The following is a 121,896-nucleotide window of genomic DNA, read 5'->3' as shown; positions in this document are numbered from 1 at the left end:
GAAAACAGAAACACCACCATGGAAAACAAGACAGGCTTCCCATGGACCAAACCCCTCGTCCTGCCTTTTGTAATGTTTCACTTCCCTGACTCTCTGGAGCCCCTGCTTCAACCCTCCCTCTTCCCTGCATTCTCCCACTAAAATGCCCAGTGACCGCTGTACAAATCAAAATTGAGTTCACACCAGACTCTTTACTCTATTGCAGTAGTTATTACTGATTAAAGTCTGTCCTTACACTTTAACTAGTGTCCAGCTTTGTTTACCTTTAACATTGTTAATGTAACCAGTTTCAGAACTACTCCCTGTAAAAGTGCCATCTGAAATGGATAGAAAATGATTGTTTTGGCCTATGAATTCACCATGGGTAAGCTGCTTGTGAGCACAGTGTTTATTTGACTACAGAATCCAGAAGAAAAAGAGGAAGTGCACAAGTTTCAAAACCAGAAAGAGAACATTTAACTGTAGTGAAGGACGAGAGGGACCTGCTGAATGGTGAGCTTCTGATCAAGTTCAACCTTCAACAGTTCAGTCTGGTGGGAACAGCCAGGACTTTATTGAAGACAGAGGCCTGAGTTTGCCCTTTTATAAGTCATGTGACTTGGGGCCTCCATTTCCTCATTTATAAACTGGAAGTCACAGTGCCTGACTCAAGCTGCCTGCCTTCTTCATATCAAAAGTGTCTCCAAACTCTTTTTTCTCATAATCAAAGTCATTTAGTCTCCAGAACATGCCCAGGTTAATTAATCAATATTTCAGTGGTCAATTATGTGACGCAGGACATGCTTTTTTCAGGGACAATCACAATTTATTATCACATTATAGTTCATGTCACAAGCTAAACCACAGAAGCTGCCTCTCAGTACACTACCCTAGACCCTTTCTCTCTCACCAGCCTGCTAGAATCTTTTGGACCACGCTGGCTTAAACTCTCCATTTCTATCATATCATGAGTCATGAACCCCTATGAGAACCTGATAAAAAATTATAAGCTTTCTCCCAAGAAAAATGCACACACAGAGAAGCACATAAATTCACCCACAGAAGCATACAATTTTGAGGGGTTCAGAGACTCCCTGAAACACATTCATGGACTCTGGCTGAACCCCCTGGTCTAAACCATTGCCTGCAGGGGGCAGCAGGGCAGCTGGAACCCACATTGAGAGCTGCATTCAGGAAAGCTGGGGACACTGTAGAACTTGATTAGTTTTTTGAAGGCACTTTTCTTTAGCACCATCATCTCTTCCGGAAACCTAGAAAAGATTCTAACCCGGGAGGAGCCGCCATTCTTCACAGAGCCATCTGTGGGCAGTGGCTTCTGAGCACTTACAGGCACGCTGTTGCAGCTGAGGGAACGCACTGCCTTCTTCTTATTCTGCACAGACAAATAACTGAACAAAAAGGAGGACAGCTTGTGCTTGGTGACATCTGGGGCCTCTTCTGAAAAGCAGTCATCAAATGGGTCCTGCAGGATTTCAAGATGACAGCTACCTCCCCCTCTCACAAGACTGGCTCCCACACTCGGAGGCTGCCTGATGATCTTCCTGGCCTGGGCTGGGTCATCTTCTGCCCCGTTGACAGATGGAAAGGACATTTCCTTGGCCAAGGCTCTGGGGCCCTGGGTTTGGGGGATGAGGTTCCCCAGCCGAGGGCTAGGCTGGGAAGTACAATGCTGACTCAGGATGAGAGTGGCGGCATCATGAATGAGGTTCCAGTCTCTCAGGATGTCATCCCTGGTGGTGAACTGGGATGTCACAGTGAAACGGATGATCAACTTGTCCTGGATCGTGGCTGGGATGAGGAAGAGATGGCCAGCTTTAGCTATTTCCTTTAGCACACTTTCGGTGAGACAATTAGGACCCTGTTTGAAGGATAAAGAGAAGTCAAGTCTGTATCACATTCCCTGTAAGTATCCCCAGAAGCCCAGCATTTACATTTCCAAGAGGCTGAAAATCACCAAATGACCCCCTTCACGTGAGATGGAAGATGGCATTACCTTTAGACGAAAAACCACCAGGCCGAGGTGCCTCTTGGCAGGAATTTCAAAGAAAGGGTCATTTCTGACCAAAGATTCAAAATATTTAGCCATTTCAATACCCTAGAGTTGTAAACAGAGAGAGAATTGAGATTATTATCAGGCGAGGGATGATCATGCGTAAACTTTCACACACTGCTAAACAGGTTTAAAAGAGTCACACCTTTGAACCATAGAGGTGTAAGTGGCTTCTGCCTGCGATTTGATTTTGCTCATATTCCAAGCTATAAAACCTTCAGTGGTTCCCTGTGTCTTGTCCCATTGGGTCTACACTGAGATTTCATGTCTCAGGGCCTTCTTTCAACTCACCCCCCAGAACCAGAAGGCATGTGCTTTGCCTCAAGGCAACGTGCCTTCACAGTCCAGCCTCACATAACTTGATTCCAGACTGGCCAGGGAGGCTAGCAAGGGCCAAAACCCAGCCCATGAGCATCCCAGCCAGATGCCTCGTACAGGCTACAAATGCTCAGAGAAAGAGATGTTTGTTTCTACTGCACAAAAAGGCACCGGGTGGACTGTCCACAGCCCCACCTCCAACCGTTAGTAAAATAAATTGTACTAAATATGCCTTCAATAAATATCTATTAACATAAGGGAGGGATGTTTGTTCCAGATTTGATAGGTCTACATGTCCAAGCCAGGAAAGCCTTGTTTCCATCACAACTGTACTAGTGACTATAACTTTCGGACAGCCTTACAATCAGAGTAATTTTTTAAAATATAGGTTCCTACCCTGGCCACATGCTGCACTTTGATTTACTTACAACTTCTTTCTCTGCAAACCAGGCTCTCAGGCCATTGCTTCCCAGTGCTCAGTGATGGCAGAAGGAAGGATGAGACACTCAGGCAGAGGAGACACCAAACAGCCCTCAGTGTCAAGTTCTGCTCAGTGAGATCCTCTAAGAAGGAGACGTCTGCCCTGAATAGTTAAGTCCCAGGAGCTCTTGAACAGGCCCAGACACCTGAGCCATACATCACAGGTCCCCCGGGGCAGGTGTGCAGAGAAGAAACCAGCCCTCCTCCCTGCTACATCACAGAGGGAGCTGAGGCTCCACCCACAGTCCGCCCACTACATACATGTCTAACGTGCGCTTGAAGATTCTTCACCCCAAAGGACCGAATCACAAACCAGAGTTTAATAGAGCGAAACCGCCGGCTCAGAGGTATCTGCCAGTGCTAGAACAGAGGAACACAGTGCACACAATTAGAAACAGGGACCTCCACTCCCCCACTCAGCACTCCTGGGCTTCATCATCTGCTGTCTGCACAGCCCTCCAGGGATGTGCAGTGTCACCATGGCTCCCAAGGCCATTGCTAAGGAGAAGCTGAGGCGAGTCACCCAAAGGCTGCCTCATCCTGTGACCAGACCCTGGCGAAGATGGCCAATAGGCCCTTATCCAAGAGCAGGACAGGTGGAAAACAAGTCCATGACCCTGAACCGAGGAGAAGACACTATGCTATAAATGCTGCTTTAAAATTTCATCCCTGGCTGAAATTCAAGATAGGAGCAAAACATTTTTTTCTGTGAAAGAAACCAAGTCCCTTGAATAGAAGAAAATAAAATTCCATTCCTACTCCCCCAAAAACCATAAAGTGTAGTGGTCAAAACCTCAAATGCTGGAGCCTCACAGAACTGGGTTTCTCCTCCAGCTCTGTCTCTTACTGGTTGTGACCTTGAGCTTTGACATCTCACTAGCTCCTCATGAGACAAAGAATGAACAGAGCTTCACAGGATGTTTTCAGTAAGTACTGGCTACTTAGATGATAAAAATGTAAATACAGGAATTCCCACTGTAACTCAGTGGGTTATGAACTGGACTAGTACCCAAGAGGATGAGGATTTGATCCCTGGCCCCCCTCAGTGGGTTAAGGGTTCAGCATTGCCATGAGTTGCAGTGTAGGTAGCAGTCATGGCTTGGATCCCGCATTGCTGTGGCTGTAGTACAGGCCAGCAGCTGCAGCGCCAATTTGACCCTTAGCCTGGAAACTTCCATATGCCACAGGTTCGGCCCTAAAAAAGAAAAGGGGAAAAAAAAACACATAAATACAAATCACAGTGGTATTTCTGCCTAGAACTAAGATGAGCATGATTTAACCTCACTGCCCTGTCCTGATTTTGCCTGTGACATTCTTGTGCCCTCAGGAGGGAGCACCCAGCCTCAGATTTCAGATAAGCATCACACCTTGGTCTCTGTTAGACTAAATTGACCCTTTGTTTCTGGTGATGAAGTCCAACAGAGCTTAAAGTTCAAGGTTGCAGGCACCAATGGTCTGACAATTTTCTAACCAATTCCAAACCGATTTCCCAGACCTGAAAACAGAGAAAAGGGTTTGGAAAACATTTGCAATGATTAGTTAGTGTGATTTGTAATGACCTCTTCCTCACATATCAGAAAGCTCCACCAATTTCTGTTGGCTAAAAATAAATATTTGTCCAATTAAATTTTTATCCACTGCACCAGAGGGTTGCCAAGTCCTCAAAACTGTGATCACCTCCACCTCAGATTCCTGACTTAGGCACAATTCAGACATGACCCCTTGGTTGATGGACAGTGTTTCTCCTCTATCAAATACTAAGCTTTTGATTTCCAAGCAAACACACTAGTGCTGAGGACTAGCTTGGGGACTTTCCTCACCAGCAGAGGGCGTCCAAACCTGGACACGGGACAAAATCCCCGTAACAGAGAAAGCATCCATTCTACCCCTTGTTAGATGGATACTATAGACGAAGAAAAATGAATGGATAAAGCAGCCTTCTCTGAAAACATCGTTTTCCAGATTATGATGGACAATTGACTAGTTTACCAGCAAGTTAAAATGAGCTACAGAGGTGATTTTTTTTTTAATATAGCCAGGCTAGGGGTCAAATCAGAGCTGTGCCAGCCTATGCCACAGCCACAGCAATGTGGAATCAGAGCCGTGTCTGTGACCTACACCACAGCTCATGGCAACACCGGATCCTTAACCCACTTGCGGGGGGGGGCAGGGATCAAACCCAAATCCTCATGGATCCTAGTCAGATTGGTTACCACGGAGCCAGGACAGGAACTCCTCAGCAGAGTTGATTTTAATTTTTATTTCTTTACTCTCTATCCATATCCCCAGTTTTTCCTCTTGTCATTATTCCAAAACCACTCCATGCTGACCCAGTAGGGGGGTTCTTGCCAATATTTTCTGTTGGAACAGGAAATTTGGACAGGGATCTCCATGAACTCCAAGCATTCCCAAGTCTCCCCTGCGTCCTTTCAAAGTTTTGCCGGTTTCCTTGCCTAAAACAAGACACTATTTGAGGAGAGAGGGAGATTTCCTGATGTCAGAAGAATCTAGGCCTGATTTGGGGTGGCCCCAGGGCTCCAGGAATTGAGCCCCAAAGTCCACTCTCCCAGAATGCTGCTCTATTTCTGGCTCATCTCAAACCTGGCTGGGCTTCTAAAGCTGCAGCCACCTGCATGAAAAAAAGCTTGGGGCACAAGTCAGAGTAGCAGTGAAGACCCTCAGGATCATAATATAGAGCAGCTTCAGTTTTCTAGGAGTTTCTTCCAGACGTGAAATTAAATCCTTTGGCTTCAAGGTAAGGGGAGAAAAACATAAAACAGCACCTTCTGGATATAGAAATGTACATGGTAAGTTTCTCCTGGACCAATGCTAAGAAAAGTTTAATTTAATGGTTTTATAAGGGATTTGGAAGAGAGCAAGCACTATAAAATCTCCAAACTGATGGAAATGAACCACAAGAGGATCCCGAGATACTGCTGTAGACAAAAAACAAAAACATAAAAATGTAACATAAAATCCAAAATGGGCTAGAGTGAGGAAATGCCCTTAAGTTATGATGGTCCAAGGTCACTTATAAGAAAATGGACATCATTTCACATTCAGGAGACAAAAAAGTATTATCCCTAAAGATATCTGCTCCTTGGGCTGCTGTGAAAATGCTTTTTGACTTAAAAATTGCTGGAAAACCCAGCAGACTGGGTAGTGGAGATTAAAAACACCATTATTCTTTCACTTTTATCTACCTTTAGAGGATCTGTCCCCACTATTGCAAGCTTACTGCCTGCAATTCCAGTCAAAAAGCTTCAAAAAACCTAAAGAGTATGAGCTGGTCCAAGGGAGAACAACTAATATCAAGAGGCAACAGAGCGACTATTTTAGGACTAAAGGGTCGAGATACTTTTGTCCAAGGAAAGAAGACAGAACTGTTTCTTTGCAAAAAATGACTCACAGCACAGGAGTTCTCCTGTGGCATAGTGGGTTAAAGATCTGGCATTGTCATTGTGGTGGCTTGGGTCACTGCTGTGGTGTGGGTTCAGTCCCTGACCCAGGAACTTCTGCATACCTCAGGCGCAGCCAGGAAAAAAAAAAAAAAAAAGACTCACAGATTTCAGGCATTGTTCTCTCTATGTCACTATATTAATTCATTTAATCCTCACAGCAAGCCTAAGAAGCCAGCACTGTTATTGTCACTCTCATTTTACAGATGAGAAAACCAAAACAGTTTAAGTCATTTGCCCAAGGCCACACAAGTTAATAAACAGAAGAGTCAGAATTCAAACACAGGCCATCTGGCTACAGCACCTACATGCTTAACCACATCACTATATGACAAATCTCTGCAGCTTAAAAGAAGAGCTTTTAGAAATACCATGCCTACAATTTATTGGGCATGTGCCACATTCCCAGCAATAAGTGATCTACATGTATGTTCCCACTGCCACCTCACAATACCCTAAGAAATCAGTGCCACTATGCCCACTTTACAGATGAGAAAGTCAGGACTGAAAGAGGTCCACTGTTTCCCAAAGGCCCAAACCAAGCTCGTCTCACTCTGCCTCACGTTATATGTAACTTATTAGTTTATATTCCCATCTCCCCTACAATTAAAGGGTGGGCTCCTCTTCAAACTGAGGAGGAGATCTGAAAAAGTGTTTCCCCCCGCCAACAGACAGTACAGATTGAGGATGTGGGAAGGGTTGAAAGACTGAGGTGCTTGGAGTGGGCAGGCCAAGAATGCTTGGAGGTATCCAAAACCTTCAGGAAGGAGACCCAGACCCCATCCCCACCATGGCGCCTCCCACAGTGCCTCTATGGGGACAAAAGGATAAAAAGTTTAAGCAAGAAGGCTGTTTTCCTATCCTTAGAAATTCTCCACCCTGCCCTGCTGCTGGGGAGGAAGCAAAAAAGATGATGCAGGATGGAGGCAGAAGGGAAATATCATGACTACTATTTATTGGTCCTGTTGTGGGAAGGAGAATTTTTAAATGTCACAAATATTCAGGAAATTTGCATACTGCCTCAAAGGTTGGTCTCCCTTTCTAGGGTTTTTAAAGTTTTCTGGGTTTCATCCTATATGCCTATAGGCACAACTTGAAACCAAAAGTATCCAGTGGGATGGGCTCGAGTGTGCTGTTCTCTGATGGAAAGAGACTTGCAGGGGTCAGAGCAGGTTCCCATGTCAGAGGCCGCCAGGTTGCCTGTTCCTAGCCACTCACCATGAAGTCGGTGGCCGCGCCCGAGTTGGCATGCCTGAGGTAGACAGGGTTCACGCTGAAGGTCTGCTGTAGCTTGTACTTGTCCTTGACCCTGAGGGGTTCCAAATGGGCATTAGTGTCTGAGAGCTCTCCAGAAGAAGCAAGGCTTTCCTGCAGGCTGGGAGCTTGGCTGCCACACTCACCAGAACCCAGTACAGTCAAAGTGCACCATCATCCACTTAGAAGGATTAAACGTGAAGGAATCAGCGTACTCGATGCCCTTCAGAAACCCCCGGAACTCGGGGCACAGGAAGGCGGTGCCTGCGTAGGCAGCATCGATGTGGAGCCACAGCCCCTCGCTGGCACCTGAAAAGGCAAACATCACCTGGCTGGGAGGCGGCACTGGGGGTAGGAGTGGGTTGCTTCCAGCCAGCTAAAAGCGTCTCTCTCCTGGCCTAGCCAGCTGGTGGGTTGCAAGAAAGGAGCTGGGAAAGGATGGGTCTCTTTGGCTAAATGAGTCATGGAGGCAGGTGGACATGGGGGGAGGGTGTCAGTGCAAGAAGTAGGGTTTAAGAAGCAGGGCCACCCCCTATAGGGAAAGCCTATAGAGCCTGACCCTCATAACCTCCACCTAGAGCTTTCAGGAACAGTAACCAACTTAACCACTGGCTGGGAGAAAAATGTTAGTGCCTTTGATACAAATGTTAGAGAGGGGGTATCTCTCTTTCCTAGTGGATTTCTTGCTTGAGGATTTTAAACAAATTTGGGTTTCTGTTCTGACTTTAACTCCCCCATGGTTTCCCCTGCCCTATCCTTTTCATTTTCTTTGCCTAGATTAGAAAATATTCCACTCTGCCTCATTCACCCTGTATTTTGTTTTCTGTTTCGTTTTGTTTGCTTGCTTTTTTCTGGGGGGGGCCGCACCCACAGCATAAGGAGGTTTCCAGGCTAGGGATCTAATCAGAGCTACAGCTGCCGGCCTACGCCACAGCCACAGCCACACCAGAAACAAGCCGAATCTGTGACCTACACCACAGCTCACAGCAACACTGGATCCTTAACCCACCGAGCAAGGCCAGGATCAGACCCGCAACCTCCAGGTTCCTAGTCAGATTCGTTTCCACTGTACCATGACAGGAACTCCTCACCTTGTATTTTGGATACGTCCCGTTTCAAGCAGATTTCAACACATAGGTGAGAGGGTGAGTGACCTGCGGCCTACTCCCTGTGGCCTCCTAGGACAGGATGCAAAGAGCGCAGCCCTAACCCTTGGTCTCTCTACTGGGAAAACCAATGACCCAGCTGCCTGGAAGAAGGTGCTCTTGACCTTTGGGGGCTCCTCCCATGCTCTCTGCACCAACCAAAGAGGGACAAGATAATTCCACTGAGCTGGTTTTAGGCTCTGGTTCTCAGGAACATTTAAAACTCATTACTTATCTTCCTAGGCAGACAGGGTAGACACTTACAGATGGGGCCCAGCTCCGACAGGCAGTCAAATGCACAGACCCCAGTGGTCCCCAGTGTTGCACAGACCTAGAGGAAAACAAAGGAAGTTAACATGGGAAGGTGGGATCCTGTAACACTTTGGGCCTGAAAAAAGATTCCATCAGATATCCCACCCTAGCAGAACAGTGTATATTTCACACTACACTTTATCATGACCCATAGTAAGAAGTACATTTTATCTAGCAACCTAGGACATACACACATGTATATCTGAAATAAATATTTTACCAAACAATGTGTATTCTCACTACATGAATGTACGCTGATATTTTTCACTCTATTTTCTTTCTTTCTTTTATTATCATTATTTATTCTTATTTTATTTTATTTTATTGCTTTTTAGGGCTGCACTTATGGCATATGGAGGTGCCCAGGCTAGGGGATGAATCTGATCTGCAGCTGCCAGTCTACTCCACAGCCACAGCAATGTGGGATCTGAGCTATGTCTGCAACCTACACCACAGCTCACAGCAACGTCAGATCTTTAACCCACTGAGCAAGGCCAGGGATCGAACCTGCATCCTCATGGATCCTAGTTGGGTTTGTTACCCTAAGCCACAACAGGAACTCTTCTTTTTTTTTTTTTTTTTTTAATGCTGGTTATGACCCACAAAATTTATTTTCTAACACACTAACTCATAATTTGTAATAACATTGTGTTTGAGGACATTCCTGCTTTTGTTTGCAGCATGTACTTACCTGAATTCTGCCAAAATTCCTTCCTTACCTCCCAGCTCTATCGCTCTAAGCTCAGAACACGGGCTGACTTACAAAGACAGGCACCAAGCCCCGCTCCCTGTCCTCCTCAATGGCTTTCTGAAGAGCTTCCCCCCGGAGCGAGAAGTTGTCATCCACAGGCAGAAATTTCATCTTGACCAGAGAAATCAGACCAGCCTTTTCCACTGAGGAGTGGGCCTGAAAGGACCACAGAGACCTGTCAGCACCACGTTCTGGCATGAGCAAGCCCCAGAAACTGCTGAAGCCAGACTAAGGGAAAAAATTTAACATTTGAGTCTTAAAGTCCCCTATGGTTCTTGGACAACCTCCAAGGCCTGAGCTGCCCTGAATCCAGGAGGCTCAGGTCTACAAGGAAATCACTCAGAGATGAAGACTCCAGAAGCCAAGCACTGCCTGGAGGTTCGACCTGCGCTGGGCAACTCACCTGGTCGGAGGCATAGGCGATGAGCCGGGCATTCAGGCAGGACTCATCTGCCCCAGGCTCAGATGCTTTCATTTCCAGGATTTTGTTCTTCCGTGCTGCCAACAAGGCGATCAAGGTGGACTCACTGACTGTGCTCTGCAGCAGAAGAAGAATTAGCAGGGACAGCATCTCCATGTACTCTCTTGGCAAATTCCCAGGCTTCATATGGGTGGGCGTGTGTGTGAGTGTTTGTGTGTGTGTGAGTGTAATAGCTATTCTTAAGGAAGTACATAGCTCCTGCCTAAGGGGCTGTCCTTTCCGCCCCCGCCAATTCACATGCCTATTCTGCATTTTCCATTCACGACTTCTTATGCATTCCTGGAACACCTTCCTCTCCTATAATTTTCAGGGAAGGGATGAGAGTATATTTTTTACCAACATCTTTATTAGGTCACAGAAACCAAAAATAGAATGTTCAGCCCCTATACATTTGCTTATAGATATGTTTGCTCCCTATGTTAAAAAAAAAAAACAAAAAAAAAAACCAAAAAAAAAACTTTCAACCTTTTGGGTATGGAAACGGAGTAGTTTCTGCAGGGACGTCCCACAGAGAAAGGGTCCTGGCCTGTGCGAGAATGCTCTGGCCTCAGTTTTGTTGCCAATGGCTCTTGTGACCTTGAGCCAATATTGCCCTTCTGGAAGGCTCTTTTATATTTATAGAGTGGAGAGCATCCCTTTAGGTGCATCCCAGAGTGAAGCATCAATTAGCCAAAAAAAAAAAGGGTTGGGTAGGTTTCTGCTATGGCCATGATTGATGGAATCCTGGGGGCCATCTCAGCAGCCTCACAGGAATCTTGATAGCTTCTGACCACATCCACGGTATATGGAAGTTCCCCAGGCCAGGGACTGAATCTGAGCCTCAGCTGCAATCTACACCACAGCTGTGGTAACACCAGATCCTAAACCTACTGCACCACAGCAGGACCTCCTAAACAGGCCTGAGTTTGAATCAGCATTCTTCCATTTACCATCTGTGTGACCTGGAGCAAGTTTTTAACCTTTCTGAGCTTCAGCCTTATCTCAAAAATTGAGGATGACACTATTTACCTATAGGGTTCTTGAGATAACAAGGATGACACTATTTACCTATAGGGTTCTTGAGATAACAAGATGAAATCAAGATCATGCCCAGCAGCTATTTAGCATGTTCTTCCAGATATATATCTGAAGCTGTGACTATTTGCTACAACCAATAAGGTCCACAACATGCAGTAATTTGTCTTTCTTGTGAGGTTCAGATTTTAATCTTGGCACAAGACTGGATGGAGAGAGAGAGTCACTTAGCTGAGAAATGGGCCCAGCAAACTTCCCAGCTCTCATCTCAGGGCAGCATGGCTCATTTTATTTAATAGAAGAATTCACTGAATCCTCACATCCATCCTTAATATTAATTATTAATATTATTATCATTATGTCTCCATCATATATCATAAAATCAAAGAAATTACATATTACAGAAGAATTCAAGAATTGGAGGAGTTCTCAAAGAACTCAGAACCAAACCCTCATGAATCTCAAGGGTCTATGGATGCGTAAGTACTTAGCAATGTGTGTGGTCTATAAGAGGCACCCAGCAAGCTCCACTATGCTGCACTACTCGACAAAAATAAGTATTTTAAGAACCATCACTTGACAGGTATTCAAAAGACAGGATCACAGATTAAGATAAGTGGATCTACAATGATAACTTCTTTCACAGCCCAGCATCTCCTGGCCCTAGGAAGAAGGGAAAGAAGTCTCTACTTGCCTTCTCTTTTCCACTTACCATAGGGGTAAAATGGGACAAGGAGGGAGGGAGTTGTCAGATTTGTAAACTAAGAAACTTGAATGAAGTATTACTGGAAATGTGATAATATGTTGAATTTTCATCTTTTTCAAAGGAAAACTAAAAGAAGAGTGGAGACAGTGGTGGCAGCAGTGTAAACACAATGGAAGTCAAAAGGGCAGTGGCCCCAGTGGTGGTGGCAGGGTTGGTGGAGTCAGTGATGATGGTGATGAGGGTAATGGTGATGGTGGTGGTGTGAGTGACAGGGGGGAATCTCCATGGAAAATGTAAGAATTTCCCAGGCAAGAGTTTAGGCTTCCCCTCCACTAGTTATCCCCGATGCTAGCAGAAGCTTTGCCAATGGAGGCACCTGCAAGACGCCTCCCCCTTGGCTGCTGGGGTGATGGTGCAAGAAGTGGTCAGGGAGTCCCAGCATTTTTGCCAGCCAGTCCATGACGTTCATCTCCAGTTCTGTGCACACAGGGCTGGAAGCCTGAAAGAGGGAATGCAACTTCATCCACATTGCCCAAGGGCTCCAAGATGCCCCCCACCAGCCCCAGAAACACATCTGTCTCTGCCTTGACCCTCCCTGGGCCTCACCTATCTTGTCCCTGGAGAAGGACCCACTGTCAGGCCCTGTGCCCAACCGATTCCTACTCAGTCCTCTGCCAAACCAAAAAAGGGAAAGGATGTGGGGCTTTGGTTCATGTCACCCTCAATGAGGTGGATTCTCCTATGACTCCAAGGGTCTGTGGAGAAAGAGCCCTAAAAGTGACTGCCTCCACTGGCCTCCCCAAGTCCCTAAAATACCCAGCCGAGAAGCATGCTAAAGGCCAGGGAGAAGTTCTAGGACTAAGAAAGAAAGCACTTCCTCCTGGAAAATGTAGCAACTCTCCCAGCTCCTAACCTCCCCAACACCCCCTATAACAGTTCAGGCTTAAAATATAAAGTTGTTCTAGAAGAATTCTGGCACAATTTAAAGCTGGTTGGTGCTTAAGGAGTCATTAAGGGAAGTCCTAGGGCATATCCCTAACTTCTTGAAGATGACAACACGGGAGAAGTTGTACCAACAGGCACCAAAGTGCTTAGTGAGAATCACAAACTGTGGCAATAACCAGATCTTAGTCTAAATCTCATCTCTGTCTCTATGAGCTGATTGGTCTTGGGGAGATAAATCACCTAAGCCTTAATTTCTTTATTGGCCTCTACAAGATGGGGCCAATGCTCATAATTCCATAGGGTTAAAGGATCATATGAGACAATTTATATAAAGCTTAAGCTCAAAGAATATAGACATTGTTAGTATTTAACTTGAAATCCCATTCAGAGACCAGGACTTCCTGCCCCAGGATGTCACTTTCTGCTATATTCCTTTTGCTGCTCGTTAGAGCTACAGGCATTGCTACTCACCCAGGTGAATCCCAAGCAGTTAATGGCATCAGCCAGCATGTCTCCCAGCAGTGATGGCCAAGAGGTGAGAGCTGGGTAGTAGGCGTGCATATGGGGGCTTTGCCAATGTACCACCTGGAGGCAGAGCATGTACACAGGTGACACCAGGAGCCAGGTCCTGGAGGCTTTCTTCCTCCAGAGGCCCTCCTGGGTAAGGGGAAGCATCCACTATAGAGACTGGCTGCTGCTTTTAAGACAAACAAAAAGTGACATAAATCCATAAAAATAAGACATATTCATGGTGTGTTCTAGCCACCCACATCTCTCATACTCTGAGCTAGTTCTTCAGTGGAGCATTTGCACATATGCAAAGACCAGAAGGGACTATGCAAAATGAAAACTGCTCTGGGAATTAGAGCAGTGGATTCTGGGTGGTGTTTTTATTAGTCTCCAGTATTTATCCCTCACTCCACTCCTACCCAGTAATAAAAGGGAGGGGAAACTGTGAGCTCTAGAAGATCAGGTTGCTCTCATCCAGTCTCTCGCCAAAAGCATCCTGCGTTCCCTGGTCACACAGCTCCTGTAGAGGGTCAGTATGCGTGGGTTCAAAGTGTCTTTAGCTTCTCAGTGGGGATCGACAGAAGAGAGGAGAGGGCAGAAGTGCCAGTCTAAGGGCAGGGTAACTTTGAATCCACAATGAGATTAACCCGTGGTAAGGAAGAGCCAGTAGACAGGAAAGGCCCCCTGTAGCAGGTCTCAGAAGCATCTTCAGTGGCTCACTGGCTTCATTAATTATCTAATCTGGCTTCATCTCACTGTTCTGCAAACATGCCCTGTTCGTTTCTGCATTCATGCCTTTGAGCAAAGCTGTGTCCCTGACAGGAAGGCACTTGTCATACAGACATGACCTTCTCAAACCTGTTAATTCTTAGAAAGCTACTAAATATTCATTTCCTCCATAACTCCTTCCCCAAGCCCATGGAACAATCTCATTCTAGATGTTTCACTTTACTGAGAACTCATAGGATAACATTTTATTGTGTCATCAAATTATTTAGTGTACACAAATTCCTTTACCTCTTCAAGAGCAAGGAGAGTGTCCTGGACAGTGTGAATGGTAGGAAGGAGCATAATATTTAAGTCCAAGGACACAAGTTCCTGCCCATAACCAGCTGAGTGACCTTGTAGATTTATTGTGAAGCTAATGAACTTAAGTGGCAAGGTCCTACGTTTGTGTGGGTCTCTTTCAAGATCCATTCTTTTTTTTTTTTTTTTTTTTCTGAGAGTGGGTGCCAATTTTTGCATCCAATTCAGACCTCAAAAAACCAGTATCCTCCTCTGTACCTCTGACAATCTCAGTTTCTCATCCAAAAATAAATTTTGTCTCCTGAGATTGCTGAACAGATCAGCCTGGGAGGAAGGTTGTAAGATGTCAAGGACTAACAATAAGCTAATCACATGGTGAAAGACACATCACATATCCAGACTTGACTCTTAGATAATCCAGACCTCTTCCTCTGATTTTCACCAGGCAGAAGGCATCATAGGTAATAACAATATCTTCCACTTTCCAATTGCTTTATCTAATTTCAGTCTCACAACAGTCCTACTAGGTAGATGTTACCATTATCCCTGTTTTACAGATAAGAATTGGGGCTGGCAGAGAGAAGCAGCCTCCCCACAGGCACACGCACACCTCATAGAGACAGATATCAGAAACTCAAGGCTGCCTGCCTCCGGAGCCCAGCATCCAAACTGGATGACACCCTGCCTTCCCTCCCTGCTCTGCTCTCCCTTCCTCATGAATAGTAGGTGGGGTTTCTCTAACCAGGGTTGGAATTAAAGCAAAAAGACAGTTTTTCTTCTCCTGGCATCTAGGAGCCAGCATGGAGAGGAAAATTATTCCAGTTTTCAATGAGGTGCTGACCTAAATGAGAAAGAAAAGGGCCAACTGCTCTCAGGCCAATTCTTTTGAGGCTGGTGCAGCCTGAGATGAGATGAAAGATTGGATCTTTCATCTGTGCTTTCATCTGTGCTTAGTGACAGTATTTTGGAAACCCCAGAGAAGGGCTTCCACCTCCTCACCTTATCAAGAGGCAATTGTCTGTTCTGAGGAGATACATAAGATAAGATAAGCCAGAGGAATGCTTATCAAAACAGACAGACTTCTGTGTCCAGAAATGAGCCTCTTTAACCACACCCCCAGCAACTGCTGGAATTACTTTCAGTCAAATGAATCAGCTCATTTTCACCTCTTCTGACAGTTGCTTTCAGTCTCACTACCAAATTACAGTTGGCCCCTCCACAGATTACATTTTACAGAATGAAATCCATGAGATAATCTTATCGGAGAGCTAGCCTCCTTGGTAGAGCTTTACTGATACAGAAATTTTCAAAAGATGCTTGTGAAATAGGCTGCATGGTCAGAAAGAGATGAGTGTTTGGCTCTATGCAAATTTGCCATCACTTTCTGAGTTTGAATAATATCTCTCCCCTGCCTCCAAGTGGATTTCCGTCACATCTAAATCCAAAGCTCGTGAGGGAGGATGGAAATAAATATCAAGTCATCCTGGGGAAAAGCAGCCGACACCTGCAGTTTATAACACCTGAGCACCAAGCAGGAAGACCCATGAATTCAAGAAGACAACCAACTTCTCTGAGCCCCAGTTTCCTCATCCGTAAAACAGGGATAGTAGGGTTACCCTCAGATAAAACGAGCTTGCCTATAATGTGGTTACTGCAGGGCCTGGCACATGGCATGGAGCACAATAAAAGGCAGCCCTTCTGTGGGAAGACAATGGTACCGGTCCAGCAGGAGCACCAGCACAGCTCCTCACCCTGGTGGAGGGGATGTGACCACAGTCCCAGGCATCAGTCAGCCTCTGTCTGTTCCCTGGTCCCACCAGTGCTGTTCCCAGGCTATGCCCCTTGTCACTGAGAGTATAGCTGATTCAGAGAAAGCTCCTTCCTGCTGCTGAAAAAGCAGTTCAACTTTGAGACCTCCCTTTGTTAGGAAGGACATGGCTCCCACCTCACAGAGGAGAATGGAGGGTGCTGACAGGGACTCTCTCAACTTCCCGGACCCCTTGACCTGACAATCAGGGTGCCCACTGAAAGGTGTGCCCTTGGCTCCCTCCTTCCCTTGGGCATGCTCAGGATTCTGGAGGAGAGTCTGTGGCTCTTCCAACTGGGGCTTCAGGTACAATCTCCAACCTCCTCGCTCCATCTTGCTCCCCACAGTCATTGCGTCCTTTCCCCTCAGACCCAATTTTCATTAAGCAGCTCAACTTGCACCCTTCTGTCAGATAGGCTCTGGGACGCAGCCCTTATTTTCTCCAGCTCCCCACCCAACTCTCCAGGGCAGTCCTGGCACCAGAAGCCTAATTTCAATGGGAGTCCTGGCCCTCCATGTGCCCAGGACACAGACTAGGATGTTGGTGACCAAGGGGCTGAAGGACCATCCCAGGTTTACCCATGGCAGGGTTTCCAGGCCTATCGCCCACCCTGCTACACCCCAGCATCCAGAATCACCCTGTGGTGCCTGCATCTCACCCCAGGCATGATGATTCGCTCTATGTCTCCAAAGATGCTGTCCCAGCTGTCAGGCTCCTCGGGAGCACGCTCCGGCAGCTGGCCTCGCAGGTAGCCAGGTCTCACATCTGGAGTCACACGCCGCTCCCGCACAGTGCTCAGGTACTGGCAGATGTAATCCACCATCTCCTTTCCTACAAGGGAGGCAGAGAAACTCAGGTCCGTAGACGGGGCCTGGCCAATTACTGCCCATTGTGCTGGGGTAGGGGCCAAGGGGATTAGTGAAGAAGGAGAGGGATTCATGGGCGGAGTTGGGGGGGGCCTGAGCCCCAGCATAGAGCTTGTCTTCAGTTAAAAAAAAATGAGTAGGGAGTTCCCGTCGTGGTGCAGTGGTTAACGAATCCGACTAGGAACCATGAGGTTGCGGGTTCGGTCCCTGCCCTTGCTCAGTGGGTTAAAGATCCGGCGTTGCCATGAGCTGTGGTGTAGGTTTGCCATGAGCTGTGGTGTAGGTTGCAGATGCGGCTCGGATCCCGCATTGCTGTGGCTCTGGCGTAGGCCGGTGGCTGCAGCTCCGATTTGACCCCTAGCCTGGGAACCTCCATATGCCACAGGAGCGGCACAAGAAACAGCAAAAAAAGACCAAAAAAAAAAAAATGAGTAAAGGAAGAGTCCTCACTGTGGCATAAGGGGATTGGCAGCATCTTGGGAGTACTGGGATGTGGGTTCAATCCCTGGCCTGGCACAGTGGGTTCAGGATCTGGTGTTGCTGCAGCTGCTGCTTAAGTCGAAACTGCAGCTGGAATCTGATCCCTGGCTTGGGAACTCCCATATGTCGTGGGGCAGACAAAAATGAAAAGAAAAGAAAAAGAAGTGTAAAGGAATGCATGAATGATGGAGTGTGTGACTGAATAAATGAACAAGAGGGGAAACCTCCAAGGCATCAAACTCCAATACCAAAGAAAAGCACCTTTTTTCGCCTTCCCTTCCTTTTATCCAGATCAATCTTGTGCAGCTCTCTACTTTTCTTTTCTTCTTGAAAACAGAGCATCTACTCATTTTTCACCTGGGAGATTTAGCAGAAACGGTGTGCCTCTTTCTATCCAGATATTGCACACACACACACACACACACATATACACACACTCCATACTCTTTGTTGGCTGGCAAAGATGGCAAGCTTCCATGCCAGGTTCTGAGAAAAGGTTAAAATGCACACACACACACACACAAACACACACACACACACACACACACACACACACACACATATACACACACCCCATACTCTTTGTTGGCTGGCAAAGATGGCAAGCTTCCATGCCAGGTTCTGAGAAAAGGTTAAAATGCACACACACACACACATATACACACACCCCATACTCTTTGTTGGCTGGCAAAGATGGCAAGCTTCCATGCCAGGTTCTGAGAAAAGGTTAAAATCTGTTTGTTCACCATTCCCCCTGGACCAGAAACTCCCCACCTTCTGGACCCCTGAACTTCTTTAAGAATCTCTGTAAAACTGTAGGCTTATACACACACACACAAATGTGTGTATAATATTGTGTATAATTTCTGAGGCTCATGGATTCCCTAAAGCACAACCACAGGCCCAGACTAAGAAGCTATACTGGCCTGAAATCCTGGGGAAATGCAGGACCATGTCTCTATCAATTTATCTCTCTCCCTTCTGCCTCTACCAACACCTCAGTGCCTAGAATAGTTTTTAAATACTCAAAACTTTTATCAAATCAATGAATAAATGAATAAGGAAGAAAACCAGCCAAGTTAAATATCTGAAGCCACTGCAAGTTTTTGCTTTTTCCTTCCCTTTCGTCTCTCCAGGAGAGGGTCTCTGTGTTCAGAGCTTCTGTCACCTCCTCTCTTCCCCACACCTCCCCCAGCCACTCTCTCTCTCATTGCTTCTCTCATTCTCTGTCTCTCTCAATATCTATCATTCCTCCTTGTACTGCTCAGGCTCCTTTTCCCCCTGCAGAGAAGAAAGAGAGAGAGACAGAGATATGAGGAAAAGGAATGCAGTGTCTTCCCTCTGCATCAGCTCATGTAACGCTCTTAGGAGCTGGACCAGCCCCAGACAAAGCTGTGAAAACTTTCAGCACCCTTCTCTCTTCTTGGTGCTCTCCTCCGACCCTCCCACGACCTGATGCCTCTCGTGACTGCAGTGGCATCCTTCCAATGGCTCCAGGCTCTGACAGCCCTGAACCCTCCACCTTTCCAGGGACTCTATGAAATGTATTCATCTTCCACTCACAGGATAAACGCCACAGGAACCTGCTCTCAGCTGAGTGCCTTTGGAAAACAATGGAATAAGCTAATGCTAGTGTAAAGACTGAAATGTAAAGATAGCCACTTATGAGTAATGTCTGGATGGAGGAATGAGCGGAAAAGTTGGACTTTAACATGGGTCCACGACTTATAGCACAGAAATTTTAGGTAAAATAACTTACTAGCGGGGATGAGGATTAAAAAAAACTTACAGAGGAGAAATTATAAGCAACTACCCGCTTTCCCTGTTAGGACAGCCATACCTGAAAACAGGATAACCATTTGATTTTGCTCCTCACACAAGACTTGAGACATAAGAGGTGCCCTTTAAATATTTATGGAATGAATGACTAAATGAAAGAACACTGCAGACAGATTCTTGCCTAGAGAGATGAATAGGAAGAAAGATTAGATTTTGCAGCGACTGCAGAATACACAGGGAAATTCTTTCCTATTTCAGAATATGAATAATCCTCTTTTTTCCCATTTAGTGGATCAGAAAGCCAAGTCCCCCATTCTGTGGCAAAGTAGAAAAGAAAAGCATGGCACGGTGGTGTGCAGTTACATGACAGTTGGTGTACGAGAGGGAGAACGAGAAAGAGGTTGAGAACAGTTTTAAACTCTGATCTCACAGTCCCTTCTCAGGAAAGAGTTTCCAGAAGCCACCTCTCAGAAGGCAATTCTTGGGCTCCTGTCAAATGACACCCCAGATGTAAGCAGCAGTTTCTGCAACGGCAGCAGCGGGGAGGAGGGCCAGGGGTGCTCTGCTCACCTCTCTCTCTGTACTCCTCGGGCCCCATCATCTCCCTCGGGCTTGGCTCCTTCTCACAGGCGACGTGAAGGAGGAGGTGGACAGGGGTGCGCTCCTGGGCAGCCCTCGCGCCCTTTATTTAAAGGGTACTCTTCCCTTCCACCTTAGCTCCGCCCTTCAAAGGCCCTTCCTCTAGGCTGAATTAATTCCACCCCTCCTCCCCTGAGTCCTTGTCCGGAACAGTGACCACAATTTCAGCCAGTCCAGAGATCTAGGATAAGAGGCACTTCTAAATTAAACAATGCACTGAACAGGCAGCCTCCAGGGGGGACAGGGTTAAGAGCCCTCCTTTCTTTCAGCCCCTGGGTTCACACAATAGACTCCAAGCCTCACACTGAGCTCCAGGCTCAGTATCCCAGAACAAAGCCAAGGGTGTGCCGAAAAGTAGCAACAATTATTAGTATTATTCCTGCCACTGTGTGCTGTGGGTGGCAGGAAGGGAGAAAAACGCACCTGGAGTGATGCTGCTCTGCTGCCCTCATTGTGCCCTGGAATAGGCAGATGTTATCCTCTAACACAATGGATTTTTTTTTATTATTATTGTTATGGCTACATAGTACATATTGCTGTAGAGAGATAAGAAATTACAGATAAGCAAAAAGAACAAAAATTGAAATATCACCCAGGTGTAACACTTATAGCTTTTAAAAGGCTGTGTTCATGTGTGTTCGTGTGTTCGTGTGTGTGTGTGTGTGTGTGTGTGTGTGCGTGTGTGTGCAAAGGGACGTGCAGAAACTCCTTTGGAGGTTGGGAGAGAAGCACCGCTCTTAGAGCTTGTTTCTCAGTAAAAGTGATTGAATGCATTCAGGTTGCCAAATAGAAGAGACTATTTGGTGTTTTCAGTCTTTATCTTCCTGGTCTTCTGCGGGGAGTGTTATGGTTACTCCCCAAAGGAGCCCCCTCTAGGGCTCCTCATCCCACCACTCTGGATGTTTTATTTTTCTTTTTTAGGGCCACACCTGCAGCATATGTAAATTGCCCTAGCTAGGGGTGGAACTGGAGCTACAGCTGAAGGTTACACCATGGCTATGTCCAATATCAGATCCAAACCGCATGTGTGATTTATGCCAGAGCTTGCGGCAATGCCAGACAGATCCTTAACCCATTGAGGGAGGCCAGGGATCAAACACTCATCCTCACAAACAGTATGTCGGGTTCTTAACCCACTGAGGCACAATAAGAACCCCCTGCTGCTATTTGTCTCCTCCATCAGGCCCTTAAACGTGGGCATGCTTCAAGGGATTGCCCTCCTCCCGTCTTTCTTCCTAGTTGGCCTTATCCATTTCTGTGACTTTAAATGTTACCAGGTGACATTCTTACAGGTGTAAACCACTTGTCAAGTTTATACCACAAAGTCCTCCCAGTCTTCTGAGCTCCAAAACCTTACATCCAACTGCATACCTGACAAATCCCCTTGCATGGCTCTTAGGCACCTCAAACTTAACATGATACAAAACGAAATTTTAGTCTTTCTCCAAACACTTTCTTCTCCTTCGGTCTTCCCTATCTCTGTTCATTGTATCTCCATCCATCCAACTACCCAGCCAACCACTCATCCATCCATCCATCCATCCATCTATGGATCTACCTATCCAAATACTCAAGGCTTAACCAGAACTCTTGTTTCCCCTACACACCCTCACCCCCTGCCTAAAGCCAATCTGTTCAGATCCAAAATAATCTTCTCATTTATCAGGTTCTCCCCACCTCCAAGGCTACTATTCAGTATGGTCCAAGCCAGCATCGGCACTCACCTGCACTAACGCAGGAGACTCCTAAATGGTCTTGTCCATTCTGGACCTCCTTCAATCTCTTCTCTACATAATAGAGTGATCTTTTCAAAAAAACAAATATGATCATAATATCCCATGATTAAAAAGGCTTTAGCATCTAAAAAGCTAAGGAAATTCAGTAAGGAATGTGATACAAAATTAAGAGTTTTTATTTCTTTTCTTTTTTTATTTTTTTATTTTTCATTTTTTTATTTTTTGCTTTTTAGGGCCACACTCATGACATACGGAGGTTCCCAGGCTAGGGGTCCAATCGGAACTGTAGCTGCTGGTCTACACCACAGCCACAGCAACATGGGATCCAAGCATCGTCTTCGACCTACATCACACTTCACAGCAAGGTCGGATCCTTGACCCACTGAGCAAGGCCAGGGATCAAACTTGCAACCTTGTGGTTACTAGTTGGATTCTTTTCCACTGTGCCACAACGGGAACTCCAAGAGTTCTTATTTCTATAACAATAACTAATTGGAAGATATCATCTTTAAAGACCTTAATTATAACAGCAAGAAAAAAGTCTATGAAAAATTTTTTAAAATGTCTAACACCTATATAAAGAAAACCTAAATTGTTACTCACCAAAGAGGATATAAGAATAGCAAAGAAGTTCATAGAAAGATGTTTAAGATTATTAGCCTTTACAAAAACGCAAATTCAAAATATCTTGTTATATCAATGCATCTATCTTGAGACTGGTTAAAATAAAAAATAATGATAATACCAATGCTGATAAAGATATGGAAAAAATGGTTTCTCACATATTGTCAGAGGGAATTTAAAATGGAAGAGCAATTCTGGAAAATAGTTTGCCAGGTTCTTAGAAGACTAAACATATGCTTCCTATACAAACTATATACTTCCTAAACAATTAGGCATTTATCCCCAAAAAAATGAAAACTTATATTCACATAAAAACCTATACATGAGTGTTCACAGCACCCTAATTTTAAGATCCCTAAACTGGAAATAATCCACATGTCTTTCTATGGTGAATGATTAAACAAACTGGGGTATATCCACACAGTAGAACACATCTTGCCATGAAAATGAAAGAATTGTTGATACATGCTACAATTTAGATGAATTTCCAGAATATTTGCTGATTGAACAGAGCCAATCTCAAAATGTCTGATAAAATGCAAACTAAGACCTGTTTTAAAATGTTAAGTGTTTATTTGAGCATGTTGGATTCGAATCAGGCAGTGCCAAACCAAAAGTGTTTTGGAGCACAACAACAGGAGCTGGGGGCAGGGGCGGGGGGAGGCTTTGTAGAGAAGATGTGGAAGGAAAGCAAGGAAACCATTTCATTGGTCATATAGCATCAATGGTTGCTTTATTTGGGAAAGCCTAGAGGGCTCTGAATTGGGTGCTCTTCGGTGCACTGAAATCTCTACTTCAAAAAATCCATGCACCCTAGTACTCATAGCAGCATTATTTACAATAGCCAAGACATGGAAACAACCCAAGTGTCTATAGACAGACGACTGGTTTAAGAAGGTGTGTAATATATACATAATGGACTATTACTCAGCCACAAAAAATAAAATAAAATATTGCCATTTGCAGCAACACGGATGGACCTAGAGAATATTTTGCGTACTGAAATAAGTCAGAGGAAGACAAATACTACATGATATCATTAACATATAGAATCTAAAAAATAAAACAAACTAGTAAATATGAGAAAAATAAATAAATGGGAAGATTTAAAGTATGGTAACATCAATAAAGCTGTTGATGAAGAAAACAAAGAAGAAAAGAAGGAAGAGGAAGAGAAGGAGGAGGGAGAGAAAGGGGAGAACAGGGAGGGGGGAGAGAATGCCCCAGAAATATAAGGTCTTTGGCAAAAAACATGTCCTTGTGGATTTGGACTCCACTGATACTGCCAATAGTATAAATCTTTCATAGGTGCAGAGATAGGAAAAATAATAATGTTGACCGTGATAATAGCTGATATTAATGGAACACATGAAAACCAAGTTAGGGATTTTAAAGGAAAAAGCATCAGCAATTTTCTGTTCAAGCATTGTTTCTCCATTATCTCTCTTTCACTCTTCTGCAACTCCAATTATGCCTGTGTTAAAAACTTTTACCTTATCTCATATATATTTGTGAATGTATATATACATATTGTATATTATATAACATATAATATTGTAGAATATATATTGTCTTAAATAACATAATATATAAATTATATAATATTATTTTCTTATTTTCAATATTCTTTTTTTTTCAAAGATTACACATTTTTTTAAGGATACCATTTATAACAGCACTAAAATGTATTAAGTGCTTGTGGACAAATATAACAAAGATGCATATGCATACATTTTTAAAACTATAAAGTTTTAATGAGAGACATTAAAATAAATGCAGAGATAGAACATGTTTCTACATTGAAGAGTCAATATTATAAGCATATCAGTTATATTCAAAGTTTTTTTTGGCCACCCAGCATGTGGAAGTTCCTGGGCCAGGGATGGAATGAATGTCACAGCAGCAACCCAAGCTACTGTAGTGACATCATCAGATCCTTAACTCACTGCACCACAAAGGAACTTCCACTTATATCCAAATTTTGATTTATACATTCTTTGTTATTTCAGTAAAAATCTCAGAATACTTTTTATTACATTTTTTTCGGGAACTCGTCATGATAATTCTAAAGTATATATAAAACTGCTAAAGCTTAGGCATAGCCAAGATACTCTTGAATAAGAACTTTGTGGAAAGACTTGCTTTCCTAGATCTTCTTTTCCCTCTGAGTTTCATTTGGAAATTTTTCTCCAACCTTTCTTTGATTTCTTTCTTCAGATATACCTAATATGACAATAAACCTGTATATTGATTCCTTATATCAGTATTGTATTTTTTCCTGTGGTCTTTTTCTCTCACAATTCATATACTCAACAGAGAACACACCCAGAATATGTAAAGAATACCCACAAATCAATTTTAAAAGACAGTATACCCAGTAAGGAAATAGATAACAGATTTGAATGGGTACTTTTTCAAAGAGGATATTTAAACAGTCGATAAATATTTTAAAAAAAAAGACGTTCAAACTCATTAGTCATTAGGGAAATGCAAACTAAAACCACAAAGGCATATTACCACAAACCCAGAATGACTAAAATGAGAAAGACAGCAAATATCAAGAGCAGTTGGAGCTCATGCACTCTGGTGGGAGTATAAATTGAAACAACTATTCTGGAGAATATTCTCTCATAGCATCTCCCAAAGCTGAACCTATATAGACATGCTACAACCCAGCAAGTTCACCCCTAGGTACTTAACCAATATAAATACTCTTATATGATCAACATAAGACATGTGTAATGTACAAGGATGCTCATAGAAGCTGTATTCATAACAAGTAAACACTGGATTCAAATGTTCATCACGCTATAGATAAATAAATACATTCTAGTAAGCCAAAAGAGTACATGTGGCACAATTCCATTTTGCAAAGTACAAACTGATGCAAAACAAACACGTGATATTATGAGTCAGGACAGTAGTTACCCTTTATAAGGGAGTGACAGGAAGGAGACTCAAGGGGTCTTCTGGGGTCTTAATTTTTTTTTTTTTTTTTTGTCTTTTGTCCTTTTAGGGCTGCACCTCCGGCATGTCGAGGTTCCCAGGCTAGGGATCTAATCGGAGCTGTTGCTGCCAGCCTAAGCCAGAGCCATAGCAAGGGCGGGATCCGAGCCAACACCACAGCTCATAGCAGCTCCGGATCCTTAACCCACTGAGGGAGGCCAGGCATGGAACCCACAACCTCATGGTTCCTAATTGGATTCGTTTCCGCTGTGCCATGACGGGAACTCCTCATTTTTTGATCTGGATGCTGGTTACATGGGGGCGCTCAATTTGTAAAAATTCACTGAGCTGAAAACTTAGGTTTTCTTTACTCTTCTGCATGTGTGTTATACTTCAATGAAACCTCAGAAAGAATCACTGACATGTTTTATTATAGCTCGGAGTCCCCTAGTTGGTTGTGGTATTCTTTGCATGCGGGCTAGCAGGCAAATAAGTTCTTTGTTTCTAGCTTATCATCCAAAAATGAGTTCGTATTTACTCTGTTTTGTAGGAATCTATGAGGTTGAATTAATGAATTAATTAGCTGTAAAGGCATTTAACGAAAGGAACATATCTGAAGCAAGTCCTATTATTTAATTGAATGTTTTATCACTCATTTTCCTCCTACCCCATTGGAAATAGGCACATAGCCTACAGTCCTTTCCAACTATTCTTATTATTTTCCATTTATTTATACTGGCAGTCCTTATTGCTCACAGTAGCTATGTAAGTTATACAAAAAACAAAACAACCTGGACAATTGGTTATTTTTTTTGTATAGTTTTCAACCTCTTCCAAATTTTTTAATCTTGACTAGCATTTTCTTGAACATAATAAACAGGGTTTTTTTAATTGCTACTGAATGATTTGAAAGAAGGCTGTATGAATGGAAAGACATGCCATCTTCTCAGAGAGTAATACTTAACATCACAAAGCTATAAATTTTTCCCAAATTAATTTGTAAATTTAACACAACCTGAGTGAAAACACTGACAGGTTTTTTGGGTGTTCTGTTTTGGAATTCAGTAGCCATTTTAAGGAACCTCCATCAACTAGAATAATGAGAAAAACTCCGTAAGAGAAGAGGAGTAAGACAGTTCTTCTCCTACCAAGCAAGTATTAAAATACTTTAAAAAGCTTTCCCTGGTGGCTCAGTGGGTTAAGGTTTCCCTGCTGTGGCTCAGGTTGCCACTGTGGGGCAGGTTCAGTCCCTAGCCTGGGAAATTCTCATGCTACAGGGCCAGCCAAAAAAAATTTTTTTAACTTTATGAAACCTTAGTAATTAAAACAATGCAATACTGGTATATGAAGAGGCAAAAGGAATAAATAAATTCAAAGATATATGATAAAGATGGCAACTCAGATCAGGAGGAAAAAAAGATGAACTATTTAATAAATCGTGCTGGAACAAAAGAGGTATTTCTGGAAAAGAAAATAAGTTGCATCCATTCCTCCTACCGTGTCCCTGGATAAATTCCAAAAAAAATCAAAGATTTAAAAGTGAAAAATAAAAGCATAAAATTACATGAAACCATCACTATAATCAAGGTAATAAACAGTTGCACAGGTGTATGCATATATCCAAGCTGATAAAATTATATGTAACAATATGTGCTTTTTTGGTATATCAATTATACCTCAATAAAGTTAAAAAATAAATATGAAAAATTAGGATGTTTTTGTTAGATCAATCTCAGAGTGAAGAATACCTTTCTAACCATGTCTCAAACGCCAGAATCTATAAATTCAACCAAATTAAAAATTAAGAAAAGTCAAAAGATAATGACTGAGCGAAAATATTTGCAACTCATAGCACAAGTCAAGAAGAAAAAGATCAGCTCTTTGATAGAAAAATGGGCAAAGAATAGTAAGAGAAATTATCAGAAAGAAAATACAAAACCCGTAATGGAGAAAATCAACTTAAATCTACACTGAACAACTATGTTTTACTTATCAGAAGAGCAAAACCTCAGTTTGCTAATAAAGCCTGTGGGAAAGGCTGTAAGGAAACAGATGCTCTCATAGAAGGAGATGTGGCAGGGCATTCTGGAAATATCTACCAAAACTGCAAATGTACTTGCCTTTGACCTAGTTATTCCACTTCAGGATATCTTTGTACATGTGTGAAATGACAAGCATATGAGCTTATTCTTTGCAGCACAGTTTGCAGTAGCAAAAGCTTGGAAACAACACAGATGTCTATGGCAAGGAAACTAATTAAACTAAGGCACATGGACACATGCAACTCTACCGAAAAAAAGGACCTAGCTCCTGGGGAAGAGAAAAAGAGCACAGTGCAGAATGGAGTGTACCATTTGTGTAAAGAACAGCGGGGAAATGTAGATGCAGCATATATTTGCTTTTATGTGCTCCCTGCCCCTGTGTGGAATTATTAGTAAGCAATTAATAATGGTAGTTACCTAGAATAGCAATTTAGCAGATGGGCCTGGTGATAGAAGGAGGACTTCTCACAGATGCCTTTTATAACTTTATTTTTTACTGAATTATTTGTTTACTTTCTTATTTACTTATTCAATGAGCATTTAATATCTATTAAAAATTAAATCACTTAAAATAGTATAATTATAATAAAATTTCACCTTCTTAAAGTGGCCTTCAAGACCTTCAGTGACCTGACCCCTGCCTTTTTCACCCTGAGCTTCTCCTTCATCCACACCCCCTACTCCCCTCTCCATGGCCTCAGAATCTCCTTTTAACTTCTCAAAAACTCCAATTATGTCTCACCTCAAGGGCTGCTTGTCTAAAAGGTGTAACTCAAAATTCAGCTTAATAAGCTCTCTTCAGAAAGACTAAAACAATGAAGCTGGACACCATGATCAGCTCCGTGGATTCCCCCATGGGATCCTTTTCCCAGGTGGATGGAGGACCTGGGTAGCAAAACATTTCCAGTAGTTTGTGCAGAGGACATTTGGCAAAATCTGGAGGCATTTTTGGTTTTCAAAACTTGGTGGAGCAGGAGGTCTTACTGGCATCTACTGGGTAGAGGCCAGGGATGGTGCTAAACACCTCCCAGTGCATAGGAGCCCCAGAACAAAGAACTCTTCAGCCCAAATATCAATAGCGCCAAGCAAGGCTGAGAGACCCTAATCTCTGAAAAAAAGGGTGAAAAGAGGTAGGGTTTATTTCTCACACTTATTACTTGGGGAAATGCTTTTATCTCCCTCATTGCCCTGTGTGAATTATAGCTCTAGTTAACATTATTTCATTATTTTAAAAAACAAATTTCATCTAGAAAAATTAGGAACTCTGATACAGAAGGAGGAGAATGTAAAAATCCCACCGTCCAAAGAACCAGAGCTGACACCCATTCATTCATTCAGCAAGTGATTTTCAGGGACTTTCCTTGTGCCAGGCATTCTTCAAGGCTGATGACTTCAGGGTGAACTCTCCATGAAGCTTACATTCTGGTGGAACAAAGAGAAAATAAACAATGGAAATACATAATATGTCATAAGTTATAAATGCAATGAGGAGAGAGAGAGAGCCAGGGAAGAGATAAAAAGCGTGCGAGACGGGATACATTAGAAAAGCTCTCCCAGGAAAGGAGAAAAAGTCAGAAGGAGGTGAGAGGAGGGCCTTACATATATTTGGACAAAGGGTGCTCCATACAAGGTAAAGAGGTGAGGGGGCCCCCTTGTGTTTGAGGAACAGCTAGAAGGATACTCGGCTTGGATTTACAGTGATGGAGCCAGAGACTAGGAGGAAATGGGGTCAGAAAAGTAATGGGAAGAGGTGGGTCAGATCAGGGAGGGGCTTTCAAGACACAGTGAGCACTTTCACATGTACTTTGAGCAGGTTAGGAAACCGTGAAAATGTCTGAGCAGAGAAGTGACATAAGCCAGCTTCATTCCTGAATGACTCTGGCTACCCTGTTGGGTGTTGATTTGGGAGAACAAGGAATCAGGTAGACCAGATGGAAAGCAATTATAATTATCTAGGTAAGAAATAATGGTGGCACTAATGGACCAGTGTGAAGTGATCAGATTCTAGATGTATTTTGAAATCAAAACAATCAAGATGTGCTAACGGTTTCGCAGATGTAGGAGTTGAAAGAAAGATAAGAGTCAAGAATGACCTCAAAGTTTGGAGCCAAGATCCCGGAAGGAGTCAAGAGGAGTTCAGTTTTGAACATGTCAAGTTTGAGATGCGTATTAGATGTGTAGGTGGAACTGTCGAGGGAGTAGTTAGATGAGTTTGGAGTTCCTGAGAAAAGCCTGGGTTGGGGATATAAACTTGGCAGTCACCAGCCCACAGATGATATTTAAAGCCTTAAAACTGGATGAGATTACTGAGCAAGAATACGGAGATAAAAGTACAAAGATGTTATGTCTCCTGACCATCGGAAAATTTTGTATTTAGCGTTCTCACGCTATTCCCCCTCCACCACCCACTCATACTCTTATTTTCTTCCCCTCCTTCTCACCTGCCATACTCATATTCGCTGTGCACCTTCCCTCTAACTCCCTCATTATCACTCCAGGTATGGGCTCATCACACAGACACACCTCACATTTATACATCTACATAAAGTTTTTAAAAATTTAATTATACTGTACTCCAGAAAAAGTATCTGTTTAACATTTTAATGGTTATAATAATAATCCATCGCATGTATATACTGCAATCTTCAACCAGTTCTGTATTTGGACAATTCAGTTTTGGGGGTTTTGTTTGTTGCTATTCATAAGAATGAGATAGACCAGCCCACAGGGACCTGCTGTATAGCAGAGGGAATTCTATCCAATAGTCTGGCATGGTCTGTATGGGAAAAAAAAAACATGTATGGATATGTGTACGTGTATAACTGAAAGGCTTCATTTTTCAGCAGAAATTATCACAACATTGTAAATCAACTATACTTCAATAAAGCTTTAAAAAAATGAAATAAGGAGTTCCCATTGTGGCTCAGCGACTAAAGAATCTAACATAGTATCCATGAGGTTGGATTCCTGGTTTCACTCAGCGGGTTAAGGATCTCGAACTGCTGTGTGCTGCAACATAGATCGCAGATGAGGCTTGGATCTGGCATTGCTCTGACTGTGGTGCAGGCCGGCAGCTGAAGCTTGGATTCGACCCCTAGCCTGGGAACTTTCATATGCCGCAGGTGTGGCCCTAAAAATAAATTAATTAATCAATTAGTAAAATTTTTGCAAAGGGAAAAAAAAGAATGAGACAATTTTGCATCCTTAGCTATTTCCCTAAAATAAATTCCCAGAAGTAGAATTGCTGAATGAAAGAGTTTTGAGTTCATTTTTAAAATGCCCCTCAGAAACATTAAGCGCATCAGTATTTCCTCATCTCTCCACAAGGGGGATATTGAGTTCTGTTACCTTCTTTTAGATGTGATCAGATTACATAAAATAAAACTATAAAATGTACGGACAATTCTTTATTTTTACACAATTTGCTGTTTGGAAAGTTTTAAGTTCTTCTTTAAAGAATTGAGTTGTGAAGTCTCCCACATGTGGTCCATCCTTTCCCCGTAAAATTGAGTTTAGGAAAGAAAGAGGTTAGTGGCATGTGCCTTAAAGCCAGGCAATAACATGAATAAAAGCCTGGAACTCCAACTTCACTGAGAAACTCCACAAAGAAGTATTATGCTTGCCGAATTAACAAGGGAAGTGTGAACTGTAGATGAAACAGTGCAATTGTCACCAAGGAAACAAGAGATTTTACTGGAAACAGGGACTTGAGACAGGGAGCTATGCCTTTCAAGGAATTGCTTAGAACTGAGGAAATGGTTTCATTTTCAACCATGTACTGAAAGGGGATTTTTTTGCCCATAGTAATAGTATTTTGCCCCTGAAAAAGCACTCGATACAGATGTGATACAGATGTGAGCTAGCATCAGTCTTCAAGAAGCTTCATGATAGGAGGGTAAAGGAAGTCCTGCTTCCTCCAGGGAGGAACCAGATGTACAAAGAGCAATAAGGCTTAGTTGCTCACTTGGGAAGGTAGCATGAGGATGAAGCTAACAGACAAATACTACTTTAGGACAGCAGAAAAATCACACATTTTGTCCAGAGGGAGAGGGTGGGACTAGGATGACTGACAGTGTTTTACATACTTTGAGTAGAGTTCTCCCTCTTCTACACATTTCTTCAAAATATACTTAGCAAATGTTTACTATATACTGACCACTATGGCTGACACTTTCAATACACACAATTTGATTCAATCTTCACAGCCTAGGGAAAGCCATTTTCTGCCTCATCCTTGAGAAACTTAGTCTCAAGGAAATTGAAATATTTGGCTAAAGTTATGCAAAGTAATAATTGAGTGGTCCAGGATTTGAACCCAGGACTATCTAATCCAATACCCATGTGCTTTCTCTCATACCAGGCTGCTTCTCTTGGCTTTGGTGTTTACATTAAGACATCAGACCTCTAGGATCAGGAGCTAGTGGAATTTTTTGTGGTTGTTGTTATTTCCCTGAGCTAGTGGAATTTTAAATGAAGACTCTGCTTAAATGCTTCTGAACACTTTAGTACACATCACGTGCAATAATCCAAACACCCACTGTCCTTTCAAATATAATTCAAAATGCAGAACTCCAAATATCAAAAGAAAAACAGAGCAAGAGCTGAAAAAAATTACTAAGTAGTATATCACATCTTCAAATTAAATATTTCCCTCACTAAATTATCTGAAAAACCATACATTATAAAAAGGAGATAGTATTCAGCTAAAAGAGAAAAAGAATCGAGTTGTAAATCAATTTTTTTTTTTTCTTTTCTAGGGCCGCACCTGTGGCATATGGAGGACCCCGGGCTAGGGGTCTAATCTGAGCTGTAGCCACAGCCACAGCAATGCCAGATTTGAGCAGCATCTGCAACCTACACCACAGCTCACTGCAATACCAGATCCTCAACCCACTGAGCAAGGCCAGGGATCGAACCGGCAAGCTCATGGTTCCTAGTGGGAATCGTTAACCACTGAGCCACAGTGGGAACTTCAAAAATTAAAATTTCACTCCACTTTTAATTATAGGCTCCTTCAGTGTTAGACTGATATAACACTTGGAATTCTAACTCATGCTGGCATTGAGAGTTGTGCATAATAGACATTCAATAAACATGTACTAATTGAGACAGATATTTTTAAAACATTTTTTACTTATTCTTTTTCTTTTTTCTTTTATTTTTTTAAATTATCTCCCCAATACAATTTTTTTTCTACTGTACAGCATGGTGACCCAGTTACACATACAGATACTTTTCTCACATTATCATGTTCCATCATAAGAGACTAGACATAGTTCCCAATGCTACACAGCAGGATCTCATTGCTAATCCATTCCAAAGGCAATAGTTTGCATCCATTAACCCCAAGTTCCCCATCCACCCCACTCCTTCCCCCTTCCCCTTGGCAACCCCAAGTCTATTCTCCAAGTCCATGATTTTCCTTTCTGTGGAAATGTTCATTTTTGCCCTGTATTAGATTCCAGTTATAAGAGATATCATATGGTATTAGTCTTTCTCATTCTGACTTACTTCACTGAGTATGAGAGTCTCTAGTTCCATCCATGTTGCTGCAAATGGCATTATTTTGTTCTTTTTTTATGGCCAAGTAGTATTCCATTGTGTATGTATACCACATCTTCCTAATCCAATCATCTGTCGAACATTTGGGTGGTTTCCATGTCTTGGCTATTGTGAATAGTGCTGCAATGAACATGCAGGTGCATGTGTCTTTTTTAAGGAAAGTTTTGTCTGGATATATGCCCAAGAGTGGGACTGCTGGGTCATATGGTAGTTCTATGTATAGATTTCTAAGGTACCTCCATACTGTTCTCATAGTGGCTGTACCAGCTTACATTCCCACCAACAGTGCAGGAGGGTTCCCTTTTCTCCACAGCCCCTCCAGCACTTGTTATTTGTGGACTTACTAATGATGGCCATTCTGACTGATGTGAGGTGGTATCTCATGGTAGTTTTGATTCGCATTTCTCTAATAATCAGGGATGTTGAGCATTTTTTCACGTGCTTGTTGGCCGTCTGTACATCTTCCTTGGAAAAATGTCTATTCAGGTCTTTTGCCCATTTTTCAATTGGGTTGTTGGCTTTTTCGCTGTTGAGTTGTATAAGTTGCTTGCATATTCTAGAGATTAAGCCCTTGTCTGTTGCATCATTTCTAACTATTTTCTCCCATTATGTAAGCTGTCTTTTTGTTTTTTCATTTCCTTTGTTGTGCCAAAGCTTGTCAGTTTGATTAGGTCCCATGGGTTTATTTTTGCTCTTATTTCTGTTACTTTGGGAGACTGACCTGAGAAAATATTCGTAAGGTTGATGTCAGAGAATGTTCTGCCTCTGTTCTCTTCCAGGAGTTTGATAGTGTCCTGTCTTATATTTAAGTCTTTAAGCCATTTTGAGTTTATTTTTGTGCATGGTGTGAGGGTGTGTTCTAGTTTCAATGCTTTGCATGCAGCTGTCCAGGTTTCCCAGCAATACTTGCTGGAAAGACTGTCTTTTCCCCATTTTATGTTCTTGCCTCCTTTGTCAAAGATTAATTGACCATAGGCATCTGGGTTTATTTCTGGGTTCTCTATTCTGTTCCATTGGTCTATATGTCTGTTTTGGTACCAGGACCACACTGTCTTGATGACTGTGGCTTTGTAATATTGCCTGAAGTCTGGGAGAGTTATGCCTCCTGCTTGGTTTTTGTTTCTCATGATTGCTTTGGCAATTCTGGGTCTTTTGTGGTTCCATATAAATTTTTGGATTGTTTGTTCTAGTTCTGTGAAAAATATCATGGGCAATTTGATAGAGATTGCATTGAATCTGTAGATTGCTTTGAGTAGTATGGCCATTTTTACAATATTAATTTTTCCAACCCAGGAGCATGGAATATCTTTCCATTTCTTTATGTCTTCTTTAATTTCCTTGATTAATGTTTTATAGTTCTCGGCATACCTCCTTGGTCAGGTGTATTCCCAGGTATTTGATTTTTGGAAGTGCAATTTAGTTTCTTAAAAGAAAAGATTTGAAGTAAAGAAGGTAATTTTAAGATTTATTAAATTTGGGTGGTAGGTACATGGATTTTGTTAAATTATTCTCTGTGCCCTTCTATATGTTTTGAAGTTTTCATTGAAACAACAGCTGAGTATTGAATTGTATCTAACAAAACTAGTAAACATTCTTAATAAAATACGCTTCAGTGTTTGATGTCAAGAATCTATTACATGCAGCAGAAATGTTTGGAAGTACAGTTAGTTCTGTGGCAGACTGAGAATTTTTTTTAAAAAAAGAGTGTAAGTTCATGAGCTGTAACCTTTCTTAATGTACATTATTTTTCTATAGCAAAATATCTGAATGCAATTTAAACCTGAAATAATTCTTGAGAGTTAAAAGGATAGGAAGTAGAAGATAATTATGAAAAACAGTAATATAAAAATGAATCTTTACTGACTTAATATGGTATACAAAAAATATTTTCTTCCAGAAAAATCAAGGAGACATTAAAATACTTTATAAAATTCAAAATTATAATCCATGTGGTCTATCAATAGTAAGATTGGAGTTGTATTATATAGTATTATACATTTATATATGTAGAAAACATACTATGTATCAGCTATACAAAAGAGACCTAAACTATTCAAATGAAAAACTAAGTAGTTAGTAAAGAATAGTGGACAGAATTGCAGAGATCAGGTCAAAAATTTTTCCAGTAAGAAAACAGTAGTTTTTGGGGTAGTTATAATACTTAACCAAAAATGAAGAGCCCCAAGAACCATATACAAATTATATTCAATATTTATTTATCATTAAAGTGAAATATTTTTAAGGTAGCTCAGAGTATCAAAATGATTTTTAAATCTATAATACTATTTGGAAAATAGTTTTAATAAGTCACAAAAATATAGATATCAAAATTTTGATTTGGAACCAGACACATATTTCCAGTGATGATACTGTGTTTTCCATCATAAATTACAGACTAATCTGAGAATGAATTTATAGAGCTTACGTCAAACTGAATCCACATGCACTGAGATGTTCTCACCTAACACAGAGAAAGCAAATAACAAACATCAATCAAAACTACAAGAGACTAGTTATCTATAATGAAATCCAAGTACAGTAAATATTACTTAATGAAGTAACAAATATATTATTTAGTTCATTCCTAAGTTGATCTGACATGATGGAAGGAGATATTTACTCAATAGAAGCTAGGTGAATAGAAAACATTTTTCCTATTTGTAATATAAGCCTGAGTGTTAATGCCTTGGGAACCCATCCATATGGACATAAAGGTTCCTACAATTGTTCTGTGATTTTATCTGAAAAGGTTTTTCTTCTTGATACATTTTGAGTCATCATCTCTCAAGATCTAGGTATTAAGGCACAAACAAACTTTTAAGTTTTATCTGGAAGAAACTGTATATAGATTAATACAAAATATCAGCCATAGCAGCATAAAGCAGCATTAAATATGTCTGTCAATGGACATCATTTCCTGTTATGGACAAGGGCTTATTTTAAGTTTCAATAAATATCATAAATGACCATGTTAAAGAAATATACTTGCATGGATTTTCATTTGCAATATGTATATATATATATATTTTTTTTTCTTTTTTCTCTTTTTGCCATTTCTTGGGCCACTCCCACGGCATATGGAGGTTCCCAGGCTAGGGGTCCAATCGGAGCTGTAGCCACTGGCCTATGCCAGAGCCACAGCAATGCGGGATCCGAGCAGCGTCCGCAACCTACACCACAGCTCACGGCAAGGATCCTTAACCCACTGAACAAGGCCAGGGATCGAACCCGCAACCTCATGGTTCCTAGTCGGATTCATTAACCACTGCGCCACAATGGGAACTCCTGCAATATATTTCTTTGTTAAAACAACTACAGTCCAAATTATATGGGATTTCACATTTATTTCATTTTCTCTTCAGATGTTCTTTTGAATGTCACAGCAGAAAGCCCTCTAACTTCCAAGCCTCCACCATCATAAACAAATAGAGAAATCCAGTGGTAGAGTAAAACAATAACTACTCTGCTGTTGAAATCAAGAAAGACTGACATTATAGCTGCTAAAAGCTGATAAAGATAAATGACATCACAAGCCCTTTGAATAAATAACAATAAATGAAAATTAGTTGAGAAGCACAGTCTCTGCAGGTACCAGTCATCAGATAAGACCTTTGGCAATTACAGACCCAACCCAGAATGTGTAACCTCAAGAGTACCAAAAACTCTACACAGGGAAGTTTTAAATTTTAATCAAGTAATTAGGCAATCAAGACATCTAATGAGTTGTCTAGATAGTACATAACCAGTACTATCCAGATGTGTGGGAAAGAAACTAATTCATCACAAGAAGTTAATTCATTAGGCTCTAAGGTTTGGGAAATTAGGCCTTGATTCTCTCTCAGAACCCTCGTTGAGAAGGGCTGCTCTTGAAGGTGTTTGTTCACACATAAATGGAAATAATTAACTATCATTATCATTATTATGATGACCTTTACCAACAAATCCATCATTACGTAGTGGAAAAACATTAAGTGTGGATTTATGAAAAACCTTATTTTATTCTGTCAGTTCTTTTAATCCTCTGCCCATAATACCATGGAGAATAACTAGAATGCAAAGCTTTCCCAGGCCACCACAAAACAGAAGCTTAAAAAAAAGAGAGAGAAAAGGAAACCCTTTTTTAGTTACAAATTCTTGTGATGATGACTGAAGAATTAAACAAGTCCAACGTGACAGACATCCCCCAAAGACATTTCAATATCTACCTGATACTTAAGTACCAATTATTTTCTCCCGTCTATGCCAAATGTTACTGTAGAACAAATTCTTTCTTGCACCAGGTAAAGTCTCTAGCAGGACAAGAGACTAGAAACCAAAGGCATTAAATTTGCTTTCAGAAGTTTGTTTCTAACACTGTCTCAAGGTTCTTCAAGGTCAGTCTCATCTTGGAAGCAAAACTGAACAGTGGTTGCACTGGGGGGTGAACACATTGGCCCTTCTCCATTCTGACTTATGTCAGGGTGCCCTGCCTCAACAAATCCATAAACACACAAAGATAATAAAAAGCAGACATAGAAAAGTAGCTTCGTTTGACTGAAAATATGACTTGGCATTTGTAAAACCCAGTTTTAGATACTTCTAAGACAGCGTGAAAAGTGTGTAGTATTTTCACATGCTGAAATATGGCTCAAATACACAGAACTTTTTAATGCGTGAACAAAATGTGGTCAAAATATAAGTCTACACTGAACATATGTGGAAAAGATATTTAATTGTAAAATAGAAAAGTAGGCCAGAGTACAGTTTTAAGGGTAATTGCTTCTTTATACAGTATTGGTAATCTAGAAGGGTTTTAGGGTTAAACATTTTCATAAAGCAATAAAACATTAAAAAATAAAACAAGAAAAAAGGGCCTGAAATTATGTTTTACAAAAAAGGGACAGTATGTCAGAGTTTAATATCCATACATTGTGGAATTCAACAATATTGCAATGAGCGCCAGTCACAGCACAGACATACAGCTTTCACAGGGAAAAGTAAAAGTTATGTTAGACGTATCTATAGCATCACTGTAGTACAAAACTTCTTATTCTACATACAAAAAAGCAATTTTTTTCCATAAGAATAATTTCATGGGGGAAGGGGGGGAGTCCATGAGATATTTCAGAAACCTATATGCTCTGAGTTTTCCAAAAACATTATCTTAAAATCCAGTGCCTTGAAGTGCTTTCATGTGGAAATCATGATGGAAGGCACAGAATACAGTTTCACGTCCCCACTATGAAATTTTCAAATAAGCAAAGACTTTGCAGTTTGCAAATTCAAGGTATCTTGTAAGCTGCTCCTTCCAAGAACATTGTCATTCCAATAAAAACAGCCGCTAGCTTACTTAGATTCAATGACCTATACAATAAAAGGGTTTCTTTTTTTCCAAGTAACTTTCATCATCTTTTATGGGAAAAATACCTATGCAAGTGATGCATTTTGAAATTATAAAACATGCAGAATATGTACAAACAGAAAGTTTTAAAAATATTTGCTCCATATACATGTAAATCTACTTGGGTATAGCTGAAATTGAACAAATATAAAAATTTGCTTTCTAAAAAATGTTTTCAGAGAATCTGAGACAACTTAAAGCTGTACAAAGACTTCCTGGGAGAAATCTTCTCTTCAGATAGAAGTTTATACCTACAGGAGTAATTCCAGCATCAGTCCACCACATAATTATTACACAACATTTGGTCTAATCAACAACGATCACCCTTAAAACTGTTCTGTTTCTGAGAAATTAAGGTTTGTACTAAAATCAAAAAGAATTCACAAAAACAGTGGCTTCTTGAGTTTTTGGATCTCTTCAACAATCTTTATCAACTCATTTGGAACTGTAAAAAAAAAAAAAAAAAGAAAAACTATTTACAGAATTCAGTTTTAAATACATTTAACAACTTCTATAGTAAAGTTTTATGTTACAAGAATTCAGAGCTCATGGCTTAAGTCCAATTATCAATCTGCAGTCTCTCCTATTATCCTGTCTTCCCATGACTGCACCTTATCATGTACAGTTCAATATTGTATTCTTCCTTGACCAAAAGTAAACTCAAACTACATGTTCACTTCAGTTAAACAGCTTCTTTATTAGTCTGAAGACGAGTCATGGCTTCTAACTTCTGTCTGTAGGCCTCTGCTTCCTGTTCTTTCTTTAGAAGCTGCTGTCGATATTTTTGTGCTTCTCGATTAGCTTCATCCAGCTGTTTCTGAAGAGCTTCTCTCTCCTAATTTAAAAAAAAAAGGATTTTTTCAATTGTTGCATGAATACATTAACACACACAAGCATGCATCCTTCAAGTAAAAAAAAAAAATCTGTAGTAGCTCTAAAAGCAGCCACCTATCGGTATTTCCGAGACATCTTGCTTTTTCAACCAACTCATCTATAATTAAAGCCCTAATTTTGAGCTCCACACTGCAATATCCAGATTAATTTCTGACCTCAAGGAAATTATTTCCTAATTAGAAATAGGACTAACATCATGAATCCAAATTGATTACCTGTACTTTTATAGATACTACAAAAACTAGTGAAGAACTTTAAGAGGGAAATAACAACCATACCTCTTCACATCTTCGTCTATGATGTTTTTATCTAAAGCCACTAATTATAAAACAATTAACACTTATTGAACACCAATTATATTGACTAATGAGGTAATTTCCAATAACAAGTCTCTAAAATAAATATTACACCCGCTTTACAGTTGAGAAAAATGATGCTCAGAGATGATGCAGCTTTCCCATGGTAACACAATAGGAAGTCAGATTTATGAGATTCTAATAGTATTATTTTTTAAATTTCTTTTATGGTTGCACCTGCAGCATATGGAAGTTTCCAGGCCAGGAAGAGAATTTGAGCCACAGCCGCAACTTATACGGCAGCTGTATCAATGCCAGATCCTTTAACCCACTGCACCAAGCCAGGGACCAAACCCGTGCCTCTGCAGCACCCCAAGCCACTGCAGTCGGATTCTAACCCACTGTGCCACTGCTAATATTACTGTTTTTAAAACTATCTTTCCTTATGATAGCAAGCAAAATTCATCAGCTTTAAAACAAAGAGTGCTGGTCTAGATAAGTGTTTCCTAAATTATGCCATTTTACAAACCAATAAAATACTAACTTCTCTACTGTGATTCATTATATTTATACATGTGTAAAATATATGTATTAAATTCTTTAATACATTGAGAGGAAAAACAAATCTGGTCCAATAAAAGTGGTATGTTCTCCTCCTCCTTCTCACTTTGCCCCCATATAGTTGTGTATGGAAAAACATTTCAAAGATTCCTTTTCTATAGCCCTAAAGAGTAAACATAGGGACAAAAACTCCACTTGCATAGGCCCAAGCTCAACCTCATGACAGAAACCCAGGCCCTCTTAATAAAGTGCGGGCTTAGGGTAAGACTACTAATCACAAAAAAAAAAGGCCAGGTTCGCACTGGACAAAACACCTGCCCAGAGAGAACAGAAGGTGAAGGCAAAGGGTTGGCAGCTTGCTGGGGAAGAGGACATTAAGAGGGTCTCTTCCACGGCCTCCTTGACCCTTCATGAACACCGAAAGGCTCCATCCCCTTCACTATTCACAGGGTCCCCAATGAGGTACACATATAATACTCCTGCCCTCCTGTGATCCCGCTCCCTTCCCCATTCTGGGAGTGAAGCTAGATCCATTTCTTTTTCCCATGGGTCCATCAAATGTGGGCGTGATGATTACACAAGCAGTCTCCAAATCTTCCAATTATACCAAACGTTAAAATAGAGAAGAAAGGTGTGCCCCTCATCTCCAAGTTAAGAAATGCCTAAGCCCTACCCTGCTACCCTTCTCTTCTTACTACAGACATAACACCAGTCCCTGGCAGTGAACTATGCAGGACTTCCAGCACCAATAGAAAGGATGGGAGCTCCCCACCACCACCTCTTGCAGGAGCACCCACAGCCATGCAAAAATGTCTTACAATTTTACATGTACTAAGTAATAAGATCCTTTGGCAGCCAAATTTTTGAATACGGATAAAAACTTGCCCTGATTTGGCAGGAAATATTAGAAAAGATTAACTCTAAAGTATCTTCTAGTATGAGCTGTTTATGCACATTTAGAAACAGCAAGAGACTCATCATTTCAAAAGTTGCAAGCAATAAAGAAGACATTTATCTTACACTTTAACTCCAAACCCAAGCAATATATTATTACGATGTTGGGCAGCAGAATAACAGCAAAGAAACACTTTGAGTTTGCTTTTTTTATTTTTCCAGACAAATTCTTGAATTTTGCTTCAGCTATTAGCAATTATCTTTTAACAGTTTTATCACTTTTAATATGTAATTTTCTAATATTCAAATTTGTTACTTTAGCTATTATAAAGAAAAAATCATTATAGCAGTTTATCTTCTGCTATACCTCAAAATAAATTTTATGAGCAACAGTTACTGAACACCTACTATATGCCCACTACTGTACTAGTCTTTCACATGCATTCTCATGTAAACCTTACAACAACAATGTGATAATGTCTGTGTTATTATTTCTCCTTTTTTACTGATGGAGAAGCCAAGCCTTGAAAGGTTAAATCACTTGACCAATCACTCTCAGAAAATTATCATTCAAACCTAAATCTGATTCCAGGCTCATATCCTCAACCATTACATTTAAAAAAGAGAGAGAGAGAGAAGAGTTCTTCTGTGGCATAGTGAGTTAAGGATTCAGTGTTGTCACTGCAGCAGCTTGGGTCCCTGCTGTGGCACGGGTTTGATCTATGGCCTGGGAACTTTCATGTACCACAGGCACAGTCAAAAAAAATTTTTCTTAATAAAAAAAATAAAGTGAGAGAAACTGGGCAGGGTGTATGAGCTGCCTGTTTGTGCGTAAACAGCAATTTTGTAACTGCCAAGGGCCAAATATAATCCTGTTTTTTATTATTAATAAGGTTTTACTGAAATACTATTGTACCCACTCATTTCCAAATTGCCTATGGCTGCTTTTCCACTACAATGGCAGACCTGAGAAGCAAAACACACACTGCAGGATATTTAGCAGCATCCCCAGCCTCTACCCAGTAAAAGTCAGTGGCATGTCCCTCACTGTGTCAACCCAAAATGTATCCAGACATTGGCAAATGTCCTCTGAGGTCAAAATTGCTCCAGTTGAGAACCACTGCTTTAGAGAAACTTTTGGGGTTAATGGCCAAGCTATCACTTAGAAAGAAATATAGAAGTAAGCCCCCAAAGACAACTCTATTGGTTATATAAGAAAATGAATTCAAAAGAACTACTTCAGGTATTATAAGGAAATGATTACCTGGTTTGATGAAAACACTGGAGGTCTCTCTTCATTCTATATCCCCTGCCTATCTCTACCATCTCTACTCACTGTATGCTTCACGGTCTCTCTGTAACAGCTCTAAGATCATGCAATATTGGCTTGAACATTTCCAGTGATGAAGAATAAGATTTCCACTACCAGAAAGCTCTAATTATCAAAAATTATGCTAAGATTCTAACTCCCTGAAGTTCTTCATCAAGCCAAAAGTCCAACTCCCTTAAATTCTATCTCCTTGGTTCTAGTTAATTTACATACCTCAACTCATACTTTCTTGTTATTTGCAATTATTCTCCTTGGTCTCTAAAAGACTGTCAGAGTTGAATTAGGCTGTCCTTTGAAGAAAAGAGCAACTCTCATGGGTTCTTAGGTATATAGAGGTACAGGCTGCGATTCATTGTTTTCAAAATGTTGAACTAATGTAAATCAACTATATACTTCAGTTTTTTTAAAGAGGATGAATTGTGTCAGTTTATATTCAATAAAAATTCAAGTAATTTAAAAATGTTTTTTTATTAAATAAAGTACATGACAAAATCTTTCTCACACTATATGCCAGAAAAAAAACTATCTGACTTATCAGTAACATATATTACACATTACTAAATAATATGTATACTTATACCATTCATTGAAATAAACTGTCAGTCCGTAAGAACTTTGGTGTACTGAATATCACTTTACATTTAATGAAACAAAACTCACCCTCAATAATTTGTCATAATTTTTCCAAACATTCTAATTAAACCATGAATCATATTCTTCTTAACTCAATAGTATATTCTTAGAGACTGTGGCCAAAGATCTACCAGTCTTAGATTTAAATGAATTTGGGAAAGGATGTTTTCTAACTGTCCTCAGTCAAAATTATGTTGCCTTGAAGTGACATTTTAAAAAATTCTCTTTCATAACAAGAACCTTAACAAAGAATTCATAAATATTGACCAACATTTACTATTCACATATATTCAATATTATGAATATGTATATAATGAGTATGCTGAATTTTTCAATTCTCATAAAAATCCTAAATTCCAATGTGGGAGAAAATAAAACAGAAACTCACAAAGGTAAGATAACTTGCCACAAAGCAAATAGGGCACGGCAAGAGGTGGGATTCAAATCCAGTTTAATTTCAAATCTGAGATACTTTTCTTTACACTGCAGTTGCTCTTTAAATTATTCAAGAATTACCTATTTTCACTTGAAACAAGTTACCATCAAATTTTGGGGTCACAATTTTATTTACAGTAATGTGAGAAAAAAAAAACAAAAAACCTAGGAGGTAACTACGGTTTGGTTACACTTAGAAACTAGTTACAATTACAAACTACTTTGAGAGAAGGAAAACAAATGACATTTCCTCTAGTGACTTGTGAGAATGACATATTAACAGAAAATAAAAGGATGGAGTGCAAGAATCAAAGACATTTCAATGTTCCATATTGATAGACTTTGTTACAAACAAATTCTTCACTCATTCATTCATTCATTCAATATTTATTTATTAAAGGCTTGCTATATGGATAAGGCAAAAACACTAGACAAAAAAGTACTATGTTATTTGATTCTATATCAAAACAATATCGTAAGTAATAAATATAAAAAGAAAAAAAAAAAGAAAAGAAAATTGAGTTTATTTTGGATGACTGCAGCAAAACACACCGGGTAAAAGACTCCTTACTTCTATTTCTGCAGACTCCACCCGGTTTTCAATTATTTCGATACATTGTCTCTTGGCTGGTGGTTCTTCACTTATGACAGTTTCTTCAGCAATGTCTGTTGCTGGTACTGTTAATACTAAAATGAAAAAAAATGTACATATTACTTCATTTTCAGATAGGTTTAGAAGAATTAAAGATTCTAGTCTTGAGACTGTTGACGCAACTCATCTAAAATATTTTCTAAAAGAATTTCAAAATACTGATTTGCTTATTATAAGAAATGTCTAGCTTTGTCTTCACTTTCTTGCCTTTTTACTAAAAACTATATTGTTTAAAGTAGCTACTTATTCTTTCAAATTTTTATAGACAACATATTCATTCATATGGCTCAAAACTGAAATAATATTTAACAAGAATATTTTAAGAGGTCTAACTCTATCTCTGCTAACACAGATAATCACTTTTATTGGTTTCTCTTATATGGTTCTTGTGTCCAACTACATAAAAACAAACATGAATACATACTGTATTTTTTCTCTATTACACAAAAGGTAGCATACATATAAAACATACATTCAAACATACATACAAAAGATACACTGTGTCTTTTTTTCACTCCATATAGCTAGGGTATCATTCTTCTATACAGAGAGCTTTCTTTAATTTAGCTGCATTATTTTTTTTTATGGGATTTTTTTTTTTATGGCTGTATCATAGTATTCCATTGTGTCTTTGTACAACATTTCTAATTTATCTGCATTATATTTTACTGTATGGATATACCATTAGGAACTCTGTTTGCAAACTTTGCTTGTTTTCCCATTGGGTTGTTGACTTAGTCCCAATTTTTAATATCTCTTTACATAAATGTAAATATAGAGAGAGCAAGAGGCTATCCTTGCTTTGCACAGCACTGGCGGAACATAAAAATGACTGTGCAAGATGACCATGCAAAGCAATCTTAATAATGAGGAAAATCAAAACTGCCTCATAGGCTTTAAAGTTTTTTGTCAAAACATTCCAAGCTCTCCTACTGTCCTTTATAAATGTAAACAAATGAAAAAAAATTAGTAAAACTATCACTTAGTACAATGTAATTAAAAACATTAAAAATATTCTGGTAGTTTGGGATTAGTAGATGCAAGCTATTACATTTAGAATGGATAAACAGTGAGCTCCTACTATACAGCACAGGGATCTAGTCTCTTGGGACAGACCATGATGGAAGCTAATATAAGAAAGGGAATGTGTGTGTGTGTGTGTGTGTGTGTGTGTGTGTGTGAATGGGTCACTTTGCTGTACATCTAAAATTGGCACGACAATGTAAATCAACTATAATTTTTAAAAATTAAAAAAAAAAAACCAAAAAAAAAAAATACTGAGAATTACAGTATTTCTTTTAACTTATATCACATTACACTTATAAATTTACCCAAGAAACGAGAACCTTTTATCTGTTTCATTGGACTGTCTACAAAGTCATACTGTCATATGCCAGTTATACATTCTTAAATTTTGGAGGTTGAGATTTATTTTAATATTCAGTATGTTCCTCTCATTGCTCTTCTTTTGCAGTGTTTCTTATTCTTCCCTCCCTCCTCGCCCCACCCCATCAATACAAACTTGAGAATCTGTTTGGCTATTTCCAAAAAAAGACTGGTCTTTACAATGGCCTGAATTATGCCCCCCTCAAATGTTTAAGTCCTAATCCCCAGTATTTCAGGATATATTTGAAGATAGGACCTTTAAAGAAGTGAAGAAGTAAAATAAGGTCATCTGGGTGGGTCCTAATCCAGTATGCCTGGTGTCTTTCTAAGAGCTTAGGACACAGACAACAAACACAGACTGAGGGAAGATTATGTGAGGACAAAGCAGAAGGCAGCTATCTGCAGCTAAGGAGAAAGACCTCAAGAAACCAAACCTGCCAACACCTTGATCTTGGACTTCCAGCTTCCAGAACTGTGAGAAGATTAAATTCTGTGGTTTAAGTCACCCAGGCTGTGGTATTTTGTTATGATAGCCCTAGTCTTTTTTTTTCATATCACATTACATTTATCAATTAACTCAGGAGGCATTGAGAGCTTCATGATAGTGACTCATCCTATCCAAAAACTTAGGTTTCTTTCCATTTGTTCATCAATGAGATTAGAGTTCATGTATAATCTCAGGTTTTAGAAACAATGTTATATTTGCTTAATGCAAATACTTTGGAAGTTTCCTCTCTTCCATATAATTAAAATTAGTTCTTTAAAGCTATGTGAAAGTACCTGGGCTTGATCCAAACCTTGGACCATGAGCAGATTTCTGCAGAGCAGGAGAGAAATGCCTCCCAGGCTTTATGGGTCAAGGGTTTCCTCCTCCACTGCTACAGGGACAAAATCTTTCCTTGACACCTGGTCTCTCTGCAGGGCCATACCTCCACTGTCAACTTAAACCAAACCTGATTTAGGAGAACTTCTACCTCTAGGCATTCCCGTTCCCAAGTCTTTCACAGGCCATGAAGAGACTCAGTCTCTGCAATCCTAGTCATTTTCTAAAAGGATGTATGTGCATGTACTTTTTGGGTGAGGGGGAGGTGGTACTGGGTGCAAGGGAAACCTTGCTCAGACAGTAACTTTCTGCTTCTCTTTCTGCTTCCTCCAGCTTTCACGCTCCAGTCTATTTTCACCCTACTTGACGGCCTTCCTGCTCAAACTGGGCCCTGTCTTGCTGGGAGTACATATTTATTGCTGATTTCCGAGCTCATCCTCTTTTCTTGATGCATGATTGTGGGTTTCTCTGAGGGTTGTCCTGCCCTGGTTTAGACCTTAGATGCTTTTGGCAGCACTTAAAATATGGAATTGTGCCATTTTCTCAGCCTTTTAGTTTCATTGAAAATGTAACTGGGGCTTATGTTATGTCCCTCTTATTACTAGTTTCATTACTCAAAAGGAAAAAAAAATGGGATAATTATCAACAAAGCTGCTAAAAGTTGCCACCATGTTCCTTCTCTAAGTGCTAAGTCCAACTTCTTTTTAAGTAAGTAGCCTTTTCTAACATGGTATTTTTAAAAGTTGGTATGATATTTGAATTACATTAAATGGCTTAGGAAAGTAGTGTCCAATGCTGACTTTGAATTATTTATTTAAGCTCATTTTCCAACCAGGATACTTTGGGGCCAATTCTTCTTTCCACCTAGTATACACTCAGAGCAAGCAGGCAAATTTAAGAGTGGCCTGAACAAATAAAATTAGGCAATTAAGTCTGTTGTAAAAGGTTACTAAAACATTATTTAAGGCAAAAATGAAGGCTTTGAAAAACATGTCACAATTTCCTGAGAATTAAAAACGAACACAAACTTTATGTAAATGCCTCCTACCAACCTTGTTGTCCATCTGGCATGGTCACAATGATGGGCTGACCTATTCCACTGGTTGGAATGGAGTGCAAATTTCCAAGCTGAATTCCATCTGTAACTATCGTGATGACCTGTTGACCCCCTGAACTAACTACTTGCTGAATTGCACCATCCACAGATTCTGCAGTAACTACTTCCTCTGTAGCCACTACTGGAAAAAAAAAAAAAAGTAAAAATCAATGAACATATATAAAAGTATGAACAGAAGTTTATTTTTGTTCTGCTATCTTTGCTGTCCTCTTTCTTATTCAGAAAAGCTTTTACATGGTTTTTAAATTCAGCTTCCAGGGGTGCTGTACATATCTATGTAAACAGTGGACTACAAGTCCTACAATTTACAATGAATTTCAACTATCTATGCATCAACATTTTAATTAAATAAACTATCTTCGGGGGTTCCCATTGCGGCTCAGCAGTAATGAACCCAACTAGTATCCATGAGGATGCAGATTCGAAGCCTGGCCTCGCTCAGTGGGTTAAGAATCCAGCATTGCCATCAGCTGTGATGCAGGTCACGGACATAGCTCAGATTCTGCTTTGCTGAGGCTGTGGTGTAGGCCAGTAGCTTCAGCTCCACTTTGACCCCTAGCCTGAGAACTTCCATATGACACATATGCAGTCCTAAGGAAAAAAAAAAAGGCAAAAAATAAACAGATAAATAAATAAACTATCTTAATTTAGTTCTATGAAGTATGAAACTTTTAAAACCTCCTAAGGTCACAGACATGACAAGTTACACCAGCTGAACAAAATTCCACAAAAGAGAAAAATACTGTATGTGGTTATATTCCATTCACACTTACATATGAGTTAATAAACATTTCCATATCCAAAAAAATATGGAAATTTGTATTTTTCAAGTAGAACCAAGAGTATTTCCCTTCTGGACTGTGTGAACAAGGGTTGCCTTGACAGTAAGTGGCATATAGATCTGGTACTGTAGGCTAGTGAATGATGCAATATATTAACATTTACATAAATAAAATCTCAAACTATGCTCTTGATACTTTATGAGGGGTTCAGAGAAGATTCTGGCAGCTGAAAACGGCACTTCTGGTCTTGCTGAGGTAAAGAAACTGCCAAAATCTTCTCCCAAAGGCAATCCTATGGTCAACTATTGATCCCAAAGGACAGACACAGGAACATTTATAGAAGCTTTACTCAAAAACATGAATAAATCATATATTTGTCAAAAGTAGAATGAAGAAATAAACTGTGGTAGATGCACTGGAATACTACACAGCAATTAAAGTGACTAAATGCAAAACATGGATAAATTGACAAAAATAATGCTGAGTGATGTAAATCAGACACAAAATACATATTGTGTACTCTCCGTTTATGAACTGAGCAATGATTACACAGAAACGATCACTAAATTGTACATTTACGAACAATGCACTTTTCCATGTGTCCATTACATGTCAATAAAAAAGCATCAAAAGGAACAATCACAGCAGTGGATTATAACACACTGAAGTTTTGTTTCATTTTGTTTTAGGGGCATACCTGCAGCATATGGAAGTTCCCAGGCCAGGGGTGGAATCAGAGCTAGAGCTGCCAGCCTACACCACAGCCACAGCAATGCCAGATTCAAGCCACATCTGCAACCTATACCAGAGCTTGCAGTAACACTGGATCCTTAACACACTGAGTGAGGCCAGGGATCAAACCCACATTTTCATGGATACTAGTCAGGTTCTTAACCTAAGGAACTGCCAATAACACACTCAATTTTTAAAAATCCATTTATCTGTGATAATACGTCATGAAAAAGGAGAGAAAGGGGGAAAGAGCAAAGATCTTCTTGATAGAGAAGAATTACATCTAATTAACAAAATGAGAAAAATTATCATTGTAATTTCCCAATGTAATAAATGATTCAGGCAAGCATCACCAATGGATGTTAAAAACACTGGTGATATGCTTTTGCCAAACAAATGTTCTCAAAGTATCACACCAAAAATTTGTAGTAGTTACAAAAGGGAGGATGTACCCATAACAACCTGGCAGTCACCACTCGCACCAAGTGTTCATTACAAGGATGGCCTGACATTATGTGCCGTCTGATGTGATGCAATGAGAGATTACAAAATACCACCTCTGTTCTTCCTGGAAATGTTTGGCCTGAATCTAATTATTAAGAAACTAATGAGGAGTTCCCATTGTAGCTTAGCAGTAACGAAACTAACTAGTACCTATGAGGACATGGGTTCGATCCCTGGCCTTGCTCAGGTTAAGGATCCACCGTTTCTGCGGCTGTGGTGCAGGCCAGCAGCTACAGCTCAGATTCAACCTCTAGCCTGGGAATTTCCATATGCCATGCGGATGGCCCTAAAAAACAAAACAAAATAAAACAAAACAAAAAAAAGAAAGAAAGGAAAGAAAACTAGTGAATCCAGGGTGATCCTGCAGACAAATGGCTTAGACTACAAAGATTTCAATGTCATAAAGAACAAGTGAGGCAGTATTACTGTCCTAGCCTGGGGGAGACTAACGAGCCATAATAATTAAATACAGTATTAGAACTTTTATTGGATCCTGATGAAAAACAGTCATAAAGGAATTTGGGGATAATTGAGGAAACTTGAATATGAACCATATGTCAGATAATATTATTAAATTAATGTTGATGGTTTTAGAAAATATAATAGAGCCGTGAGTATGTAGGAATGTGTTCTTGTTCTTGGTAGATACATGATGAAGAATTTAAGGATGAAGTGTCACGATGTCTGTAGCCTACTTTCAGATACTTTTGTAAAATAAAAGTGTGTGTGTCTATGGATGTGAAAGTGTGGCAAGATGTTAACAGTTGGTGAATACAAGTGCAAGGTATAAAATTCGTGCTCCAATTTTTCTACAGGTTTTGAAAACTACCAATATAAACAATGTTTTAATATAACTAGTTCTGAAAAAAGAAATGATAAAAAAACTATTTCTAAATGATATGCTTTTTTTTTTTTTTTTTTTGGTCTTTTTATCATTTCTTGGGCTGCTCCCTCGGCATATGGAGGTTCCCAGGCTAAGGGTCAAATCGGAGCCGTAGCTGCCGGCCTACGCCAGAGCCACAGCAACGTGGGATCTGAGCTGCGTCTGCGACCTGCACCACAGCTCACAGCAATGCTGGATCCTTAACCCACTGAGCAAGGTCAGGGATCGAACCTGCAACCTCATGGTTCCTAGTCAGATTAGTTAACCACTGAGCCACGACAGGAACTCCATGATATGCTTTTTTGAAGTGTGTGATTTGAGGCAACACTTTACTAAAAGTGTACTGAGATAAAATCATTCTCTCTCAAAGTCATGCTACCCTTCAGATTTACAGATGCTCTGAAACATGCTAAGGTGCTACCAACTTCCAGCAGAATGTCATGGATATCAGTGACCACAGAATATGCTAAATACAAAGAGACTCTAATTATATAAACTCCTTTGGGGGAAAAAAAAAGGCAAGTAACTCCTAGGACCCTAGTTTTTAAGGATGAACTCTTAGCAACAGGCCTGGCTGCAACTCTGTCATTGTATATTTTAGGTAATCAAGGGTCACAATACAAACCTCAGATGATATTCAAAATGCAAATAACCTTTATGTTCTGAGTTCTCTCATTTTTGTTTGTCTTAAGCTATAATTAGGCCTTATTACCAAGCACTTAAGAAAATTTCAGGAAGATAATTATAAAATGAAATATAAGGCATAAAATAGTAATATATTCAATAGAACAACTACTGAGGTTTTCAAACACATTAACTATTGCTTTGATTCTTTTTAAAAATATCCATATGAAAAAGAAATATTCTCTCCAGTTGAATGTTAACTACAAGTAGCAAACATTTTAAAGTATAATCACATATAAGAAATTTCTGAGATCACACATAATCAAGGTACAACTCAGAAACTTTCATCTCTGCACTATTTGCAATGACAGTCATTAAGACAATAAAGTTTTTGCCTTTCATCTAAAAAGCTTTCTTTTCAAGTTGTGCTATAGTAAGGAATTTAAGAAAAAATTATAAGGAAATCGATCATGTAAGAAAACAAAGTGCCCCCCCACAGTAACCCTAAGAACAACCCAACAATGAAATGTTGAAACACGTAAGAAATAAAACAGAAAGCCTAAAATCTTTAAAGTATATTTTTAGAACACATACACATCCCCAAATTAAAAAACCCTATATAAAAAATTCATAATATTCACTGATTAAATTTTAAAGTCAAGTATAATTTTAAAGTCAAGTATAACATATACAAAGGGAGCCTAGATAATCTACAGCATTTTGAACATATTTGAACTCTCTTATTTAACATGACTTTTGAATTATAATGCCATAAAAAGTAGAGAAAAAACTGACTTTAAATGTTATGAAAGACGAAAATTCTGTAAGTATATAAATATTTCAACAATAAAATAAAAACTATGTTTACTGAAGAAAAAATGACATTTCAAAAGTATGACTGTCTGCAACTGAACCTGAAATTTAAAAAAAAGGAAAAAACAAAATAATCTTATGAAGCCCAGCAACTTATGCCTAAAAGCTAATTCACATTTTTGTTCTATTTTAAGAACAGTCAAAAAACAAATTTCATTGTTAAAAGAAAATAGGGAAACAGCCACCAGATGCATTAAACCTTTGGAAAAAACCACCTTATTAACAATTAGCAGGAATTCCTGTCATGGCTTAGCAGTAACAAACTTGACTAGGATACGGGTTCAATCCCAGGCCTCAGGCACTCAGTAGGTTAATGATCAGGTGTTGCCATGAGCTGCAGTGTAGGTCACAGATGCAGTTCAGCTCTCAGATTGCTGTGGCTGTGGTGTAGACCAGAAGCTATAGCTCCAATTTGACCCCTAGCCTGAGAACTTCCATATGCCATGGGTGTGGCCCTAAAAAGACCAAAAAAAAAAAAAAAAAAAAACCCAAAAACACACAAAAACAACTAGCAGAAGTTGCTCTAAAGACAAAAAGACGTCCATTTAATCAAGGGATTATATAGCTGGGCTAGAAGAAAGAATATGGCTAAGCAATGAAAAAAATCAATATAAGACTGCAGGATAGCACTATAAAATAATGTCTTATGAGAGTTAATTTCAAAAGGACCAAACTACATTGCAGATTTAAGGCCTACATTTAACCAATTTTAACTTTTGATTCTACATCCAAATTAACTCTCAAATCTATTCAATTCTTACTATCTCTTTGCCAAATCTGAATCCATGCTGCCATTATTTCTTCCTCAGGTGAGTGAATGCATTATTAGACTCCTAACTAAACTCCTTTCCAGAGCCACCAAAGTAATCATTTTAAAAGTCCTACATAGGGAGTTCCTGTAGTGGCAACAGTGGAAACGAACTGACTACTACCCATGAGGATGCGGGTTTGATCCCTGGCCTTGTTAGGTGGGGTTAAGGATTCAGCATTGCCATGAGCTGTGGTGTAGGTCTTGGATGAAGTTCAGATCCTGCATTGCTGTTGTGTAGGCTGGCAGCTGCAGCTCCGTTTGACACCTAGCTGAGAACCTCCATATACCAAGGGTACAGCCCTAAAAAAAAAAAAAAAGTCCTGTGTAATCTTAGCTTCAATACCATGAGTTACTCTCTCACTGGCTGAGCTCAGCCACAGTGGCCTCTGAGTCCTCTGAAAGGAAGTCCTTCCTGCCTCAGAAGCTTCACATGTGTCCCCTTTCGTAAAATGTTCTTCTCCCAAGTTTCGCTCCACTAATTCCTATTTAATCTTTAGTTTAAACGTCTCTTCTTCTAGAAAGATTCTCTGATCCACTTACTAGGTCAAAATCCTGTCTAAATTCTTTATTTACAGCATAAATCACAATTATTTATCTAGGTGTACAACTGTTTAATACCAAGAGATTAGCAAGTTCCACAACTATTTAACTACCAAGAGATTACATGTTCCATAAAGGTTGGGACTGTATCTGATTTTCTCTCTAGCACCCCATACAGTACCAAATACATAAGAACTATTCAACAAAAATCAGTTCAAATGAATGAATAAATAATATTTTTCTTGTAAATGAAGCTATTTGTAAACCAATAAATAGAAATTTTGGCACAAGAACAGTTTTGACTTATTCCTTTAACATAAACTGTGATATACCCCTCCATGAATTTTTATTATTTGTGCATTTTTGTTTTGTTCTAAAGCAAGAAGAAAGGGAGTAAGGGTGAGAGTTTCCTGGAATTCTGATTTTTTTCATAAATAACTTATTTACCAATTTCTTATATAAAATTTTTGAAACATTTTAAACTACTTTAAAAACTCACCCATATTTCTTTAACAAGATTATATGTTCCTACTACTAAAACTCGCCCCTTACCTATTCCTTGGTTTCAGTTTTCCTTCTAACTCCTACACTGGAATGCTAAATTTCAAACTTGTTATCAATTTTAAGGAAAAACAGTAGCTACCAGCTGGCTCCAAAGAGCTGCCTGATCATTCTACTTCTGAAGTAGAGACACCTAAGCTCCAAGATTAAAACCTTGAAATGAAACAAAACCTCCCTGATGTATAGTACCTGTATGTATTTGTAACTTTTTTTTTTTAAACTGTTTTTTGTGGGTTTTTTTTTTTTTTTCGTTTTTGGCTTTTTGTCCTTTTAGGGCCACATCCAAGGCATATGAAGGTTCTCAGGCCAGGGGTCCAATCACAGCTACAGCTGCTGGCCACAGCCACAGCCACAGCAATGCCAGATTTGAGCCGTGTCTGCCACCTACACCACAGCTCACAGCAACACCAGATCCTTAACCCACTGAGCAAGGCCAGGGATCAAACCCGCAACCTCATGGTTCCTAGTCAGATTCATTTCTGCTGCACCATGACAGAAACTCTGGTATTGGTAACTTCAGAAAGAAGAAATAAACTAAAAATCCATTCATCTGTAGATGGACGTTTAGGCTGTTTCCATGTCTTGGCTATTGTGAATAGTGCTGCAATGAACATAGGGGTGCAGTATCTTTTTCAAGGAATGTTTTATCCAGCAGATGCTGAGGAGTGGGATTGCTGGATCATATGGTAGTTCTATACTGAGTTTTCTGAGGTACCTCCATACTGTTCTCCATAGTGGTTGTACCAATTTACATTCCCACCAACAGTGTAGGAGGGTTCCCTTTTCCCCACACCCTCTCCAGCATTTGTTATCTGTTGACTTGTTAATGATGGCCATTCTGACCGGTGTGAGATAGTTGTGATTTGCATTTTGCTAATTATTATTGATGTTGAGAATTTTTTCATAAATATCCATTGACAGACGAATGGATTAAGATGTGGTACATATACAAAATGGAATACTCAGCCATAAAAAAGAACAAAATACTGCCATTTGCAGCAACATGGATGGAACTAGAGACTATCATACTATGTGACGTTAAGTCAGAAAGAGAAAGACAAATACCATCCAGGAATATATCTGGAATTATATCTGGAATCTAATATATAGCACAAATGAACCTTTCTACAAAGAAGAAACAACTCATGTATATGGAGGACAGACCTGCAGTTGCCGAAGGAGAAAGGGAAAGAGTGGGATGGAATGGGAGTTTGGGGTAGCAGATGCAAACTACAGCATTTGGAGTAGATAAGCAATGAGATGCTGCTCTGTAGCACAGCGAACTATTTCTAGTCACTGTGATGGAACATGATGGATGATAATGTGAGAAAAAGAATGGGTATATATACATACACACACACACACATAGTACGATGGGTCACTATGCTATACAGAAGAAATTGACAGAACAATGTAAATCAACTATAATAGAAAAAATAAAAACAAAAAAAGGAGAAATAAACTAAAAAAAATTGCATTGGAACACAGTGACTCATGGTAGCTCAAGTTTTTGTTTCTGCACATAGCAGGCATAAAATTTAGTATAGAATACATGCTTAGGTACTTTAAAAAATAGGCTGGCCAAAAAAAAAGAAACCTTAGAGTTCCCATCATGGCTCAGCGGAAATGAATCTGGCAAATATCCATGAGGTCACAGGTTTGATCTGTGGCCTTGCTCAGTGGGTTAAGGATCCGACATTGCCCTGAGCTGCTGTGTAGGTTGCAGACATGGCTCAGATCTGGTGTTGCTGTGGCTGTGGTGTAGGCCAGCAGCTACAGCTCTGATTTGACCTCTAGCCTAAGAACTTCCATATGCCATAGGTGTGGCCCTAAAAAGACCAAAAAGTAAAAATAAAAACAAAACAAAACAAAAAAGAAACCAGCAGTCACAATGTTTAATCCCTTTACTTTCATGCACAGGAAAATACACTATGAGAATACTTGGAATATGTTTCAAGAAAATACATTTCTTGATGGAAATATACTGGAAAATACTTCTTCCAAAATTAGTGAAATGAGAGCATAGGAAAAAAATAACCAAGTGTATTTTAATGTAGTCTCTACCAATCTCACCGGTCAAGTGAAATGTTCAATTGTGTCTAAACATGTAGAACTTGTAGATTATTTTCTGATGTTAAATCTCCTACCTGGCCAGGTAACTACTGTGAGGAATCAAATAAGGCAAAAGGGGAGTTCCATTGGTGGCTCAGTGGGTTAAGGAACCAGCATTGCCACTGCTGTGGCTCAGGTCGCTGTTGTGACGTGGGTTCAATCCCTGGCCTGGGAACTTTCACATGCCTTGGGCATGGCCAAAAAAATGAAACAAAACAAAAAACCAAAAAGAAATAAAGGACTCAAATACCAAAGAGAAAAGAAATGAACCAAAACAGGATTGCAAATTGGACAAATCTGGCACTAGAAGATGAAACATCAGTGAAAAGAAAAATATAATTCCTAAAGTTATCAAGCAAAAAGATGGCAACTTCCAGCAAATATGATAGATACCTTCTTGACTTAAAGGTAAGTGAAAAGATGAAAAAGACACACATTCCTTTAGTTTAAATAGGTAAAAACACTTGGTTCCATGAAGCAATATACTTCTTCAATATTTTTTAAAAGAAGAGGTTAGTAATATTAATTTTCTTTCTTTCTTCCTTTCCTTTCCTTTCTTTCTTTCCCTCCCTTCCTTCCTTTCTTGGGCCGAACCTGGGGCATATGGAAGTTCCCAGGCTAGGGGTTGAATAAGAGCTATAGTTGCCAGCCTACACCACAGCCACAGTAACGCCAGAACAGAGCCACATCTGCAACCTACACCACAGCTCACGGCAACACTGGACCCTTAACCCATTGATTGCATGGGGCCAAGGATCAAACCAACATCCTCATGGATACCAGTCGCAGTTTCCACTGAACCACAACGGAAGCTCCTAATTTTCTTTAAATCATAATTTTATCAATGCTTTCTCATCATCCCCTATTAGAGATAAAATTTCATAGGAATTGCTGTAAACTACAAAATTTTTCCAATTTGAGCAGAAATCAGTCTGGTAGGTATCAGTATATATAAATAAGAGAAAACATAAAGAGGCACATAAATTAGAGGTAAGTAACCCTACTGAGTCTACAGACTGCTGGCCGTGCATAATTACTGTTTTATATTTAATGTACTCGAAATGATAACATTCTTCTCACCTCAATTTGAAAAACAGGGTCTTGATAATCAGTTTCACATTTCTGTTTTAATTATATCCTAACTACCTGAAGCTGTTTCTTAATTAGTCAATTCTTAAAATGATTATGTAGCAGGCATACAGATATACTCATCTATTAAAGCTATTAAGAAAGACATTTCTCTCTTTCACATCTTTTCCTAATTAGAGATTCCCTATGCACCCCAAAAATAGATAAAGAAATATTAAATTATACATAAAACTGAAATAAGAAATGTGTATTATTTAAGCAAATTTTTGCTGTAGTATACTTACAATCTTAGATATTCACTATACTAATTTATCAATAGTAAGAAATAGATCTTTTAAAATTTGAACCAATTCTTCAATTTTGGTGTGCCATGAAAACCCACTTTCGCATGTTAAACATACAGATGTCACAGGGCCCCACCCCAAACATCCTGGATCAGAATCCACTGGGGCAGAAGTGAGGCAAATATATTATTAAGAAGGTGATTCTGATTCACACAAAATTTAAGAACATTCCTCTTATTGACATTATCATATTAATTCAAAGTAATTGAGAGGACTTCAAATTAGTAGAAAACTTGAATTACAGAATAGTTAAAGGACTACAGCCTTCTAACCATTGGGTACATAAATTAAGAAGATTATTCCCAACTATTTCCAAGCAAAAATACCACTAGTTCATTTTAATAATGTAAAAGAGAATGACAATTCTTACAGTAATGTTTGAGCTGCCTGGTATTTCTCCTGAATTATTCCACTCCAAAATTAGGGATGTTTTACACAAGTATTGTGAAAATTGTGTGGGTATACTCTGAAAGGCTATAAATTTTCTCATTGATTTATTTCCAAAGTGATTAAGTTAATTTCATGTATCAAAAGATAGTTGTATCCTCCCAGAGAAAGAAATTTAAAATAAATAACTCAGCATTTTGATTTATGTATCACTTTCTTATGAGTTTGCTGAGTGTGAATAGTCCCTTATATTAACTCAGGATATACTAATAAAATATTTTTGAAACCTCAAAGCTGAAAACTAAACATTAGTCAATGATCAATAACAGTATCAGATGACTATTTTGAGGATAAAATGAGATAATGCATGTAAAGCATTAGCATAATAATGAGCTTATACTAAGAACCCTATACATATTAACCATTATTTTAAAAAACTGATTATGCCAAAATAACCTTATGACTCACATCAATTGTTTCATCATCTTTTTATGGCCTGGCCTGGACTCAGAGCTAATGATTATTTAATACAACTATGCACATTAGCACAGGCCTACGGGCTCAAGAACTGAAATAAAAATTCCCAAAAAAACCAATTTAATAAAAATGAACATCAACAACAAATTCTTCAGGGTTTACTGAGACTTATCAATTTTTTTTGTACTTCTATTAGACAAAGAATCATGAAAAGTATGCATGGGGATTAAAAAAATTAATAAGGAGTTCCCGTTGTGGTGCGGCGGAAACGAATCCGACTAGGAACCATGAGGTTGCAGGTTTGATCCCTGGCCTTGCTCAGTGGGTTAAGGATTCAGCGTTGCCATGAGCTGTGGTATAGGTTGCAGATGTGGCTCCAATCTGGTGTTGCTGTGGCTGTGGTGTAGGTGGGCAACTGTAGCTCCAATTCAACCCCTAGCCTGGGAACCTCCATATGCCACAGGTGCGGCCTTAAAAAAAGGCAAAAGGACAAAAAAAAAAAAAAAAAAAAAAAAAAAAAATTAATCAAACAAGTGAGCTGCTTGGAAAAACGAAGGTTTATGAGGAAAGAATAAAACTAGAAACATTTACATGAAAAAATGCTAATAAGAAAGCAATTCAGTGAGATATTCAATTTGAAGTTGTATTTGCTTATAACATCAAGAAGGTAGAGATATCATTTGTTTCACAATGAAAGCATATGCTACACTGATTTCCTTTACCCATTCCTATTGCACTAACAGTAAGATTTGTTTTATAGGAGTTCCCATGGTGGCACAGCAAAAACAAATCCTACTAGGAACCAATTTGACCCCTAGCCTGGGAACCTCCATATGCTGCAGGTATGGCACTAAAAAGCAAAAAAATTAAAATTAAAATAAAAAATTAAAAACTAAAGATTTGTTTTATATATCTAAGATGGTCCTAACATAATCATGAAAGAGCTATTTAAAGCCATGGTTCAGAAACTGCATCATATCCTAGACTATCACAAGTACATTTCCTCTATATATAGGACCATGTCAGCCAGTTAGCCTCCATTTCAAATGTAGTCCATTTGCTGCTACAGTCTGGCTACTTGGTATCAGAAGATGTGTTTTAAAAGGAGGAAAAGTGATGCTTTTGTTTCATATAAAACAAAGTGAAAATTACACAAATATCTATTCCTATCACCAAACCAAGTTATAAACATTCTCAAAGATACTGGTCCACTGATCACCTGAAGAAACTGCATAGAGGAGATAGTACACTTAGCGGTCACAGACACACAGCTTGGGAATCAGATTTTCAGCACAAACTTCCTTTCACCACTACTACTTTGGGTACTTTCCATGCTACTTTGGGTAAAAATATTTAACTCCCACAAACCTCAATTTCACCATATATAAAATGGGGAGTACTACTTTATTTACCAGATCCTATTATGTCCTTGAAAAAACATACAAACACTTCCAAATTGGGATGAGTCTGACAACTGATATTAAAAAGAACTGGTCGGCCAAGAAGCAGAAAAATGACTTGAATGAGCACGTGCAAACTAAGCTGCAAGAAGATATTTCTTTATGTGATTGATTACACACCTCAGCTAAATTGTTTACACTAGTTAGTGGCAATGTACTCACCTGAACTTTAACTTAATTCAAGCTCTTAAAATATCTTCAAAAAAGATTCCACTATGACATAGCATTGAAATGAAAGATTATTGTGCTCATAGAAGACTGTAAATCATATACAAGAGAAGTCAATTAAAGTTACTAATTCTCTCAGACTAGCCCACACAGAATATTTTCAAAGGTAGAAGTTAGAGAAGTCAGTATGACCAATTCATGGAGTCAAACATATAACTGTAAAAACTTCCAGCTGACTTTGAAGAAAAATTTAATTTTCATAGATATGTACTTTAATAAAGACAAAAATGGGAGTACCCATTGTGGCTCAGTGGAAACAAATCTGACTAGCATCCATGAGGACGTAGGTTTGATCCCTGGCCTTGCTCAGCGGAGGATCCATTGAGCAAAGGATCCAGTGTTGCTGTGAGCTGTGGTGTAGGTCGAAGACATGGCTTGGATCCAGCTTGGATCCTGCATTGCTGTGGCTGTGGTGTCGGCCAGCAGCTACAGCTCTGATTGGACCCCTAGCCTGGGAACCTCTGTATGCCGATTGGTGTGGCCCTAAAAATACAAAAAAAAAAAAAAAAAGGACCAGTTTAATCAAAGAAAAATCCACCAATGAAATTAATTTTCTTTGATATGCTTATGCAATTGTAAAAGTGCTAAAGAGATCGAGGCATAGGTTATAAAAGCAGCACATCAATGCAATGATACACAGAGCTGCTAAAGGCCAAAAGTAATTCAGAAAAGTCTTAAGACTCCCAAATATAAAGGTTTAGATTCAAACATTGATTAAGATGCTAAAGAAGCTGGAGAAGGAATAAATGTTTATTATCACCAGTTGGGAGTCAGGGATGGTGCAGGGAGAGAAAGAGGAAGAAAGGAGAGAGATAGGTAATCCCCTCCCCGAGCCCCCCCCCCATAAAACACATCCTCCAATCGTAGCACCTTAAAGAATCAAATCAATAATATATACCTTTAATTTTTCTGATGAGGATTAGATGAGATCATAAGTAAAATCCCTGCCACAGCACATAGCACATACAATAAACATGCAGTGAACTGTTATTTTCTTATTATCATACTTCAAAAAAACATTAATTTAAATAATGAATGACAACAAATTATTATTTACTTTTATAAGCACTCACCCAAATATAATGGCTTAAACTACAATAAGAAAACAATTTTGTGAAGTTTTTTTAATTCCCAAAGTAATCATATACTTTTATTTTGGTTAAGTATTAACAGTAGACCTTATCTAAACCACCTATTAGTACTGTTTGCCATCACTTAACTCTAGGTTATCCTTCAATGGTGTTTGTTGGTATGCTATTTCCTAGTTCTGTTAGTCATTAAGATTTTATATCATTTTAATAGAACTGATAAAAATTAAGCTATGAAAAAGACAGCAAGTTGTATATATTTATCTATTTTATTTATATAGAAATAAGACTAGGAAAACAAAACTAAACAGGGTACACAGGCACGTTTTCTGTGAAACACAAATATTTGCTTTTAATTTTAATTAAATTAATTTTAATTTTAAATAATTGCTACAATTTAACAGCCTTTTAAAAATCCAGATTTTCGGAGTTCCCATTGTGGCTCAGTGGTTAACAAATCCGACTAGGAACCATTAGGTTGTGGGTTCGATCCCTGGCCTTGCTCAGTGCGTTAAGGATCTACACCCCAGCCTCACTCAGTAAGCTGTGATGTAGGTCGCAGATGTGGCTTGGATCCCAAGTTGCTGTGGCTCTGGTGTAGGCCGGCGGCTGTAGCTCCGATTAGACCCCTATCCTGGGAACCTCCATGTGCCACAGGTGCTGCCCTAGAAAAAGACAAAAAATAAAATAAAATAAAATAAAATTCAGATTTTCAGCTTTCTATGAAAAATTCAAATCTGGCAACACTGATTGAGCATCTGACTGTAATCAGCTAGAGGTGAGTAGGAGACACACCCCTGCCCTGCCCCAACTCTCCTCAAACGGCTATAATCTCAACCCTGCCTTTAGCCTTTTATAGTTCCTTCCTGACCTTTGTCAATATTTGCATCTCCAGCTTTTCATGTACACATTTGACTGGTTTTTCTAACCTGGAGTTTCTGAAGAATTGGACAACGGAGCAGATGCTTCGGCTAAGGCAGCTAGTGTAGCTAATACTGATGTGGAGGAGTTTCCAAACTGAACAGCAGATACACCCGTCTCATCTATGAGAAAGGAGAGAACAGGTATGAATTTTTAAGGAACTTAATTTAGTGCATTTTTCTGATATCTATTTTACTTTATTAGATAATACTAGTTTTGTTAGAAACAAGCTCAGATAATATTAGTCTTTGAAAGGTAATTTTGCAGTATGTTTTGCAATATCACCTTTCTTTATTCTGTCTCATAAAAATTTGTTTTTTTGCTAATTATAACCAAGAAAACCAAGGTGACTGATATAATCTTACCCTCATTCTCCAAAGTCCTTTCTTAAAAGGATGAATACCTACTAAAGCATAAAATCCCAACCGCTAGCCTATATGCATCTCAATACCTGTTGCCTTGGATGAATTTTCTGAAGATACCAGACCTGTTAGGTTCACCACCCCTCCAGGTCCAATGATAAACTGCGGTGTGGCGGCATGTATCGTCACAGTGTCGGGACTCTCTGGGTTTGTGTTGATTTGGTTCTGCATAGCAATCTAGGGGACAAATTACCACAATGATTTCAGAATTATAACCAGAATATATAGCACAGACTTTCAATGGAGTACAAACAAAAATATAAAGGAACATCCTGTAATCTAAGAAGAACCATATAATATAAATGGCAATCTTTGTTTACAGTCTACCAAAAGTATAGTGGTAAAATACAGGTATGGATTTATATCCAAAGCTTCCCTATTAGGTAAAGCAGCAAAATCCCACGCAAGGAGAAATGGTTATCTGAAAGGTTTTTGGAGAACACAGTTGAAAGATATTATGCTGCTCTGTGGCTATAGAAATTTAAGTATGTCCTCTACTATATTCAGCAATATTAACACTACCTATATAAAGCATGTCCTTACCAATTACTTATTCTCCATCCTCAACCCTAAGCCCCAAACTGCACTCTTAGGAGTAAAAGAATTGGAAGAAGCATGGCAACATTCATTTTCCTAAACATATAACATCTTTTAAGTAGCTAGCTGAAGTTCAACAGACCCAGATGGTCTTAGAGAAGAATTCTACAGGGAAGGAGAACAAGAAGATAGGCAAGAAGAGGAAGTAAGTAAAGAAGGTAACATATATCAATGTTGTCTAGCTGAAGAAAAGAGAAGGAATGTTGGTTATTACAAAAACTTGTGCCAAAGCCCTAAGTAACTGTGTTTAAAAACAGATCTTTTGAGGATGGTGAAAAAAATAAGAGAAACCAATCAGAATGATGAAGACTACATCACTCACCCTGGGGACATTATCATGGTTGCTAAAAAAATTTTTTAGTGGAAGTATAACAGACTTGAAAAACCATGTGGCAACCAAATATGCAATAAAAACAACTAATAGAATAAAATGTCTAGGAGGGAATTCAGAACCTTAAAAATATTGAAAGTCATCACTTTATCTAATGTTACATGCAAAGACTGTCATATTACACTCAGGAAAATCAACACTAATGAACAAAGAGGAAGTGAAAGAGGAACAGCCTGTCCAAAATAACCAGGTCTAAAATGAAAAGCTACAAGCTATATAGTTCAAATCATCCATAAGACTGATCCTTTCATTTTCTTAAAGTCAAAAGTTACCTGTAGTATCTCTGCTAAATCTTCGTTCCCATTGTCTATTGAAATATCAAATGCAGTTTTACAAAATTTACTTTGCGTGTGTACATCAGCACCATATTTGATTAAAAGTTCCACCACTTCTTGATGATTATGTTCTGTGGCCCAATGTAGAGCTGTCATCTTCAACATGTCCTTGGCATTGACATCAGCACCATGCTACAAAAATATTTCAGAGTAAGAAATTTATAAATTATGTGATATAGAGATTTCTTTTTTTCTCTTTTTTTAGGGCTGCAGCCGAGGCATATGGAAGTTCAAGGCTAGGAGTCAAATCAAAGCTGTAGCCTCTGGCCTACACCACAGCCACAGCAACACCGGATCCAAACCGTGTCTGCGACCTACACCACAGCTCACAGCAATGCTGGATCCTTAACCCACTGAGCAAGGCCAGGGATTGAACAGGCATCCTCATGGATACTAGTCAGATTCATTTCCACAGAGCCACGATGAGAACTCCCTAAAGAATTCCTGATTGAAAATACTAACCACCATGCTTTAAACTAAGAATTTGCTACTAACTTCATCAACTCTTTATTTTTGTGTATTGAAATATCTACATGTTCCAGGAATCACCACACGTCTGTCACTTAATCAGTTTTTTATCATGCTGGTTTTGTGAACTGCTTTCCTTCTAATTTCTTAGAAGTATACCAATTACTTATTCAGTCATCCAGCCATAAGCATGATGGGCTTGAATGGCATAAAAAGTGAAGGAAAGCTATGAGCTTTCTCCCAAACCCTCCAGTTCCTTATTTATATGAAAAACATCCTTTGCTTTCAAAACCAGTGCAATATAATGAATTAACAGGAAGGTAGCTAGAGTATACTATCTATTATGATTGTCACTAGACACATGTGGGTATAATAAAGCACTTGAAACAAAGCAAGTCTGAATAAAGATATACTGTTTGTAAATATACACTGGAATTCAAAGACCTCACATCAGAAAAAGGATATAAAGTAACTTATTAATAATTTTATACTGATTCCATATTGAAATGATAATATTTCACATACCGTGAGTTAAATAAAACAGTAAAAAAAATTTTTTAACCTTTTTTTTTTTTTTGTCTTTTTGCCATTTCTTGGGCCACTCCCATGGCATATGGAGATTCTCAGGCTAGGGGTCTAATCAGAGCTGTAGCCACCGGCCTATGCCAGAGCCGTGGGAACCGAGCCGTGTCTGTGACCCACACCACAGCTCACAGCAACGCTGGATCCTAAACCCACTGAGCAAGGCCAGGGATCGAACCTGCAACCTCATGGTTCCTAGTCAGACTCGTTAACCACTGTGCCATGACGGGAACTCCTTTTTTTACCTTTTTAATGCAGCTGATAGAATATCTAGAATTACATGTGCTTCATTTTTGTGGCTTTTATGTTTTTTGAATAAGACAATCTAGAGGCTAGAATAAAAAAGATTAAGAGTATCTAAATAGGAGTTCCCGTGAACAGAAAGGAATCTGACTAGGAACCACGGAGTTGTGGGTTTGATCCTTGGCCTCACTCAGTGGGTTAAGAATCCAGCATTGCCGTGAGCTGTGGTGTAAGGTGGCAAACATGGTTCAGATCCTGAATTGCTGTAGCTGTGGCACACGCCAGCAGCTGTGGCTCCGATTTGACCCCTAGCGTAGGAACCTCCATATGTCATGGTGTGGCCCTAAAAAGAAAAAAAAAAAAAAAAAAAGATTATCTAAATCTATCACTCTCTGTTTCAGAATTTTCTCCTTGGCATTTAAATGATTAAAGAAAAAGCCCTAGGAGTTCCCTTCATGGCTCAGCAGTTAACGAAACCAACTAGGATCCGTGAGGATGCAGGTTCAATTCCTGGCCTCGCTCTTTGGGTTAAAGATCCGACATTGCCATGAGCTGTGGTGTAGGTCACAGACACGGCTTGGATTCTGTGTTGTTATGGCTGTGGCGTAGGCCCGCATCTGTAGCTCCAATTCAACCCCTAGCCTGGGAACTACCACATGCCACAAGTGTGGCCCTAAAAAGCCAAAAAAAATCCTGTCTGTATTATTTATTTGTTTGTTGATTATCAAAACCTAACATTCCCTTCTTTATGCATTTTAACTGTGTTGAGAATAACAAAACTTTAGTCCCTCACCATAGCAAAGACCAAGACCTAAGAAATCAACTGGTTGACTTAAATAAAAACATACAAAGAGGAAGTTTTTTTTCTACCCACAAAAGAAAACTTTAAGATAATCTTCATTCAAATGAATGCTTATATTCGACCCCCCAGGCTAGGGGTCGAATTGGAGCTACAGCTGCTGGCCTATGCCACAGCCACACCAGATTCGAGCTGCGTCTATGACCTATACTTACAGCTCACGGCAATGCTGGATCCTCAACCCAACGAGCGAGGTCAGGGCCTGTGTCCTCATGGATACTAGTCGGGTTTGTTTCTGCTAAAACCACAACAGGAACTCCCTGGGGGTTTACTTTCAAAAGCAAAGTTTAAAAAGAGAACACATACCTTAAGCAAAACCTCTACTATGCTGGCATGGCCCTCAGAAGCTGCCATATGCAGTGGCGTGCGGTCAACTTTGGTTCTGGCATCCCTACTTACACCAGCTCGAAGTAGTACTTCTGTGGTGGAATAATGCCCGTACTGTGCTGCCAAATGAAGTGGAGAAGTTCCCAGCTATATACAAGAAAAAAAGCCACATTTAGAGTCATTTTTAATACACTTCTATTCCCACTTTCTCTAATGTTTTCTGTTTTCATAGCAAACAGGTTATCTGTCTACCAAATGTTTACAAAGTAACTCAAAACTGAAAAGGGATAATTTTTGCAGATCACAATCTCTTCATAGAAGCTTTCAAGAATTCCCATTCATTTCTCAGTGAGGAAGAAAAATCAATATTTCATTTAATTCAAACTTGCTTTATTATGTTTAATCAGATTAATAGCCTAAATAAAATTAATTTCATCAGGAATTAGAGATAATTAGAGTTTGAGCAATTTTTGAGTATTAAAATGTTTTCCTCATACAATCACACAAAAAATTTTCAACTATGAAATTCATATGAAATAAATTTAACAGTGTACATTTTTACATTAAACTGTTCTGTAGGACTTAAAAATAAATTAAAGCACCTCAGTGATCTTTTTAAAGGAGTTCATATAGTCATTTTCCAAGGGAAGGATCTGATCTGAGGTACACTTACCAAAGGTAAGTTACAAGAGCCAAAACAGAGCCCAGGTCTCTTGAAATCCATTCCATGTAGACTAGCCATTACAGTAAGGCTACACTCATAATATTTAACAGAAGTACATACTAAACTGCGAAGAGCCTTGTCAGAGGTATAATTTTTAATAGGTGAAAATCAGAATTAAGTTATAATACATCACATGCATTTAGAGGCATTTGTCCCTACAACTTTCTGATGACCAAGATACTCAGTTCTAATGAACCAAGAAAGTTCACTAGAATATGAAATTTGCTAAGACCATTACTGTAATAGAAACTAAGGTTTTTGTTTAAGCACTTTCCATAGCAAGCACTATTCTAGGAACTTTACACCTATTATCTCATTTAATTTCCTCGTAACGTAGGTACTATTACTATCCTCATTTGGCACTAAAAGAACCTAAGGTACAAAGAGGTTACTAATTTGCCTGAGGTCACACAAGTAAGAGTTATAATATAAAGCTAAGCATGTGCTCTCAATACATGGTAAAAATGGAAATCATTTATCCTGGGAATAATTATTTTATTACTATTAAAAACCTTGTATTTTTATGGGAAAGTTATTCCAGGTGATCAAAAAAAGATTCTTAAATAATCCTTTCTTTCTCCATGCTCTATTATACTTTTGTATAACTGGTCCTTTCTATATTCTTTTTTATTTTTATTTTTTTTTTTGTCTTTTTAGGGCCGCACCCACAGCATATGGAATTTTCCAGGCTAGGGTTCTAACTGAAGCTATAGTTGCCAACCTACACCACAGCCACAGCAATGCAGGATCCAAGCCACATCAGCAACCTACACCACAACACACAGCAATGCTGGATCCTTAAACCCACTGAGCAAGGCCAGGGATCAAAACCACATCCTCATGGATATTAGTCGGGTTCGTTTCCACTGAGCCACAGCGGGAAATCCTAATGGCTATGTAACAGTATTTCAAGATTTTACTCTGCATTTGCCTAGTTATTAAATAGCTGCGCATCTTTTTATGTTTACTGGTCATTCAAACTTTCTCTTTAGTAAAGTAGCATATCAAGTCATGTATACAATCTCCTCTGTCTTGTTTTTCATTACTATCATGGGCATCCTTATGAACTATGGACACTAATCTTCACTAATCTTTTTTTTTTTTTTTTCCTGTCTTTTTTTAAGGCTGCACCCGTGGCATATGGATGTTCCCAGGCTAGGGGTCAAATCAGAGCTGCAGCTGCCTGCCTATGCCATAGCCACAGCAATACAGATCCGAGCCATGTCTGCAAACTACACCACAGCTCACTGTAATGCCAGATTCTTAACCCACTGAGCAAGGCCAGGAATAGAACCCACATACTCATGGATACTAGTAGGGTTCGTTACCACTGAGTCACCACAGGAACTCCGATACTAATCCTTCCTAAAATCTTTTTGTCTTTTTTTTTTCCAGGATTCACATATATGCATACTTCTATTTAATTGAGGTATAGTTAAGTTACAATATTATATTAGTTTCAGGTGTACAGCACAGTGATTCCATATTTTTATAGATTATACTCCACAGAAATTTATTACAAAATAATGGCTATAATTCCTTGTGCTATACAATATATCCTTGTTGCTTATCTATTTTATACACAGTAGTTTGTATCTCTTAATCCCATACTCCTATTTTGTCCCTCCCTTCTTTCCTCTCCCCACTGGTAACCACTAGTTTGTTTTCAGTATCTGTGAGTCCAGTTTCTGTTTTGCTATATACAATTTTAAAAATTTTTTAGATTCCACAAATAAGTAGCATCATACAGTATTTTTCTTTCTCTGACCTATTTTACTAAGCATAATACTCTCCAGATCCATCTACATTGCTGCAAATGGCAGAATTTCATTCTTTTTTGTAGCTGAGTAATACTCCTCTCTCCCCTCTCCCCCACACCCACGTGTTTGTGTGTGTGCGTGTGTATGTACACATCTTCTTTATCCATCTGTTTGTTGATGGACACTTGGGTTGCACAGATATGAAACAGGGCTTCTATGAACATTGGGGCGCATGTATCTTTTCAAATTACAGTTTTCATTTTTTTCAGATATATGCCTAGGAATGAAACTGCTGGATCATATGGTAGTTCTATTTTTAGTTCTATGTGGACCCTCCATACCATTTTCCATAGTGGCTGTACCAATTTACATTCCCACCAATATGCACAAGGGTTCCCTTTTCTCCACATCCTTGCCAGCATTTCTTATTTGTAGACATTTTGATGATAATCATTTTGACAGGTGTGAGGTGATTATATCATTTTGAAGGCTCTTTTTGTCTTGATACACTATAGGATCACTATGATGTATCTAGATATAGATTGTTTTATTACTATTTTATTGATCCTGCTGGAAATTGCTGGGCTATTTGAATCTGTCAGCTACCAATTTTCATCAGTCTTGGAAAAATCAAAACCATTATCTTTTAAAATGATTTCATCCCTATTCTCACTCTCCTGGTAGATTTATGATTACATATATTTTAAGACTTTCTCACACAGTAGCCTTCATGACTCCTGACATCTTTTATATTTTCTATCTATTTTTCTCTGTCTGCACTCTGGACAACTTTTCTTCTCTTTTAGTTTGTTAATTTTCTCTTCAACTGTCCCTAATCCACTATTAAAATCTATCTGACTCCTTATAGGTGTGCCTTTGTTGTCCACTATTTCAGTGGGTTATTGTCCAAGTTGCCTTGTGTCTCTATGTGTTCAGTTATTTTTGACTCTTCATTTCCCTTGGAATTTAATTTGTGGATAAGAAGCCTGGGATGAAGATAGGTTCATCCTGAAAGGATATTCATTTGCTTGTGTCAGAAATCTGGGGTAATCTCTAATCCAATGATCACTTTAAATTCACTTTTCAGTTCATAGTTGTGCACGAAACACAAGTATTTATGAGATCAGGCCACAACTGTGTGCAAAAGATGACTTTAGACTCCAAATTCTCATCAACAAATTTTTTTCCTCTCTCCATCTGGTACCTTGGTTCAAGCCAATTCATTTTCCTTGAAGTACCCTAAAAACAGAGGTAGGATCAAGTAGGAGGAGAGAGGGGCTATTTCTGCTTTACTCTTAGAGTGAAGGTACATCTCTTTGAGATTCCAGAACTATGGGGAAAGGATCTCCTAGGAGACTTCTCTCTACAAGCAGTTTTCAGTAACTTATGCCAGGGAGGTGGAAAAACCAACAGGCAAATTTACAGAGTTTAGCAAATGTTCTAAGGGTGAAATTTCTCTGGGTTCTGGCCTTCACTTAGTTTTGCAGGTTGAAAATCCTTTACTTTATAATTCATCAGTGCCCTTAAGTTGATTTTTTTTTAATATTTAGTCAAAAAAATCTTTATCTTTTAAAGACAGATGCTGAAATATATGGATGAAATAAAATGGTTCCTTAAATTTGTTTTAAAATAATATAATACAAAGAATGTAAATGGGGTTATAGAGGAAACAAGATGCATCATGATTTGATAACTTTTAAAGCTGGATAAAAGGTATGCAGGGGTTGATACAGGTTTGAAATTTTTCATACTAAAAAAAGTTGTTTTGTTTTGAATGAAAAAAAAAATATATGACGGGGAGGACATGGAACAAGTAAGCCAAAAACAAAATCAAAACTCTAGAATTTTTAGTTGTTACCAGTGGAGGAGTTAATCTAGACTCCTAACCCTCCATGTTCCCAAAACTATCTTTTATTTACTTGCGGAATTAAGTAGAATTGTGATTTTTGTCTTCTTCACAACTGCCTTCTGTAGTTACTAAGAAGAACTCTTTCCCATTCCTTTCTTCTTTCTGGGTTACACATTTACAATAGTTTTACAAGTATCAATTGAAATGCAAATAAATATCCTTTTCTTTTTAGAATCAATTATAACATTAACTCCAAATTTGTTGTTTTCTAAATTATAAATTCTACCTGTGCTATTTATAAGGCTTTTAAATTAAATCCAAAGTGGCTACATTTTACATTCATCCTGCATTAGTGAACTCCATCGTTTAAAAGAAAAGTTAATTTTTCACCACTTACAGTAAGCACAATACTGACTAAACTTTTCACTGGAAAAACTCAAAAATGAGAAGAAGAAAAATCCCACAACATTAAAATCATTCTTTACCCAGTCTGTAGTAAAAGGAGCTCCATTAGCCATCAAAATACGAACTTCATCATCTTGACCTGCTCGTGCTGCTTCTAAAAGCTTCTTTCCCAAATCTACCAGGGACATCTAAACAAAACATAGATGAATTTAACATCTCCATTTATATGTTATGACATAACTTTTTTCCCTTCTATCTTTATTAATAAGTCAATTTTCAATTATTCACAGAGTGGTGTATTATTAACCTGAAACTACAGCTCATACAAAAAATTTACATTTGAATTTCGGAAATAGATTTTTCTTTCCTAAATTAATCTTATTACCTAGGATAATAAGATTAATCTGAATTCTCCAAACATAGCTGGTAAAAGATAGAAGAGGTAAGTGGTACAGAAAGCTGTCTAAAATTAAAAACTGGAAACTGTTTTCACTGGAGGAGTTGTAGCAATAGAGTTTTTCACAAATGTAAGTAGAAATAAGGTAAATATATTGTCCTTTTTAAATAGTATTCATACTAAATAAACCTACTGTGACTTTTTTCTAACAGTAAATGTGCTCAGAATTTGAAAATAAGTATTTTTATTTATTTTATAATTATTATTTTTTTAAGGTCCTACCCATGGCATATGGACATTCCCAGGCCAGGGACTGAATCCAAACCACAGCTGTGCCCCAGGCCACATCTGTGGCAACACCAGATCCTTTAACTTACTGCACTGGGAAGGGGAATGAACCCACGCCTCTCAAGCCGCTGCAGTTGGATTCTTAACCCACTGTGCCACAGTGGGAACTCCCAGAAATAAGTATTTTTAACATGTACAGGCAATGCACATGGAAGTTCTTTCAGAAAAGGCACAATTCCTTTCAAAGAAAATAATGAAAAGAGAGTCTAATTGTATTATCAATAGAGTATGTATCTCACTAAGAACCTAGAAAGTAAGTCTGCCTAGTATCTTGAATACAAGAAATCTGAAAAGACTACCATAGCAGCCTAGGGTGTGTGTGTTTGGTGGGGGCGGGGGTGGGTGTCCTGAAAAAGAAATATTGAAATATGTGTTAGGGAAAGATCATGATAGGAGCACCTGTGGGAAGAAAGATTTGAATGTCTCAGAAATGCTCAAATTCAAGGGATGACAGTTCTAGAAGAAAGTTGTCAAATCCAGAAAGACCATTCAATGTATTATATGGAATCTGGAGGAAACACAAACAGGTAGAATTTGAAGCTCGTAGGAAAGGGAAGATATGGAAAGCCTGAAATTTACACCAGAAAAAATGTACCTGGGGTGCTAATTTGTCTTAAAAAGTGAATACTCTTTGAGTCAAGGGGAAATAAACTATAAGAGAAGAATGTCAGGTTGATTAGCGTATCCCAATCTGGTATGAATACGTATTACTCAAGGAGAGGGACGGTGACAGACAGAGCTTAGGGAGGTTACTTATAACAGAAAAGGACAGGATACATCACATAATTAGAGGTGTTACGAAATCTAAAAGGGTTGATCAGAGGTTGATAAAAGATGTCCCCGCAAGAACCCAAGTTTGTGCTTAAATTACTGTATTTTTTTATAGTACATTCCCCAACACACACAAAAAAAACAAACATAAAGAATCACCGGGAATAGATGTTAATATTGGGAGGCTAACACAATGACAAGGTGAGATGTTTATGTCCAGGCATTCATCACTAGACAAGAGAGAATTTCTTAGAGTTGTTCTATTTGTAAGGATACAAATAATTCATAATATATCCTATAGTGAAGAATGAGAAAAACAATCACACGCACTTGTGGGTTTTATGGGGGGATGGAGGGTTATATGCTTTTTTGTGACATTCACAACATTTTCACCCTTGAATTTCTGATTTCCTTTCCTTTTTCCTCCCATTCTCTGATTTGCACCATGATGGAGTCACTGGAATTCAAAATACTCCTTCATCTCACTAAAAGCTCTATGATCAAAAGACATTACTGTTCTCTAATGAAAGATTTTCCCTAGGGAATACATTCCAGATGGATATGTATTAACATCCTATTCAATAAGCAAAGAATCTGCAATAGTAATTTCCTACTAAAGGCAGGATAAGGGGAAAAACAAATGACTTCTACAGAAGTACAGTAAAATCTAAACTGGTCATACTGACAAATATAGTGTCTATACTATGGATGACCAAAATTTAATATTAATCTGGTTTTACAACAAAGTTAAGTCTTTCCTCCAAATATACATTGTTAAATATGTCTTACACAGCAATATAAAATCATTTTGCATTCATTCAACAGATGGTTTAGACATCTGGATATCTTTTATAAGGTGATGGTTTAGGGCTCTTCCTCATTCATTTATTTATTTAATTTAGGGCCACACCTGTGACATAAGGAGGTTCCCAGGCCAGGGGTCAAATCGGAGCTGCAGCTGCTGGCCTACATCACAGCCACAGCAATGCAGGATCTGAGCCATGTCTGCAACCTACACCACAGCTCATCACAACCCCAGATCCTTAACCCACTGAGTGAGGCCAGGGACCAAACCCACATCCTCACGGATACTAGTCAGGTCCATTACCTCTGAGCCACAACAGGAACTCTTCTTCCTCATTCTTTAGAAATTGGGTTTTCTTCCTGTTTCTTAAAGATTTGTAAGCATTCTTACATACATTTCAGATATGAGTTCTTTGTCAGATATAAAATATTATACCTCCTTCTACAACCCTGATTTCTTGACTCTCCATCCCATGTTCTTTCCTTCACAACACATACTATCTTCTACAAGTAGATAAATGTCGTCTCATAAAAATATATAAAAATCAAACTAAAATCAAAGACAGCATAAAAATTAATGTAAGAAACTTTTTTTTTTTTTTTTTTTTTGCTTTTTAGGGCTTTAGGTGTGGCATATGAAAGTTCCTAGGCTAGGGGTCGAATGGAAGCTGCAGCTGCTGGCCTACACCACAGCCACGGCAACACCACATATCCAAGCCACATCTGCGACCTACACCACACCTCATGGCAATGCCGGATCCTTAACTCACCGATACGGCCAGGATAGAACCAGCATCCTCATGACTACCAGGTGGGTTTGTTACTGCTCAGTTACAGCAGGAACTCCAAAAAACATTAATATTTTAATTATTTAAAAAGTCTGACTCCACTTCCTGTTGTGGATCAGCAGCACAGCTTGTAGATGTGGCTCAGATCTGGTGTTGCCATAGCTGTGGTGTAGGTGGGCAGCTGCAGCTTCCATTTGACCCCTAGCCAGGGAACTTTCATATGCCACAGGTTCAGCCCTTAAAAAAAAGAGGAAAAAAAAAGAAAGAGTCTGACTCAAAATTAATAGAGAAAAAAATAAACTCCAAGTACTAAACAGCTCAATAGTCAAAGGGTATGACTACATACTTTCCAAAAGAAAAAACATAATTCACAAGAGTAAAAACGTTCAGCATGAGTGATGCTCAAAAAATGTGAATTAAATAATTTTTAAAGTCAATTTGCTAATATTTAACAAGTTACAAAAATGTTCAAGCCTAATTAAATGACGCCACTTACGAAGACCCAACCTTAAGGAAAAACGACAATATACTGAAACAGATAAGAAATATATACGTGTATGTTTTTATAATGTGAACAAACTAAAGGTAGAAAAATAGTTAAATTGTGGAATCTTACCAGAATAGGAGGTAGTAATTTAAAATAATAGTTTTGAAGTTATGTAGTAACATAAAAAAGTTAGGCCATGTTAAGTGAAAAGATACAAAACTAATTTTTGAATGTCAAAATAATGCACATACAAACAAAATACTGAAAGTATTAACAATTGTTAGGGTGGTATGATTATGGGAAAATTTGCCTCCATTTCACAAAGTTTCTACAATATTTTATTATTTTCCTAATTTTTTTTTTTTTTTTCCTCTTTAGGCCACACCTGTAGCATATGGAAGTTCCCAGGCTAGGGGTCAAATCAGAACTGGAGCTGCCAGCACTGGCCACCGCTACAGCAAGAACAGATCCTTAACCCACTGAGCAAGGCCAGGGATCAAACCCACATCCTCATGGATACTAGTCAGGTGTGTTACTGCTGAGCCACAGCAGGAATTCCTATCTTCCTAATTTAAAATGTGGGGGGTTTTTTTGTTTTTTTGTTTTTTTTGGCTTTTTAGGGCTGAACCCATGGCATGTGGGGGTTCCCAGACTAGGGGTCGAACTGGAGCTACAGCTGCCCGCCTACACCACAGCCACAGCAACATGGGATCCAAGCCATGTCTGTGACCTACACCACAGCTCACGGCAATGCCAGATCCTTAACCCACTGAGCGAGGCCAGGGATCGAACCTGCAACCTCATGGTTCCTAGCTGGATTCCTTTTGCTGCGCCACCATGGGCACTCCTAAAACAGCAAATCTACTGATATGCTTATAAGAACTGAAACAAAACAATAATGCATTTGACCAAATCAACTTCTGCCACAATTCTGCAATTTTCTTATTTAAAACATATTTAAGGACCTAAGATGCTTCAGTTACTGTAGTTTTCAAATTCCACAAGCAACATAGGTGTGTAGTAGATTAATGGAGCTAGATACTTCTAAATCTGCAATTCTCAGTGGTAGCAGTACTGCCCCCTAGAGGGTCCTTGGGCTATATACAGAGGAATTTTGGTGGGGATGAAGGCTTTACAAGCAATTAAAGGGTAAGTGCCAGGGATATTAAAGGTCTGGCAATGCAGGGAATAATCTGGTATGGCAAAGAATTGTCACATCTCTGGATGACTCTCAAAGGTCCCACTGAATATGTCTAAGACTAGAACTTAATTAATAAGTACACAAAATATATTCTCCAATAGTATTAATGCACCTCCAATTTTCTAGAACATGATCATGCTATAAATCTTTGTTTTATTCAGAACTTTACTAAGAGTTTTTTTTTTTTACCATTTTGGAAAATCATTTCACCAATGCCAATGCTACTTGGGTATCTGAATCACCAATATAACACTGTATAATCAGCTTTCACAGCTATCACAGTCACAGTGATTCTATGTACTGGTGCAAGCATTTGACTACCTCTTGTTTCATCTAGTGTAATCTACTACAGTACTTAAATACTAAGATATACATTTTACTGTAGTTTCTTTCTTTCTACTTATCCTTTATATTATAATTAGGGCATCATAACGATTTTTAGAAATACACAGACAAATAATATTAACTATGAATTTTCATTTCAAGTTAGCAGAATGGGCAATACAAAATATTTACTATATCAGAATTCCCATTGTGGCACAGCAGAAAAGAATCCAACTAAGAACCATGAGGTTGCAAGTTCGATACCAGGCCTCGCTCAGTGGGTTAAGGATCCGGCATTGCCATGAGCTGTGGTGTAGGTTGCAGACACGGCTTGGATCCTACGTTGCTGTGGCTGTGGTGTAGGCTGGCAGCTACATCTCTGATTGGACTCCTAGCCTGGGAACCTCCATATGGTGCAGGTGCGAACCTAAAAAGCCAAAAAAAAAAAAAATATATATATATATATATATATATAGTTATAAAAAGGAACAGTGGTTCTAACATTGAAAAACTAATGAAAGAAAATACATGTGAGATCAAGTAAGACCAAAATCATAGATGCTCTAATTTTCTTGTCAAGATAATTAGTAAAAAATGACAAAAATACCAAAATGTAGGAGTCCTGTTATGGCTCAGTGGTAACAAGCCAAACTAGTATCCTTGATTCAATTCGATCTCTGGCCACTCAGTGGGTTAAGGATCCGGCATTGTGATGAGCTGTGGTTTAGGTCAGATCTGGCATTGCTGTGGCTGCTGTGTAGCGGCAGCTTGAAGTTCCAATTGGACTCCTAGCCTGGGAACTTCCATATGCTGCAGGTGAGGCCCTAAAAAGACAGAAAAAAATATACAGTAATTTCACTCCTGATTCTCGCAGGATAGGAACCATGAACATCACAGTAGGATGATTCTGACCCTTAGAGGAATTCAGTTGCATTAGGACAACAGAATTGACTGCTGGGACCACAGCTCCAGGTTGAGTCCTCAGTTTACTTAGTTATCTATATAGTTAATCCTCAGAGATACTGTTAGATTTAAATAAAATCAATTAAAGGCTTAGCAGTAAAGGTAGCTTTTTTGTGTAGCAAATAATTTTTCCACAAGCAAATGGAGAAGCCTAAAATTCAATTGAATAAGTTTTAATGAATGTTAAAAATCTTACTGAAAACATATTATGTGTATGCTACATTATGTGTAAGGTACTGAATTCCACCTAGGTGGTTTTGTTTTTTGTTTGGGCGGGGGGGTTGGCTTTTTAGGGCTACAGGTGATGCATATGGAAGTTCCCAGGCTAAGGGGTAAAACTGGAGCTGCAACTGCCAGACTATGCCACAGCTGCAAAGTCAGATCTGGACCACGTCTGCAACCTACAGCACAGCTCATGGCAACACAGCTCAGCCTTAACACACTGAGTGGGGCCAGGGATCAAAGCTGCATTCTCATGAATACTAGCTGGGTTCACTTCTGCTAAGCCACCATGGGAACTGATGCCATCCAGTTTGATACTCCCTTTTTCTTGAGAAGAAAAACCACTGTAATAAATTCCATCTTTAATTACTTTATTACTTCTTTAAAAATCTTATAATCTAATGTAAACCATTTTTTAGTGGGGTCTTTTTGTCTCTTTAAGGCTGCACCCTCAGCATATGGAGCTTGCCAGGCTAGGGGTCAAATTGGAGTGTCAGTGGCGGCCTACACCACAGCCACAGCAACACAGGATCCAAGCCACGTCTGCAACCTACACCACAGCTCACCGCAATGCCAGATCCTCTTTTTTTTTTTTGTCCTTTTAGGGCCGCACCTATGGCATATGGAGGTTCCCAGGCTAGGGGTCTAGTTGGAGCTACAGCTGCCAGCCTACGCCAGGGCCACAGCAACGCCAGATCCAAGCCACATCTGCGACCTACACCACAGCTCATGGCAAAGCCAGATCCTTAACCCACTGAGCAAGGCCAGAGATCAAACCCGCAACCTCATGGGTCCTAGTCGGATTCGTTTCCACTGAGCCACGAAGGGAACTCCTACTATAAACCATTTTAAAACTTCAATTAAAATGTACTTTAATAAGAGCTATAGAGAAACTTCAAAATATCTATGAACTAGCTTTTACTTAAAAGTACACGCTGAGAGGGCCATCTAGTGGTAACAGGAATTACAACCAATAATTACATTTGTAGCCCTTCAAGTCTATTTTGTTTTGACTTTCTATAATCCATAGTTCATAAAGCTATTGTGAGAAGTACAGCATTTACTGGACATGAAAACTCTTTATAAAACTATAAAGTACTAGCTTCCATGTGAACTGTTACTAGCACTCAAAAAAGAATATAAAAACACTTAGAAAATTCAAGCCTACTATAATATACTCAAATAGTAAACTGTCTCATTAAAATTCTTAGAATAAAATTTGCGATATCACTCCTATGCCCAGTGAGTACAATTATAAATCCAATAAAATTCTTCTGAAGTTCTTCATCAAGTTTAGCACTGTGTATGCATCAAAAGCTTTTAAAGTGTTCAGTCTTTGACCTAGTAATTCCACCCATATAAATCACGAGAACATAAATAATAATATTAATAGTAATGTTACTAGAAACACAAAGATATTTGAATCACAAATATATCAATAGTACCATTACTTAAAATAGGAAAAAAATGAAATGCTGTACAAACAAGTAAATTAAAATAGATCACAATAGTATATCATAGCATTTTATTTACATTTTTTACATCTTATTATAGAAAAATTTGCAAATATATAAAATAGACACAATAATACAATGAAACTCCACATAGCCACCACTTAGCTTAGGTATCAATTATTTCCAGTCCATATCCCACCCACACTCAAAAATACCAGACAATGTAATAGGGAAGAACAAACCTGACTCCATATTGGATCTGTTTCTTTTACTTTAACCTTTGTTATTCTATGGCTTCTGCTACAAGTTAGGAATGTTGTGACAGCCTGAAATATACAGGATAGCCCATCCTCAAGGCTCTGACCTTTAAAGGTAAAACAGCTTTCCATTCATAGAGAGATAAAAAGTTGCAGAACAGAGAATAACATTTGTCTTGTTGGAGGTTTAAAGGAATATCACCATCTGACCTATCTGGACAGATTCAAGAGCAAAGGATTTTGAAACTGAGAAGTTTGCAACAACCAACCAGATGCCCTGCCTTTGTAATATAAAAGAAGCCTGAATTCTAACTCAGTAAAATCGTTCTCTGGGACACTAATCTACCATCTTCTTGGTCTGTTGGCTTTCCAAAAAAAGTCACTATTCCTTGCCCCAGTAAATCTCCTAAGAATAGAGTAAAAGTTTTCTCTTTTTTGAGATGGGTAAATGATGTATATAAGAAATCTCCGCAAAAGAAAAGGCTAGACAATTTTTCAGAGGGGAAAAAATACACAAGAAAGGAACTTTAATCCCAATATACATGTATATGACATGGATCAGCAGAGAATAATAGTTTCAGGGCTGCAGTAACCAGTGAAAACTAATCCAAGCAAAAATTTTGAGAGTTCCCATCGTGGCTCAAAGGTTAAAGAACCCGACTAGCATCCATGAGGACTTGGGTTCAATCCCTGGCCTCGATTAATGGATTAAAGATCCAGCGTTACTGTGAGCTGTGGTGTAGGTCACAGACGCGGCTCAGATCCCACATTGCTTTGGCTCTGGTGTAGGCCACTAGCTAAAGCTCTGATTGGACCCCCAACCTGGGAACCTCCATATGCTGCAGGTGCAGCCCTAAAAAAGACAAAAAAAAAAAAATTGGTGTAATTCTATTGAGATAATGAATGGCAAGGAAAATATTCATGGGGAGGTTTAAGAGAACTAAAGCTTCAGGGCGTTTCCATCGTGGCTCAGCAGTAACAAATCCAACTAGGATCCATGAGGACGCAGATTCGATCCCTGGCCTCGCTCAGTGGATTAAAGATCCAGCGTTGCCCTGAGCTGTTGTGTAGGTGGCAGACAAGGCTCAGATCTGGTGTTGCTGTGGCTGTGGGGTAGGCTGGCAGCTACAGCTCCAATTAGACCCCCTAGATTGGGGACTTCCATATGCCACGGGTGTGGCCCTAAAAAGCAAAAAAAAAAGAGAGAAAGAACTAAAGCTTCATCTTCATAAGTAGGAAGCCAAAAATATCTAAAATAGAAAAATCAAGAAATAGCATAAGCTTGTGATTTAGAAATATGAAAGGAAGTACTAAGGAAAAAAAAATAAAACATAAAATAGATGACTGTGGGAAAGATGGTTCTGAAATGGGAAGAGATGACACAATGGACTGCAGGGTTTTTTACCACAAACCTTGTATTTTTTACTTTTTCTACAATGTACATGTACATTTTCATAAAAATAAAATTACAATAAACAAATTTATGTCCACTGTACATAAAAAATATATAGTTCAAAGTCAAAGTCATCCCCATAACTTCCTATGTTCTTACTCCTCAGAAGTCACCATTATTTAAATGTTCAGTGTGTATTTCTCCTGATCTTTTCTATGCATGTAGAAACACATGTACATACAATGCCTATTTTTCTTTTTAAACAAACAGCAAACAAAAACCAAAAAAAGGATATTATATTGTTTTGCAACTTGCTTTTTTTCCACTTAACAGGAGTCCTCTTGTTTTCTCAGTGACATCTTTCTATGTCAGTACACACTGACCTAAACATTCTTTTTTTAGTGGCTGCACAATATTACAGGGTGTAGTAGATAGGCTGAATAATACTCCCCAAATATATCTAGATCCTAATTCCCAGAATCTGTGAATATGTTAACCTACCTGGAAAAAGGGACTTTGCAGATGTGATTAATTAACTTAAGGCTCTTGAGATAGGAAGATTATCTGGATTGTCCAGGTGATCCTAATGTAATCACAAGGGTCTTTATAAGAAGGAAGCAGGAAGGTCAGAGCCTGAGGGAAGGAAGCAGAGATGAGAGAAAGAGAAATCTGAAGACGCTATAGTTGAAGATGGAGGGGGTCACCAGTTAAGAAATGCAGGTAGTCTTTACAAATTAGAAAAGGAAAGAAAATGGAAAAGGCTCTAGAGCCCACAGCCCTGCTGAAATCTTTTTTTTTTTTTAATTAATTAACTTTATTTTTTTGGCCACTCCCATGGCATGCCGAAATTCCTGGGCCACAGACCGAAACTGTGCTACAGCAGTGACCCAAACCACAGCAGTGGTGACACTGGATCCTTAACCTACTGTGCCACCAGGGAACTCCTTTCTTTAAAAATGTATTTATGGGAGTTCCCATTGTGGCTTAATGGGTTAAGAACCCGACTAATGTCCATTACGATGCAAGTTCCATCCCTGGCCTTGCTCGGTGGGTTAAAGCATCCAGCATTGCTGTGGCTGGGGTATAGGCTTGTAGCTACAGCTCTGATTTGACCCCTAGCCCCTTCCATATGCTACAGTTGTGGCCCTAAAAAGGAAAATAAATAAAATTTTAAAATTTATTTATAAAATCTTAATTTTACATCTTCTGACCTTCAGAACTGTAAATTAATACATTTGTGTTGGTTTAAGGCACTAGGTTTGTGATGATTTTTTACAGCAAGTAGGAAACTATTATTACACTATAGACAAAGTATAAGCATACTAATCATTTTATCTTATTTTAATTTTTCATTTTTACAAACAGTGCTATAACACACATTCGAGATACACTTGGATTAGCATTTTTATGGAAATTATTCTTAGTTTAATTGCTAGTTTTTTAAAATTACATTTTAATTATAATAGATACTGCCAAATTAAATTATCTACCAAAAAACTATACCAATCTACACTCCTACTCTCAGTGTTTAAGAATGACTGTTTCTCCATAAGGTTCCCCACTCCCTTAAGAAATTTGATCCCAGGTCCAGAACTTCCTAAAGTCAAGGCCAAGCATCCAGTGAAATCATACTCACAAAACTGATGAGAAAACTTCATTCCAGAATAACTTTCTTCAGGAACCATGACCTGAGGAAATTCCACTACCACAGCAGGAGAGCAAGACTTAAGACTAAAGTACAAGACACAACTCTTTACCATTTTTAAAGCATCTATTAAAAGGACATTCTGGAGTTCCTGTTGTGGCAGAGCAGAAATGAATCTGACTAGGAACCATGAGGTGACAGGTTCAATCTCTGGCCTCGATCAGTGGGTTAAGGATCTGGCGTTGCAGTGACCTGTAGTGTAGGCCTGCAGGTGTAGCTCCAATTTGACTCCTAGCCTGGGAACTTTCATATGCCGTGGGTGTGGCCCTAAAAAGACAAAATTAATTAATTAATTAATTAAAAATTAAAAAAAAAAATAAAAGGACATTCTGCACCCAACTGGGAGTCAAGGAGAAAATGCCCTTCTTGGATTCTCCCAGGACTTTTTTCACTCACTTTATCAGTGAAAGTCTGCTTAAAACCCTGTGCCCTGTGTGTTCATATTAAGTTTCATAGAGGGAGCATTCCTTCTCAGGGAAACTTTCCCTTCTTTAATGCCTACCTATTCTATCCAAAACATGGGCCCTCATTTGACCCACCAACTCACCAATTATTAAATGAAAATAATTCCTAACATTTATACAATAAACAGAATCTAAGAATTTTACATATATTAACTCAATCAATCTCACAATATATAAAGCAGAAATTATTATCATCATCATTTTACAGATGAGGAAACCAAGGCACAGATCACACTGCTTAAGGTCAGACTGCTAGTGGGGATTTGAACCAAGGAAGTCTGGCTCCAAAGTGAAGGCACATGGTCATTACGCTATACCTCTGGTCTGATCCTCCTAGTAACCATAGCCCAGATGTCCCCACCGGTGGCAGGCGCTTCTACTGCTACTTTCTGACCTAAACACTAACCACTATCTCTACCCACCTGATTCTATTTCCCACTGAACATAGAGGTGGAACAACAAAACTCGCCACCAAATTATACTCTGTCATACACTGGTCACACATGGTTCATGTTTATATGTCTTATCTAAATTATAAAATGCTTGGAGGTGAGGATGGCAGCTGAAGGAATCAACAGGCTTCCTTTTCTTCTCTGCTTAAATACTGGCAGTTCCTCAGTGTTTCATTTTTCAGCTGTCTTCTTCTTTCTCTACATTATCTTCTCTGGCAGATTTTATCTTTGTTAGCTATGATTACCTGATGATTTCCAAATCTATCTTCAATCCTAGCCTCTATCTAGAGCACTCGACCCAAGTATTCAATTCCATAGACACCTTTACCTGCAGATCCCAAGGCACTTCAAAATCCAAACTGTCCAAGTACTGGCTTGTTCCCTAGGGTCACAAACTTCAGAGTTGTCTTTGACTCCTCCTCCTTCCCCAAACCCCGCAACTGTAATTAATCAAGACCTGTCACTTATATCTCCTAAATCCCTCTCAAATTCCTCTACCTCTTTCCACTGATATGGAGTAGGCCTTCGAAAAATATTGTTGACTGGGTTTTCTCCTCTGCCACAATCTTTGCCCAGGCTTCCACCCTTTCTTTCTTAGAGCACCTCTAAATGAGCGTCTCTGCCTCAGCACTGCCTTGCCATAATTTATTCACCACTCTGCTACCAAACTTCTTAATCATTCTTGAAAAGAAATCAAGTTCCTCCTCAGTTAACTCAGATTAAGTCAAATTCTTTGCCATGAGATATAAAGCCTTTCACATTTGGCATCTGCTACTGTTGCCCCTTCTCCCCCACCTTACCACTCACCACTTCTCACAATGAATTCCATGCTCCAGACAATATGCGATAATAGGCTCTTTTTCTCTTTTGGACATCTATACACAACACTGACTTTGCCAAAAAAAAAAAAAAATACATATATATAAATATTATTCTCTCCATACCTCCCCAAAATTTGCCATATTTATTCCTACCTGTTCTTCAGAATTCAGTTTATCTCCACAGAGATTTCCCTGATGGCCCCAAAACTAACACAAGTATTCCTTCTGTGTGTTCTTCTGGCATCCTAAATTTATCTCTATCAGGGCATTTATCAAGCCACATTAAACATGCCCATTTACTTGGCTACAGCTTGTCACTATGCCTGGACTGTGGTGCCTGGTAAATGCTCAGTTAAGTATTCTTTCACTGAGTAAAAAAAACATGCTTGCCACACTGTACAAACTCCAGAAATACTTGGGATAACTAATAAAGTCGCAACATTTGGCTTTTTAAATGGAAATTAACCTGACAGCTTCACAAATTCTAGGAAATAAATTTATCAATAGCATGCTCAGTGAATACCTATCAGCCTTATTGTAATTAAAGTCCTCTTACGTGAATGAGATGGGAACTTGTCTGGATATTCTCCTTTTTTACTGGCAGCAACTTAAATTGACAGATTTGATCCAACATTATCTGATGTCAGTCCGATGCTGCTGAGTCAAAGGGGAAAACTGTGAAGGTAATCAGTAAGTATGGATAATGGCTTTGTCTGGGATCCTCAGAATCATTCTTGGACCTACTAAATTAGTAATCTGGACAGGAAACCAGAACTTATCTAATAATCGGCAACAAGACTGTGAAGCAAAATCAGTTCAGGGTCATCCTCAATGACAGCAGAGCAAATCAGTACCAAACTGAGTTCAAAGGTTTCAACTCAGTTTATTCTAGAACTGAGTTGTCCAATATAGTAGCCACCAGCCATAAGAGGCCTACTGAGCATTGGAATGTGTTTAGCCCAAATGTAAAATATCTCATTAATAGTTTTTATACTGATTACATGTTGAAATTGTAATATTTTGGATATATGGGGTTAAATAAAATATATTAAGTTTACCTGTTTTTATTTTTTAATATGACTACTAGAAAACTTTAAATATGTGGTCCACAGTATATTCCTATTGGACAAAGCTGTTCTAGAACCACTAGTCAAAACTTCTTAAAGGGACCCACTTGACAGTTTGCAAAAGTTGCAACATTTTAAAATAAGGAAGAGGGGAATTCCCCTCGTGGCGCAGCAGAAATGAATCGGACTAGGAACCATGAGGTTGCAGGTTCAATCCCTGGCCTCACTCAGTGGGTTAAGAATCCAGCGTTGCCATGAGCTGTGGGTCGCAGATGCAGCTTGGATCCTGTGTTGCTGTGGCTCTGGTGAAGGCCAGAGGCCATGGCTCCTATTAGACCCCTAGCCTGAAAAAAAAAAAAAAAAAAAAAAGGAAGGGTAATGGGAGAAACAGACTATTAATATGCACAAACTTCCAGTTAAAAGATAAATGAGTCATGGGTATGAAATGGACAGTGGGGAATATAGTCGATTAATAATTAATATCTTTGGTGATAGATGGTAACTAGACTTACTGTGGTGATAATTTTTGTAATGTATAGAAATATCAAATCACCATGTTGTGCGCCAAGATACTACCATAGTGTTATAGGTTAATTACACTTCAAGGACAAATAAACCATCTCATAGAAAGAGAGAAGATTTGTGGTTACCAGAGGCAGGAGAATTGGATCAAAGTAATCAAGAGATACATACTTACACCTATAAGATAAGTACTAGGGATATAATGTACAACATGATTAATAAACACTGATATATATTACATATAAAAGTTGTTAAAAGAGTAAATCCTAAGAGTTCTCATCACAAGAAAAAACGTTTTTCTTTTATTCTGTGTATATATGAGATGATGGATGTTCACTAAATTTACTGTGGAAATCATCTCATCATGTATGAGTCAAATCATTATGCTGTACACCTTAAATTTATATGATGCTACATATCAATTATATCTCAATAAAACTGGAAAAATAAATATAAGCATATATATTCAAATACATGTATATAAATATTCATATATATATATAGAGAGAGAGAGAGAGAGAGAGAGAGAGAGAGAGAGGCATTCTTTTAGAAAAACTGCTTCTGTGGAATTACCCCTATTAAGATACTGGACAGACTTTTCCTCTAAAAATATGAGGACATGGCCTTTGTCCCCATAAGACTTCACAAAGTGATTTGCAGGTGAAGGCATATACAGATTCCACTAAGTTCTCCTCATCTTTGCAACCCATTGTCCCTTTATCCCATTCAACTACTAGTCTCTCTTAAATCACCTGTATTTATCCCAGAAGAGACTGAGGCTTGAAAAGAATATGTGCAGAGGATGAAGATAGGCTAGAACTCTATTAGACCTGGACCAGGAGTAGATGGTTTCGAATTAACCAAGAAAGTATAACTTACCTGTCCACTGTACGGTGAAACCAACAAACTGCTGGATGTTTTAAGTTACAACAGTGAACCATCAATATCTTGCCCAATAATAAGAATGAATACACTTCAATCTTTCCTAAGATTTCTCTCATATTCATCACTTCCTCTCCACTACCTCTAGTCTTACACACTCATTGTCTCATACTTTAAAACATCACAATAGCCTCTTAGCTGACCCAACTCTAGTTTCTCCATCCAGCTGCCAGGGACTTTCCCTAAAATATAATTTCATTCAATTTAAACATTTCTATATGTGAGTCTCTACATAGTACCTACCCTCGAAAAATTCCCCATCTAGTAGGGAAGGCATACATTTCATGACCCCTTTGTCTAAAATTCTCAACAGTAAAATCATTTTGAAGAAAAATTTATCAATATCTAGTAGAGTTGAAGATGCACCTACCCTTTGATCCAGGGATTCCACTGCTAAGACACTATCGTATTTCCTTGTATGCTCTACAACATGTATACAAGGAAAGGGACATGTAGTTATGTCGTGAGCCACACGGGAAGTCCAAGGAAAGGAACATGTATGCAAGGGGAGGAACATGTATAAGACCATCTATAGAAACACTATTTGTAATAGAAAAAAAGATACTACAAACAACTTAAGTGTCCATCAACAGAAAAATACTTAAGTTTTTATAATGAAAAATTTCAAATATAGAAAAATATATGTAATGCCTAATGAGTGTGTGTGTGTCTGTGTGTGTATGTAAACACACCCATATGCCCAACCCAGAGTCTTTTTTTTTTTTATTTTTAGGGCCACACTTACAGCACATGAAGTTCCCAGGCTAGGGGTCAAATTGGAGCTGCAGCTGCTGGCCTCCACCACAGCCACAGAAACGACAGATCCAAGCTGCATCTATGACCTACACTGCAGCTTATAGCAACACCAGATCCTTAATCCACTGAGTGAGGCCAGGGATCGAACCCACATTCTCAGGGACACTAGTCAGGTTCTTAACCCACTGAGCCACAATGGGAACTCCCACATCACCCACATTCTAAATTAACAGTCAATACCCTTGCTTCATTCTACTCCTTTCTAACAATTGTACATTACAAAAAAAAAAAAAAAAAAAAAAAAAAAAAAAAAAAAAAGGAGTTACCATCATGGCGCAGTGGTTAATGAATCCAACTAGGAACCATGAGTTTTGGGTTCAATCCCTGGCCTTGCTCAGTGGGTTAAGGATCCGGCGTTGCCATGAGCTGTGGTGTAGGTCGCAGACATGGCTCGGATTCCAAGTTGCTGTGGCTCTGGCATAGGCTGGCATCTACAGCTCTGACTGGACCCCTAGCCTGGAAACCTCCATATGCCACAGGAAGCAGCCGTAGAAAAGGCAAAAAGACAAAAAAAAAAAATAAAAATAAATAAATAATTTAAAAAAAATTGTACATTACAATTGACACACTATGCATTTCATTGTTACATCTCTCAATTAGTTTTATTCTAGTTCAATTTTCCTTTCCCCTATATACCCAACCTGTTTTTCTCCCTGGACATTGAATGACCAGTTTATCTGTATCTCATATTCTGAATATTTCTAACTGCTTCTTCAAAGTAGTATTTAATTTTTTTCATCTTCCATATTTCTTTATAAACTGAAAGTCTTAAAAGTCTGATCATTATGGCAAGAGGGGCATATGAGAGTAGTGGCAGCAGTTTCTTCCTGAGATAAATTTCTTTTCTGCAAAATTAAGCAGAGGTGGTTTCTGGTGCTTAAGAACTTACTCTGACTGTTCCTAGTGATCCAAGGGAGATGCAATGGCAAGTATAAGGGCTCTGAGCTACAATGAAGCTAGGTAATGAATACATGGTGTTTACTACACTCTTTCTTTTCCTTTTATATACTTAAAGTTTTCACATATTTTTTTAAAAATTACCCTCCTTCTAAGAGTTCCTGTTGTGGCTCAGCAGTAATGAACCTGAATAGAATCCATGAGGATACAGGCTCAATCCCTGGTCTCACTCAGTGGGTTAGGGATCCGGCATTGCCATGAGCAGCAGTGTAGGTCAAAGAAAAGGCTGGGATCCCACATTCCTGTGGTTATGGTGTAGGCTAGCAGCTACAGCTCGATTCAACCCCTAGCCTGGGAACTTGCATATGCTGTGGGTGCAGCCCTAAAAAAAAAAAAAAAAATGCCCTCCTTCTAGATCAGAACCTTAGAACCTAGAGTCCCACTTATCCCTTCCACTACTGCCTTGTTTTTTTAATCCATACTTTTACTGTTTTATACAGTAAATACTAATTTTCATTTTCTAAATATACATCACTTTACTTTTCAGCCCTTCACACATTTTATTCCTACCAAGTGCAATTCATTCAGCCTGATGTATATCCTTTGGAACTGGATTAATATGGTATATATGACCATTTAAATTAACTTTTAAAAATTCACTTCCTTAATCACACAAGCCACATTTCAAGTGTTCAATAGTTTTATGTAACTTGTGATTACAATACTGGAAACATAAAGAATATTCCTATCATTACAGCAAATTTCTACTGACAGTGTTGGTTTAAATTTATCTTTAATGAATGTTGGTAACAATCTAGTTTTGCTTAAAATATCTTTATTTCACCATTCTTCTTTTACTGTGTATAAAATTCTAGGTTGACAGGTTTTCTTTGTTTTGTTTTGTTTTCAGGGCCACGCCCACGGCATATGGAAGTTCCCAGCTAGGGGTCAAATCAGAGCTGTAGCCGCCAGCCTACACCACAGCCACAGCAATGTCAGATCTGAGCCACATTTGTGACCTACACCAAAGCTCACAGCCAACACCAGATCCTTAACCTACTGAGCAAGGCCAGGGATCAAACCTGCAACCTCATGGTTCCTAGTCAGATTCATTTCTGCTGATGCATGACGGGAATGCCCAGGTTTTTTCATTTCATATTGTGGACATCATTTCACTACCTTTTTATTTTCATTGTTGCTATTGAGAGTCATCTGTTAGCCTATTCTTTCTACTCTGATGGTTATCTTTTTTTTCTCCAGCTACGTTCAAGATTTTTCTCTTTTTTAAAATTATTTTTAAAGTTTTTTATTTTTTATTAGCGTTGATTTACAATGTTGTGCCCATTTCTGCTGCATAGCAAAGTGACCCAGTCATTCATATATATATGAATATGAATGCATATATATATGCATACATACACACACAAAGATTTTTCTTTACGCCACTGATTTTCTGAAATTTCATTATGGTGTGTCTGGGTGTGGATTTACTTCCATCCTAATTAGGATTCACTGGGATTCTCAGATCCTGGTTTGGTATCTTCCATTGTTTCTGGAAAACATCAGCCTTCACCTCTTTAAATGCCCCATTTCCTCTGTCCTCTTCTTCTGGAATACCTATTAAGACCTTCTTAATATACCCTCCATCTCTCTTACTCTGTCTCCCATATTTTCCATCTTTTTGCCCCTAAGCTACCTCTTGGATAATGCTATCTGATCTATATTCCATTTCAATAATTTTCCTGATGTGTCCAATCTGCTACAAATTGCACCAAGTTTTTAATTCACTTATTCTATTATTTTTTTATTTTTTAATTTTAAATATTAAACTGAAGTTGATTTACACACTCTATTTATTTCTAGCAGTTGTATCTGTTTTTTTCAAATCCACAATACCACTTTTTTTTTTCCTGTTTCCTGTCTTCAAGTTTTTTATTTCTGTAAACATAATAATCATGGCTATTTTATCATGCATCTTCTAATTCTAACATATGCTTTCTTCTAATTCTAACCTATGATGCTTCTGACAATCTTTTTCCACTGTCCATTGTTTCTACTGGTTCTTGCCCATGCTTCCTTGTCTCCTTGTATATCTGGTTGTCTCTGACTACACATCCTTCAAAAATTATTTGTAGGGAGGCCTAAGATAAAGCAGCATTCCTCAAAGAAACATTTACATTTGCTTCTGCTAAGAACCTGAGAGACACTACCAGTCAGAGATCAACCTAAATTAAGTCATGACTGGGGGTTCCCTTACCTAGCTAGGCTGTGAACACAATTTTGTAGAGTTTTGTTTCCTTTCTATTTTTTCTCATGTTCTGCTCAGAACCAAGACATCTAGTCCTAAAGTCCCTAGATACTTGGTAGGGAGGTAGGCAATACAAGGGGTGTCAGGGGTTAGTTCTGGCTCTTCCTGCCCCCTCAGGTGTAGACATATGTAGTTCAAGTATAACAAAGAAGGATCTCTTATAGGACTACCTGTCCACATGTTGGGTAGGCCCAGAATCAATTTCTGTCCATCTAACCCCACAAGGCTGATAAACAGAAACTTAAATTTATTGATATTAGCAAACATATTCAGGGCAAAAGTGGCTTCAGTTCTCTAGGCAGTCTTTCTTGGTTTATATTTGCTTCAAGAATTTCCACTATCAGTTCAGGGGATTAAGATGGCAAAACAGAAGGAATGGCACTCACCTTCTCTCATAAAAACAACAAAGTTACAACCAAATGCTGAACAACCTTCAACCAAATGGACTGGAAACTTCCTTTCATTTTTTTTTTCCCCTCTTTTTATCTTTTCAGGGCCATACCTGAAGCATATCAAGGTTCCCAGGCTAGGGCTCTAATCAAAGCTGTTGCTGCCAGCCTATAACAGAGCCACAGCAACCCTAGATCCAAGTCACGTCTGCGACCTACACCACAGCTCACAGCAATGCCAGATCCTTAACCCACTGAGCAAGGCCAGGGATTGAACCCACAACCTCATGGTTCCTAGTCAGATAGGTTTCCGCTGCACCATGATGGTAACTCCCTGGACTGGAAACTTTCAAAAAAGATATCCTACTCCAGAAGACAAAGAGGAGGCCACATCAAGAGGGTAGGAGGGGCGATTAGGTGATAGCAACCCCATATCTACCAGGTGGGCAGCCCACAGACTAGAAAGTAAATATCACAGAGACTCACCTACTTAAGTGACAGTTCTGAGCCCCAGACCAGGTCCCCATGCTTGGGGATCTGGCATTGGGAGAAAGAGCAGCCAGAGCATCTGGCCTTAAGGGCCAGTGGGGCTTGTGCATAGAATCTCCATGGGACTGAAGGAGACAGAGACCCCATTCTTGAAAGGTACACACAGGCGTTCATGTGCACTGGGCCCCAGGGCAAAGCAGAGACTCCATAGGAATCTGCATTGGACCTGACTGCATTTCTTGGAGGATCTCCTGGGAAAACAGGAGGTGACTGTGGCTTGTTGTGGAAGAAGGACATTGCAGGCAAAGCTCTCAGGAGTGTTCTTTTGCATGTGTTCCTCTAGAGGTAGCCATTTTGGGAAAATCTGGCCCCTCCCATCAGCGCTGAGAAGCCCCAGGCCAAACAATAATCCTGGTGAGATCACAGCCCAACCAGTAACAGGCTGCCTAAAGATCCTCCAGGCAAAGAGCCGCCTCTAATCTCACCCAGAGACAAAGCCCCACCCACCAGAGAGAGAAGAATCAGCTCCACTGACCAGTGGGTAGGCACCAGTCCCTCCCATCAGGAAGCCTATACGAAGCCCCCATAACAACTGCAGCCACAAGGAGGGCAGACACCAGAAGTAAGAGAGTCTACAACTCTACTGTCTGCAAAAAGGACACAACACCAAAAACCTATAAAAATGAAAAGGCAAAGCACTATAACTCAGATAACGGAGAAAGAAAACACCCCAGAAAAACGACTAAGTGATTGGGAGATTATCAGCCTCCATGAAAAAGACTTTAGACCAATGACAGTGAAGATGTTCCAGGACACTGGAAATAGACTGGAGGCAAAGACTGATAATTTAAAGCAAACACTGAGCAAGGAAATACAGGACTTAAAACTTAAGCAAGCAGAGATGCGAAATACAATAACAGAAATAAAAAATTCGTAGAAGCAACCAACGGCAAAATACAGGAGGCAGGAGAACAAACAAGTGATGTAGAGGACAGCCTGGAGGAAGCCACTGATGCAAAACAGAAGAGAAAAAGATTGAAAAGAAATGAAGACAGTCTCAGAGAACTCTGGGACAATGTTAAACATACCAACATCCATATTATAGGGAGGAGAGAGAGAGAAAGGGAGAGAAAAAATATTCAAAGATATAATAGCTGAAAACTTCCCTAACATGAGAAAGAAACCACTCACTCAAATCCAAGAAGCACAATGAGTACCATATAAAATGAACTCAAGGAGGAACATGCTGAGACACATATTAATCAAACTGATCAAAATTAAAGACAAAGAGAAAATATTGAAAGCAGCTAGGGAAAAGAAACAAATAACATACAAGGGAACCCCCAATAAGGTTATCAGCAGATTTTTCAGCAGAAACTCTGTAGGCCAGAAGGGAATGGCACAATATACTTAGAGTGATGAAAGGATGAAAGGAAAAAAACTCCAACCAAGATTACTTTATCCAGCAAGGCTTTTATTCAGATTTGAAGGAGAAGTCAAAAGATTTACAGACAAGCAAAAGCTAACATAATTCAGCACCACTAAACCAGCTTTACAACAAATACTAAAGGAACTTCTCTAGGCACAAAAGAAAAGGCCACAACAGAAAACAAAAATACCACAAATGACAAGGATCACCAGTAAAGTCATGTACACAGTAAATGTAGGAAATCATACACGCATAAATATGCTACCAAAATCAGAAATCGTGAGAAGAGGAGGGTACAAACGCAGGACACTGGAGATGCACTTGCAATTAAGAGACCAACGACTTAAAATAATCTTTTGTGCCAAAACTTCAGGGTAACTGCAAGCCAAAAATCTACAATACATATACACACAAATAAGAAAAATCAACTCAAGTACAACACTAAAGATAGTCAGCAAACCATAAGAGGAGAGAACAAGAGAAGAAGGGAAGAAAAAAAGAACAACAAAAACAAATCCAAAACAGTTAAGAAAATGGCAATAAGAACATACATATCAATAATTACTTTAAATGTAAATGGACTAAATGCCCTAACCAAAAGACATGGACTGGCTGAATGGATACAAAAATAAGACCTATACATATGCTGTCTTCAAGAGATCTACTTCACTTCTAGGGACACATACAAATTGAAAATGAGAGAATGGAAGAAAATATCCCAAGCAAACATGAATCAAAATAAAGCAGGAGTACCAATACTCTTATCAGACAAATAGACCTTAAAATAAAAATATTATAAGAGACAAAGAAGAACATTACGTAATGATCAAAGGATCAATACAAGAAGATACAAAAATTGTAAATATATAGGAGTTCCCGTCGTGGCATAGTGGAAACAAATCCAACTAGGAACCACAGGGTTGCAGGTTCGATCCCTGGCCTAACTCAGTGGTTTGAGGATCCGGCATTGCTGTGAGCTGTGGTGTAGGTCCAGACACGACTCAGGTCTGCGGTTGCTGTGGCCGTGGCATAGGCCAGCAACTGTAGTTCCAATTTGACCCCTAGCCTGGGAAGCTCCATATGCCTCCACATGCCTGAAAAGACAAAAGCAACAACAAAAAAATGTAAACATATATGCACTCAACATAGGATCACCTCAACATATAAGGCAACTGCTAACAACCTTAAAGGAGAAATTGACAATAATACAATTATAGTGTGGGGTTTTAACATCCACCTCACTTACAGCAATGAACAGATCATCCAGACAGAAAATTAACAAGGAAATACAGGCCCTAAATGAAGCATTAGACCAGATGGACTTGACAGATATTTACAGGACATTTCATCCAAAAGCAGGAGAATACACATTCTTCTCAAATGCACACGGAACATTCTCCAGGATTGATCACATCCTTGACTACAAATCAAGCCTCGGTAACTTTAAGAAAATTAAAACCATATCAAGCATCTTTTCCAACCACAACGCTACATAACTGGAAATCAACAATAAGAAAAAAACTGCAAAAAACACAAGCATGTGGAGACTAAACAACATGCTACTAAACCACCAACAGATCACTGAAGAAATCAGAAGAAATTTAAAAATACCTAGAAGCAAACAACAACAAAGGTACAACACTCCAAAACCTATGGGATGCAGCAAAAGCCATTCTAAGAGGGAAGACTATAGCAATACAAGCCCACTTCAGGAAACAAGAAAAAGCTCAACAACCTAGCTTTACATCTAAAGCAACCAGGGAGAGAAGAACAGAAATGTAGATCAGTGGAACGGGATAGGAAAGCCCAGAATTAAACCCACGTACCTACAGTCAACCTATCTATGACAAAGGAGGCAAGAAGATACAATGGAGAAAAGACAGCCTGTTCAATAAGTGGTGCTGGGAAAACTGGACAGCCACATGGAAAATAATGAAATTAGAACACTCTCTAACCCATACACAAAAATAAACTCAAAATGGATTAAAGATCTACACATAAGACCAGATACTGTAAAACTCTTAGAGGAAAACATATGCCAAACACTCTAACATAAACCACAGCAACATCTTCTCAGATCCACCTCCTAGAGTAATGACAATAAAAGCAAAAATAAACAAATGGACTTAATTAAACTTAAAAGTTTCTCCACAGCAAAGGAAACCCTAAACAAAACAATAAGACAACCCACAGAATGGGAGAAAATCTTTGCAAATGAATCAACTGACAAGGGATTCATCTCCAAAATTTATAAACACCTTCTGCAGCTCAATACCAAAAAGACAAACAACCCCATCAAAAAATGGGCAGAAGATCTAAACAGACAATTCTCCAAAGAAGACACACAGATGGCCAAAAAACACATGAAAAGATGTTCAACATCACTCATTATTAGAGAAATGCAAATCAAAACCACTCTGAGGGACCACATTACACCAGCCAGAATGGCCATCATCAAAAAGTCTACAAACAATAAATGCTGGAGAGGATGTGGAGAAAAGGGAACCCTATTACATTGTTGCTGTGAAAATAAATTGGTGTAACCACTGTGGAAAGAAGTATGGAGATTCCTCTAAAAACAGAATTACCATTTGATCCAACAATCCCACTTCTGGGCATCTATCCAGAGAAACCCATGACTTGAAAAGATACATGGACTCCAATGTTCATTGCAGCACTATTTGCAATAGCCAAGACATGGAAACAACCTAAATATCCATTGACAGAGGACTGCATAGAGAAGAGGTGGTACAGATACACAATGGAATATTACTCAGCCATTAAAAAGAAAGAAATAATGCCATTTGCAGCAACATGGATGGACCTAGAAATTATCATGCTAAGTGAAGTCAGTAAGACAGTGAGACACCAACACCATATGCTATCATTTACATGTGGAATCTAAAAAAAAAAGGACACAATGAACTTCTTTGTAGAGCAGATACTGACTCACAGACTTTGAAAAACTTATGGTTTCCAAAGGAGACAGGTTGCGGGGTGGGTAATGGGCTGGGGGTTTGGGAAGGAAATGCTATAAATTCAGGTCGTGATGATCACTGTACAACGATAAATGTAATAAAATTCACTGAGTAATAAAAAATTTTTTTTCCATTATCTCCCCAGTTCTTCAAAGCTCTTAAGGTAGTGTTTTACATATCTTATCCAGCATTTTCAGCTGTTTTCAAAAAGAGGACTGGTTTAAATAATCAATCCCATCATTATCCAAATACAAGATATATCTCAAAGTAGAGTTAAGAGGTCTTCCTGATGTATCAGATGTCAATGTGCAAGAAAAAGAGGAGTCAAAGACGACATCTAAGTTTTTGGGCTGAACCACTTCGTGAAAAGTGGGATTATTTACTGAAATAAAGATGGCAAAGTGGGAGTGGGTAGGTCAGGTGTTAAGAGTTTGCCCAGAGACTTAAACCTGAGATGCTTTACCTAGATTTTAAATTTCTTGTGGGTAGAGACAAGACTTTTAGTGTCTTTTGCACCCATAAGTACTTTAGAACAGTGCTACATACATAGTGGGTATTCAACCAAGCAAGAGTTCCTCAGTATTTAGCAGCATTCCTAGTCTCCACCCTTAGATGCCAGCAGCCCCTCTCCCCATTTTATGACATCAATAAATGTCTCTAGATATTACAAACTCACTCTAAGAATCACTAATTAAACGCTTCTTGAGTTGAAGTTAATTTCTATACACTGTGCTCACCATCTTTTCATTGAACTGGACACATCAAAGATACGTAAGAGGTAAGAGTCCATCCAAATCCAAACCCAAACTGTGGCCAAGCCCAATTCAGCATTCCCCAAATTGTTTCCCAAATCTCAAGAGGACTGCAGTACTGACAAAAATGGGGTGAAGGGGGAAGTATAGGTTATAGGTTACAAAACAGATTCACACTCACTCAAACCATACCCTCTCTAGTTGTTACAGGATTCTATACATAACATTATTTGTAATTCTGTAAGCATTTTTAAAAACTATTGCCCGTAAAACATCTTCTCATCAGATATAAAATAGTTAAAATTTTAAACCTCAACCAAGAATTACTTAACAGATTTTTTATTGCTACTCCATATCCAAATCCTTATTAACATAAACTCAGAAAAGAACCACTAAATCATTTGCAAGTCATGACATGTACGTGCTTTATCTGTGCTCCCCTTCTATTTTTTCGACTCCAGCAAAACAAAAATCAAGTAAAAGTCATATGGATAAATTAGGACCTCTAAAATCAGATTCTGAACTATAACTCATTCAAATGAAGTTTAAAACCAAAATTAAATAGCAAGAGCTTGTTTTAGGCAGCATTCAGCATTTCATGATTCTTTCCCTACATTAGGTTACAACCTCTTTGTTAGAGTTCCCATTGTGGCTCAGTGGTAACAAACCTGACTAGTATTCATGAGGATACAGGTTCAATCCCTGGTCTCACTCAGTGGGTTAATGATCTGGCCTTGCCATGAGCTGTGGTATAGGTTGCAGATACACTTGGACCCTGCATTGCTGTGGTGTAGGCCGGGAGCTGCAGCTCCAATTCAACCCCTAGAACCTCCACATGCTGTGAGTGCAGCCATAAAAAAAAGACATAAATAAATAAATAAATAAATAAAAATAGAATAATAAAACCTTTGTCTTATAGTTACTATCAAATGTATGATATAAAAAAATACTTTTATGTTCTACTATAAACTTCCCTAACCCAGTTTTAACACTGTTTTAAATATTACAATGTAATCTCAACTACCCTACAGATCACTTTCTTATTCAAAAGCCATTTTTACTTCAGGCACCGAAAGATGTAATCATATTGGACACATGCTAATAAATTGAGTTCCTACTTCCCACATAAGCAATGTATTTATAAGATATACATGCTCTATTTCTCTATCTCCATTCTATATTTGTATATCAATGTCCCTATTTGACTATAAAATTATGACATCATAAAGCTGCTCTCGAAAAAAAAAAAAAAGACCCTGAATATAAATGTCTATCTAAGGATAAAAAGCAGAATGACTATTTACTATTTGTGTTTAAGATAGGCTTGAGTTCCATATCTATAGCACACAAATCCTACACACATACACACACCCACACACAAAAACAAAACTAAAAAGGAGGAAGTGTTCAACAAATGGCATGACCAGGACTTCCCATGCACATGCCAAAATCTAGTCTTCTTCCTGCACCCCTGATGACACTACTACCTTCTTTACCTCCCAAACTGGAAATCTGGGAGCTAACTTAAACACTTTCCTCTCCCTTTATGTCTCTACATACAGTTGACCATCAAGTCCAACAGTCTACTTTAGCTCTCCCTATCTTTTTTTCAATAGCTCAAAAACCCAAAACACAGAAATGTATATATTGAAAAGTCTCAATGGAAGCATTTATGCTAATCCCCCCTTCCTCTCAGCCACAAGTATTCACCTTTACTAGTTTCATAGATATCCTTCCAGTAATTTAAAGTTATCAAAGTATAGCATTACTGCCCACACTACTCTATACTTACTTTTCTTACTTAACATATCTTGAATCTTTTCCTATTAGTTCATAGAGTTCCTCATTTTCTGTATAGCTGCTTAGTATGCAATTGTACGGATATGCCTCATTTTGTTACATGTGGATGTTATTGTTGCTATAAACAACACTGCAATTAATAACTTTGTATATGTATCATTTCATTTCATATAACTGCAGGATAAATTCCCTAAAGTAGGATTGCTGGGACAAAGGTAAATACAACTGTAAATCTGATAGATATCAAATTGTCCTCACGTTTTCTTTAATTAATCCTCTACTCACCCTTCTCTTTGACACTGCATTCTCGTGCCTATATTAATGAAGAACCCTTTTCTTTCTTTTTTCTTTCCTTTTCCAAGCATTCTCCATCCTGTCAAACTGATTATTTTTAATAAATTTTAAGTATACACTCTAATAATTATAAATTTTAAACTTTAAAGATTACTGTAAAGGCTAAAGTTCCCTGATCATCCCCCCCATCTTTATTGCCAAACCCAATCTTTTCTCCACCACCCGAGTTAAGTGCTATTACCAGTTTAGTATTTATCTTACCTGACCATATTATTTGTATTTGCATGTATATGTATGTGTGTATGCCCTTCTCCAAAATATAGCATTGTTCTGGATTTTTTTCCTTATTTATATAAATCATACTGTTTGAACTGCTCTACAACTTATCACTCAATAGCATATGTAATTTATTCATGTTTTAAATTGTTACATGTTATTCCATAGTATGAATACACCAATTTACTTTGTCATTTTCCTAATTATGACCAGTTTTTTATTTTTCCAGTTTTTTATTATTATAAACAATGATGTAATGAACATACTTGTACACACCCCCTTATGTACATATATAAAGTGTTCCTCTAGTGTAGAAAATGGACAGATTTGTTGAGAATAGCATTTTAAATTAGTAGGTACTGGAGTTCCCGTCGTGGCACAGTGGTTAACAAATATGACTAGGAACCATGAGGTTGTGGGTTTGATCCCTGGCCTTGCTCAGTGGGTTAAGGATCTGGCGTTGCCGTGAGCTGTGGTGTAGGTTGCAGAAGTGGCTTGGATCCGGTGTTGCTGTGGCTGTGGCATAGGCTGGCGGCTACAGCTCCGATTAGACCCCTAGCCTGGGAACCTCCACATGCCCCAGGAGAGGCCCAAGAAATGGCAAAAAGACAAAAAAAAAAATTAGTAGGTACTTACCAAACCACCCATATCAATTTACATCTCCAAAGTGGCTATAACAACTCACGCTCCCAAAAATAGTTTATAATATTTATTATTTCTTCACCACAGCCAATTTTAATATTATCAAGCTTTCTAATTTTTGCTTGTATGATGGATAAAAAAATTAGCTTTCTGTTCTACATGTATTTCTCAAATTATGATATTGTGTATCTTATCAAATGTTTGTCAATCACTTATCTTTCCTCTTTTGAAACTGCCTATTCATATTATTTACTGTCCTATGTCACTGTTTCTTTGTAGGAGAGTATTATGTACATTTCCGGCTTATTATATATGTTACAAATATTCCTCCCAGTCCGTTTTAAATTTCTACATTTTTAATACTGCTACTGTCTTAAACTGTGGTTTGGCCAAAATTATCAAAATATCTATCTAAAATATAGATATAATCATGTATTCAATCACTGATAGAACACAACAGAATTTAGCCATATGAATATTTAACTTGAAATGAAGAATACTTTAAATAGTTGGCCACCTGCCAGTCTACTTTCTAAACATAAGTCCCAGAACTAGCCTGAATCATGAATCTGCCCCATTTCCTCAGTAGTTCTTAGCCCTCAAATGCGTCTTATAAAGTGAACTGTACATTGCAATGGGTAAAAAGTTTAATGTTTAAAAATATTTTCTTTTTGGTACAACATCACCCATAAACGTAGGCCAACTTCCTCCAGCACACAGCTGAAGAAACAGCAATATGTGTTCTCACCAAAGGAAAAAAATGGCTCTACTGGACTTTTTGAGAGATGCTATCTCTACTTGCCATGTGGCAAATTCCTACAAGTAATTTTGACTATACATAATTTTCACCTAATGGCATAATCATTGAATAAGTGATGACTCCGATGCACTTCAGACCAGGCTTCACTGCAGCATCTTGAACTAACTCACCATTTCCCCCTTGGATTTATACTTTGACAATAAAGAGTTATCTATAATTTCCCTGGCATACCATTCTGTTTCATCGTACCATTCTTTTATTCATTATTCTGTCTGAGAAGTATTCTTCTTACCACAGGTTACCTGACCAAGTATTCATATTCTTCCTCCAAAACCCAGGTCAGACATTACCTCCTTCAACAAGCTCCCTTTGACCTTCTTAAAAAAAGGAATTACCCATTTCTTTATTCTCTCATTATGCCCTGAACCTACTTCCATTAATATATGGATTCTATCATATTAGGAACAATTGTTTACAAGCTCTCTTCTCCCATAAGCCTCAGGTAATCAGGCAGGTCTTACCTTATTTTTATATGTATTTTAGTATCCGGCACTTTCTAGCATCCCACTCAACAGTTATTTCCTAAATCAAACAAGTCTTTTACATTTGGGGCAATAATAAACACTAAAAACCTACACATACAAAATAGAAAGCATGATCTTTAACCAAAAATACTTTACAACCTGAAAGAACATGTGGATTAATAAAAAAGTAGTCTGAAAGTTCCCATTGTAGCTCAGCCAGTTAGGGACACGACATTGTCTCTGTGAGGATGTGGGTTCAATCCCTGGCCTTGCTTAGTGGTTTAAGGATCTGATGTTGCTGCAGGCTGAGGCTTAGGTCACAGATATGGCTCAGATCCAGTGTTGCTGCAAGCTGTGGTGCAGGCCCTAGCTGCAGCTCCAATTCAACCCTGGCCCAGAATTTCCACATGCCACGGGTATGACATAAAAAGAAAAAAATAGAAGTAAATAAAAATTAAAAATCAGGGAGTTCCCATTGTGGAGCAGCAGAAATGAATCTAACTAGGAACCAGGAGGTTGTGGGTTCCATCCCTGGCCTCGCTATGTGCTGTGGTATAGGTCACAGACACAGCCCAGATCCTGCATTGCTGTGGCTGTGGTGTAGGCTGGCAGCTGTAGCTCTGACTGGAACCCTAGCCTGGGAACCTCCATAAACCTCAAATATGGCCCTAAAGAGTAAAAAAAAAAAAAACAAAAAAAACAAAAAAAATTAAAAATCAGTTTGAAGTTTAATTTTGGGAGTTTATTGTTGTTGCTGTTGTTTTTAAATAGGTGTGTACCATAGTGTTTTTCAAACTGTGGGTCATGACCCATTAGCAGACTATGAAATAATTTTAATGAGTTAAAGCCAACACTTTAAAGCAATCAGCACATATCAAGTGTAGTAAAGATAAGCCATATTTGAAGTTCCTGTAATGGCTCAGAGGTTAATGAACCTGACTGGCATCCAGGAGGACGCCAGTTCAATCCCTGGCCTCGCTCAGCAAGTTAAGGATCCGGCATTGCCGTGAGCTGTGGTATAGGTCGCAGATGTGGCTCAGATCCCACATTGCTGTGCCTCTGGCATAGGCCGGCGGCTACAGCTCCAATTCAGCCCCTAACCTGGGAACATCCACGTGCTGCGGGTGCAGCCCTAAAAAGACAAAAAAATGATAAGCCATGTTTCATGAATTTCTTTGTTACACACATGCGCATGTAGACATGTATACAGCACATAACACACATACAACTATGTGTATATACGTTAATGATATAAAATACATTTCTTACCGTAACAATAAATAATTTGAAAGCTATGTCCATAGTTGCTATATTGGTTTAGAGAAGCTTTAAACTAACAAAATTATGTAGTCAAAGGTTTCTTCAATGAGAAATTGAATCATTTGAAATATAACCTGACTCCCCACTACCTCTCTAATCCATCTATCTCTATCTCTCCTCCGTATTCACTCTGTGCTAGCCACAAAGATCTTAATAAGAATCCAAACAAACCAAACATGTTCCCACCTTAGGGTCTTAAAGATGTTGTTTCCTCTGTTTAGAAAGCTCTTTACTTGGCTAACTGCATAGTTTACTCCCTCATCTCAGGACACCCAAAGAGAGAAGCTTTCAAGTTGCTAGGTCACCTATAGTATGAACCATTTCCTACCATTCTATCCCCTTGTACAGTTTTACTCTTTTTCATTGCACTCATTACTACCTGACATTTTTGCTGTGCCCTCTCCCCCCGACCCTCAACATCAGCTCCAAGAAAACAGAGACTTTGTCTTCTGTTCATTACTATAACACCAGAGATTAGAACCGGGCCTGGCATACAGAAAGCATTTCTGAATAGGCTTTGACAGGCAAGGAAAGGAAAGAACACATGGAGTTATGCCTAAGCATGGTAATTAAAAAGGGAACACCAGCTTGGTAATGTTATGGAGTCAAGAATAAGATTGAAGAGGAGCTCCCGCAGTGGCATAGTGGTTATCGAATCCGACTAGGAACCAGGAGGTTGCAGGTTCCATCCCCGGCCTCACTCAACGGGTTAAGGATCCGGCATTGCCGTAAGCTGTGGTGTAGGTCACAGACACGGCTTGGATCCTGAGTTGCTGTGGCTGTGGTGTAGGAGGCAGTTACAGCTCCAATTCGACCCCTAGCCTGGGAACCTCCATATGCCGCAAATGCGGCCCTAGAAAAGGCAAAAAAATAAGACCAAAAAAAAAAAAAAAAAAAAAAAAGAATTAGGTTGAAGAAGCAGAATGTAATACAAAAAGTTTTGAAAGCCAGAGAGTAGTTTGGACTTTATCCTGCAGACAAGTGGAAGTCATTCTATGTTTTGAGCAAATGGTAACCCATTCAAACATTTATTCAGCACAAGTTCGATTCACTTTGCTTGGCACAATGAAAAGTGCAAAGGTCAAGAGTATGTGTTCTTTCCCTCAAGTCGCTAAGGTTAAGCAGCAATGGGTTCAAAATGGAAAATTATTCAGCAGCCATACAAAAGGTGGATTGAAGGAGACTCTAAAGTTAGAAATGGCAAATAATAGGCAATACAGAATCCTAAGAAAACCTGAGATCCAGTAAAGAGTAATCTAAAGAACTATGCTGACTGATGAATGTAAGAAATAAAGAAGGAGTTCCCATTGTGGCTTAGTGGAAATGAATCTGACTAGTAACCATAAGGACGCAGGTTCGACCCCTGGCCTTGTTCTGTGGATTAAGGATCTGGTATTGCCATGAGCTGTGATGAAGGTCGCAGGCATAGCTCAGATCTGGCCTTGCTGTGGCTGTGGTGTAGGCCAGGGGAGCTCTGATTTGACCCCTAATCTGGGAACCTCCACATGCCTCATGTGTGGCCCTAAAAGACAAGAAAATAAAAATAAAAAATAAAAGGATTTTTTCAAAAAAGAAATAAAGGAGAGGTGTTCTCCTGTGGCCCAATGGGTTAAGGATCCAGTGTTATCACTGCAGCTGTTTGGATCACTGCTGTGGCACAGGTTCAGTCCCTGGCCTGGGAACACAAAAAAAGAGAGAGAGAAATTAAGGAGCAATATGTATCACAGACAACTTAAGATTTAAGCATGATAAGAAAAAGAAAAACAGAGTATGTTGGAAATTGTATAATAATAATTGAAAAGCAATGGAAATTCCTTAAACCTCTCAGTGGAAATATTCAGTAAACCAATGAAGATAAAAACCTGGACAGCGCACATTTAGGAGTCATCGAAATATAAAACATGCACGTTAAGAAAAGACAAAGAGAAGTGAGCAGAGGGTCAAGAACTGAGAGGAATAATGACAGTGGTAAGAGGATTATGAAACAACAACAAAAAAATCCCAAAAAAGTAGTAGCCAGAAAGGGAAAACCAGGAAGGCACACTAATATGAAGGGCAAGGAAAGAATGTTAAGAAGCCTAGGTGGAAGTCAACACTAACTTATACACTGATGAAATAAAATCAGGATGAAGTCAATACCACTGGAAAGAAAGCTATCCCTTGAAGCAAGTCTGAATATGTTACATGTTATGTCATTACAAAATTGCAGTAAGTTAGGGAAGAAGTAGTAAAAGAGCTGAGGGCAGCAATTTTGTTGCTGTTGGCCGCACCCACAGCATGTGGAACTTTCCAGGCCAGGGATCAAATCTATGCCATAGCAGTGACCTGAGCTATATCAGTGACAATGCTGGATCCTTCAACTAAGGTCTTAAATTTTTTGAAATAAAGAAATGAGGGAGAAAGCTAGAAAGAACTGTAGCAGCAGTTAAGAGGAAAGGTTAAGTATGGCATTAAGAGTCCTAGAAAAGCAAGATTCCTCTTCCATTCAGTTTATAAAATAAGGTCAAAGAACTGAGTTTTGTCATGGTGACAATGAAAAAAAAGTGCAAGCTTATACTCTATTTTATTTTTCGGTTAAGTATTAGTCAATGGCACCTTTTTAAAGACGGGAAGAATATAAATGTTGTCTCATAAGACAACAGCAAAATATGAGATTAATAAAACGACTGCGAAATAGCAAGGACCCACTGGAATTGTTCAACATAAATTCAGAGTTGCCAAGAAATCTTCATAATTACCCACCTTCCTCCACAAACACATGGGCAACTTATGAGGAAAAACAGAGGATATAGATGAGTAGGAATATCTGATAACAGGAGCCCAGTAAAATATGAAAGAAGTGACTGATGTCAAGCTCAGACAATATGTACTGCCTACGGGAATAACCTAAGGGAGAAAAATTGAGGGTTCCTAATGAACAGAATAGCTAAAGGAACATAGGTAAGGCAATGACACAGGCAAAGATCAAATAGTTCCCACAAGCTATTAGGACAGAAGACAAAATTTTTAGATCATTCACTTGTATACCATATTGTTTGTTATGGTCTGAATGTTTGTATCTCTCTCACCCCTCAATTTGTATGTTTACCTCCTAATACCCAAAGTGATGGTATTAGGAAGTGGGGTCTTTGGAATGTCATTAAGTGTTGAGGGCAGATCACGAATGAGATTGACATCTTCATAAAAAAAGATCTTAGAGAGCTCCCTCTGCTTCTTCCACCATGTAAGGATACAACAGAGAAGTGTGCAACCTGAAAGAGGATCTTCACTAGAGCCCAATGATCCTGGCACCTTGATCTTGGACCTCCTTGATTCTAGAATTGTGAGAAATAAATTTCTGTTTGTTTATTGGCTACCCAGTCTCTGATATTTTGTTATAACAGCTTGAACAGACGAAGACATTGTTTAAAACTTTTTTCTGCATTTGGATACATAAGGCTGTAGACGCAAAGGTATAGGAAGGGAGTTCCCGTCGTGGCTCAGTGGTTAAGGAACCAGACTAGGAACCCTGAGGTTGCGGGTTTGATCCCTGGCCTTGCTCAGTGAGTTAAGGATCTGGCGTTGCTGTGAGCTGTGGTGTAGGTTGCAGACGTGGCTCGGATCCCTCCGTTGCTGTGGCTCTGGCGTAAGCCGGCAGCTACAGCTCCCATTCGACCCCTAGTCTGAGAACCACCACGTGCCACAGGTGCCGCCCTAGAAAAGACATAAAAAAAGAAAGAAAAGAAAAGGTGTAGGAGAATCAGAGGTGCTGAACATTCAATAACTTTATCATGAGAGGAAGTGACATAATTCCAATGTCCAGTTCCATAATATTATTACATACGGTAAATATCTACCTCAGCTTCCACGTGGAGACAATGGAAGCCTGTTAAAAAGAGATACTATGGTGGCTTCCACTTACCTCCTTTAAAGAGTCACTGCTATAGAAAACTGCCATAGTTTAGTGTCTTATTCCTCAAGTAATGACACAAAAAAGCTGAGTTAGAAGAACTCTTGGGCCTCTTACAGAAAGGTTCCCTACTATATAATAGAATCAGAGTATCAGTGAATTCAACACCCTTTTTCTTTTTTTTTTTTGGTCTTTTCTAGGGAGGCATCCACAGCATATGCAGGTTCCCAGGCTAGGGGTCTAATCCGAGCTGTAGCCGCCAGCCTACACCAGAGCCAGGCAACGCGGGATCCAAGCCATGTCTGCAACCTACACCACAGCTCACAGCAAGGCCAGATCCTCAATCCACTGAGGGAGGCCAAGGATCGAACCCACAACCTTATGGTTCCTAGTCGGATTCGTTAACTACCACTGAGCCACGACGGGAACTCCTCAACAGCTTTTTTTAAACAAAAGGAATAGAAGTGAATATCTTGTTAAAGTTTTTAAACTACTATGGATTATAAAGCTATATAACAACATGAAAGGGTGTTATGTTTTAATATTTAATAAAATATTTGAAATTGAGTAAATATTCTACGGTTCCTTAACTGCAATTCTAAAACGCAAAAAAGCTCTGAAACCCAAAATAACTCATTTGGCAGTAAAACCTTACTTGAACTGACTCAAAGCTATTTATAGTTTTATTTACTCCATTTAGCAAAAACATTCATACGTTTTGCTGCAGAAATAGTAACTTAATTGAAGAGGGCTACTGCACTGGACTGTTGAAAGGTTACATGACACTACCTTAGCTATATTCAAAAACTTCTTTTTTTTCTTTTTAAGGGCCACACCCACAGCATAGGGAGGTTCCCAGGCTAGGGGTCAAATTTGAGCTGTAGCTGCGGGCCTACACCACAGCCACAGCAACACCAGATCAGAGCTGCATCTGCGACCTATACCACAGCTCACAGAAACTATGGATCCTTAACCCACTGAGCAAGGCCAGGGATCAAACCTATGTCCTCATGGATACTACTCAGATTTGTTTCTGCTGAGCCATGACAGGAATTCCTACATTCAAAATATTCTTATTTCCAAACCTATTAGACCCCAAGGGTTTCAGTAGGCTATGATCCTATAATAATATTCACTGATCACAGACACTGTTCTAATCATTTTACATGCAGTAACTCATTTATTCCTCCCAACCACCATAAGGCAGGTATTATAATTATTCTTATTTGGAGTTCCCGTTGTGGCTCAGCGGGTTAAGAACCCAACCAGAATCCATGAGGATGTGGTTCAATCCCTGGCCAGCTCAGTGGGTTAAGGATCTGGCATTGCTGTAAGCTGTGGTGTAGGTCACAGGCGCAGCTCAGATCCAGCACTGCTGTGGCATAGGCCAGCAGCTACAGCTCCAATTCTACCCCTACCCTGAGAACTTTCATATGCCACAGATGCAGCCCCCAAAAGCAAAAAAATAAATAAAATAATTATTCTTATTTTAGAAAGGAGGTGAGGCACAGAGAGATTAAGCAAGTTGCCTAAAGTCACATAGCTAGAGGATGACTAACCTGGAATGAATACATTTAAAATATTACACATAAGGTGAAGAAAACTAACCAAATATAGAGCTAATTATAGTGGGGTAGTAGGAGTCAGTGATATTTTTCTCTATTCAATTAATGAGAATGATATTTAGATAATTTAGAATGATAAAGAATCAAACTGAACTATGGAACATTTCATTCACTTACAAATTCTCATTTATGTGCACAAATCAACTTGCATAAACTGCACAATATAAAAAAAATTCCTCAGCTTATGCTAATATCTTTAGTTTTTATTGAAACATAACTTTAATATATCTTTTTAATTATAAGTAATACACAATAATACATATTTCATTTACTGTAGAAGTTGGAAAATTATTTGTATGAAAATATTCACAAATATTACACAGAGACAACCACTTAACAATGTGGCACATCTCCTTCCAGATAGCAGTATGTTTTTTTAACCAAAAATGAAATCATGGTTTGTTTGGGTTTTTTGGTCTTTTTAGGGCCATACCCACGGCATATGGAGGTTCCCAGGCTAAGGGTCTAATCCAAGCTATAGTGGCTGGCCTACGCCAGAGCCACAGCAACACAGGATCCCAGCCGCATCTGTGACCTATACCACAGCTCATGGCAACACCGGATTCTTAACGCACTGAGCGAGGCCAGAGATCGAACCTGTGTCCTCATGGATGCTAGTCAGGTTCGTTAACTGCTGAGCCACAACAGGAACTCCAAAATCATGTTTTTATATTTACTTTTTCAACTTAATAATCACTGTAAGACATTTAGGTTGTTTACAATTTTACAGCATAATTATCACGAATCTTGGATCCAAGTCCTGGCTCCAACTCCACTACCTTGGGCAAGCTACCTAATTTCTCTATGCCTCAGTTTTCTTTTCTGAGAAAGAGAACTTTTTCAGCTCCAATTAGACCCCTAGCCTGGGAACCTCCATATGCCCCATATGCCCCCTAAAAAAGACAAAAGACAAAAAAACAAAAATTAAAAAAATAAAGACTGCCATCATTTCTCAGATGAGCTTCTCTTTTTGGAGCCAAATATCATGTTTTTTCAACCTTTCCTCCTTCCATTTCCCCAAGATCAAGGTTCTCTGGATATGCTCTATAGTTCACTGGTTTTTAAATTTGATTGTCTATCACCTAAGGAATGTGAGAAAAACAGAGTAGCCCAGTTCCTAAGCTCCATAAGCTTGCACCCCCATGGTGTTTTAAATTAACTCTCCACGTGATTCTGATATAAAGTTTGAGAAGTGATCCAAGGTCCCACTTAGAATGATAGTATGCTACCTGAAAAGCTGACATAACTGCCCAGGTACAACACAACCAGTACAAAGTAAAGTGCTCTTTCCTCATGCTATTCTACCAATTTCAAAATGATATTTACTTTTTTAAAAATCATTAGTGTTGATTCATATTAAAAGTACAAGTCAAAATGCTAGAGTCAGACTTCCCGTTGTGGCGCAGTGGTTAACAAATCTGACTAGGAACCATGAGGTTGCGGGTTCGATCCCTGGCCTTGCTCAGTGGGTTAAGAATCCGGCGTTGCCATGAGCTGTGGTGTAGGTTGCAGACTAGGCTTGGATCCCGCCTTGCTGTGGCTCTGGTGTAAGCTGGTGGTTACAGCTCCGATTAGACCCCTAGCCTGTGAACCTCCATATGCAGAGGGAGCAGCCATAGAAAAGGAAAAAAGAAGAAAAAAAAAAATGATCGAGTCTTTTCACATTCTCTATTTATGCATTAGCATCTTGTGCCCTAACTGCCAACCTTTATAATCATTTCTGGGACAGAGAACTAGAGCTAAGAGTTTTAGATTTCCATTTCTAAATGGATCAATGGCCTTGCATATGGATTTATCTTCAGTGGTGAAATCACTTCATTTTTAAACCTCTACACTCATAGCATGGACATATTTGCGCCCCGCCCCCCCCAAAATGGTGCACCAGCCCACCAACAACTGAACTGACAGCTGACCTACAGCAAAGCATCTTCTCTGTGCCAACACTGTGAGGTAACACACAGGCCCTAATACTAATATACACTGACCTTACAGACAGCATGATGGAGCAAACACCTTCAGAAAAGTTAGGTATAATACTAATTATAGTTGCCCCAAGGTAGACATATTAATGCTATATGATTACTAGTTGGAAAGCTCTGGGCTAAGAGGCCTAGAACTCTAATGTTTTGTTTGGGTTTGTTTTTTTAGGGTTTGCAGAGAAGAGATGGAGCACATCCACACTCAAGCTATTTGCAAAGGTGCACTGCACCCTCAAAAATGCAACCTCAAAATGAATCCAGGATTCAAAATTTCTTGTAATGGATGCTGAATTTCTCACAACTTATTTGCTTTACCTGTTACTATTTCTAACTTGAGGGACTCAAGGATGAAAAACAAACAAACAAAATAGGTCCACTATATGGCCCAGAAAGCCCATTATAAATGTATCTTAGAGTTGAGGATGAGGAAGACAAATCAAGATTCAATCTGGTATTTATTTTCATTTGAATAGCAAACATCAAAAATATACCTGGCATTTTCTAACAGTTACATCAAGAATGACCAGATGCTTCCTGTTGATGGAACAGGAGAGAACTACAGACTGAACAGAATCAGAGTAAAGTTCACAGAAACAACTAGAAATGAGTTTAGCTTCATTTCAAAAGCATTAAACCAAAGTATGTATGACCTTAAACTTTCACTTTTCAGCATAATTGTACCCCAAGGTAGAAACCTCAGATTAATTCAAAGAGACAGAGAAGTCACACTTTAACTTAAGCGTTAATTCTGAAACTATACTCATTAAAATACAAAAAATACAATACACATTACAGTACAATAAATTGTTTCACTAAAGCTTTCATTGCAGGATTCCTTTTAAATCTGGCACTCCTACAGTGTCTGAAAGTGTCCTATCTTTAAAAATTACATGTACACAAGCATATCTATTGCAGAACTTATGTTTTACTTGTGAACATCATAAAAATAAATTGTGGAATTAAACCTTCAGTTTAATCATTTAAAAATTTTTTCAAACGTTCCTGACTCTCTCGGATTATATGCAGATTATGCAATCTTTATTAATGATATCGTTTATGGATCTAAATCGTAAGCTGAAAAAAAAGAGTTCAAGAAAAAAGTATTAGCAGTCAACTGTTTTATCCGTATTTTTCAAATGCACCTTTAATACCCTGATTTGACTTGTATGGTGAGCGCAGGATAGAAATGGCACATTTTTAAGTTTTTTAAAAAAAGCAGGAGTATATAGTTGAGTCTTACAGTCGTTACATGCTGAGATAACACAATGAATGCAAAGGTATATTTAAGAATCTACTATGTTCTGTTAAACCAGACAGTAAAAAGACTTGAAGAAATGCAAAACAGTTATCACTCTCACCTAATATGTCACTGACGTTAACATGCAATGGATTTTTTTGTTGATGTTATTTTGGGAAAAATAAACATTTCAAAAGAGAAAATTTAATCAAAAAAATAAAGCTGTTTTTAGTTTCCCTAAATTCAAAGTCTAAGCCTGAAAGTGGAAGTCGATGACTACATGTCAGTGAGAAATTTAAACTACGCTGGGTGCGTCTGTGTGTGAGATAAACGAACTGCAAAAAGCACTTCTGACCACTAAGTTCTGCATAATAACGTATGGTGCTCCTTTAATTCTGGGATGGCAAATTACTGCAAAGATCACTTACATCAAACCACTTTCCAGATAAAAATTGTACTTCAGAAAGTAACTTGCCTCAATCGAGACAGCAAATCATTGTCCAGAGAGAGCACTTAAAATATTTCCACATTACCAAGCCCCCTTCAGAAGTACTGTGGTCTCTGCCCCTCCTCTGAACAGATGTCTGCTCGCCACAGTCCAATCAGGTTTAAAGCAACAGTATGTGTACTGAAAACAGGCTTCAAATGGGAAAACACACAAAGCAGGCCTACATCATTCCTTTGCTTTGTTTTCACGCTGCACCCTTGAGGCTAGGCATGCTGGTTCAACACGGTAGGAGAGCTTCAACGAAACACACTAAACACAGATTAACTGTGCCCAGGCAGAAATGACCTGGCAAAATTCTCAACTTCGTCCCCGAGGCCGTGCACCCGCAGATCTCGGCGGCCAAGTCCCAATAGCCGAAGTCCCCATCATCCAGAGCAGCTGGTGTCGTCCCCTCAGGGATTCGCGGTCCCCGAGGCCGAGTCGCTGCGGCGGCCCCGCGCGGGACGCGCCGGGCGCTCCCGTTAACTCTGTCCGGGCCGCGACCCGAGCGCCTCCCGGCCCCGCGGGCCCCGCAGCACTGCGCGCCCGAAGCCGGCTGCCCCCGCAGCCCCTTCCCCGCTCCAGCGAGCCGGGCAGTGCGGTCAGGCCGCCCAGACAAAGACGGCGGCAGCTTCCAGGGCGGCGGGCCCCAAGGCCGCGCCAGCCTCCCTCCCTTGCCCGCCTCCCGGCGCCCGCACAGCCCCCACAGCCCCGGCTAGACCCCATCCTGCCCCGGGGCCGCAGCTCAGGACTCGCCCGGCGGGAAGTCGAGAGGAGGCCGCGGTGCGCCGGGCCGAGGAGGGGGCGGCGGCCGCCACCATGTCTGCCCGCCCCTCCCAGAAACGGGGTGCCAGCGGACAAAGCACCGCGGAGGCGCGGGCGGAGCGGGGGCCCAGGCCGACCCCGCCGACCCCCGCGGAATAAGCGGGGCCAGGAGCCCCGGAAACCCGGCGCCTTAATGCAATAAACAGGAAATCGCGGGGATGATCTGGGTTCCGGGGGAAGTGGAATTATTTTTTACCAGCGAAGAGATCAACTTCCACATCCGGTGGTAACAGGGCCCTACACAGACCCGCACTGACCTGGAAAAGCTTCGGGAGCGGCGACGGGGGAGCAGCAGGAGGTGGTTAGGGGACCTGAGGCGCCTCGTACCCGGCCGGGCTGACGCGGCCCCGCTACACACAAAGCGCTTCAGCTGCACAGGGCGCTATTTTCCGAAAATGCCGCGTCTGGTCGGCGCCCAAAATCCCCACCGAAAAGTCCCCCGTGCTGCGCGCGGAGGGACACATGGTGTGCGAGTGAGTCAAAGCTCCCAGCATCCCTCCCGAACCCGGCCCTCGTCAATCCCTCGCCTGAGCCTTTCCGCCCTACCCTCGTCAGCAGATCCCTTTCCCACCCACTCCCCGATCCCATTCTAGCGGGAGGAAGAGGACGAAAGAGTCTGATTTTTTTTTTAACAAAGGGGAAGGGAAAATGCCATTTCTGGAGGTTCGGACACACAAAGAAAGCGGCGGAATGATCCGCTGTCAGCGACCGCAAGTCCCGGCTCGCCCGGCGCCTGCGCGGCACGGGGGTGGGCGCTGCGGACCGCCATGTGCGCGGCGGAGCTGTAGGGCCGGCAGCTTAGCCTTCCCGCCTGTTTCTGCGGGGACTAGGTGTGGGCGAGTGAAGTCCCTGCGCTTACCTTATCTCTCCGACTTGAACACAGAGAGACGGGGAATCCTGACTCTTTTGAGATTAAGTTGAGCCATCTAGCAGAGTCCTGGGAGACGGAAGGGCAGCCAGGAGCCTAGGATTTAACTTGAAGTGGCCCTAGATTCAACTAGGCTGACTGGAACAGAAGTCGCTCTTAAGGTACAAGGGGAGGAACTACAGATGTTCTTTTTCCACTTCACATGAACTGAACAGTCAAGTTCTTGACGAAAACGTACATATTCCTGCAGGCCTCTCCCACACTTTCTTTTTCTTTTTTTTTTTTTTTTTTTAAGCATTCTGATGGTGCCTTATACTTTGTAGAAACCAATAGCTGCTTGCCGAATTCCCTTGGACTACCTTTCACCTCAGAGGTAGAAATCTTGTTTTTCAATGGCTGGAATGTGAAGATTTTTGTTCTCTTGTATTAAGTAGCAAAAGTTTTATTTGGGGATAATGATTTGCAAAGAAAGAGGTTTTTTTTTTTATTTTTTAAGAAAGTCTTATGAGTTTAATTTACTTTGATGATTGGCTAAAAAACCCACCATACTGATACGTTTTTTATGAGAAGAGGCTGAAAATGACTATTTCCAACCTTGTAACCTTACAGTTTTTGGCATTGTATCTCCAGGAATGGGGAATATGTGAGACAGCCCCAAGGTTTTAATCTAGAAGAGTTTACAAACAAAATACATGCTCACTGATTTTGGGTGGCCTCAGAAAAACGTTCTTTCTCCCTTTACCCTTTTTGTGATATTGATGTAAATATTTGTAAAGTCTTTGTTAACTTAATGAAGCGTTGTGCCTAAAATAGAAGTAAAGTGAATGACATAGGAACTCTTACTCTTTTTTTCATTGCTTTTTTTGGATACTTATGTGCTTTAAACACTGAGTAAACATTCAGCTAATAGTTACAGAATCCTTGCCCTCATTGATCTTATGCTGCAGAATGAGGACAAGTAAATAGGCATCATCTGTAATATAATGAGGGTAAATGCTGAATGCTGTGAAATTTCATACAGGGGGAATCCCTTATCTGTGAGGGAGGCATGGAATGGGACTGGAGAAGCAATTAGCTTTAGTAAGGGATTTGGGGAAGGACCTTCCAGAGGGAGCAATAAATACAAAGGTTAGGAGGTAAACTCTGAAGAGATTGTTGAGTGAAGAGGATGCTCTTTCAGAAGTGTCCAGAGAGATGTCTGAAGGGGTCTAATCATAAAGGCTTTCAGTGCCACATGCAGAAATTAGCTTTTGAGAGCAAAGAGAATGCCATTGAGTTTGGAGTGGAAATAGAGTGGATGGATTGAAGATACATTTTGTGATTAGAACTGAGCTATATTGTTGATGAATCAAACAGAAACGGGAGAATCAAGAGTGATTCCTAGACTTGGGTCATGATTGTCTAGGCCAATCTAAATATATAAATAAAATGCAAACCAAATATGTAATTTTATAGTAGCCACATTTAAAAACTAAAAGAACCAAAAATAAATTAAAAATAATTTTTTAAAGTTTCCTGGTGGCTCAGTGAGTTAAGGATCTGAAGTTGTCACTGCCGTGGCATGGGTTTGATTCCTGACCTGGAAATTTCTGCATACAGCAAGCGCAGCCAAGAAGAAAAGGAAAGAGAGAGGAAAAGTAATTTTTTTATTTAACCCAATATGTCCAAAGTAGTATTTTATATGTGATTGATATTAAAAGTATTAAATATTTTTAAATGTTTTGTATTCTTTTCTCATTACTAAGTAAGTGTTCAAAATTTGGTGTGTCTTTTACATTTATAGTGTATCTCAATCATTCAAAATTTATAAAATTTACAATTGAAAAAATTGGTTATAATCCCAGGTCATTCCAAATATATTTTAAGTTTTGCAGTAATTGAATTATGTGTCTGTTTGTTTGTTCTGGGTCACATCCCCAGGCGAATGGAAGTTCTCAGGCTAGGGATCTGAATCAAAGCTACAGCTGTGGCAATGCTGGATGCTTAACCCACTGCACCACATCAGGAACTCCCAAGATTTTTTTTTAAAGTTCATAGTAAAATTTCAGTTCCTAAATTAGCTGCATTTCACATGCTCAGTTGCCACTTGTGGCTAGTTATTGCTATGCGGAACAGTGCAAGTCTGCTGGATTAAAGAATGGTGGAAAATAAGACCAAAAAGTTGTGGGACCAGTCTTTGATGCCATATTAAAGAATTGGCATCAAAGACTCTAGAGACAAGACCATTGGGTGGTTTTTAATTTAGAAAGTGACACTAAGTTGTCACTAGGTGGCCAACTAATGACTTGGGATCAAGAGCAACCCCTCAGTTGACTCCCCAAGTTCCAGGCCCTGACCTCAGCCCTTCAGATTCAGAAGTCTGATTTTTGTCAGTGCTCTAGAGCAATGCCACTAAAAGTATGGGCCAGAGGCCACTGCCAGTCTGAAAACACTGTTACTGGTCCAAGACAAGGCATTTACAGAAATGAGAGTAAGAATTTAGAAACTTTGTAACAATTAGTTACACTAATTTTATGTCTTTGGTTCTAATAAATATTGGGGCCTTGTACTGTTGTATATGTATTCATATATATTTTATGGAAGTGCCCAATCTGGAGTTCCTGTCGTGGCACAGTGGTTAACGAATCTGACTGGGAACCATGAGATTGCGGGTTCGAACCTTGCCCTTGCTGAGTGGGTTAAGGATCCAGTGTTGCCGTGAGCTGTGGTTTAGGTCGAAGACGTGGCTCGGATCCCACATTGCTGTGGCTCTGGCATAGGCCGGTAGCTACAGCTCCGATTCGACCCCTAGCCTGGGAACCTCCATATGCCGTGGGAGCTGCCCTAGAAAAGGCAAAAAGACGAAAAAAAAAAAAAAAAAGAATAAGTGCCTGATCTTTCACTACGTAATTTTTGAAGCACTGTTCCAGAGACACTGAGATGAAGGGAGTCAGAGGGACCAAGTTCCCAGAAGAGTTATCTAAACCCATTGCCATTCTTTTTATTTTATTTTATTTTATTTTATTTTTATTTTATTTTTTTGACTTTATAATGAGAACTATAATGACTAAGCGGGGAGTGAACACCTGCTCAGTTTCTCCTACCACATCAAGATAGAAGGCTACATGAAATTACCAAATTTATAATAGCTACCACTTATTAAATGTTCCTGTTTGCCAGCCACTGTGCAAAGCCTGTTACATACATTGTCTCATTTAATCCTCATAACATCTCTTAAAATAGGGATTGTTAGCCCCATTCTTCCAAAGAGGAAACTGAGGCTAAAACAGGTTATATGACTTGCCAAAAGTCACCAACCTGGTAAATATTAGAGATAGGATTCCAGTAGAGGTCTCTTTCCAAAGCTATTGTTCCTAATCACTTTTTTTTTTAGCCATTATATTCTAAATGTCTAGCAAATTTCCTGGCACAATAACTACATTGTTTTAGAGAGAATACGTGAAGTTAACTACATTACCTCCCAGAAGGTTTCTTAGTGAATTTGGGGCCAGTAAAGGGAGTTAGTGGTATTCTAGTAACATCAGGCAAATGCATTCATTTTTACAGTAGAAATGTCTTCTTTGCTCCTATTCAGAATTTATAGACTTCCACAGGTCCATTAAAAAAATAAAAAGAATTCAGTAGAAAAATTGGTAAGAGATTGAATAGTCACTTGAGGGTATGGCCAGTAAGCATGTAAAGATGCTCAACTTCTGTGATCAGTAGGGAAATGCAAATTAAAATCACAAAGAGATCGGAGTTCCCATTGTGGTACAATGGTATTGGCGGCATCTCGAGAGTGCCGAGATGCAGGTCCAATCCCCAGCCCTGCACACTGAGTTAAGGATCCAGTGTTGCCACAGCTGTCACAGCCGTGGCTTGGATCCAGTCCCTGACTTGGGAACTCCAACTGCTGTGGGTCAGTCAAAAAATCACAATGAAATTGTGGTACACACCCACAATAATGGCTAAAATGGAAAACACAGAAAATGCCAAGTATTGGAACAATTAAAACTATGTTGTAGGAGTTCCTGACGTGGCACAGCAGAAATCCGACTAGGAACCATGAGATTGCAGGTTCGATCCCTGGCCTCGCTCGGTGGGTTAAGGATCTGGCGTTGCCATGAGCTGTGGTGTAGGTTGCAGACGCAGCTCGGATCCTGCGTTGCTGTGACTCTGGCATAGGCCAGCAGCTACAGCTCCAATTAGACCCCTAGCCTGGGAACCTCCATATGCCACAAGTGCAGACCTAAAAAGCCAAAAAAAAAAAAAAAGAAAGAAACCATATGTTGTTGATTGGAATGTATATTGGTATTGCCACTTTGGAGAATTCAAAGTTCAAAAAATACATGAAACCAAACTAGATTTAGGGATATGTGTTTAGGTGATAAAATCTCAAAAGAAGGGAAATGGTAGCTTTGAGCAGAGGAGTAATGCTTGGGAGGAGATACAAGGGAGCTTCTGGGGTGCTAGCAATGTTCTGTTTCTTGCGCTTAGTGATTGTTTATATGTTCACTTTGATTCATTGAGCTGTCAGTGTTGAGGTGGTTGATTTTTCAGTATGTATATTATTACATGTAATGGTTTTAAAATTTTTGCTGGTGTTAAAAAGTTAATATTTTAGAAAAAAAATATCCAGGAGTTCCTGCTGTGGCTCAATGTGTTAAGAATCTGACCACAACAGCTTGGGTCACTACGGAGGTGCAGGTTTCCCTGGCCCAGGTTAAAGGATCCAGCATTGCCGCAGCTGTGGCATAGGTCAGATTCAGTCCCCAACCCAGGAACTTCCATATGCCTTTGGTTCAGCCATTGAAAGAAAGAAAGAAAGAAAGAAATCCAATGCTGGATACCCACTACCATCTATTACCTTGCTGACTGAGCCAATCTTTCTATATATGTGTTACATATAAGAGATAATATAGGCCTAAAATCTGGCATGGCAATGGTAAAGGAGAAGAGAGACAGATACAAATTAGTAGAGCAAAACTTGAGGCAGGGTAAGAAGGTGAACGAGCATAGCAATTGGAATGAGGAGCTCCAAGTTCAGGTTTTAACTAGTCTTTTTGTCTAGGCTCTCTAGCTTATGACCTGAGCATATCTCCTAACTTGCCTTAATTTCATTTTTCTCACCTAGGGCTATGGGGAATTTGATAAAATGGACAGTTTTGTTTATAACTCTTTGTAAGCTATTAAAACATTATATAAAGTTTTTACTGATGTTCAATTCATTGTGATGGGAAGAAAGGTGGAAGTAGTTAGGATGATTGAAGTTTTGAGCCTGAGTGATGGAAGTTAAGGTAGTAGCATGAACTAAATGATTTGGGGAAAGATAATCTATTTTATATGTATTGAGTTTAAGATCATGCTAGAACATCAAGGTGGGATTATTGAACAGTTTTAGAACTTAACTTTTGGTACTGTGAAAAAAGATTAGAATTGATGATAGAAATTACCCACTCAAGTGTAATAAAGCCATGGGAGTGATTGAGATCATTGAAAGAGAATGTAGAAAAACAGTACTGAGGACAGAAAAAGCAAGAAGTAAAGGAAGGAGTAGAGGGAATTAGCATTTATTGAGCACCTACTGAACTGTGTGACAGCTGCTGTACATTTGTTAATCTCATTTATTCCCCTCAAATTCCAAGATAGCCAATTGAGCCTCATTGAGTAGACTGACTTTGTAGACTCTCAGGTAAAAAAGCAGTATTTAAAGCCAGATTGACTCCAGCTTATATGGTGCACTATACCATTCTTGTAGAGCCAGGTATCACTTAGAGAAGTCCATGGGGAGAGTTCGAGTCAAGGAAAGCCCCGAGAAAGGATTGTTGGATTTTTGTGATTCGTGACCAAGGAGTTCCTGGAATATAAAGCAGTACCTGCACTCTTCTGTTTGTTGTGCTTCTGTAAACATGGTTAATACAGACACACATGTGCATTCTAGACCTCTAGCAAGAAGAAAAAAAGTGTTAATTGTGAAAATTGGTATAATGAAAACAAAGCCAGTTATTAAACCCTTGCTAGATATCCTTGCCAGCCAAATGCTTTAAATCAAGCCAAGGCTTAAAAGAGAAATAGGAATAACTCATATGTGATTCAGGGTTGTTTGCTGCCTTGTTCCTGTGCTGCCTAGAACCATCTTCAGTATCACCAGTGGTGTAGGTCCTTCACCCTGGGAAACACTGGGATGTTACATAATAGTGTTCACTGTTTACAGTGCATTTTCAGTCACCTGGAATTCTAAGGAAGAAGATAAAGCTCACTTTGCCAGCCAAGGACATTATAACATAGAATGAAAGATAACTTCTGCTGGTGATAAACACATGCCTTTTGTTTTCTTGTTTTGATTTGAGGGGGAAGGGGTTTGTCTGCACCCATGGCGTGAGGAAGTTCCCAGGCCAGGGATCAGACCACAGCAGCAACCTGAGCCACTGCAGTGACACCACTGATCCACACTGTGCCACAAAAGATCTTCAACACATGCCTTTTAGAAAGTAGCAATATCTCCTCAAAATTTAGAGTAATCCACTGTATCTATGAGGAGTACTTTTCCCTACAAGGTTTATTTAAACTATTTACTCTTAGAATAGCATCTTAACACTAAAGAAAAAAGAATGTTCCACCACAGTACAATTACTGATTTCTTACTGAGTGTTTTTAGTTTATAGATGAATAATGTGTGTGTGTTTAGCAGACAGACTGCTTTGACTTTTAAATTAATACCAGGAGCATGTCTTCTGTCTTTGTCTACTCCTTCCGAGCTCTAGAGAAGACCTCCAGTAAGCAAATGAAACTTTGGCAAAGTGACTGATCTCAGAATTCCCCAGGGGCACCTAGAACTTTGATTTCCAGGAATTTCCACTTCACTCAACCTCATGTCTTTACACACAGGAGTAAAGGTTGCATTTGGGCAATACAATTTTCTTACTCTGTTTTAAGGCAGTGGGCAATTTTTTAATTATTTTTTTTAATTTTTAATTATTTTTAATTTTTTTAAATTGTTTAAATAGATAATGCACCCACTGGTGCACAAAAACTTTCTAAACATCATCACTGCCTTTCATCTTGACAGTTTCCACTCTAGAAAGTAACCTCTCTTTTTTTCTTGTGTATTCTCCCAGAGGTTTTTTTTTTTTTTATGCTTATTTATGTGATTATTTCATGCCTTTATGTGTAATTTTTCCCTGTTTTTAAGTAAAAGGGAGGATACCATATACACTATTCTGCACTTTGACTTAAGACATCTTGGGCTTTTCTACATAAATGCATAACATGCATCCTTTTTCCATCTACAGATTCTTGAACCAGTCATTATCCAATGCAGGGACATGAATTTCTAAATTTTTGTATTCTACTCAGTGCTTGGATGAATATCTTTGTACACACATTTTTTTTCTTGTACATTTAAGCATGTTGCATCACAGTTCCCAGAGTGGAATTAAGTCTGCAAAAGGGCATGTATGTATTTTTAATTTTGATAAGTGCTGCCATATTGCCCTCCCTGTGCCAAATGTTTCTCCACAGCATTGCTGATAGACTAGATTGTTAGCAGATTTTCAGGTTTTTTCCCTGTGAACTTTCTGAAGGGCAGATTATTTCAAGTCCTTCCTAATATTTTCAGAACCAATGACAAAATCATTTGGTTAAACTGGGGGAAATTAATTTTGATTTACACAATTAGTTCAGGACACAGATTCTTTACTGCAGCTTCTGCAGCTACACACCCACAACTAGTAAGAGCATAGTTGCTTATGCAATTAAAGCAGCCAGCAAAAACCTGGAAAAGTGTCAAGAATGACTACAAACAGCTCCACCTACACTTTTTTTTTTTTTGGCAAATTTGCAGGCTTAGCGATATCTAAAAAGATCTTTTAGTCTTTGTTTGAACAGCAGGGAATCAACCTGGTAAGAGGGAGGAAATCACTCATCTCATGAAAATTTTCCCTCATATGATAGGAGCCGAAAATGATTTTTAATTTTACTTCAGAGCTGAAGTGGCACAGGGAGGAAGAAAATTGGAGCTATTAGGATATGGGTTCACCCTGCACTAGGGGTTATGTTAGAGTGTGAAGAAAGATTTCCAAGAATGAATTTTTTTTTTTTTTTTTTTTGCTTTTTAGGGCTGCACTTCCAGCATATGGAAGTTCCCAGGCTAGAGGTCGAATCAAAGCTACAGCTGCCGGACCACAGCCACAGCAACAGGGGTTCTAAGCCGAGTCTGTGACCTTCACAGCTCGTGGTGATGCTGGATCCTTAACCCACTGATAGAGGTCAGGGATTGAACCTGCATGCTCATGAATACTAGTCAGGTTCATAACCTGCTGAGCCACAACAGGAACTTCTACTTTTTTTTTTTTTTTTTTTGTAGTATAATTGATTTACAGGTTTTAGGTGTACAACAGAATGATTCATTTCTTTTTTAGATTATTTTCTTTATAGATTATTACTTGATATTGAATATAGTTCCCTGAGCTATGCTGTAAGTCCTTGTTGTTGGGACTTCTAAATTATTTTATAAATTTGTAGTTTCATTATGGACTGAATGTTTCTGTTTCTGTCTCTCCGTTCAACCCCCAAAATATTGATAACTCCTAACCCTCTATGTGATAGTTTTTTGGGATGCCTTTGGGAAGTAATTGGGGTTAAATTAGGTCATGAGATGGGGCCCTCATAATGGGATCAGTGGCCTTTTAAGAAGAGGAAGAGCGAGCAGTCTTTTCCAGCTGGAGCTCAGAGGCACAGAGGAAAGGCCATGTGAGTACATAGAGAGGAGGCTGTCTGCAAGCTAGGAAGAGAGCTTTTTATTAGAAATTGAAATGACCAGTACCTTGATCTTGGACTTCCCAGCTTTTAGATCTATGAGGAATAAATTTTTGTTGTTCTAAACACCCAGTCTATGGTAGTTGGTTATGGCAGCCAAGTTGACAAAGACAGTACATCTCTAGTTTTCCACAGATTCTTAAAGATCCATTAAAAAAAAAATTCTGGAGTTCCCGTCGTGGCGCAGTGGTTAACGAATCCGACTAGGAACCATGAGGTTGCGGGTTCGGTCCCTGCCCTTGCTCAGTGGGTTAACGATCCGGCATTGCCGTGAGCTGTGGTGTAGGTTGCAGACGCGGCTCGGATCCCGCATTGCTGTGTCTCTGGCGTAGGCCGGTGGCTACAGCTCCGATTAGACCCCTAGCCTGGGAACCTCCATATGCCGCAGGAGCGGCCCAAGAAATAGCAACAACAACAACAACA

The 121,896-nt window shown here is 39.2% G+C and overlaps 2 protein-coding genes across 14 annotated transcripts; both read right to left on the bottom strand.

Annotated features, from left to right (window-relative positions):
- Nucleotides 374-20,113, bottom strand: HDC (histidine decarboxylase). 2 transcript variants are annotated; one of them, XM_001925342.5, is made up of 12 exons: nucleotides 19,954-20,113; nucleotides 16,917-17,089; nucleotides 13,386-13,499; nucleotides 12,346-12,468; nucleotides 10,172-10,306; nucleotides 9,781-9,924; nucleotides 8,970-9,036; nucleotides 7,707-7,869; nucleotides 7,525-7,615; nucleotides 3,110-3,208; nucleotides 1,994-2,095; nucleotides 374-1,858 (listed from the first exon to the last, which is right to left on the bottom strand). In XM_001925342.5, exons 1-12 carry the CDS (start codon nucleotides 19,982-19,984, stop codon nucleotides 1,112-1,114), a joined length of 1,989 nt encoding a protein of 662 aa, XP_001925377.2. In that variant the 5' UTR covers nucleotides 19,985-20,113; the 3' UTR covers nucleotides 374-1,111. The 2 variants fall into 2 exon arrangements, with proteins under 2 accessions (XP_001925377.2, XP_020951407.1); XM_021095748.1 differs by lacking the exons at nucleotides 12,346-12,468; nucleotides 13,386-13,499; nucleotides 16,917-17,089; nucleotides 19,954-20,113 and adding an exon at nucleotides 11,297-12,338 and having other exon boundaries at nucleotides 10,172-11,257.
- Nucleotides 37,625-115,514, bottom strand: GABPB1 (GA binding protein transcription factor beta subunit 1). Of its 12 annotated transcripts, none has more exons than XM_021095701.1 (10): nucleotides 112,067-115,514; nucleotides 80,622-80,753; nucleotides 70,792-70,899; nucleotides 65,953-66,120; nucleotides 63,432-63,626; nucleotides 62,201-62,348; nucleotides 61,758-61,871; nucleotides 47,269-47,454; nucleotides 43,927-44,042; nucleotides 37,625-39,147 (listed from the first exon to the last, which is right to left on the bottom strand). In XM_021095701.1, the coding sequence occupies exons 3-10, from the start codon at nucleotides 70,897-70,899 to the stop codon at nucleotides 38,995-38,997; spliced, it is 1,188 nt and encodes a 395-aa protein (XP_020951360.1). In that variant the 5' UTR covers nucleotides 80,622-80,753; nucleotides 112,067-115,514; the 3' UTR covers nucleotides 37,625-38,994. The 12 variants fall into 12 exon arrangements, with proteins under 12 accessions (XP_020951360.1, XP_020951382.1, XP_001928253.3 ...); XM_021095723.1 differs by having other exon boundaries at nucleotides 62,237-62,348; XM_001928218.6 differs by lacking the exon at nucleotides 80,622-80,753.

Source organism: Sus scrofa, chromosome 1 (genome assembly GCF_000003025.6).
Source record: "Sus scrofa isolate TJ Tabasco breed Duroc chromosome 1, Sscrofa11.1, whole genome shotgun sequence".
NCBI classification, from domain to species: Eukaryota; Metazoa; Chordata; class Mammalia; order Artiodactyla; family Suidae; genus Sus; species Sus scrofa.
The sequence above is the reverse complement of the archived record's forward strand: the minus strand, read 5'-3'. Positions and strand labels throughout refer to the sequence as shown.

Bases quoted from the DNA above. Each gene is read 5' to 3' on its own strand.
- HDC (XM_001925342.5), bottom strand. From the start codon at position 19,984: ATGATGGGGCCCGAGGAGTACAGAGAGAGAG. The intron at 12,469-13,385 runs GTGAGTAGCAAT...TCCCTCTTTCAG, and splicing joins ACTGCTTGGGATTCACCTGG to GCTTCCAGCCCTGTGTGCAC. The intron at 9,925-10,171 runs GTGAGTTGCCCA...TGGTCCTTTCAG, and splicing joins TCGCCTATGCCTCCGACCAG to GCCCACTCCTCAGTGGAAAA.
- GABPB1 (XM_013993007.2), bottom strand. From the start codon at position 78,859: ATGGAAAGCTGTTTTACCTTTAAAGGTCAGAGCCTTGAGGATGGGCTA. The intron at 61,872-62,200 runs GTATTGAGATGC...CCTTTCTCATAG, and splicing joins AAATTCATCCAAGGCAACAG to ATGAGACGGGTGTATCTGCT. The intron at 39,148-43,926 runs GTAAGGAGTCTT...TTTTTAAATTAG, and splicing joins TGGAGTCTGCAGAAATAGAA to GAGAGAGAAGCTCTTCAGAA.